Here is a 107,241-nt window from a genome sequence, read left to right as displayed (position 1 = left end):
CTATCCAAGAAACCACATGAAGTACAGCTAGCGTAGAATACAATGAGGATAATGATCCATCACTTCTGTATGCCATAAAACAAAGTCCATTATTTATTTTTGTATTTTAAAATGATTTTATATTCTAAGGGTTGATACCTTGGGCTGTAATGCATGTTTAATATGTATTTGTTTTGTTACACAAATCTACAGTTGCCTATTTAACATAAAATAAAAGAATGGTTTGATGTGGATATTTATGATTGTATCATGATGTATTATAGTTTGTGTAATACTAGGCATACTGTGGGTCAGTTTCACCTGTGTGCAATTAATTGAACAGGTAAATATGTGATAATTAAAGCCTTATTCAGAGTTCAGAACAAGTGCTCTTGTAAGATAAATTCCAGTGAAGATGCTTTTGTCTGAATAAAATGAAAACATGAACTTTTGTTTTATAAAGTGAAACCCCTTACATTATATTTAAATGGATAGCCTATTCCAAAAACTCTTCAAGTGTAAATACTTATCAACCAAAGTGTCCAAACATATTAAATCATCCAAACAACAAAGTTGCAATGTCATGGATTTGATACTTACTCACAGACTACAATTAGCATATTCTCCATGTTTTCACCAGTGTAGTTGTATGTTCTGTATTTTACACCTGTGGTGCTTGTTTTACTTGCATTTTGTACCTTTCAGCTGGTTTGGGAAGAAGACTCTTCTGCCAGATAATGGTGCAGTGGTGCGGACAGCTGACTTGTCATCAACAGCACATCAACAATATGCTAAAAAGCACAAACTCTTCTCTGTAAACTGCAGCAGAGTTCAACAGCAGGAGGCTACATACCTCTGAAACAAGTTGAGGCACCATTTAGGGAAACTTTATCCAAAAATGCAGCCCCTTTATGTGTTTGAATGAAAAAGTGAAAGTTGGCACAACTTCGAAAGTAAACGGCCCTCTGTTAATGTCTGAACAGGAAAGCTGTAGCCTACTTCCATTTCTGTTTCTTTTGTGTTATGAAGCGATTACTCCAACTGGACTTCCTGGATCATGTTGCATGTCACCCCAACTTCTGAAGCGTCATTATTATTAGTAGTAGTAGTAGTATTATTAGCTTCAGTTCAGAGAATGGGAAATGGTAAGATAAAAAAAAAACATTACGAAACAAGATGAAAGTAGATAAAGGTAAATTATTATTTACTGTGTAAGTGAGCAGATAGAGAGAGTTTTGATACTGCAGTTCATTTGGACACATACTGTATATTAGGTATTACATTCAGTAGTGCTTAGTAGGGAGCTTCATAATATTATACATTCAGTATATACAGTACATGCTGCTACTGTATGCTACTGCCTTATACATTTCTCAGAACTGTACAACTGGAAGGCAAATTGTGGCGGACAGTGGTAGAGAGACTTCATCAGTACAGTTAAAACCAACAATTGCCTGTGATGTAGTACTGTCCTAATATACATTTAAACTGGTTTTACAAATAGATGCAATACAGAGATACATATTATTTTTCATACTGACTCAAGGACGGCACGGCATGATGTGATATTTACACAATATTTACAACATTTACAGTATTTACATTCTAGTTCTCCTGTGAAGTCATTTTTTCCAAAAGGGTATTTAGTCGGTCCAGGAATATTGTAATATTTTTAAGTGAATATGCTTCACATGGCAGACAGCCCTCCTAAAATGAAGAGACACAATTGAGCATAATTAGTCTTAGTACAAATAAAAGCCAACAAGATACTGACACTTAGTTTAACATAGCATGTTATACTGATGATAAAGAAATTAATATAGCAGTATGCATGTAGAACAACGTGTATAGACTCACTGGAGAATTTTGTTTAAAGGAGACATATTATGCCCCTTTTACACAAATTAAAAAAGTTCCCAGATGTCTTAAACACATGTCTGTGATATGCCTTGGTTAGAATACCCCAAGGATCAAACATCACAGCACTTTTTTCATCCGCTCAAAACAGACTTGTTCAGAACTGCTGGTTTCAGTGTCTGTCCCTTTAAATGCAAATGAACCACTGCTTCCCCCGCAAATTCAAAAACTAAGTACATCAGTGTTTCCCACACATTCATTTATTCGTGAAGGTCCACCACAAAGAAATTACGACTTTTGGTTCGACCGTTCATTCATCTCTGCATAGCGCTGTTAGTTATTGGCGTTCACACACATACACACAGAAGCACCGCATGACAGCAGTGCACGGTAAAAGTGAAACTCATACGGTCTCCTTGCAAACCTGTGGGAAACACTGTACATCATTAGTTGTGTTTCTATTACCCCTAGAAATCAAGAGCTGCCTTCATATTTGTTAAAAACAATAACAGCAGCGGCTGTAGCAGCAGCTGAGATCGCTGTGCCATCACCATGGAAACACAAAACGATTTTGTCTACTGTATCTTCCTCAAAGTCAAGTCTCGCAGGGGGAGAATTATGGGATATTGCGAGACTAGATTATGGCTCATTCGCAAAACACCTGCAAATAGCAAATTTTACCTTATCGAAATTTCAGAAATATCGCTTTTATTTTGCAAAAACCTGTAGTGTCAGACAACTGAGGGAACGGCTCGTAAAACCACGTGGATTTCGATCTAGGGAGCCTGCACATTACAGATTTTTTTGTTAATTTTCCAATTTTGGGGGCCAGAATGAAGGCCAAACACCTAAATACATGTTAAAGAGCCTTCAAGAAGTGATATTTCCGTAATATGTCCCATTTAACTTCAACATTGTTATGCAAGAATGATAGGTAGTCATGGTCGCGTCTTTCTTTATATGTACAGACACATCAAGGAGAATTTCATGAACAGGACTTACAAAGCTGAACTCTCTGCGTTTTTTGAAATTATGGATGCATTGCACTCCGTCTGTAACTTCTTCTTCAGCGAGGACCATTAACAACTCTTCTATGTAACATTTGAGCGACGCACTCTCACAGTTCGCCTAGAAGAGAGAGAAGTTCCACAGTAAAAGACACATTCAGTGATAGATGATTTTGTTAGCATTTGTACGAATCCCCCAGTCTTATTAGCTAATTAGCTTATTAGCTAATAAGACACACCTGCAACAGCTACTCTTCCTGGGGTCCATGTTAAAACATGCATATAAATCCAAATAACAATAATATTTTACATGAATATGTACATGAATACAATTTCAACACTAATTTCCCCCCAACACACGCTCACACATACACACACACACGAGCACACACAGCACCTGCCAACCATCAAATTTATAACAAGTTACCAAATACATTGAGATAAAATTTCATAAAAGAAGATCAGAAAATCAGCAAAAACGGGTCACATTTTTCAGGCCTTTACCCAAGAATAACCTTTTTAGCTGTTGTTTTAAGTATGTCTTTAATTGTTGCTTGGGTTGTGATAGGCTACAGTAAATGGGAATTTATTCCACTCAGAAATGGCTCTAAACATAACCATTTTTTAATGGCATTAGTTCTTGGTCTAGGAATCATAACATGACCCCTTCTCACCTGTCTTGTTTCATTACCATGTCTGTTTTGAAAAAATGTTATTCTTGAGTGAAGGCAAGTCGGTTGTTTTAAAACACATATATTCCTAAATATAGTTAGAAGACTTTGTCTTAGTCTGTCTTCCACTTTCAGCCAGGCAAGTTCAGTATGCGTTTTGTCTATGCTTTTCCTCATTGAGCACCGAAGGAAAGACACGCTGCTCTATTTTGCACTAACTGCAGCTTATAAAGTTCTCCATAAGCTGCACTTGTCTGACCAGATAGGTGAACAATAATCAAGATGAGAAAGTACCAAGCTTGAATAACCTGCAAGGTGGTGCTTGGAGTAAGGAAGGAGGAGCATCTTCTTATCATGGATATTATTATCTTCTATTATTATCTTCTTATCATGGATATATTTCTTCCCATTTTTCCTACAATTTTATCTATATGTTTCTGCCATGATAATTAACTGTCAAGGTTAACCCTGAGAAGTTTAACCTCAATAACTTGCTTAGTACAGCTGCCATTTATGGAGACGCGTGCAAGTGCAAAGTTTGATCCAAAAACAATACATTTGGTTTTTGATACATTTAGACTTAAATTGTTTTTGGCTACCCAATCTGCAAGAAGTGTAATTTCATTTTGAAGGAGAACCGGCTGTGCAATATGCTCATTATCAAGACGCAGTAGCGCGGGAAGGGGGGTGCGTGCCGGAGTATCTTAAATGGTGCTGATTAAATAACGGTTCTAAAAAACGATTAAGGTGAATCGTGTCGCCGCTGCACTCAGTCTGGAACGTGGCCCTGATACGTCTGAGCTCTGCTGCGCTCAAGCCCGGTCTCCCTGCCCCTCTCACACACACACGAGCGTCCTGTATACTGGGCTGCACAGCGCCCAGCCAGTCTCCCCTCCAGAGCTCCGGTCACATACAAAACCATCTGCTCGGCAACGACGCCGTGGGAAAAGAAGAAGAAGAAGAAGAAGAAGAAGCGCACGGCACAACCCGACAGCTCCGACCTGACCGTGTCATTTCTACATTCTTGGGCTGAACCGGGCTCGAACTGGCGCGTCCAGTCGGGTTGGTTGAGCCGCTCTGGCCCGTTGAGAACTCAAATCTAAGCCCATAGGGCTCCATGCAGACAGGGAGCCCAAACAGCCAGGCAGCCCAGCCCGGAGGCAGAGGAGGGAGAGATAACACAGCAACAGGTGTGTCTGTGCATGTGTGTGCGTGTGATGTGTGTGATACCTGCAAACCCCGAGATGTTAATGTTTATTAAGAGAAACACATTTCAGGACCCTGACTTGCTGAAATATATTCATGTGTTATTATTCAGCAGTTTAGGCTCAAGCATGTGGGAGCCTCGTTTCCTGTATTTATATCTGACATATTAGTGGTGGGTCAGGAAAGTGTGCCCCGAAAAATTCGAATATTTAACATGAGAGGGGTTAGAAATTCGAACCTGATTTGGGGGGGAGATTGACAGCCCTAGTGTTGTGTGTGTCTCTTGGTCTGGAGGAATAAAGTGAAGCAGAGTTGCTACACGCTATCTCGTCTCCTGTCCCGTTTATTGATTTTCTATATCAATAGGCTACAGTATATAGGCTAACCCAGAACGCCCCCCCCCCCCCCCCCCCCTCCGCCGCGTAGCCTACGTTATACATTTAGGTAGCAGCCCCCAGCCCCCCCCCCCCCAACTGAAATCAACTTCCAGCGCGCCTGTCAAGACGTGAATTTGTTTCTAAAGGGTGCTCTTCCCCCTGCTCAACAACATGCCAGTTTAATAATGGTAATCCCATGGTTTTATGGCTGGAATAATTAATACTTTTCAACAGTGACTCCTAAACTCCTAAACAAAACACAACTCTGCCCACACCAGTACCTACGTCTTCCCCAGAATGAGGGAATAAATTAGCTCCATGAAATTGTATGTGAAAGGGGTTGCTCCTGACAAAGCTGACAAAGCTGCACCTCTCAGTTCATTGTTTTTGGTTGTGTCGCCTTCATTTATTTTGGTTCAACGTTCACACGTTGTAATTTGCAGTTGCAGCACAAAGCTGTTTCCAGAGAAACATCTCCAGTTTTAAAATCAGGTCCAGTACCAAGCAGTTGCAAGATGTTTGCTGGTGTGACCAAAACAAGTCAGTTTATGCCAGTTTAAAGTTTCCAAATTACAAATAAACACTTAATGGAGTTTGCAGATATGTTCAACTATGTTTCGGAGTTCATATCAACAAGTGCAAGCTGGAGATGAGGTGGCTGTGTCTAACTAACCTAAGTCAAAACTTGCATTTGAATGTGTTTTTACAACTTACTTTAATGTCATCAGTTGATGGAGCATACAGCATGGCATCAGATTTCTGAAAAAGGGCAGGAAGAGTAAAAAAAAAAAAAATGAATTAGACAACTAGAGATTTGAAAAAAATAACTATCAACTGCATGTGTAAAACGCACACACACAGAAGCAACAATCAACAATGTAGGGGAGACCGGGGTTGGTTGGCTACAGGGGTTGGTTGGCACACCCCTGTTTTCTGGCGTCCTGTTGGTCACAGACTCACAAATGTGACATCAAAATGATCATCTTTTTGAGCTGCACTTATCTAGTTTGTTAAAACATCTGAAAATCACTCACTTTTTTGCTAAGGGCAAAATATCAGTTTTTTAGTACCAAAAGTAAAAAATTGCCCCCCGCACTTAAAGTGTTATAAAATTGCTTTGGATAAAGATATTGGAAATGTGTTACTTCCAGTTTGTAGAGATTGGAGTCAGCTTCAATTTGATATGAAACTTTAAAGTCTTTGATAAGTGATGTTAACTGGGCAACATCATATATTCACAAAATTGGATTTGTTTTGGTCGGGGTTGGTTGGCACACTCATGTCGGGGTTGCTTGGCACACACAAACCAACCCCAACATGCAGTATACATATATCAAATGTGATTAAACATAATTTCATACAATTAAGTGCACTGAGTGCAAGAAATGGGCACATGACTTATGCAGTGAAATGGGCCACAAAGCCTACATATGCCAATACTGTAATTCCAGTGATTCTATATAGGCCTTAATGTAAATCATCTGCATCCACCCCACACAGCAAATCTAAAATGCAGTGAGATGGAAAGAAATAAAAATACAAAGAGGTGATATGCTATATTTAAGAATAAATTCTATGTTCATTGAATATTTTCTCTTAAAAAAAAAAAAAGAAGCTCAAATCATACTGTTTGATGTTCTGTGTATGTGTTATCTTGTTCGTGGCCTTAAATGCCTTGTTTTATTGTTATACATGCAAATATATGCATGCATATACATGCTATCTTCTTAAATTTGAATATATTAGAATTAAATTTCCAATTTATTATTATATTGGTTGCTTCATCCATTAGGCTAATTTTTACATTGTGCCAACCAACCCCACGAAGTGTGCCAACCAACCCCGTGTCGGGGCTGGTTGGCACAAGTGCGCAGTATGATTTTATTCATAAATAAATTGATTTTAGAATATAACTGTGGACATTGAAATGTCTTTTAGTTAAAGCTGACACCTTAACCTTTCATTTAATGCTGGTTTGAATATTCTCACATGCCAGAGTGCTATGGCAAAGAGTGAAAAGTGTGCCAACCAACCCCGGTCTCCCCTACAGTGAACACAATATCATGTTGCTTCATGAAGTATAAACTAATTCGTATGATGTAAATATACAGTATATTCTAATTAAAAACATAACCAAAATCTTATTTAATTCGATATTTTCTCTCACCTTAACAGTGTCCACCTTTAACCTTTTCAGGCAAAACTGTAACTTTTCTGTATCACCTTTAGAAGCAGCACAGGTCGAAATACTCAGGAAGCTTTAAGAGAACGAGGAGACAGTGATTACAATACATCTTCATGATAACAATGTGAAACATTTTTTATCCATTGAGTGTAACTGCTCAGCTAAAGTGAAACACATTATGTCAATATCAGTGTTTAAATGTTTTTTTTATTTATAACTCACACAGATAGATGATATATACTAGATGTTGCTATTCTGATGCTATGAATGCAACAAATCTGTGGATTCAATGAAAAACGTAGGAAAACATCATGTTTGATGATGATTATGTTATGTCTTTAACTGTTTTTATGAATACACATGACAAATTCCATTCTCCTTTTCCAGAAACTAAATATTTTGTAGTTAACGCCCCAAGATTTTATAGACACACTTCCTGACCAATATAAAAAAAATTAAAAAACAGTCACACACCGTATGCCTACCTCAGAACTAAGAAACAAAGCCACACCTGAGTTTTGTGGCTCTCTCGGCACAGGTTACAGGTCGACTGGAACTGGATGCCTTTCTAGAAATAATGAGAAGAACTGTTAGAGTGTCAACCTGAATGAGAATAAATAAAGGTTAACAGGGTTAATTAATTTTACACAAATGCATTACATGTATCATGTGTGTTTTCAATAAATTGTCTTTGTATTACATCGCCCTATTTGTATAATTCATTTGAACGCTACTGACCTCACGACCTCCCTGCATCTTCAGGTCAGGTCATTTTGTGCTCTTTGCTGTTGTCTGGTAGGTCGGATTATTTTAAACCAAATCTCACTTCCACTTCTACTGAACTATAAATCTATTAATGTCTCTCTCCCAAAAGTGGCTGTAGTGGGAATTTTCAAAAACTGAGTATTCGCAAACAAGATGAGCGTCTTGCTGGTTTATTCACTTGCAAGTGGGCGGTCCCGAACAGCAACAGTCAAGTCACCAGTTGGAAAAAGCGCCCTGACTCTGACACAAGAACTTGCTTATATACACGTCACACCACTTCAACACCTGTCGATGCATACGTCACTTCCTGACATCTGCCCCCTACATGGTCTGGCCCTGTGCTGAGTTTAACAGAAACAGCCACGGGGGGTCGTTGAGTCTCGAAACACTAGACATGCATTTCAGGGTTTTACCCTACAGGCTTACAACCTTGTAACAACCTTACACAGAATGTACAAGGAAAAAGCTAAAATAGGGTACAGAACACATAAGGAAAGCCAGTTACAGTATGCTGACCTTTGACCTTACCTCACATCAATTCCTTCATAGGTGTGTTCCTCATTTCTTTTGAATATTATTCCTGACATCTCACTCTACTTCTGGTATTATTTTGGTGGCACTTTACTGTAGAAATTTGGAGAAAAATCATTTTTTAAACGACCCCTATAATAAAATAAAATGATTTCTACAGTAAAATTTTACCAAATTTGTACCAGAGGTAGAGTGAGATGTCAGGAACAATAAGCAAAAGAAATGAGGAACACACATATGAAGGAATTGATGTGAGGTAAGGTCAAAAGTCAGCATACTGTGAATGGCTTTTATTACAGGGGTCGTTTAAAAAATGATTTTTCTCCACATTTCTACAGTAAAATGTTTCCAAAATTGTACCAGAGGTAGAGTGAGACGTCAGGAACAATATGCAAAAAAAAAAAAAAATGAGACACACACATATGAAGGAATTAATGTGAGGTAAGGTCAAAGGTCAGCATACTGTGAATGGATTTTATTATAGGGGTCGTTTTAAATTAATTTTTCTCCACATTTCTACAGTAAAATGTTGATGAAAGGTGATTTTTCTCCCCTTTACGGCAGTGAAATATAACTAAAAAGTTGATTCATCTTGGAAGTGATTTTCCTCCACATTTCTCCAGTAAAAGCACGTAGGCTTTATGTATCTTTCAGGACCTTCACTTTGCTCGAGAACCGTGCCTACCGTATTTACTGTAGCGCGCGCCCAACGAAATTCAAACAGCGGCTCACTTTACCACTATCTCGCAAACAGCGGCTCACTTTACCGCGGTCACAGACTGGGGATTTAACGGTGACTTTCTCACATGAAAAAATATTGAAACTTTCATCAGCGTTACTGCTATCACTGTTGGTTACTGCTGAACGCGATAGCAATGCTAATTTATTAGCCCGTCTATGAGGTTTTACATTATACGTTAGCATTAAGCTAAGAGAGTTTATGCTTTTTTTTTTTTTCAAACTTTATTTTGTTCAAAATGTACATACATTCTCAAACAGGAAAACTGTTGCATTCTTCTTTTTTTTTCAAAGACATTACTTTTCTTACAATAAAAATAGAAAATTATATCTACAAGGCTTGGCACTGAATAAGTAAACAGCTATTTTAAATGTGTGAAAAAATAAATAAATAAATAAATAAATAAAAGATATAACACAAGTTGAAGGCATTGTACTTATTGCGACTCTTCACAAATAAACAAATTACATCGTATTGCAGTTTCCATCATACCATTCATTTTTTCATTTCCATCTGCCAGTAAATATAAGGAACTAAAATATTTGTTTAGTTCATTTTTAAAACAGATTATTGACGGGGAATTACTTTTCCATTTACAACAGTGTGTATGGTATTTGCCCAAAAGTAATCTTTGAAAAGAAGGATGTGTTCTTTATTAAAGGGTGTGACATTTCATTTTTTAACCAAACACATTTTTACAAAATAGTGTGACTACTGGACAAGAGTAGAAAAGATGTTCAGTAGTTATGACAGAAAGCACATGGCTCCACCTCAAAACCAAATCTCTTTTTCAGTGTTTCTGCAGCTGGATAATAATTATTATTAATCTTAAATTGTAACTCTTTGGCTTTTGGAGAGACTGGTCATTTCATATATTTGACATGTTTCTTTGAGATTTTTAAGTTTTTCTCACTTATTTTAAAGGAGCATTATCGCAAATACAGCAGTAATAGCATAAAATAAGATGAAATATGCAAAAGATGGGTCGGGGGGAGCCATAACTAAATTTACAAAAAAAATCGCCAACAGTATAGTGTCCGGTGGGGCAAATGCAGAATTTGTCTTTGTTATGATCCAAGCCGGCCCGGCGCTTGCTGCGTTCAATTGCACTCGGAACTCGCAAATCCGACCTCCGAACCGGAAAAATGCAACAGTAAATTGTAATGTAGCAGTGTCAGGCTGCTTACAGTCACTGAATCGCTGGTAGAACACTTTGTCTCCACGTCCCGTGTCTTTCTTCAGCTGTCCTCTCAGCGTTATTAAGGAGGAGGAAGTTGCAGTTGCTGTTGTTGTCATTGTTGTGGTTGTGCGCGACGTAGAGCTGCCGCTTCCACTAGCGAGTTTTCTTTTTCCCGCGATTGCACGTTCATTCAGCCTGGTGAGGGAGGAGGAGGGAGGAGGGAGGAGGAGGGGGGGCGGGGGGGGGGACTAAACGAGGCTGCTCTCTCTCTCTGACAGCTGCCCACTTGTTTATATCTGATAAGCTCCGCCTGGCTCCATCTAGTGGCCGAATTAAGAATTTGGATTTGCGATAATGCTCCTTTAATGTTTGTAGCTTTTCCAATATCCAGAAAAAGAATCTCTCTAAATCTACTTCGTATGACTTTATTACTGCATTTCTTATCCCCAATTGTAAATTGTCCAATTCGGATATCTGGTAACGTTATCCTTACCTCTGAATATGTTAGTGTATTTTTAATTTGTTGAATTAAAGGAGCTGGTATTGCCTGACATATTTTTTTGTATTCTCTGTAAGAGCATTGTTTGTCAAATTTTTCATTGAAGGAATCTAGTGTCATGATTGTTCCATGATTATCCATCAGGTCAGTTACAAATATTATTCTTTTGTCATACCAGACTTGCTTAAAAAGAGTTTTACGATTTATTTTTATTGTTCTGTTGTTCCATATAGTTGCTTATGAAATTCAGATAACTTTACAGGCAATTTTGTAATTTCGTAATCACACTTCAACAAAAAATCCAAACCTCCCATTTTTTAAAATATATTTTTAGGGATATGGAACCATATGGATTCCGTTTGTGATATAAAGGCTTTTATCCAATTTATTCTGAACATTCCTATCATTGAATCAAAGTCCAATGTGTTCAATCCTCCTTTGTTTACATTTTTGACTAATTGTGACTTTTTAATATAATGTGTTATATTTCTCCATATAAATTTATATATAATTGAGTTGGCTTTCTTAAAGCAGAAGTAAGTGATATATTTGTGTTAATATAAGGGGCGCTTTCACACCTGACCATTTGTTCCGAAACAGGGAGCGTTTACGTCATATATCGGTTCGTTTGGTCAGATGTGAACACAGCAATCGCGCTCGATGCGGAACAAAACAAGCGGGCCGAGATCGCTTGGGAGAGGCGGTCTCGGCTCGTTTCCATCCGAGCCCTGGAGCGGTTCGTTTGAGAACGCAACCGACACATGTATCGGAACAAATTGACTGGTTACCTGGCAACCGGAGGAGGAGGACCACGGGCAACTGCCCCAAAAACATAATGGAGCATCAGCAGCGTGTCGTCTTGGCCTTTTCATAATGTACACAAAACAGGAAAGCCAGTGGCCAAAAGAAAAGAAAGACGCAAACTCAAGCCATGAGTCCACCAGCCTTTCCAAGCTGACCCGCGGCGATCAGCACCGGGCAGAGCTCCGCAAACAACCCCTATAACTATATGCTACGGTGCCCGTTTACTAGAAGAAAAAAGGAGTCAAACTGTAGGGTGTGTTAGAGCAGTGGTTCTCAACCTTTTTGAGTCGTGACCCCCAATTTCACATGCACTGCTGTCCCCCCGTCCCAACACACAAACACATACACGCCGGTGTGAACGCATGATGGATAAAGCGCAGCGCTGTCCGCGGTGGGTTTTTTTTTGCCTTTTTAGTTCTTGATCCCTGCACTGAAAAAAACAATTGGCTGCTGTAGTTTTGTCTCCATGGCCAATATTCCGACCTGGAGGTTTTCATCAGGGCAAAAGAACAAAACAAAGCGACGGAGTTTAAATAGATGCGGGTGGCGAGTTGATGCGGTGTCCACACACCCGGGCTGGTTTATGTGACATGCGGGGACCTGTCGGCGCAGGAGCGAGTGGAGCGTGGATGCAAGCCAATCTCCTTCAACCATGCACGGAAAAGGGGAATGACAAGAAAAGTTTATCTAATTTATTAAGAAACAATGCCCAGGTCAGCAATGCATGCCAAGAAACATGTCGTTCATTCGTCCCCTCCAGCCACATCGACTGGGGTCGGGAGGGACCCCAAGGTTGAGAATGGCTGTGTTAGAGGACAATTCATCTGACATAACTATGACACCCGAAACTGAAAACACAGCTTGACCAACACAACCTGACCACCCCCCTCCCTGTCTCTCTCTCTCTCTCTCTCTCTCTCTCTCTCTCTGTCTCTCTCTCTCTCACGGGCAGTGACACGCTCTGTCATTCATTCACGTGTCAGCACTGAGACAGCGGACAGCACGCTTGGTCACACATAGGCTAATAATAATAATAAATAATAATGTAGCCTATTAGACTACATTTGTAGCTATAGCACATTATAGGCACACTTCAAGGTCTCGCCCCAGCCATAAACCAGTCAGCTTGGGCATTTTTTTTAATTGAACTTCAACTAAATACTCGTCTGCCCAAATATTAATAAGAAATTGAACCTCCTCACTACTGCAAGTCAGCCCACGGTTCATTGTTGCCATTGTTGCTGATCAGCTGATGGGGTGTTGTTAGGGCCGTTGCTATGGCGCTGTTCCACAGCGCAAAGCGCTGTACCGCTTTAGAATCATGCGATGTGAACACAAACGGCCCAGAAAAAAGAACGCAACAGTTGTATCGGTTTAGTTGCTGAATCGGAACAACTGCAGGTGTGAAAACGCCCTAAGTCTTAAATAGTTATATCTTCCGACAGCAATCACTTACATAGAGTGTTTGGACCGAAACACGGGTCTGTCAGTCACTCTGCTCTGCTCTGAGCCGAGGAGAAAACTTTTCTCGTATCCTACAGTTTTTATCCAATGAGGAGAGAGAACGGCATGCAGGGCTGTGTGTGCAGCCAAGGGATGTGCCTGAATGTGGTGACGTAGGGACGAGGACTGTTATGGTGCGTTCAAGGAAACTCGTTTTTTTCCGACCTGTGAAGTCGTACCAGTTCGATCTGGTACATAGACTGTACAAAAAGACGTACTGGTACGATTTCACGGGTCGGACGTTACGAGTGGCCGTTATAGTGACTTTCACCGGTAAAACAGGTCGGAAAAACACGAGTGGGTTGCCTGGAACGCTACAAAGTCGTAAGTTGTGACTTGAAGCTGTAATTTATGATTTCAAAAGCCTGCCTGGAACGCAGCATTAGCGAAAACGACCGGATCACTCACTTCTGCTTTAATGCTATGAGGAGCAACAAATAAAGAGTGACAAGGATAAACCAATTTTGAAATGCCCTCAGCTTTAGACAATATGTTTCGTCCAAAAATGGAGAGATCTCTGGTTAGCCAATGATTTAGAGTTTTTTCCATAATTTTAAACTTTTCATTACAATTATTGCTTTCACTTAAAGCAGAAGTGAGTGATCCGGTCGTTTTCGCTAATGCTGCGTTCCAGGCAGGCTTTTGAAATCGTAAATTACAGCTTCAAGTCACAACTTACGACTTTGTAGCGTTCCAGGCAACCCACTCGTGTTTTTCCGACCTGTTTTACCGGTGAAAGTCACTATAACGGCCACTCGTAACTTCCGACCGGTGAACTCGTACCAGATCGAACTGGTACCACTTCACGGTCGGAAAAATACGAGTTTCCTTGAACGCACCATAACAGTCCTCGTCGGTACGTCACCACATTCACGGCGTTCCTTGGCTGCACACACAGCCCTGCATGCCGTTCTCTCTCCTCATTGGATAAAAACTGTAGGATACGATAAATGTTTTCTCTTCGGCTCAGAGCAGAGCAGAGGGACTGAGAGACCCGTGTTTCAGTCCAAACACTCTATGTAAGTGATTGCTGTCGGAAGATATAACTATTTAAGACTTATATTAACACAAATATATCACTCACTTCTGCTTTAATTTGTTATCTTTGATTATATTCAAACCCAGATATTTTACTTCTTTTTTAACAGGAATGGACATTATTTGGACTTCATTGCAAGGGGACAGTGAGAGAATTTCACACTTGTTCAAATTCAAACTTAAATCCAGATGCTCTGGAGAATATGGAGATTACATTTAAGGCTTTTTCAATTGTTGATTTATCTTTTAGAAAAAACACTGTATCATCAGCAAATTGACTGATTCGAAACTCATATTCACAAATAGTAATGCCATTAATTTCTGAATGATTTACAATCAAATATGCCAATATTTGAGTACACAAAATGAAAACTTTGGGTGATATGGGACACCCTTGTCTGATTCCTCGAGATATCTTTAACAGAGTTTATGCTGAGTTGTGATGCTGGCTGTGTGTGTGTTTCAAACTATGTGGGTGTGACTGAACATCTTATGTATGGCATTTTTACAGTAGTAGACTAATTATTAGCCACTAATCTTCAACTTAGAGAGTGACTAATATAACCTTAAGCAAGAAGATTTTTGCCTTTTGTTGGAGAACTGACATTGACATACAGGAATTCAGTAACAGTTGTAAATTAACCAGTGTATGCTTTAGTTTTAATATTTTACCTTTCAAAATCAATATCGAATGATAGGTTAAGGCAGGGGTGGGCAAATTATTTTTTCCAGAGGGCCACACTGACTCCGATAAAGTGAGTGAAGGGCCACACGATCCAAAATCAAATTGAAACATCAAATATTTATAGCTGAATTATATATAATTATATATTAGCCTATATAACTACATATATTTGGTGGAAATGATTGCATTACAATAGGCTGACAGCCCACAATCCATGTAATCGCATTTTCAACTTATATCCATCACAGATCACTGAAGAAACATGCTGTAGGCTATTATGATATAAATATGGACTCAAGGCAGATTGTTTTATCAAAACTTACTGACCATAAATGACTGCACCAATTAATAATGTTCACAGACACCTGAATATTATAATTAAGCACTCAGATCCTTTTCAGTTCTGATTCAGTGAGACTGTTCTATTTGTATGTAGATAACCTTTTATTTATGAAGAAACACAATAGGCCTACTCATTTGCTGCTGCCTAACAGCACCAACATGAAAAAAAAAGACTGATTTGATTACAAGCGTAGCCATTGGTGGATGGAGGCTTCAGACGCACGTGGCTACAATCAGTCATATGGTCGATCACGTCAGAAAACCCAGCGATCTCATAAAATGCTCTTTTAATCACAGTTTGCTAAACCTTAGTGTTTGGGAAATAATAATTAGGTGCCATGATGGGGCTTTGTAACCGTCAGCAGTTATGATTCGGCTGACGAAGGGTTGTGAAACACCGGCCCGGCCCCGGTGGTCAGAAACTTCGCTGTGGAGAAAACCTGCACCAGAGCGGCTCCTCTCTCTCCTCCGTCGGAGCTCCGGTGTCAGACAGAGAAAGAGACGGAGCAGCCGTCTGTCTTCTACCTGGAGGAGGTTACTTTCGGTCTGTGATGTGCAGGCTCCTGTTCTAACAGGGCTGTCACTGTTTCAAACAGCTGATTAGTGCGCATCAACGTAATAAAAGCAATCGGGTCATAATAGCAGTTCGGCTCGCACTTCGGCTCGCGGGCCGGATTGAGATGGCATGCGGGCCGGGTCTGGCCCGCGGGCCGTAAAATGCCCATGTATGGGTTAAGGCTACAACACAGGAGTTCCTGTGACTTTGTGTAAGGACTCAAAAAGTGTCATCCAACTGACATACAGGCACAAAAACTGAGTAGTGGAACTTACAGTCGATAGTTTTCCTGCTACCTCTGCTCACAGTGAGGGATTCATGTGACAGATTGGAGTTGTTCGTAGATCAAGAAACCCACTGTTTTTTTTTTGTTTTTTTACTGTTCCGTGGACTGAGCATGAGCATGAGTGGGCATGAGCTTCTTAAATGTAGATTAGTAGCATTGTTTCTTTTAATAGGACTTAAAATATAATCTCAGAATTGCCTTGATGTTCTCCTGAGTATTTCAGAGCTGCACATACGAACACATAAAAACGTACAAAAACAAAACCAGTGTAAGGCATGGTGACCCAAAAGCAGCGTGAAGAGCTGCATTTCAGCTGCAAATGTGAGACATTTCACTGAAACTTTCTGCATCTTCAAAGTTGGTCAAAGCTGTTCTTATACTTATTTATATATATATATATATATATATATATATATATATATATATATATATATATATATATATATATATATATATATATATATATATATATATATATATATATATATATATATATATATATATTATATACATAATTAGGCATAAACCTCAGGAAAGATGTGAGAGAAACAAGCTCAACAGACATAAAATATCTTGGATGTTCTTTGTAAGAGCTGAAGACAAAGTCCTCTTTTTGACTACTGTGTTTCATGTTTATGAACCAAATTATCTTTCCTAAAACATTCAATTTAATTTCCAACAAAAATAATAAAAGTGTATTTTGAATTCTGCATTGGACTTCTTCATGGGAAAGGAGGGACACAGGAGGGAGGGAATAATTTTTATGTATAAATTACGTTCAAATTTGGTCAATATAAGACATCAAGAGGACGTCCACGCCGACCATTTTTCAACCTTATTTGAAACTTGTATAGACCTGTAAAAAATATGGACGTAGCATCCGTGACGTCACCCATTGGTTTTAGGGAGTCGTTTTTGTGACTCAAATATGGCGGCCATGGGGGTCTATGGAGAATGCTCCCTTCTGACACCAGCCCCCAGAGGAAGCCGGGGGGATTGCAGTTTTTTGAAATCGGAAGTGAGCTTCACTTCTCAGACCGACAACTGCCCCCTTGGTATAGACGTCAAAACTGAACGTCCAGAAGACGTCCAAAAAAGACGTCATAAAAACTTTCATTCTGCACCCTCCAGTGATGTCATTTCGACGTCGGACCATGACGTAGAAAAGACGTTGTTTCGACGTCGGCTTGCTCGGTGGGGAGGGAGAGCCTGTATCAAAGACGGTTCCATTTATTGAATATCTTTGCCCGTATCGCCCGTAATTAGCTTAGCTCAAACGGGTAATGGTAGCCTGCCTCCACCTAAAGTAGACAACTCTCACCGGACCAATCTTCGTCTCAGAGCTGACAAAACTCTCCGGTAAGGCATCTTGAGCGGTCAAATGCCGGTAACGGGACGAGATCGGTCAAAACAGAGGGTTCAAGCAAAGACGGTTTATTTTGGTTCAAGCTAGCTACATCAAGGGTAGGTTAGCTTCCTATTCCAAAGTAAAAGCACTTCTGTATGTAAAGGGCAATGGGTGTTTTATTTTGTGAAAGTAACCAGAAGTGCGTTGGTCACAACGGCTAGCTTGAGTAATGCCGAATTCGTCCGAACAAAATTGTAAACAGCTGGTATTTAGACAAATCAACGACACACTGTTGATCTAAACGGCTACTATCTCGCCCAAAAATGTTTGAAATGTTGATAAAGAGATATATTTACAGAGTTTAGAGCTAAAATGAAATCAGCTTCTGCAGGGCTTAATTTGTGCCGGATCCTGCCGGAACAAGATCCGGCACCTCGCCGAGTGGATCCGGAACCTCCTCTGTCAATCAAATAGGCATACGTGCAGTGGCAGCCTTAGACATCTGGGGGCCCGTTTCAATATTTCATAAGAGGCCCTACCCTGTTAAACAAAATTATTTGCCAGCTATGTGCCCATGTGTCGCTGATGCTTTAAACCCTGAAAGGACGCAGTAACGCACTATCCATGCATCCCAGGTACGCACAACACATTAAGTGTTAAATTCACTATCAGGGCAAGAAACCAGGACTTCGCAGAAAAAACGAGGACTGAAGTTGGTTTTCATCAAAAAGCAAAATCATTATGTAGCAACAAAAGTAATGAGAGCAAAGTGCTCCGCGTTATTTCAGCACCACGGACAAGGAAAGGACGAGACATGCGGACAGACAGACGTCTACAGGCGCTGATCCTGTCGGTGCTGCGGTGCTGGAGCAGCAGACAGACAGCTGTCTCCTCCATTATTACAATCTGTAAATAAGCTGCCAATAATATCACATTTTAGTTGTGCGCTCGCTGTGTTTTATTTCTCTGTTAAGTTAGGACGTACTCATAGATCGCCTGTTTGGAGGCATTTTAACCCGAGGAAAAAAAGAAAAGAGGAGGAAAGTGATTGACAGACGTCAATCATCAGGTTACGCAACTGGGCGCACGTCAGGAGGAAAGCAGGAAAAACAAACACTAAGAGAAAAGGAATAATACTGGGAGAAGGAAAACGAGGGTCTATTGATAGTTTGCGGGCCGTTTTCAAAGGTAAGCTACGTTGTTATTGATATTTCCTGCCGTATTATTAATTAGGAGCGATTAGTGTGCAAAGAGAGAGGCCACTTTGGTATTTCTTATTACAAGTGTAACAAGGACCTGTAAGTACACCAAAATACACTATGTATTTACAATGTAAGTACATGTTATTACATACGGTTACATAGGTAATAATTAATTAGGTAGATACACAGGAACAAGGACCCCTTAAAATAAAGTGTTACCTTGCATTTTTATAATCTTTGTTCAAGTCTTTATTTTATATACCAAAGGTTTATTGCATTTTTATAATCTTTGTTCACGTCTTTATTCTATATAAGCAACAGTTTATTGCATTTTTATAATCTTTGTTCAATGTAGGTCAGAAGGAGGGTCATTGCCTTTTGTCTTTATATAAGCACAGTATTGCCTTTTTAGTCTATTGTCTTTTTGTTTTATTCAATAGTTCACACTGAAGATTAAATGCATTTTAACAAAAACATGGTTGCTCATTTCAACTTCTTCAAAAAATAAGTTATTTTTCCTTAAATAGCCTAATAGCCGGTATTCAGTTATCTATACGACCAATTAAAAGCCGGCCGGGTCAAAACAAACAAACAAAACTCTTCCAACTTTGTGGACTGTCTGTGAAGACTGACGGGAGTGAAGCCGACCTCATCCTCTGCCTGCCGGTGGGACAAATTGCACTGTCGGATCTGGGTCTCCGTGTCTGGAACCCGTTCGGGATGACTTGAATGGTGCTGAAGCGCTATGGCGCAACGGACACAGAGACCCAGGTCGGACAGCGCAGCCAGGGGAACAGCACATGAGGAAGATGATGAACTCAGATAAAAGCCATAGCGACGTGAGCTCTTATACCTCTGAATTTCACCGCATCGGGGTCATTTTTCAGGTGTGTTAAAAGTCATTTAAGCGCCGTTACGCACGCCGCACGTCTCGCCTCCTGTGCGCTCCTCCCCTCTGCCCCCTCCCCCCCCGGAACAGCACCCTCTCAGTGTTCCGGGACCTACACATGGACAAATTAAGCACTGACTGCTGATTTCGGCTCGGGTAGGAGGCAGGCTAACACTACCTATACACTTCCAGCATTTGAGCTAAGCTAATTACAGGTGATACGGCTCTATCTCCCTTGATACGCACAGCACGCACAGTCGAAAGGATGGTGTCTATCTGCTTGTCATCGACTAGGGAGTGAGGCAAGACACACAAAAAAATGTTGGCTTATCCCTTTAAAGGTTTGGTTTGGGATTGGGGCAAGGCAATTTTATTTGTCTAGCCCGTTTTTACAAACAGTTTGTCTCAAAGGGCTTTACATAGCATCATAACAACAGGATGGGTTTATTTTCTGTGGGAGTGGGAGGGAGTGGGATTGATTTTGAGCCAAAATCCACTCCAGTGTCATCCTCTAATGCACAAGGCTCCTTTGGTTCCTTTAGATGGTTTTAGATTTGTGAGTTTTAACAGGAAGCAAAAATCAAAATCTTAAACGTTTTTTAAAATAGACATAAATTGACATGAGTCATTGAAAAAGCGCTTGATTACATACATTCTGTGCAGATATAGAATTTGAAGTGGATTTACTACATGTAGCCTATGCAAACTATATGGTTTTGCTGTGCTGTGAGAGAAGACCACAGATTCAACCAAGAGCTGATAAGTGTTCACTGTCTTTTTCTTTTGTTGCCTGTGAGTTTTCCTGGTGTGAAACCTGCTTGTACCCATCATAACCACCCTCAATAATAATAATAATAATAATAATATGTTTTATTTGTTGGCGCCTTTCAAGACACTCAAGGGCGCCTTACAAATAGAAAACAACGGCACAGATAACAGAACAGTACAGTAGCAAAATAAATATACAGATAATAAAATACAAAAACAAACAAACATGCAGGACATATAAATAGCAAGTAATAAACATACAGAACATACAAATACAGGTGGCTAAACGGATGTATTGGGATTAAAGGGAGTAAGCAGCTTTGAAGAGGTCCAGGGTTGTGTGATTGAGGTTTTTCTGTCAGAAAATGACCAAATTTCAGAACCCACAATGATAAATGGTTGAAAGTAACAGCTTGCTAATGTTGCAGTTGCAGTGGAGGGCCGCGAGTCAGATTCAGACCTATAGCTGCTGCAGTTTGAACAAAGCCTACGTGTTACACACTGCACCAGGTGAGAAACTGGGGTGCCTCCCAGTCTAAATGATCAAATCAAATGGTAACATATCCTCTACATTTTATTTACTACTTATTTGTATGTGTTCCATTTCTGCCATTTGCCATTAGGCCACTTTCCTGTGACAAGAAAAGGCAAACTTGGTGTGATTGGTGTGAACATACAGTAGACTGATACAGTAGACTGTATGTGAGGCAAGAGAAATTAATAAACATGCCTATTTTCATCATGACACGCCAATCACTTGATCATTTATCACTCCATTTGTCCTTTCCCTCTCGTCATTAGATTCTTGTTGATCCAAACCCACATAGATTTTCATACAATCAGTCAAACTCAAACTCAACAACCTCATCTGAACTGAACAATGAGAAATCTGTTGTTGTTGTTTTGTTTTCGTGTGGATCAAAAATACTGTTCCAATTAAAACTCCATATCCAGCCAAGGGCAGATCAAATATCTGCAACTGTTTTTCACTCCGGCCAGTTGATGCTGGCTTTTTCAGCTTAACTCTGTTTATGTCTGCAGCCTGCATGATTAAAGCCCCTGTACAGACTTTTCATTTAGTGTTGATTTTGCCGGCCCCTGTGGACGTAAGCGGTGGTGTTTTGCCGGAATGAAGACTGCATTTCCCACGGTCATGAAGACATTTGTGTAGATTTGTTTTGGAAACGTCGGAAAGAAGCTTTTAAAATTTTTTTTAGCAGTATAATGTATCTATTCGTATCGTTTCGTCAGTGGTCCAACCCAACCATGCCTCCCAGAGGTATAGAATTAGACTACTTAGAAATAGCGTATCTTCACACTGATGGGCTCATTTGCTGTTGTAGGTAACAGAGACACATCAGCAGAAACCAGAGACTTTTGCGTATCCAGTTAAAAACAGTAGGCTAGATTGGAAATAAAGAAATAACAAACTGAACTTAACCTCTTCAACTCCCGGGGGACGCCGGCGTCCCCAAGCCCCGCCCCTTCTACAGTCTCAGCTTGCCCAGGCTTACTACAACACTAAACATGGCGTTTTTGGTATCTGTGGCTTCATTATGTTTTTATTTGTTTGTTTTTTCAAATTTAGCATTGTCTTTATTTCATTTCTAATTTATTTTGTGCAAGAATACACAAAATATCAGTCCAAAAGTATAACCGTCGTTATAAATCTTTTTTTTTTTTTTTTTCCTCGTTTCAACCGCTGTTCAACCGAGGGAGACGATTTTATTTTGAAGTTACAGGAAGACGGATGTTGATGTTACCAGCTTCCGGAAAGGTCAATGGACAATATAAATAAAGATTTAACTTATTCCATCGTATATGTGTACAAGATGGAGAAGAGGAAGAATTGTAAATGTAAGTGTGCGCAAATCCGCGGTGTTGTTGAACGTCATGTCAAAACACGGAGCAAATCGTCACGATCGTCACACGTGTGTGTGTGTGTGTGTGTGCGCGTGTGTGTATGTGCGTGTGTGTGTGTACCTGCTGTAACGGGCGGCTGCTCGCGGTCGCGGTGTGTAGCTGAACGTCACGATGTCACAACCACTGTATGGGCAAAACACGGAGCAACCGCGCCGCCCCCCCTCCCCCCTCACTCCCCCCTCCCGTGTGTGTGTGTGTGTGGGGGGGGGGGGGGGGGGGGGGGGTGATGACAATCAAATCAATCATGAATCATTCATTGATTTGAGTGATTTATTCTCAATAAGTTGCTTGACTTGGATTCAGATATTACAGCCTATTTTCCCCATTTTGACTCTCATGTCCGCCTGGATCTTATCATGAAAAAAACACTGCAGGATGGTCATACTTTGTGCTATCTTCTTCAAATTTGAACCAGGTGTTCATTGATAGTGTGCTTACAGATTCATATGTTCATTTACCTTTATGGATAAAGTCACAAAGGCTGTTTTTATTTTTTAATAATTTATTAATTTTTAGGCGGACAAAAAATCTTAATTTTTTGCACACTTACTAGACCACTGCTCTGTTCCAGTAATACCTGAAATGTTTCTGACACTTTCATAAGAAACTCTACAGTGTCCCCTTCCTGGCAAGCCCTCATTTATGGATATAGTCAAAGTGGTTCAGAAGCTACAGCTATAATAATTTGAGCATGGAATTTTATGCGTTTTTGCTTCAAAATAGGGTGGGAGTGGAAGAGGTTAACTTAATTTGAACTATTTCATGTAGAAAGTGAACTTTCCCAAAACGGGACGTGCTATTTATCAAAATTTCAAAAATTTTGATTAGTACTGATACCGTTGAAGTTTGAATAAGGTATAACTTCTATGAGATGAAAGAGCAGGTTCTTAGGTAAAATGTGAGTCATTACATCAATGTTCAAACCATGCTTGTACAGCTAGTCAAAAGATGGCTGACAGGGGTGGGGATTATCTTGTTGTTTTATTTTACATGGATGGCTGCTTCTGACTTCCTGCTTAAGGTTTCCATTCATACATGTACACCAATCATCAGTATTATCAGAATGTGTCATACTGAACCACAGGAAGATGCTCTAGTGTTGGAACATGCACAATAAACTTACATAGATGCATATTTTTTTGGTGTGGTCTCAGTTTTTAGTTTTTAATCTCACTGTTACAATTTAACTAGACTAACGGAAGCGGCTACCAATGTGTGCCGACCACCACCATGATCATTCATATGCATTCATACGAGGCAAGGTGGGTAAGGTGTTCACACCTTGGATTTGAACCGCCAACTAGGGGTTGCACGACTTCAGATTTTTAAAAGTCGACTCTAATGTTATGAAAGTCGAGTCGACGTCGACTAGTCGCTGATGACGTCATTCATATTTTTCCCATCATAACTAAAATCACAGGAGGAGGGAAAAGCTTTGCAACAATCTGTATTCACTGACAGACGCTCATGCACAGAAATTAGTCCATAGAACAGCAGCTTTATAAACAACAAGCTGTAAATCAGTTTGTTTACACTCCTATAGCCTACAAGTGCAAAAGATAATACTGTAGCTACTGTCCGTTAAACGGAGGAAAACGACACACAGGCCTCGTCACCATCATAGTCCTGTTCACTCACAGCTTTTTTTCCCTGGTTGGTTGTTGCTGTTGTTGGTTGTTGTTGTTGTTGTTGTTGTTGTTGTTGTGCGCAACGTAAAGCTGTCGATATGAGCGGAGTTTTTTTTTTTTTTAATGCCGGCAGCCCGGACACACTGCCCGCGGAAGCGCAGCCTCACAGGCGCTTGGCTGCTCTCGCAGGCAGCTGCTTCTCCTGCTTCTCTCCGCGCCGGTCAAACATCGACCCGTCTGTGTCGGCTACTCGGTTTTCCACACACACACAGGTCTGTCTCTAGCGCAGGGCTGGACTGGCCATCTGGCATACCGGGCGATGCCCGGGCAATGCCCGGTGGGCCGATGCATATCTTTGGGCCGGCCCAGGACTGTCATAATTAAAAAAAAAAAAAAAAAGTAGGCCTATATAGTTTTTCATTGACGCAACGGTATCTGAGACACGAAACGTGGCCCATTGGTTGATTTTCTTGGCCCGCCCCTCCCTTCCCTCTTGATCATTTGTCTTGACACATATTATTGGTCTATTGTTTGTCATTGTCAATTAATCATGGGCTGACCGGCTCAGAGAGCCCTGACAGTGCTGTAAATCGCTATGAACCAGGGTGGGGCGGGACCTCAATGGGTCGTCTTCTGGGACTGGTCCAACTATCTGGTGGGGAGACTCACTATTTAACCTCTTGTGTGGGCGTTCACAAGGGTGATGATGTCACTGGTTCCCTTTTGTGCTCCAAGTGCCAACGACAGTCGTTTAAATGACTGTCTTTGATGGAAAGTTGGTTTCGACTTCGTTAGTGCCCTATGTTGTTATAACGACAGTCGTTGGAGGCACTTGCTACTTGTGAACAGTGGTTGTTCTTTGAGGCTAGATTGTTGAATCTCCTGGGAAGGGATGAAAGGGCAGCATTGTAAATTGGAGATAGGTGGTGCCTGAGACCACCTCCCCTGTTGAGGGATGGTTTCTCTACTTTTACAAAAATGGCTTCTTTGACTCCTCTTTCAAACCATCTGTCCTCTCTGTCTAGGATTTGGACATTGCTGTCCTCAAAGGAGTGGGCTTTCTCCTTGAGATGTAAATGGACAGCAGAGTCCAGGCCTGAGGAGTTCGCTCTCCTGTGTTGGGCCATGCGTTTATGCAGTGGTTGTTTTGTTTCTCCAATGTAGAGGTCTTTGCATTCCTCGTTGCATTGGACTGCATACACCAGATTGCTTTTGTGGGTGTGTGGTGTTCTGTCCTTGGGATGTACCAGTCTCTGTCTGAGTGTGTTGCTGGGTTTGAAATACACAGGGATACGGTGTTTGTTAAAGATCCTCCTGAGTTTTTCTGATACTCCCGACACATATGGAATGACTATGTTTTTTCTCTTGTTTTGTCTTTCTTTCTCAACCACTTTGCTGGTTTTCTTTCTGGAAGCAGCTGCAGTTTTCACAAAGGTCCAGCTAGGGCATACATGGGCATTTTACGGCCCGCGGGCCAGACCCGGCCCGCATGCCATCTCAATCCGGCCCGCGAGCCGAAGTGCGAGCCGAACTGCTATTATGACCCGATTGCTTTTATTACGTTGATGCGCACTAATCAGCTGTTTGAAACAGTGACAGCCCTGTTAGAACAGGAGCCTGCACATCACAGACCGAAAGTAACCTCCTCCAGGTAGAAGACAGACGGCTGCTCCGTCTCTTTCTCTGTCTGACACCGGAGCTCCGACGGAGGAGAGAGAGGAGCCGCTCTGGTGCAGGTTTTCTCCACAGCGAAGTTTCTGACCACCGGGGCCGGGCCGGTGTTTCACAACCCTTCGTCAGCCGAATCATAACTGCTGACGGTTACAAAGCCCCATCATGGCACCTAATTATTATTTCCCAAACACTAAGGTTTAGCAAACTGTGATTAAAAGAGCATTTTATGAGATCGCTGGGTTTTCTGACGTGATCGACCATATGACTGATTGTAGCCACGTGCGTCTGAAGCCTCCATCCACCAATGGCTACGCTTGTAATCAAATCAGTCTTTTTTTTCATGTTGGTGCTGTTAGGCAGCAGCAAATGAGTAGGCCTATTGTGTTTCTTCATAAATAAAAGGTTATCTACATACAAATAGAACAGTCTCACTGAATCAGAACTGAAAAGGATCTGAGTGCTTAATTATAATATTCAGGTGTCTGTGAACATTATTAATTGGTGCAGTCATTTATGGTCAGTAAGTTTTGATAAAACAATCTGCCTTGAGTCCATATTTATATCATAATAGCCTACAGCATGTTTCTTCAGTGATCTGTGATGGATATAAGTTGAAAATGCGATTACATGGATTGTGGGCTGTCAGCCTATTGTAATGCAATCATTTCCACCAAATATATGTAGTTATATAGGCTAATATATAATTATATATAATTCAGCTATAAATATTTGATGTTTCAATTTGATTTTGGATCGTGTGGCCCTTCACTCACTTTATCGGAGTCAGTGTGGCCCTCTGGAAAAAATAATTTGCCCACCCCTGAGCTAGGGTAACCACAAGTTGTGAGGGCGCCTCTCAGGTGCTTGCTTGGGCCTGTGAGCTGGTGGGCACGTTATCAGCTCTGTGTTGCAAGGTTCTGATAACACCAAGCTTATGTTCCAGAGGGTGGTGAGAGTCGAAAAGTAGATATTGGTCTATATGTGTGGGTTTTCTGTATACCCCAATGTGGAGGCTCTTCTTGTTGCTATAGCAACAGTAAACATTCACGTGGACCAGAGCGATAGATATAATGTTATATCTATCGCTCTGACGTGGACTAATCATAATATAATCATGGATCTATTATAAGACCATGAATATAATACATCCATGGGACTAATGAGCTGTAAATAGAGATGCGGAGTCAAGCTGAGATACTTTGAATTTTAGCACAAAATACTATAGGAAATAATTGTTAAAGCAGAAGTAAGTGATATATTTGTGTTAATATAAGTCTTAAATAGTTATATCTTCCGACAGCAATCACTTACATAGAGTGTTTGGTCTGAAACACGGGTCTGTCAGTCACTCTGCTCTGCTCTGAGTCGAGGAGAAAAACATTTATCGTATCCTACAGTTTTTATCCAATGAGGAGAGAGAACGGCATGCAGGGCTGTGTGTGCAGCCAAGGGGCGCCGTGAATGTGGCGACGTAGGGGCGAGGACTGTTATGGTGCGTTCAAGGAAACTCGTTTTTTTCCGACCTGTGTAGTCGTACCAGTTCGATCTGGTACATAGACTGTACAAAAAGACGTACTGGTACGATTTCACGGGTCGGAAGTTACGAGTGGCCGTTATAGTGACTTTCACCGGTAAAACAGGTCGGAAAAACACGAGTGGGTTGCCTGGAACGCTACAAAGTCGTAAGTTGTGACTTGAGGCTGTAATTTATGATTTCAAAAGCCTGCCTGGAACGCAGCATTAGTGAAAACGACCGGATCACTCACTTCTGCTTTAAATGTCTTGAGCATGTACTCTGACTTTTTTGCATTCTCTTTTAGGTTGATCACCCTATATATGAGAGCCTAAGTCAAACAGGTTTTCCTGACCTGCTAGAAGTTCTTCGATGAGTCATCCATCATATCAAAAAAAGGTTTGATTATGATGATATCCTTGTTGAAGCATTAGAGATGATGATTTTAAATTCAAACATCTGCATAGCCTTAGGCCTCTTTTAAGACTTTTAAGTCATCCTTCATGACAGATAAATTTGTTCACTAGGTGTCACCACGTCACAAAAAGGCTACTTGGCTACATATACTCGTCAGTACACAGATACTGAGTACAAGTTCTGTTTGCTGTTTCTTTTAGGTCACAAATTTGGTGAGGAGTGGAGCTGGCTGGCTGCAGACGAGGAAGTAGGGCAATACGGATGGAAATTAGCCTGTGGCTACAATCCGGCTTGTTTACGATTTTATGTTTCGTTCATGAACTTGCACTGTCCCACTTCAAATAAATTGAATTGAATTGAATTGAACCTTTAATATTTATGAGTTCCAGCTCTAATGCTGCTACTGTCTGTAATGTGTTTCTATTTAGATTATTTGTCAGGATAGGCTACTTTGATATTATTGTCCCTGTTTGTCCTTATGTCTCTGTCTCTTTGTCTCGCCCCCCCCCCTTGATTCTGTGTGATTTGACATTATAATGAATAAAGATTTATTGATTGATCAATTTTAGTCCTTGAGTTCATAGCTACGTGCTTTATTTGTTAACTGTTATCAAGGAATATGACTCTCCTTTGTAGTATGTGTGAGAGAAGACGGCGCAAGATTTGTGGACTTCTACGCTGTGTCCGCTGATAATGTAGTGGGCTGGTCTGGACAGAAAATGCCCGGGCTGAATTGTTGTCCCAGTCCAGCCCTGCTCTGCTCTAGCGCTGTGTGTCTTGTGTGCAGACGCAACTGACAAATATTTATAGACGGACAAGCAAAGTTAATCAAAATTTATTTTATTTTGAAAATTGACCGGATTCTCTCGCCTTTTCTGTGCCCGACTTCCTGTCTGGTACGAGATCGTTCTATCCAGCTTGACGGCGCTCGTATTTTTTTCATTCAGCACACTCAGCTGTTGTTTCAAGCCGCTACTCTTGGACTGTCACATGATCAGCGACTAGTCGACGTCAAGCTGAAAACGTCATTGTGGAGCAGTAAAGTCGACTACTCGATTAGTCGACTAGTCTGTGCAAGTGCAACCCCTACCGCCAACCCTCTGATTATTGGACAATCTAACTCCTGAGCCAAGGTGTAGGCAGGGCCTATATTGGAAGTCAATATTTTTACTACTCTGTGTCAATTGCATTTTTCCTTCTGTTTGTGGAGATGTGAGTTTAGGTTAATTTGTCACAATACAGTCAGGCACAGGTGAATGGAGGTGGATCCTTTTCTGAGCAGAGCTGCTGTTCTCCTGTGCTCGGCAACATGGACCTCCGAGTTGAACTTGTGAACTTCAAATTCCCAAACCGTGAGAGTATGGACTTATGGATTTAAGGATGGACTTTAAACTTCTCTGTACTGAGAACGGGCCTTCATCTGTGTCTGATATGTGTAGGCTATATATGTATGTATGTGTCTGACATGCATCACTTGTCCAATATTAAGAAAATATAATCTGTTGAGTTGGGACAATTTGATTAAATATGTAAATGCCTGTCTTATGCACAAGATTATATATGGTTCCACCACGCCTCCGCTTAGACAGTTTGTCAACATAAGAACAACTGCATATGGGTTCACAAGAGGTGCAGCAAGAGGAGACTGTATTATTCCATTTAGGAAAAGTTCGTTTAGTCAGTCTGCATTCTCTGTTAGAGCTGCACTAGAGTGGAATTCCATCCCAGCTACTATTAGAGACCTGAATATTTACAATCTATTCAGAGCTCATTTGAAGAGATGGTTGATTGGCGCTCAGCTCTGTCAGCACTAGTTTTTTTACACCTTCCTTCCTCTCTCCGGTCCGTCTGTGCTGAACCTGTAGCCATCCTATTGTTGTTTGTCTGCCTGTGTCGGCATGCATGTCTTTTTGTGGTGTCGTTATATTGTGTATGCATGCAGTTTGTGTCTGTGCTTCTGCTTTGCATGCTGTGGTGTGATGTGTCTTGCGTCATGTGTCTTTGCTGCATGGGGATGTATTGATTATGTTTTCTGATTGATGTTATATGTGTTCTTTTGTCATGTCATGTTGTATGTTCTTTTGTCAAGTTGTTAATTGCTGTGCATGTTTGTAGATTGCCTTGGCTAATAACTTTGTAATTTTAATCATATTCATATTCTGTTTTTAGGGTGACTTTTTAACATCCGTCTGGGGACTACAGATGAAAAATAGCCTCTTGGCTACTTCTGGCGCATTTACAGTGATGTTATTAATGTGCACTATCCCTGTTTTCAAATAAACGTATTATTATTATTAATATTATTATTATCACTCCAAACTATACATTTCAATTAACTGATAGAAATCTGTTTCTTGTTATTATTATTGTTGTTAGTAATAACAAGCTATTATTATTTCTTGAATTACATTAAAAAAACAAAGAAGCAGAGGAACCCAAACAACTGCTAAAAAACAAGAGCTCTTTCATTCAATAAGTTTCTTTGTTTGGTTTTAAAATGTTGTATTAAACCTTTCTGGGAAAATGAATGTGAACATATTCCAACTAAGGCAGTTGTGCAAATGTGTTGTCTTTTGGGAATGAGATTTTTCTCTGAATTGTCCCTCAGTAACTGTTGAAGATTTCCACATGAGTCATGACTGTTGACTGTTTATGTCTAGAGCGACTATATTCAGGGATGTGATTGGCCAAGGACAAAAAAGCAGGACATTATACGGACCCATAGCGCGACACGGCAACAGTGTAGCCACTACACACAATGACATAATTTTGACACTTTATATGAAAAGTATATGCAAACAGAAAACAATTAATTTAAGGAGAGAAAAAACTCAAAAACAGCATGTCAAACAATAGGTGCAGATATTATTACAGTGTGTGTGTGTGTGTGTGTGTGTGTGTGTGTGTGTGTGTGTGTGTGTGTGTGTGTGTGTGTTGTGAACATCACACATAGTGACATAATCATCATTTTGATCATTCAAAATGTTTCTCTGTAGCTGGTCTCACAGATAAAGAGGCATGATTCCTGAAGGGAATACAATAATACAATACATTGCAATACGATAAAACAGTTAATCAATAGGGCATGACAGAGGCCTATTCACAGTCGACTCCTGCACTTGCTAATAGGCCTCTGTCATGCCCTATTGATTAACTGTTATTGTTATTGTATTGCATTGTATTGTATTATATTTAATTTTTCTGTGTAATTTATATAACCTTGTTTTCACTTTTAGCACTCCCCTCCCCCTTCCCCTTCAGGCTGCACTTGAAAATAAGAATTTTGTTCTTAATTTGCTCGCCTGGTTAAATAAAGGATAAATAAATAAAATAAAATAAAATGATGAAAGCAGCAGAGTGGTATGTGGTGAGCTAACAGCCCTTCTGTGTGTCTGAGAGGTTGTCTATTTGCAACATTGCACAGAAAAGCAGTATACTGTAGCTGATGGATGGATGGATGGATATACCCATTTGAAATGCTTTGATATTTCAGCAGCTATACCCACTACAACAAAACTATTTCTAACTATAGCCAATGTGGTAAAGGGAAATGAACAGTATACCCAATTAAAAAACATTAAGATTTCAGTATACCCACACCCACTACAAGAAATTAGACTACACCACTGGGATGGATGGATGGATCGTCAGTCAGATCAGATGACAAACTTTTGGTGACACACTGCTCTGATTCACTTTCTGATTCACACTCTGTGACTGTGCACCGGCTGCTCATCACTTTTCTCTTCGCCACCACGTTTAGAAACCCGCTCTGCATCTGCACCTCTCTACACATCTGGACTCTTGGCATTTTTTCCCCCAGCTCACACAAGAATTTCTTATCACGTTTACCGCCTGGCGACAGAGAGAGGGACTCGTTCAACCAAACATCTTCCTGCTCTGCAAAAGTGAAAGTGAAACTGCGGCAACTGGCACAACACAGCACGGTAGCCTAATGTTGTTTTGGATTTCACCAAATTGCCGATCGGCCGCTGAAATCTCTCTCCGGGACCCACGTGGATCATGGAGCTGACACACCTCCACAAATACGCGTCACAATTTCCTGCAGGTGTGAACTTTGACACATTTTAATAACGAATGGCAAAGCAAAGCGCTACTTGTTGACTCCGCGTCCAAACCGGAGGTAGGTTAGACTCCATAGATTGTCACCAGCTACCAGTTTCCACACACACACATACACTTGCACGCACGCACACACACACACACACGTACCCACTCGCGCGCAGTCAGCTTACCGCTCCCTGGTCTCTGTGGCATGTGAGCTGGACGAAGATCACCGGGAACGCAGTCATGAAGTCTGTCATCTGCGCAGCGGGAGCTCTCCTGTCCGGCGGGGAAACAGTCCCAGGTCACATTTTTGCATTTCCCTTGTGTTAACACAGCTGCTCTGTCGCATTGGCCTGTGTCCACTGTTACTAATACATGAGCCGAGCGTGAGAGTGGTCCAGATTCCCCACACAGATCGACTATCACACACACGCCCTGCCCACGACTCTTTGAGCTGAAGTTTACTCCTCCTCTGACTCGTCACATTAGGCCAGCTTCCCTGACGCATGCTGGTGTTGGAAGAGTTTTTTTTTTTTTTTTTTTTAATTACAGACAATAAGCCCTGAAGTTATAAGAACAGGATGCCTCCAGTCACTTCTAAATAGCTACTCAGTGAAAAGATGTTTTATTATCTACTGGCCTGTTTAACACAAGCGTGTCTCAACAAATGTAGATGGTAACAAAGACCCAGAGGAAACTATGTGGCGTTGTTTCTGCAATCTTTTGTGTTGCACTGATGCAGAGTCAAACACAGTAGACTACAGGGAAAAACAAAATCACAGTCGGATTGTTACAATTCATGATCATAATTGTTTTTATTTCACAATGTGACTGGGGCCAAATTACCAACCATACAGTGCTGCTAAGGGCCCCAAAAATTACCTGTTACCTTCAAGGGGAAATGTTTAGTTAAGAGGTTATACGTTCGGTGTACAGTGACTGTGAACAACTGTTGTTTTGTTTGGGAAAATGTGCAACCATCACAAAATATGACAGCTCCAAAAAAAGGGGTTTTATGTGAAGTTTGCATCATTGGACACAATATAATAATTCTTAGTAGCACGTTTCAATGATGGAATTACATTTTACAGTAACAAGTGGTGTAAAGGACAACAACCTGAAATTCAGCACTTACAGTTACTAATCACAGCAACACTGTCACTTTGACATTTTGTCGGTTTGTTCGCCGTCTTATCGAATGTCAGATGGTAAATTTGGTCTGTCTTTTAAGCTGTCCCACAGAAATAATTAGAGTTGATGGCTAAAACATTAACTGCAATGTTACAGTTACATTTGATGTTTAATGTGGAACAACACTTAAGAGATCATTAAAATGAAAAAAAAAAAAAAAAAAAAATAGTAAGCAGAAACTTAAAAGGACCAGTGTGCAGGATTTAGTGTCACCTAGCGGTCGGGGAGCAGATTGCATCCAATCGATTGCGACCGATATTCCTGAAAATTCAACCTCCGAGATCCTACACATCGGTCCGTTAAGAGACCGGTGTGACAAACTGGGGAGAAAAAAAAGCTAATTTTGATTGAAAAACATTTATGTTCCACAAGGTAAAGTATTGGAATAAGTATAGAAATTTAAATATTGTATCGACACTGATATCAATACACAGCTAAATTCTCTAATTCTTGAGGACTTGTCATTTAATGTGGATTTCTCTCCACCGAGGACCATGTGGGTCTGTGGGACTGTGCTGCACTAGCAGGCTCTCCAGTCTCTGACTCAGTTCAGGCAGCCGTCCCTTCCAGTTTAAGGCCAGCCAGGGCATCAGCAGCCGTTTTCTCTTCACCATCTTCCTCGTCCTCGTCCTCTTCCTCCTCTTCCTCGTCCTCTTCATCCTCCTCGTCCTCGTCCTCTTCATCTTCATCGTCCTCGTCGTCATCCTCTCCATAGTCGTCGTGTCGGTCTCCGCCTCCGGATGCCAGATTCTTCCAGTAAGCGTCGTACCCTGACGCTCCGTCGTCATCGTCGTCATCGTCGCAGCCAGCCTGGCGGCCAAACTTCAGCGTACGAGCTGCAGAAGACACCACACAATGGACAATTCATTTACTGGTGTAGTGATACCAAAGTGAAGTCACATGTGTGCATGTATAACAGATCATTTGTAGTTTCGGTTTATTTCATTTTTAATAAAAGCACATTTTAGGATAGTCCCAGTGTGTTTCTGTGTATTACCACAGAACTGAGGTCACAAAGTTCCTGAAAAATAAATCCCCATGACTAAAAAAAATAAAGAAAAAAAAGAAAAAGAACAGAAGGATATTTATCAGCATTTTCTGCTTTTCTAGAATCTAGAAAAACATTTTTTTTTTAAATTTATTTTATGAAAAAAAAAATATTGAACCCATTTCAGTTCCTCCTCCTTGTCCATCCTCCCATTGCTGATACTTATAGTCTTAACTTTTTAAATGTAATGTAATGGCAAAACATTGCAAAATAAAAAATACAAACTGTTAGTAATTTTTTGTGAATACATGGTTGTTAATTATTGAGTGTTATAATGTGTGACTTGAACAGAATAACAGAAATAAATACTACTGAAGCTGCTGAGTGGCAGCTCACTGTGGAAAACATTTCACCTCTAAAAAACTGTTCTGTTTTCTTAGTTACTTCAACTCTATTCTACTCTACTACTGTCTGTAATATATCAGATAATATAAATGTAAAGCCATTTGTGAGGAACTAGAGCATCAGATTCATTACAATATTTTCAACAAAGCTGTTTGAGACATCCCAGGGCTTTTGTCTGACTACTTAAAAAGACATATCGTTTGGTTATCAAACATAACCTCAGTTCTTAGAATAATATGAGCGAGGTGTCTCTATCAGGGCTGCAGGAGGCTGCATCCCATAGCGAGACACCGAGTGAATATTATGAAGAAGAACTATCAAGTGGCAGCAGATATCTGTGTTATCGTGAGGCCAACAGGGTCTATGTGATTTGGCACGTTTAGTTGAGTGTCAAATGAATATTTCTAAAGTCAACAATGAACCTCAATAGAGCTCAATCAATTACGTAACACTTGACTTTGATCGTAAATCAATTCTGTTGTAGTCTTTTAAATGTTACTTTGTCAGATCATAATAAACTACAAGAAAACATTAAATAAAAAGCAAATTGAGTAAACACCAGACTAAACTTATTGTGTCGGATCTTGTTTTTCCTAAAGTATTATTTAAGAACAGATGTTTCAAAGGAGGTTAAATCGAAAGCAACTGGACTTAGTTATTTGTCTAGGAAGACGTTTCACCTCTCATCCAAGAGGCTTCATCAGTTCATGTACGCAACTGACCAGGCTGGGACTGGTCCAACTATCTGGTGTGAGTGAAATACTATGACCTGGGCAAATGAGAATATGCACCGGCTTATTAAGAACAGATGAAAATGTTTTGAGGAAATGCTTAGGGGGAAAAAAACTAATTTCTCAACAATGTCGTAGTCTTCGTTTTGTTTTTGATATGTTACATCGGGGAGGTTAAGGAAACTACAGCTTCCTGCTAATGTCAGCTTTACTGGAACAACTACTTTCATTCTCTGTAGGAAACTCACTAGACATGCTGAGGTCTTTGGTCTCCTGCGTCTCGTGGCCACACTTGGGACATGGTGGAGCCTTGCCCTTCTCCTGTTTGAAGACCTTACTCTTGGCGTGGTCGTCACAATAACAGGCCTGTGAGGAAAGAGGTAAAACTGGGGTTAAAACCACTCAACAGCATAAACACAACTTTTCTACAATTAGTGTTGTCATCAGTTATAAAAGGATAAAACTGATATTTTGCCAATTTCTGCCAGTGAATCTATAGTCAAAAGTTTTTCCCCGAAAATTCATAAAAAAGAAAAAATGCATAAAATACGATCATTTACTCACCCAGATAACTTTGGTGTCATTACGAGTCCTTCAGACGAAATTAGCTCCAGCCGAGAGCGGAGAGCCGCGTATATCCGTATAATGCGAGTCTATCGCGCACCGGAATGCAGCCTCTAAATAACACATTATCTGCCGCAAAACTCGTTCATTTCACCAATATTTTGTTATGATACACTAGTGCTATTCCCCTCTGAGTCCGTGATCAGCTGTTATCAACATCCGGGGTCTGTAGGTTGACCTCTGACCTGGATGATATCATCTCTGAGCGCCGCACGGCTCATTCTGATAATAACGATTCTGCTTCGACATTCGGGTCCATTTTTAGCACAACTAGCCAGAGCTTTAGTGAGTCCAGGTTGTGGAGAGGAAGCCTGTTGAAGCTGAATTCGTCCAGCTGCTCATTTTGTTCTGACAATTCAGAAACACGCAGAAACAAACCGTAGCATTAGCAGTAGAAACTTTCAGGTAAACAAGACGCACCGCGCTCAGAGATGACATCATCCCGGTCAACCTACAGACCCCGGATGTTGATAACATGCCACCACGGGCTCGGAGGGGAATAGCACTAGCGCATCATATCAAAATATTGGTGAAATGAACGAGTTTCGCGGTAGATAATGTGTTATTTAGAGGCTGCATTCCGCTGCCCTGTAGACTCGCATTATATGGATATAGGCGGCTCTGGGCTGGAGCTAATTTCGTCGGAACGACTTGTAAACCTGTGGGAAACACTGCTCAGGCTTGTTTGGACAAGGCGGATCATTCATCCACATCTAAACAAATATTAAGGTTTTCCTTTCTTTTGCATTGTGTGCAGAGCTCCCTAGCTGTTCCTGTTCAGAACAAAAGTCATCCCATGTACTTTCCCAAACATCTTCCACACTGAGCTGCTGAGCAGCGGCGGAAGCACTGGTCTGGTTTTTTTCACTTTCCATTTTCACTTACTATTTCATCCATAGTATTCATCCCCCTTTACTTGTTGCACTGTACATTTTGACGTAGAGAATACCGCACTGATTTTGTAATTAAATGTGCGTTCTCGGACACGCTAACATAGGCTCACTTGTCATTATAACTGTTCTTACACTTCCAGGTCAAGCTGCAGTCTGATAACTTTAACACTCAAACCAATAATCTTTTTTTTTTTTAAGTATATTTTTTGGGCTTTTATTGCCTTTAATTGATAGTGCAGTCGAGAGAGAGACAGGAAACGGGGAGGCAGAGAGTGGGAGACACGCAGGAAAGGGCCGTCCGACGCGGGACTCGAACCGGGGCCGCCTGCACCGAGGACTGAGCCTCAACATGGGGCGGCAGCTCTACCCAGTGAGCTAAACGCCACCCCAAACCAAAAACCTTTAAATGTAAGACATAGCTTATTTACAGTTCTGAGATCACGTAGCAAGTGTCAAGCTAAATACTCCTCTAACCCTCTAACCTAAGAAGAAAAAACTATTTTCTGGTGGCAATTCCAGCCTCATTGGGGGAGTCCAGTTTTGTCTGACCAGAGCATGATCCTGTTTGATCACTGTCTCACAGACTTGTTTCCTGTGTACCAGAGATACTTCCCCTTGCAGGGTAAAGTGAAAGTGAATGTAAATGAAGAGGAACCCTCTTTGCACAATTGGTTGGCAGAAATGTGCTGAGATGAGCTGATACTAGACATGAAAAATACTAAGCTTGAAAATAAAATGAAGATACAAGTAAAAAAATTCCTTGGGTTTTCCAAAGTAACATTTCACACTCAGTGGGCAATTTATTAGCAGCCCTGAAACAAATCCTCCTTTCATGAAGGTTATTTTTTGTTGAAACTGTTTTATTCATGTAGTGATTCATTTTTATGGTCTCATCGAAACCGGTAATTTCCTATTATTTTGTGCATTCCATTTTTATAAATGAGACGAGGTCAATTACACATCCTTTATAACGCAATACAGTTCAAAAGCAATTATAGAATCATCACCTGTTTAAAAACTGAACAAGTAACCTTCATGAATGATGATTTATTGCGGACTTGTTTTATCAGGCTGCAATACGTTTACTTAGGTGTGCTAAATAAACTGTCAATTGAGTGGATGATCTCCTCACCTTGCAGCGCAGGCACGAGTGTTGTCCCAGTCTATTACAGGAAACACCTAATATGGGATGATACAAAAGGCAAAACAAATAGTAAACAGTCAAGGTTTCTCTGCTGCACCTATGCCCTCAAGGAATTATCCACTGCAATGTACACACTTTACGTTCCTAATCAGCTGCGAAGTGGCAATGAATGGTGATATGAAAGGGAAATGCAATGACTCACACTTGTATGTTTCTGCCTGAAGGATTTGGCAGCTTGCCTGGTGTTCAAACTGATCATCCTCACACAAGAAGTTTTGACAGAAGGAGCAACGGAAAATCCTTCCTCCTATTCAGACAGTTAAAAAGAACCAATGTAGGCATTTAGTGTGACACTAATACGAGAGGATGAGGCTTCAGTCGGGACAGAGGTCCTACCATGATCCCAGACACTGCGTTCACACTCGATGCAGTCTGCATCAGTCAGGGGACACACACAGGCGTGAGTGCTCAGACATTTCCGACCGTGGCACACCCAAGCTTCACAGAAGTCACATACTGCCCCCTTATGAAGAGATTTAAAAAGGTTAAACACTATTTTCAAAATCCTCGAAACATTATTGAAACATTAAAGCAGAAGTAAGCGGAATATTTGTGTTAATATAAGTCTTAAATAGTTATATCTTCCGACAGCAATCACTTATAGTGAGCGTTTGGTCTGAAACACGGGTCTGTCAGTCACTCTGCTCTGCTGTAAGCTGAGGAGAAAACTTTCCTTGTATCCTACAACCTTTATCCAATGAGGAGAGAGAACGGCATAAAGGGGCGGTCCTCTCTGTGTGTGCAGCCAAGGGATGCGCGTGAATGTGGTGACGTAGGGACGAGGGCGGGGACTGCTAACTCCATCGGCTGACAGGAAGTTAGCCAAAACGACCGGATCGCTTACTTCTGCTTTAATTAATTGAGCTTGGTTTGTGGGTAAATTTAAATGTTGCACATCATCAAGCCTGTGCAAATTCTCATTTGTCCAGGTCATAGTATCTCAAAGGAATTTAAAATCGAAAGAAACTGGACTTGGTTATTTGTCTAGGAAGACCTCTCTTGGATGAGAGGCGAAACGTCTTCCTAGACAAATAACCAAGTCCAGTTGCTTTCGATTTTAAATTCCTTTGAGTTGCACATCATCCTGAATTATAAAAGCAAATGCAGAAGAAAGACATACACTCATTATTCAGTATTGATCTGCCGTTCTTAATTGTGCATCCTGCAGCTTCTTTCTATCAGTGTTCTGGTACAACTTGGTCAATGTGTGACTTCTACAACACTCACGATGTTTGTGATTACCACTTTTATTGGACCCTTGAACTTGATCAGTGCGTTACTTCCACATCACTCAGCTATTTATATTGCTGCTATTATTAAACCCCTGAACCTACAGTACTCTACTTGCGCAACACTGCAATACCATACAAAGTACATACCAAGCGTGACAAAAGGTGATTAGAGGTTATTCCTCTCTATTGATGAACTAATATCGTCTTTATCATAAGCATTGTACATTGTAAAACATGCTGCTTGAATTACTTGCACGGTCTCATTCATGTAGAGTTTACTCATTCTGCTCTGTTTAACACTGTAGGACAAATAGTCAAGGTCACTTTTATTGAAATTGTGTTTTAGGTTAAATTACTTGCTGCATGAAACACAAACATGACACGATGAAAACAAACTTGATGGATAAAATTTAAACAAAAAACAAAAAAACATTATCAATAAAATTGTCTTACATTGCTGCAAAACCCACATGTCCCCATGAAGACCGAGAAAGTTGCAAACTCACCACCATGGCCATCCCAGTGCTGTGGATCCCAGGGTGTTTGATGACACAGTCTGATGACTTCATGCACTTGGTCTTGCCTGACAACAACACACAGTTGAGATTCATAGTTTGGACAACTGGCAGTAGGAGAGTGGAAAAACGTTGAGTCTTGATTGAGACATGACAGCATGGATCCATCCTGCCTCGCATCACAATGCTTCAAGTTAGTGCTGGTGGTGTGGCGGATATTTCCATGTACATTTAAAGGGATAGTTCAACATTTTGGCAAATTGGCCCATTGCCATAATCCCTTTAGTCGGTTTGTTACCTTTAATTTCTGGTGCAAGCTATTTTTAGAACGGCGGAGCAGAGCCACAAGCTGCTCAGAGCTACGCCACAGAGGCTCATGGGATTTCTTGGCTTCCCTCATCAAACTCATCAAATACACAATCCAACAACTCCAAAACGCTCTGGTGGACAAGTTGTGACCTGCACATTCACCACGCTTTGAGATAGTAACAGAACGTTGCGAAACTGAGTTGTTTTCGAGGCAAATACAGAGACTGCTTGCTGAAAAACTGTCCCTGAACGCAACGCGCATCAGCGGTTTTGCATGAATTTACCTCTAAACAACTCTGTCTGGTAACGTTCTGTTATTATCTCATAGCGTGGTGAATGTGCAGGTCACAACTTGTCCACCAGAGCGTTTTGGAGTTGTTGGATTGTGTATTTGATGAGTTTGATGAGGGAAGCCAAGAAATCCCATTAGCCTCTGTAGCGTAGCTCTGAGCAGCTCGCGGCTCTGCTCCGCTGTTCTAAAAATAGCTTGCACCGAAAATTAAAAGTAACAACCCTACTGCTATTATGACTATAGTGATTATGGCTATGGGCCAATTTGTCAAAATATTGAACTATCCCTTTAACTGCATCATCAACACTCAAATCATCTCCAACTGGTTTCTTGAACAACAACTGGACTCAAACAGCTCCCACAGTCATCAGATCTCAGTCCAATAAACAGAGCATCTTGTGGGGGGACGAGAGTTTCGCGTCATGGATGCGCAGCCGACAAATATGCAGCAACTGTGTGACGCTATCATTTCAATGTGGACCAAAACTTGTTGAATCTACGCCACGAAGAATTAAGGCAGTTTCTTAGGGAAAAGGGTCCAACACAGTATTAGCAAGGTGTGGTGCATGAGTGTATGAATATATGAATACAACCTGTTTGTAAGAGTTTATGTCTTCAAGACTAATTATTAAATCATTGTTTGTTAAGAATTGACAATAATAGTGAGAGAAAACATCTGTTAAATAATTGACACACATAATAGATACGTTGGCCTACTCACCACACTGAGCGCAGACAGGCAGCTTCTGCACCGAGTTACAGAAGTAGCAGAAGGCTCTGTTCTTCTGTTTCCTACCATGAGGCATCACAAAGAAAAACCATCTATGTTAACTGCGTTACACTGACAATCTAGCCAACTTGTAACTGTGTCTGAAAAGGCGTTAGGCTACATATTATTATTAATACAGTTACTAACCTCTGGCATTTGTCACAGTCCTGCAAAACAGATACAATGTAGTTAAAATAGGAAGCACTGGAGATATGATACTCCAGCTGCAGCACTGACTGACAGATATCGTTGGGGTCATTCCTATGTTCCCACAGCCCTATGTTCCCACATTTCTAACATTTTTCTTTCACTGAAAATTAGGCCCTGTGTTGCCACAGCCCTATGTTCTTATAACATCACCCCCATAGATATATGAACATAGGGTTGTGGGAACATAAGGCTGTGGGAACATAGGGTTGTGGGAACATAAGGCTGTGGGAACATAGGGCCTAATTTTCAGTGGGGGAAAAAAAGCTAGAAATGTGGGATTTTGTGACATGAACATACTGTAGGCATGGAGCGGTATCGTTGGGTTGTTCATTTTATCGTCTCACCATGTTGAAGTTGCAGGGGTGTTTGGCCACCTCGACATGTTCCCGGTTGGCTCGGCTCTGTTTCTCTCGCTCTTTACGACTCTCCGCCTTTTTCCGTGCGCCGGTTTTCTTCTTTGGCATCTCTGGACAGGTGTTGACCGAGAGGTTTCACGTCACGGTACCTGCGAAGACAAATACAGAATACAAATACCTGATTGATGGTGAAGAGGCAACAAGGTCTGCGAGCTAGTCGTCGGCTAAAGACAGGATATAACTCCGAGTTACTACAAGTCCTGTCGGTAAAAAAGAAGTAAACACAGAGGGCAATATGTGGCTAAGATGTTTTTTTAATGACGAAGTTTACAACATTTACAGTGATTATTAAACACACAGTCACGTGGCAAATAAATAGAAACCGGAAGTGTCCCTATGTGACACTCGGGATGTCCAGCTGTTACACTAATGCTGTTGAATTTTACACCACAACTGTCACCACAGAAATGTAAGAGTCTTATTAATTAAAGGAATTTTTTATTTTACCGAAAGGATCAGCTCCAGCACAGACAGCAACAGTGAGGCGGTCCGGTCCTGAAATGTGACCGACTGGAAACACACACGAGTTTTTCCTACGGGCTCAATGGTTCCGCGCCCACCCAGGAAACTCCTAACCTTACCAGACAAGAGGTAATAATAAATGGTTTATATAAATAAATATCCAAATAAATACACATTTAAGGTTGCTAATGTCGGCAGTTCGTAAGTTATAAATGACGATAAGTAATTATTATTATTTTTTTTTTGAGTTTTTAATTTATTGTTTGTTGCTGCTGTATTTATTCTTTTGCACCTGGGATTGCGACCAATTTCGTTGTGCTTGCACAATGACAACAATAAAATCTATCTAAGTGTATGGCCAGATTGGGTTCACCTGTCAAACCAAGCATATTCTTTAGCTATAACACTTTTCTGCTGGTGTTTTTTGTTTTGTTTCTCACTGTGGAAACTCTCTAATTGCATAGTCCATGTTTTATAAGCATTGACTATAGGGGAGAATGTTTCTATTTTAGTTTTTAGGTAAGTGTTTTCTAAACTTTGCAGTGTTTTTATTAGATTTCATGAAAACTGTAGTAATATGCAGTTTGTCAAAGCTGAAACAAAGCAAACAGCTACAGCACAGACAGAATGAGCTCTGCTATGTAGGAATTACAGACACATAGATGGAATCACAAAACAATTTGTGTTTATTCTTAATGCAAAAAGACACTGATTAATTGGCAAATGTGGTCACGTTTTGTTATTGTTTTATTTATTTAGATGTATTCATTCATCCGTTTAATTACTTAGGCTATAACTAGGCTATCTTTAACGTACCAAACATGAATGAAACTTCAGGCTATTTTAGATAAGGAAATAAAAATTAAAAAATAAGTTCCTTCTTCCCTCTTGAGGCTTATGACTTGCCAATAACTAATTATAATAGTGTTTGTATTTCTGTGCCAGCGGTTTTCATGATGACAGTTTTGGTTTGTTCAGATGCCACAGGGCGACAGACAGTGGCACCTAAGTCCACGCCTAAAAGTCACGTGCTAAGGAGCGGGGAGCCAATCCCAATGGAGGACGGGAAACAGCTGACTGGGAACAACAACACACGGCGTCGTCTTCTCCTGCAGGTAGGTAGTGTATGGTGTGGGTCTCTCATGCACGTAGTTCACTATAGCTCTTTGGGGGCTCCTCGTTTTGGGAGCGCTGGTGTTTGTTCCCTGGCTCTCCCCCCCCAAAAAAAAACATTAATGCATTTGAAACTTGTGGCTCCTTTTAAAAGAGGGAGGTGCTGCTGCTGCTGCTGCGAGCTTCTTCTCCACTGAGGAAGACATATATATCCCCCAGAACCCGCCGCGCAATGGCACCGTCCCTCATCCGAGCTTGCCGCAGTCTGGCTCTCTCGACGTGGCTGCTGTCGTTCTGCTTCGTGCACTTGCTGTGCCTGGACTTCACGGTCGCAGAGAAGGAGGAGTGGTACACCGCCTTTGTCAACATCACCTACCTGGACCCCGTCACGTCGGAGGTCAAGACGGAGAAAACCGAGTGCGGTCGGTACGGGGAGCACTCGCCCAAGAAGGAAGCCAGGGGTCTGGTTCTGGTGCCGACCCTCCTGCAGGACAGACAGGCGTGCGACCCTCACGTCAGGTTCCCCCCCGTCTACCACAACATCGCCTGGGTGGCGTTGGTGGCTGCGGGAAACTGTTCATACAGAGAGAAAATCCGTAACGTGGCAAACCTCAACGCCTCTGCAGTTGTTATATACAACGTGGGCTCCAGCAATGCCAACGACACCATAACAATGCCCCATCCAGGTAAGACGCGCCTTATCCTTATTATTATTATTACAGCTAGTACAGTATTCTTGTGTTCATTCCCTGCAAACAGATTATTCATCCAACTACAGGTGACCACTCATGTGTCACAGACTAGGCCTGACAGTGACAACAGCACTGATGTTATCAATCAGTGGCTTCTTGGGTGTTAACCACCTCTGGTCCGTGATAAACCGCTGTCACTCGGGCTACTGCACCTGTGTAAGCAGCTGAACGGTTTGTTGTCAAAGTAGAAAACAAAGTCTCTCCTCAAGCAGACATAAACTACTGACATCCACAGGATAGAGCTTTATATAGTAAAGTTGCTTGTCTGGTTGGTTGCAGGTCTGTGTTGAAGTGTGTGGCTGTAGGTGACCCTATGTTATAATGTACTGTACTTTAACAAGGCCTGGATAAAGTTTTTAAAGTCCACATTACATACACATTAAAAGTCAGTGGTGTCAAATGTTGTGTCAACACAAGGAGCCCTAACCTCCATAAAACACAGTTTGACTTGGCAAACGCTTGGTTTAGGTCAGGAACTATCAGATTTAAAAATGAAAAACAAGATAACAAATCTGTCTCTATACACCATGTACTGTTTCTTAATCGTTGCTTAAAACTACACATCATCACTCAACAAACATCGTCCCAGTGAAATAAACACTGTGCACCTTTTTTATCAGAAAAAAAAAAAAAATAACATCAGTTAGTGACTTCTTGAAGGAAAAAGAAAAACTACAAAGGTAAATAAAAAAAGACAGTAGTACAGAAATAATGTAAATGAGTTTTTAACACAAAGCACTCACAAATGCCGGCAGCTATGCACAATGCCAGTCTTCCCAGTCTTTGTAATACGCCACTTATTCTGTGTCTCTCAGTGCCTGTCCTGATTTATTACGAAGCAGTAAATTATTTAGAGGTGTTTACAGTCACAGAAGAAGGTGAGGACAGATAACTTTAATGATTAAAGCGCATGAGCATCATAATTTGATAGCATAATGCATAATGGTTATTCAGTACAATGATAGATGTGCTGTCTGTAATCATAATGTTTGTCACCATGCGGCAAGGATCCCAGACAGCATAGCGCGAGTGAAATTGAAAGTCTGCACACAAGTTTTCTTTACCGATATGAATTTATGTTTGAAGAGAGGAACCACTGCAATCAACATGTGAATATACAATTTAAAATTTTGCAGAAGAGCACAGGCTGAAAACTGACGGGTAAATAACTCCTCAAGACAAAGTGGAAAAAGAACAACAACAACTTACTTTGTAAACAACACACCCCACAAACCTTTGGAGATAATCCATGCAAAATGCCCTGAAAACACAGACGCCGGCTTCAGCTTCAGGTTCTTCCAGGTTCTTCACTTGTTTGCTTGTTTGCAGGAGGCGGAGCAAACTGATGCATGGATAATCAGACAAACACTTGACTGTTTAAATAACATCAGGCAGAGTAATTTGCATAGTGCCTGTTTGTGACGACAATGTAAAGCCACGATCATGTTTTGATATACTATAGTAATTGTACTTCGTATTAAGCAGAGGCAAAGACAAAGATTGCATAAACACACAGTGGAGATTCCTCTTAAAATGAATTGTAGTGCCTGTTAAGCTGGAGGGATGTTCAGTGTACACATCTGTGGCTCCGCAGCACGATGTTAAAGGTTTATGTGATCATGTGATGCCTTATTGATCTTTATGGGGATTTTTCTCTATTTGCTTATTGAGCCCGGGGCTCAGAAAGGCTGATCTTCTTTTTTTTGTCCACATGCTCTTCATCAGCACAGGTGCTCCCTCACACAGGGGTCTGACTGCCTGTTCTGCTGTGTAAGGTGTTCTGCCTTTTCTTATTACCAACACCTTGCATGGCAGCTCTGCCACCGTCACTCTGTTTGCGTGTGTGTGTGTGTGTGTGTGTGTGTGTGTGTGTGTGTGTGTGTGTGTGCTTGGATGAAAGGGAAATAAGTGCTTCATCTGTTAAAGTAGAAAATTGCTGTATTCAGTCGATTTATCATTTAATATTTTCTTTTTCTCTCATAACACTGATACAGTTCCTTGGTTTCCTACTGCAGCAGCTCTCAGCTGGGCCCTCTTTTCCACTTGACATGGTATTTCCATTGGAAATGTGCTCCCAGTCTGTTGCTAGTTTTACATAAAGGTGTGGCTGACCTCACCAACACACCTGTGCCAGACAACAGCACAATGCACAAAGACTGTCTATCTGACAAAAGGATCTCATGTTCAAACAAATAGTGTGTAACACCTGGAGGCATAATAGTGGAGTCGGCTTTAACCAGAGTCCTTTTGTACAAATGTGTTATGGACACTTTCTTATGGAGAGCCTGAATGGACACCTCACATCAAACTATAATGAAATAGTTTTGAAATATAGTCTTTTCATATCTCTTATGTGATGTAGGTGAATGGAAATAATAACTGGTAATGTAGAAAAGTTGTTGGACTAAAGTCAAGAACAGATTGACTGTAAATGGGCTGGAGGCCACATGTCCTGGTCGCATCACATGGACAAGCTGCAGTATTACAACTCTACTTACATTCTTCATCCAGTGGATGCTTAAAGCTGCACTAGTAAATAGTTTTATTTCAACCATTTATCACATCACTGTGTGTAATGTGAGAGGTGCTGATCGTAGTGCCAAACTTATTTACCATCACCAAGACTGGTGTTGCTATTGCCACGTATACCACTCTTGTTTCCAGCAACAGCAGCAGCTGTTGACAGCAAATACTAATCTAAGAAACCCACGGCACAATGAATGATCAGCATCAACAGCAGACGTGACAAATGTGGAGACTATCTAGTCGACCAAGTAAAACATTTAGCAGCATAAGAGATATTTTATCCGCAGTGGGTAGAGATGGAGATACAAACTGATCCTAAATCAGAGTGAATGTTGGACTTGCATACATCAAGTTGGCTCAAACCTGACTTCAGGCCAAGGCTAATGTTGCTCTGTCAGCTGGATGTTTAAATCAGCAACTAACTTTTGCTAACTTTTTAGTACAACTATGTCAAGTGGTAAGACAGTGAGTCACTGTTGTGATTGCCTTCTGGGCGTCTGCCATGTGGCTAAAAAAAACTTAATGCATGAGTTGATGCAAGTGCAGGTGCAGCCTGCTATTACTACTACCTCTGTTCTTTTCTTAAGCACCAATAATCCTCCCCTATTCTTCTGCTCTCTAGGTAACAATCAGAGGCCTCAGAGCATGTTTACCTGCAGCTAATGATTCGAACTGTTAAAGACTCCACACTTTCCCAATTTCAAGTCATAACATAAATATAAACTAATACAGGAGAGGTGTGATGACAAAGCTGACAAACAGTGCAGCGACAAAGGGAACAGGTCTTATAGGCCTAGTGTGAGGCTGCCAAAGAACAAGAGGAGTCCAGACAGAGCTGGGCTTTAAAACCTAAAGTTGCCAGAGGCAGAAACCTCTCATGGTCTGTCTTAATTTAATCCTCCCTTCCCTAGGCTTATATATTCATAAATCCAGCTCAGATAATTTGAGTTTTCAGTTCTGAGCGTGTGGGTTTTATCCTGAATCTCCCCGTTGGTCTTAATGAAGCTTTAAACAGAAAAACCCTGGTCCTGTCAAAACTCCAGTGAACCTGATTAAACTTAAACGTTGGATTAGATTCAATCACCTAGATGAGTTGTATGGAGTCAAAATAGTTCAACATAAGCTATTTATAGATTCCACTCTCATGTCAGTACAGCAGCCCGGTAGCTTATATTAGCATAAGGTAGCTGCAACTACAAGTATATTGACTTACTGACAGAAGAGTGGCATCAATCCTCTTATCTGATCAAGAAAGCGAATGAACATGTTTCTCGAACTGTTAAAACTACATTAATGACATAACTCTTTAGCCTAAGCACTTGCATGAATAAACAGTGAAGCCTGTTCTGTGTTACTGTCACGTACAGTTGTTAATCATGTGGTTACTTTGGTGAAAACCTGTGCCACTGAGACTGAGCATTTATAGCATTTTTAAGTATTTATTCTTCCCTGCTGCCACAATTTGGCCTGGTGGGTCTGAGGCCATGGGTATCTTCACAAGATCAGCCTCAGTCACAGACACTGCCCTCCTGTTTTAGAAGCAGCTATTTTTGTCCACTCTGACTGCGTCACAGCGAGCAGAAGGAGATAAGGAGTCGAGGCTTAGGGAAATCTTACATACCTCATAGTGCCTTTCCTTATTTCTGTTGGCTGTGGACATACATGGGCAAGTCTACCGAGTCTGGATGCAGCAGTTTTACTCTTGAACTTGTTTTCCTTTTAGTGGGGTTGCAAAGGCAGTTGTTGCATCACAGCACAGTGCCCTCCACACCATATGGTCTCATTTAAAAAAGCCATAAATTGTGCAGGTCAGGACTGTCACAAACATGGAAAAATATGGTTTGCATTGTTTTCATGATGTGAAGCCTGCGAAGCTAGTTCAGGCAGAAGACTCGAGCTGCGGCCATCCTGATCAGCTGATCAGTCACATGTCCTCCTCGTCCAAATAGGGCGGGTTATTTAAACCCCAGTTTACCTGCTCATCCCTGGCTATGCTGCCGCCGCTGCTGCTGCTATTGCATACATCTCGCTGCTGCTGCCCATGAGGTTTTCGCAGACCCACCTCCTCCCCAGCATCCACCTGTGGGCTCTGTCTCTATGATCACAGAGCCTGACGCCAAACCTGCTGCAGCCATGCTCAAGGATACCTATGCTGTGCTTCAGCTTGCAATGCTTATGATTTGTTCTCATTCCAGAGTTGTCCGACTGAAATGAACTTGTTTTGCTGAATGAGCAGCTCATATATTTCTGTATCCACATGTCATTTAATGTTTTTTTTTTTTTTTTGCATATGGCATCAGCCAAAACTGGAATGAAGCCATGTAACAGCCCGCCATGTAACAGCCCGTGGCCTGAGGGTCTAAATAGATGTTGTGTTCAGCCGTGCACTATCATCTGTTTGCTGTCCAAACACAAGCTTTTGTTTTCTCACTGTTTGTAGTTAGCGTCTTAAAGCTTTAACATACATACACTCATTTTGAAGGAGCTGTAATACATGAATAAATGATTGTGTTTGCAGAGGAGATACTGCCAACTGGATTACTGTTTGTGTGTGTGTTTGCAAAGGGATTTTTGTTGTTTTTGCAGTACACAGACAGTATACTTATTTACCCAATCCTACCAAACCCACAATGCATGTTGCCTCTCTAACTGAGTTGTTTCGTTGTTTAAAAGGCTGTTCTTGCCTCAAAAATATTTGCTGTATCTATGTATTGTTTCTTACTCTGGTATTCCATTTCAAATGTTAAATTCTTCATCTTTTAGCTCAAAAACCTTGCTGTCGGTGCATATTCATGAAAATTAAACCAATTAGGTGATATCATTTTGTTCTGACTGCTGGACTTTGGTCGCATAAAACATACCAGCTGTGCAGATTTTTACAACAGACCTGTTACATAAAGGGATTTAGGAGCTTGACAGCAATAATGCATTGAAAGTACACTCTGAAAATGTACCATAGTATATGTTGGATTCGAAGCCTCTATCCCCTTTGGAAAACACCATCTTTTTCAGCAGCATGTCTGACAGCAACACCGCAGTCTACGGTGTTAAAATAGTTCTGTGTGGTGCACGAGGACTTGTCACAGCACTGTCTGTCTGACAGGCTGCACAGGAGCTGCTGCTGGTGATGGGAGGGAAGCTCAATAAAGCCACCCTTTATCTACCCCGACTCCAAGCAGCCACAACCATAAACAGGCAGCAGATGTGATGTAACTGTTGTTGATGCACTTCTGGGAATCATCAGCTATCTCTTGTACGGATGAAAAAATATAGCCGGGCAACTTTGAATAAACATCATAAAGTAGAATCTGGCCGATACTGGATTTAAAACACTGATCCCAGTGTCAGTATTTGACAGGTGTAAGACCCCAAACCTCAGGTCATAGTTGACTTCCTTAAGCAAACTGGTGAACGTAGCTATCTTGTGTTACTGAGTATTGTGTCACAGTGTCATGCAGAACTGTTTGTATTACAGTAATAGCTGGATGTGTGTTTTACCCCTTATCTTTCATGTTCGGACACTAAGCTGAAGCGTGGCAGTAGCTGAGAGGATGAAAATAAGCATTGTCAGCTAATCCTAACACTAGGATCTCCTGATGTTGGTTTCATGCCTTCCTGATGGCCAAAGCTGGAGCCATGATGTTTTCTAGTTGTCCTTCCTTCGGCACTCATGGACATGAAATCTCAGTAACACCCTGATTGTATTTCAGATTTGGCCCAGACATTTACTGGGACTTCGGAATGAACTGATAAGAGTTTCCTGCTCGAGGTCAACGTGACTTCCTAAAACGTGATGTGGCCTTTTGAACGCCATTAGGGCTGGGCGACGTGGGAAAAAGATCCTCTCACGATAATTATTTCATATTAGATATCAATATAGATCATGATATAAATCCTATCATTATAAATACACTGTTTCCCATGAAATCTAAATTTTCTTTTTTTTTTTTACCTCTTCTCATTAAATGATTGTGACAAAGTGATTTATTTTTATTTTTATGTTAACTGAACACAGCCGGATGTTGAGTCACTCGAACTGCGGATGAATTTCATTTTTACAATTGGGAGTCATGTAAACATGATGCACTACGCATTTTTTTCTCATCAGTCATCAAAATTCTTCTGTTTCTTTTGAGGGAACACTCATTTTCTTTTTTACCAACGGTGTCTCACTGCTGCAGCTGCCCAAACATTAGCATGTGTTGACCTGTTTCAACTGGCTGCTACTACTCCAACGCATCATCTTGTGCTGTGTGTGTCAACATAACTTGCTGTGGCTCTATTACAGCCATATGATTAATAGCTTAACATCTGGTGAAGATTTGTACTCTGTGTAAGCAATAAGGTAATTTCTTACATCTCATGTGCAACAAGCTGGGATATATCGAGTATATTCGATATATCGCCCTGCACCCCTAAATGCCATATCTCCACAACTCACCTAGGGAAACACTTTAAATTTTGCACAAATGTCCACTTGGACTCAAAGACCAACCAGTTAGACTCTGGTGGCCAAAGGTCGAGGTCAAGGTGACCTCACAAAAGGAGATTTTGGATTTATGATTCATTGTAATATATCTCTATGACATTCTTCAAATTTGGTGAAAAAGTCAATTTCAACTCAAAGATGAATATATTAGATGTTGTTGGGCAAAGGTCACAGTCAGTTTGACCTCACCAAGACTTCACAAGGCCATAAATAGTTATTCGTTTATATGGTTCTTGATTGCAACCTGAGACAGTCACAATGACGCACCCACACAACTCTTAAGGCCATAACTCTAGTTTCCACTATGCAATCATATACTATAAATCACAGATATCTCTCATGCTTGGTCACTGTGGAATGGGCTTATCATGTTCATCAAGCAAAGCAACAGATGGCTGCTTGGCACTGACACTGAGATTGAGGCTTTAGTTGTGTGTCTTATCTAAGCTCCCGGCAACCCGCCCAGGATTCTTCATCCAAGTCTGAACTCACACCTGAGATTTAACTTACCACTCGCTGTGCTTTAATTGCAGTTATTTATATACCAGGATATTTAACCTCGTAAAAGTTCCTGAGTTTAAAAACCTAATTTGCATATTCCTGTAAAACTACAAATTAAGTAAACTTTATTTGTCCTGTAAGGGAAATTTGTAATATGATATATTATAATTGTAATATATCACATTATATAATCTTTCTCTAAAATTATGAATTAAAAATTGTCCAAAAATATTTAAATGTGTTCTATCAAGTCCATGATGATGTTTTTCAATGTTTTGTTATAAATAAAAATCAAAAATCCATAGATATTCAGTTTACTAAGAATCCTCACAACAACAATATGACTAACACAGTTTATCATCAAAACAGCTGCAGATATGTAGAATGCAATACAACCTGCATTCATTTATCTTTTTCTAAATAACAAACTCACTCAGCTGTTAATGCTTTGTGTGTGTGTGCAGGTACAGGTGATGTTGTGGCCATCATGATCCCAGAGCCTAAAGGTCGCGAGATCGTGGCCTTGCTGGAGCAGCACATTGCGGTGATGTTGCACATCACCATAGGAACCCGCAACCTGCAGAAGTATGTGAGCAGAACATCGGTCGTGTTTGTCTCCATCTCCTTCATCGTGCTCATGATCATCTCCCTCGCTTGGCTCGTCTTCTACTACATCCAGAGGTTCCGCTACGCAAATGCACGAGACCGTAACCAGGTACCAGACTGTGTTCTTTGTCAACTCTATGAGGTGGCGCATACCATTCAAAAATGGACGCTCATGGTGCAGCGGTGCTTTGGTCCCACCCTTAACATCATTGGTCTGCATTTCACCATCTGGCGTGGGACCTGTGAGGCTTTAAGGAGAAGCCAGAATTAGCCCGACAGCTGGCCGAACGCAGACGTGACAAACCAGTGAACCATCAACCAGCTCGGCCCTCTGGCCCTTTGAGCCGACAGTGCAAATACTTGCTTTTACCACCTCTTTATTATGAATTGCCATCTCTGACGTTCTTGTGACGCCTGTAACGACGGTACATCACCATGGGCTGTTGTGATAGGAGCCGAGGCCATGGCAACCGGTGTTTGCTTTTTCACTTTAAATTATATTGATTTATGTTGTACAAAGAATTCAGCCATACTGAACAAATCTGTTTTCAATTTATTCCCAAAGCAGCCCCGTAAGGTAAAACAAACTTTGAGCATTTAAGTCACGTCACGATATCTTAACAATTACAAGACTGCAGTCCACTCAGTTCTGTGAATCTCTCGCCATCTGCCTGACCGTACTGTTCCATTAATATTTCCATATTTTCCCTGGGTTTTTGTTGCCTTTATTTAGTTTTATGCAAAGGACCTGGAAAATATGGTGAAATTATCACATCCATGTCAAAGTGCTGAAAATGCTCCTGAAACACATTCCACCTGCACAAATACCCCCTGGATTCCCACATGAATTCAGCTGGAAGCCGTTTCCTCTGGAAACTTACAGGCCAAGTGTTTGCACCATCTTATATCATCTGTTAGGTTCAAGGAAACCTGTCTGGCAATTGGTACGTGGTATCATTCAGAAAATACAATAATAATGCACATATATATTATTAACAATACTCTTATTATTCTAATATTTTCATTTAATTAAAGTCTCAGAACAGGTCACTATAGGCTACAGTTGCTGCCTTAAGATCAGTTTGACTGATTTCTATTATTGTGGTTCACTGGTTTTTGTAACTTTGTTCAAGATGGTGTTAACAACACTGATTTGTAAATCTCAGCTCTTTAATTTACTCATACAAATTCAAAATACTCACATCTAATTTAAATGTAACACACAATGCTTAATCGCATTAAATATCATCAAACCATGTAGAAAACTTTAGATGGTTCTCAGCTGATGTAGAAGTAAATCAGCAAACTTCATCTATTCTATATCAAGGGAGATATACCTATATATCTCTGAGCCACTATTAAAAACTTAATGTTGTCGGTACTAAAGTGACTTTTATTTTATTTTATGTCTTATAGAGACGTCTGGGAGATGCTGCCAAAAAAGCCATCAGCAAGCTTCAAGTGCGCACTATTAAGAAAGGGGACAAGGTAAATGATGTTGGTCAGCATGTTTTAAATGTGTTTATCCTCATGGAGAGCTGTGCTTGTGTCATTGGATATAAAGACATATTTGACGATTCATTGGTCTGTCATTGGTCTGTGTTTTAGGAGACCGAGTCTGACTTTGACAACTGTGCAGTTTGTATTGAGGGTTATAAGCCCAATGATGTTGTAAGGATATTACCATGCAGGTAAGGTTTGTTTAAGTTTGAGTTAAATTAAAAATGAGGCATCTCCATCTGTCTTTTAGATGTTTTTAACTTTTGGCCATGAAACAAGATCATGCACCATAACTGCTGGTATCTCTATATCCTATATGAGACACCTATTGCTGTGGGCTGCATTTTAATTAATCATTTGTGCACTGCTGTTTTATTTCGTCAGACATGTCTTCCATAAACACTGTGTAGACCCATGGCTACAAGACCACCGCACATGTCCCATGTGTAAAATGAACATCCTCAAAGCCTTAGGAATCCAAGTAAGTTCCTTCAAACTTGTTTGGGTCTCTCACTGCTCTCGTGTTTGATATTAAAAAACTAATCTAACTTAAAAGCTCAAAACATGAAAGTGATGAAAACACATTACTATGCATGAGAGCAACAGCGCTACAGATATCTTTGGTCTGTTGCAGCTCAACCCAGACTGCTCAGATGAGATTCTGCCAGACTATGAGATGTCTGTCAACGGTCCGCCCACCAACCCCATCAGTGGGGCGAGTGATATCACGGTTAACGAGAGCTCGGTGGTGCTGGATCCGGCAGGGAGACTGGAGGGTCTGCAGCTCCATCCTGATGCAGATATGGTGGGGGACAGTCACATCATAGCCAGCAGTAAGTACAATAGAAGTGAGGTCGTTTTAAGGCACATTATTTGAATATTCATAATTTCTGCAAAATTCAACTCATGGATTATGACTGCTTATAAATAAGTAGTTGGAGCTCCTGGTCATGTTTGAGGTGTCTGAGCTGTTAGCACTTCCCCAAAAAAGAGATGGTTTCAAGGCTCAAAGAGGAAAATCTATCTAACATTTTACCAAAAAATACACAAATAATTACTGATTATCTTCATTGTGGTTTTGGTACTTTTACTTAAGGGAATGATCTGAATACTTCCACCATTGAGGAGGGATCTCGTTAATTTACACATAAAACAATCAGGAATAGCATGCCAGTGCTGTTATTTACTGCTTTCTCCTCTGAGGCCTGAACTAGGCCAGCAGCCACCTGGTCAGTGTTCCCCATTTCAGATCCTCTTGGGTGATGCGAGAGGAAAAGAACAGCGCTCCCTTTCCAGAAAGGCACAACCTAACCCACATACGCTCAAATACTGTGTGCTGTAGTTATACGTTCTAGCACCTTGTGTAAATGCCTACAGGCTATTTCTCTAACTAATGACTGTTAAAACACCTGCAAGCTATCACCACCCCTTTAGTGTGTGTTCATGTGGGTTAATAGTGTGTGTTCATGCTGCGTATGGGTGTGCATGTGTGTGTTTGACTGTGTTTCCCCAGGGCGTTGCGTTTCTGTGTTTCTGATTAACTCTACATAATTGTTCAAACTATATATATGTTCAGTTAATGTTCAATTGTCATTGAAACTGTGTCAAGATGTGTTGATACAATCATCTGTAGTTTGTTGCTGTTGAAGTGAGTGGACGAAAGAAATAGAGCCACCTGGGAATATTAGGGTTTAGCTATAACATCATGTGAACGCTGCACTCAGTGCTGCTTCCACAGCACAGGAATGAATTCCTGTTTTATAAGTTGGCTTTAGTTAGAGGCAAAATATAAATTCACTTTTTTATTAGATAAATACTGAAAATGGAAGAAAAAAAACATGTACTTTCCAATTTCCCTTACATGGACTTGCGCCCAAGGCCCTCTGTAGCTGCTAGAGGAAAGAGCTGTGTTTACATTTATGGGTCTGATGAGCAGGAGATGAGCTCACCACACGTTGGTGTTCTCCTCAAGACTAATTAGAGTGTAAATTAGATGTGATTTGTCGTTTTGTCGTACACTAATGAGCTGACAGAGACAATGCCACTGACGGACAGTAAGCATGAGCTGATCTGTCAGGCAGCGGTGGAGAGCAGACTGTGACTGAATGACATTCCCCTGAATAATGAGAGCTGCTGTTAATGGTACTGCAGCTATCTATCTATCTATCTATCTATCTATCTATCTATCTATCTATCTATCTATCTATCTATCTATCTATCTATCTATCTATCTATCTATCTATCTATCTATCTATCTATCTATCTATCTATCTATCTATCCATAGGGTAGTTCTACAGTTGAGAAATTGGCACTTAAAGTGATTTTGTATTTTTCTTTTCAGCTAATCCGAAACTGTCGCTGTCAATCCACCGACTACATAGATAAATACTTCATACAACACCATTGAAAATGAACTTAAAGTCAAAGTTTGTTCTTTTGGCTTTCCCTGAGCTGCACAGAGGGATACTTACACAGTGTGACAGTGAGGAAGGGTTGCAACAACTCTTTTTAATGTGTGAATAGGCATGTGAGTATTTAATCAAGACAATTAAATCAAAATGCGAACGTGTGCTTTCAGTGACCATGGCACTAAGAGTTAACCTTCTTCACTGGACTTCACTGTCCCTGTCTGGAGGTATTGCTGTGACTGTATCCCACACTGACCTCTCTCTCTCTCTCTCTCTCTCCCCTCCTCAGGTGAGCATCAGCCTCCTCTCAGCAGTGACTCAGACACCTCTATCATCACGGGCGTGGAGGTAGGAATGTCTGAAATAAACATGTCCACAGAGCAGGAAGGCGACGGCGCCAAATCCGGAGCCGATCCGAGCTGAGGAAGAAAGCATGAAAAGAAGGAGGACGAGAGCGAGAGGACGGAGTGATTGGAGATTCCCAGAGATTCACCCCGCCCGCCTTTGTCTCCCGGAGGAAGTGACCTCACAGAAGATGGGCAAATGAGCAATACGGCCCGTAGCAGCACAAAACACCACGTTCTGTCCGTGCAATCTGAAAAACAGACTTGTCCTCGTGTCTGTTGACATGTCGCTTGCTCATTTTCTTGCGGTCACTCTTCACCATTTTGTTGGTGAACACGGCTCTCGTATTGCATCACATTATTTAACCACACGTACAGTTCCTGAGATGTTGGTGGCCTTCACAGCACTGAGAAGAAGGATGAATAATATCTCTCCTCATTCTGGCCACCTGAACCCGCCGCTGGACACAAATATGAGCACAGGAGCACCGCGGCGTCTTCAACACCTGATTTCAGCTTTAATTGTATAGAAATATGTGCAGATTGTTTGATTTCTTATGTATGAGATCACTGCCAACGTACGACAGGAGTAAGTTTTGCTGATGTGACGGATGCACAGACGGTATAGAGCTTATGTCAGCAAATTTCCTCGAAGTCCCCAACAGTTGGTGTGAAATCCCACCAGCAGTTTTTCCACTTCAGGGTTTGGTAACATATTATTATCCCCTGAACACGTGAAGCGTAGGCCGTTAAGTTCATGCAGCCCTGTGGCACTAAAGAGTTGAAGCGTGTGTGTTACTGTACTGTAACACATTATGCTGTAATTTCTAAATCTACAGTAACAGTGGAGATCTTAATTTTTTAAACGACTATTTTACCAATTGAATATTCCTGTTGTTGAGAGGAAATAACCAAACACTAAGTAGATACTTCTCTCCTCACATCTGACAATCATAGCTTGCCACGAGCAGCTTGAAGGGATGTCACCCACTGCCCCATTGAGACTGCTGCTCAATCTCTGACACCACACACATGATGTTGGCCTCCGCTGTCTGTCAGGAGGGAAGTGTAGGTGTTCACACTGCTGTTAAAGTACAGCTGGCTATAGCTTCTGTCACTACCAAATCCAGGCAGTGTGTACATACTGTAAACAGACTTCCGAGCCAGCCAATATAACTACGTGAGCAAGTCTCTGTGTGCCAAGTTTATTAGTAGCCTAATATTTTAAACATTGTTCACGTATGCTCGTTCCGTTGGCCACCGCCGGTCAACAGATGGTACTAAATCAGTGCGTGACATGGAACTGAGGAAATTACATGAGGACATAGAATTAGATAGAACTTGGTGGAGGCTTGGTGGAAAAATGGTGGGAAATGTTTTTATTTGATATGGTCAGGGTTTTCATCTGAGGGATTTGGTGCTTCAAGAATGGGATATTTTTTTAATCTCACAAAAAGCTCAAAGCATGAGAAGTGTTTATAATTATAGAAAGTTTGACAGTTTTCTATGTCTATATCAAGCTGACAAAGTTTGTAAAAAAAAAAAGAAAACACCCACACACGCATGTGTTTTCAGGGTCTTGACAACGATCTCCATCCACACTGAAACGACAGATGGTCTGGTTCTTCTATTCGGTCTCAGCGGGTAAAACATCTGTTCTCTTCACACCTGCTCTCTCTCTCTCTGTCATCTGTATTATTACTTTTTAATACAAACAAATTCACAGTTTAGAAATTATAATTTAACATTTAGATTTTTGGCTTCAGGCTTTTGGCCTAGTGTCAGACTTCATTTATGTAATTGCAGGTAATAAATGCTACCTGTTAACCAGATTAGAATCAAGGCTAAAGATGACACTTTGTTTGATTGTCTCGAATAACATATAAAATGCAAAGAAAATTTAAAACAACAGAAGTTTTGCCTCTTGAATTAACCTCTTAAATCGAACAGATTCCCATTATGTCACAAAAAGCTCAATTTTGTGTGAGAAAACACCGGCTGAGAGTGGATGGAGAGATCAAGGAGCGTTTTTTTTTTTTTTTTTTTTTTTTAATTTTAGCTCTCTTCAAAAGATCTCTGTTTCAAATTCATAATGTTGTTAGTGTGTACTGTGTTCACATTACTGGAACTGGGGTGTATGTCGAATTACAGACCAAAAACACTTGGTTCTGGGTGTGGTGATGAACCATGTCATCAAATTGCACAGAAGAACTGAAGGGCCTTCTCACAGTTGGAAAAAAATAAAATGAAACATGAATAGTGGTGAAACAAGACCTGAGCTGGGTTAATGGACATGGCGTTTTGTAGCCGCCGGAGTAAGAATTGCACCTGTTCCTGTTGTTATAAAATTACAAAGTATGTTCATGTCTTGTTTACTCCAAACTGTATATTATATTGATAAGCATGGAGAACATATGGTGTACAGTTAGTGTGTAGTATTGGGACACAGCTACAGACTCCCAATCACAGACAGTGATACTGACTGTTACTTAACATTCATCCTGAAGAAATAACTCTTCTGCTCTCGTTGTTTAGTCCTTGTCGATAGTTTTCCTGTAACACAGTCAGCAGAATCTACCGTAATACTCATTTGGACCCATTTCACATTCTTGTAGACTTGCACATTAAGAAGCACAGACCCACTGACTCGGTGTTGATGAAGCCTGCAGGAATGTACTGTAACTTGTGGTTTTCTCCTCCAGTCACTGTTTCCGTTGCAGTAGGCCTCTGTCATGAAGCCACCTGGGACTCTGTTGTGTAACACACACTCACCACACTCTGTTTTGAGTCAATCATTGAAGGATCGTTTGGATTTTATGGTCGTAGGTTTCTGTTTTTCATAAACGCTTTTGGCACATTGTGATTTTCTTTTTAATTTTAATTGTGTTTTCTGAGACGGTATGTTTCCAGATACACACAGACACTTCACTCTAGATGTTGTTTGTCTCAAGGTAAAGCTTATAAAAATATATATATATATATATATTTTGTTATGACAGCAGTGTCATTTGCTGGGGGGGGGGGGGCGACAGGCTTTAGATTACCTCACTTGATATTCAGTCACTAAGCACATACTGACCAGTTCAACATGTAACATGTGTGGTAGCATTATGGAAGAATTGATGAATGTACTGTACATTTTTGTATACTTATTACACAATGCACAGTGGTCCTGTAATCATTTCTTTGTTAAAAAGCCTGATCTTTTTTTTTATGGATATGAAGGTTCATCATAGAGGAAAAAGTGAGATTCCTACCAGCTCAGTACAGATGCAGATACTTAAGTCTCAACCAGCACAATCTGGACCTTTTTAAGCCTCTGCATGTTACATCCGCTCACATGATAATGAGATAGCACAATACATAAGATAACCTAACAAGCACCCAGTAGCATCAGTACCTATAGCTGTCCTTGTCTCTCTTTTGTTTATTATCTCCCTCTCCATCTTTAGATTAATCTGTCTTTCTTCTTCTCACATACACACACATTAAAAAACACTGTCTCCATCCGACCGTTTGGTTGGTTGACAGCCGCCAAGGTAAAGCAAAGCACAATTGTTTTCAGTGCCAGATTGCTCCGTTCTGGCTGTACTGTAATTAAATCAGTTAGTCTGAAGGTGGATTTTTTTTACTGACCATCCTTAAAACAATGTAATTGAGCTAAACAGCCCTCTCACTCAGATTTGACGGTTTACAGTGTTTCAGTAACAACTCTCTCTTAAGAATGAGCTTTGAGTTTTAAGACACAATATAATGACATTCAATGCACTTATGAAGAAACCAAGATTGTTCTCCTTAATTGTACCTGCAACATTTTATGTTATGTTTCCTGTAGTTTTCCTGGAAAGACCTTTATGGGATTTGTTTTACTAATTTAAAAGAATGATCATCATCATTCATATATTAAAAGTGATATCAGTTACTCTTTATCTGTAAATGTCATACCCTTTATGCAATGTGTGTAAGATATTATCTTATCAGCCTAAAAGCCTAATTTGCATCACTTGTCCCAGTTGAGATATTAATGTTGGAGTAGCATCACATATACACAGTTTAAAAGCATGGTAGTTGTACAATCCACACCACTTAAGTAAGTTACAGAAAGAAGTTAAACCAACAGTTGAATTGTATGCTTGTTTTTTGACCAATTTTACAATTATTGAAATTAATTAGTTAAATTTAGCATTTTTCCTATAATTAGTAACAAATCACAAGTTCCTTCCAGGAAACGTCTGAGAAAATATTAGAAAAATATTCCGACATTATGGACCTGTAATTTGCTCTTGACTGGTCAAGGCAGATAAGAATTTCTTTTTTCTTTTTTTTCCTTTTTGTTCTTGTCACATTTCTGTTCTTCTCCTTGTGTCAGCCTCCATATATTGCACTTTATACCTCCAGTCAATGGGGAACAGCTTTTTTATGCAGAGCTTTGAGGAAGAGCGCTACAGTATTGAACATGGCACATGAGTCAGCTGTTGCTTTATGTATAATCTTGTGATCTTTTATCTGTACTACTGTGTGAGTGTCTGCGTGCGTGTGTGTTGGGGGTGGGGTTGCCAATATGCTGTACACTATACCCAGGACCCAGCAGAAACAACAGCAATGCTATTTTGAAATATGAAAGCAACTGTACGTATAGGACCAGTGATGTCTCTGTCCTCTTGTACCATGATGCACGTGTAGGAATGTCTGTAATTTTGACTTATAATAAATTTGAATCAGGTTTTTCCAACTTTGGTAAACCTGTTTGTTTTATATCAACTCAATGAGAAATAGTAGCCTATGTTTTCCCACATACACTGATAATGAACATTGTTAGCTTATGATGTTCTTTATGCATTATTACTGAGGGCATCTGTGAAATACCAGAATAAAGTCATTAGTATAGTCTAGGTAAAATAAACACTATGTTATATAGAGTTATATAGAGCTCTGGTTATTCACACTTTAATTTAAAGTAATTACATTTATTAACAGACATACTGTACAGATACGCAGTATGTATAAATTGGTATATGGTGGTGAAATTACATTAATTTGTTCCCTCTCATTCCTCGTTAGACTTTAATCAAGATTAAAACTGCCTAACAAATCAGTGCACGTAAATGTATTGTTGGCAAGAAGAAAATTACAATCAAAGTAGCCCAATCAAAAGTCACAATAAAGTCACTGTCCTACTTGTGTAGTGAATGTTTCTGTTTTTCTAAGCCCTTTACGGATGACTGAGATTGTTATGTGCCTTTCTGAAAGAAGTTTTTGTTTTGTCAAACCACAGCAGACACGACAAACACAAAATGTGGGCCAGTGTGCCCCTATCCAACCTTTAAAAATGCACTGGGCCACAACTTAGTAGTGTTATGCAGGTGTTTTTTTTTTGTCTGTACTGGTCTCAATCTAATCTCTAAGAAAGCTCCAAATCACCTGGTTTTATCTGTGCAAAACATCTTAGATCCTCATCACAGTTGCTGACAGAATCTGTTCAGACTTGTGGCTCTGAAGTGTTTTCAACATGAAAGGTGCTACAGGCTTCATGTCCCCTTCTCTTTGGTACTAAAGAGTCTTTTCAATTGTAAAAAAAATAAAAAATAAAATAAATGTGAGATAGACAAATGACACTAAAGACACGTTTCAGAGTATGAATGAGTTGACTTAATCTTAGTTGTAAATACATTTTGGTTTAATTTACTGTAAAACCTGTGAGGTCTACCTCATATTCTTGCTCACTGAGCCTGGGGTATGGCACTTAGGTAAATGTAGATTAATTAGATGAGATCCTGTATTAGCTATTTACATACTGTATAAGCTATGGATATTTGAATGTCTGGTTAAGTGGATGAATGTGGCACATTCAGTTATTGTTTTGCAATATTTTATCTCGCTGAACTTTCCTCAAAGTGGTTCTTGTTATTATCATATATCATTACTGCTAAGAACCAACAGCTGATTATATCCAATGAATTAATATTGTTGTAATATGTTTTTCCTGTGGAGGGCAGTAATATGCCTGGTAGCATTTAAACGGCCAAAAACCAAGAAGAGAAGAAAAAAGGGGAAAGGAGGAGGACAGTAATCAATGCAGTATGCAATCTGCAAACACTGCTGAGAGAATGGGTCGCAGTGAGGAGCTCAGTGACTTTCAGCGGGGCACCGTGGTCGGATGCCACCTGTGTAAAAAGTCCGTGCGTGAGATTTCCGCGCTGCTCAACCTGCCTCGCTCCACCGTGAGCTCCGTGATCCTCAAGTGGAAACGCGGAGGGATAACGACGGCTCTGCCCCGGAGCGGCCGACCGCACAAGCTCAAGGAGCAGGACCGCCAAGTGCTGGAGCGAGTGGCGCTGGAGAAGTGTCTGCCCTCGGTGGAAGCGCTCACCTCCGAGTTTCAGACCGCGTCCGGGGCCACGGTGAGCTCCAGGACGATCCGCCGGGAGCTGCACGAGATGGGCTTCCGCGGCCGAGTGTCCACATACAACAAGCCCAAAGGTGCGTTCAGGGGGGGTGGGAACTGAAGCCAGGTGAGGGTCAGCTGTCGCGTCCGCATACTTTTGGCCATGTACCTATCAACAAAACGGTTGTGTATGTGTGAGTGTGTTGTCACTGCTTCCATCTCCTCGTGTGAAATCTCTCTCCTTGTTTTTGGAACAACTGACTCCCATTCAGCTTCAGGAGCCTCAGTTAGGTAGAGCTGCAGTTCTTCTGAGCAGCAACTCAAAATTATGCATTAAGAGAGATTATCAAACCAGAGTCAGTTGATTGATTGATTGATTGATTGATTGATTGATTGATTGATTGATTGATTGATTGATTATGCATGGTCAGGATAATGTCCTGAGGATCTCTGGATTAAAACAGATCAAAACAGAATTGCTCTATCACCTGCCATGGAGCTCAAATTCCCTGTTGATGTATTAGTAATAGGTGATTTAGACTTTTGCCCTGACAAAACAAGTAATTTTAATAGGCTATGTTAATATGGTGTTTTCACATTTTTCCCATATTGTATTGTATTGTACTGAATAATCAGTGAAGATGTTGGCTGCAGCCTTACAGCACTCCTATGATAGAATAACAGTAGCTGCATGTAGTTCAACCACAAAAGCTGTAGTGACTTCTGGGTGATAAATCCCATCTGGCTCACATACTGCATTCCAGCTCATTGCTAACGTGTAGGATGAGGTCTTGGCTCTCTATAGAGCAGTCAAGCGTTTTCCACTTCAGACTAAGATGACTCTTTGTTTATGCACTCATACACACTTTGTGCATGGAGGCTCTGTCAAGCTGAAACAGAAAAATCCTTGAAATGTTAACATGAAGTGGAGAGTGCACTATTAGAAAGTATGGTATTGTGCTGCTGTTGTATACTGCAGATTATGCTTAGTTCATAAATTAGTCCGACTGAAATATCTCCAAAACTAGTTGAAATATTGCCATGAGATCTTATACAGATAATATTTATATAACTGTGGTGATCCCATTCTTATTTTAAGGGAATACTGTATATTGCAACAGTAAAATTTCCCTCAGGATTATTGTTTATAACTTTTGCGATATTTTAATTTCTACTCGACTAGATTAGTGTTTAGATCTTATCTGAGCATGATAGCGTAGCATGCTGCAGAGGGTGAGTATGGTAAATAACATGCAAAACATCAAAATGTTAGCATCATCACTGAGAGCATGTTTGCATGCAGATGTTGGCATGTTAACAAGTAGACCTACAGCTGGAGGTGCTAGTGAGCCTGAAGACTGTATTGTTTCCTTTTTTTTTTTTTTTTTTTTTTACTATTCCCCTGAAAGATATGGATTGGTTGGAATATTCACAGTTCTTTTAACAAGAAACCATTTCCTGCAACACCATGCACATTTTTCAGGAACATGAAACCTGACAGATTCCTGCTGTCAGCAAAACAGTGTGACTTTCTGTGCTGAGAGAAAAACTTGCACATTCTTACATCAGACTCACATTACACGGAGAAAAGTAGTTGCAAACAAACACTACACCACAAAATATGTGATTTCAGTTCAATCCATTGTGTTGATTTTTTACAGTTTTTTTGTGTCTTATTTCTATGCCAGGAGGGGAAAAGGTGGAAAAGAAGCAGGCGCCATCCAGCCAAGACGATGCTAATGTAGACGTGTCTTGTCTGGACTTTCGTGTTGGACGTATCATCACAGCCATGCTATCTCCAGAGACTGACGGTCTTTATGTGGAGCAGGTGGATGTGGGTGAAGCGTCTCCTAGGACCGTGGTCAGTGATCTGGCGAAGCACATACCATTGGACCAGGTACATTATGATAATGCTGTGTAGTTTGTGAAGCGGCATGAAATAATTTATTTATGAAATATTATAGCTTCCACAAACTTTTATTTTAACTTAAGAACTCCATGTATTTGTTTGACTGGATCCCAGCATGACACCCAGACCCAGTGTATATATGAGCTCTGGGCATCGACACCCCCTTCCTCTGTCTGCTCTTACGAAAGGTTTTCCACATTATTTTGGAAGATGGCTGCAGGGATTTGCTCCCATCCCACCACAAGAGCTTCGGTGAGGTCAGATGCCGATTTTAGGTGATGAGGCCTGGCTCGCAGTCATTGTTCCAGTCCACCCTGAATGTGCTGCAGAGGATTGGGGTCAGGGTTGTGTGCACTAGGCAGGCTCTTTGCGCACAGGGACTACTTGTCATGTTGAAACAGGAAACGGCCCTCCCTAAACTGTTGTCTCAAAGCTGGAAGCACACTATTGTCCAGTGTCACTGTGTAGTGAAGCAGTAATGTTTCCCTACTTGGGCCGGGCCCAAACAATGGGAAAAAAAAAACGTGTACTCATACTTTTGGCCATATAGTGTATCATTTAAATGGAAACATATGTCTGTTGAGGCAAGTATGCAAAACATTGTCCGACTTTGCCAAAAAGCTGTAAAACCTAAGACAAATATTCTAATGGAAAACTGTCCACACACACATAGACAAATATTATACAGCAGCTTCTCCGAAGCGTTGCTTGTGTTTCTTTGATGGAGTTTTATAGCACAACTTTATTAAGTGCTGCAGCTCATCGGTTTATTAGTCCATTTACCTTTGCCACTTTTGGTCTGTGATTGTCTTACATGCTTTGGCTGCGTAGCTTCTTCTGCATACAATGGTATTTATAATTGTACACTGTAACCTGATTTTTTTTTCTTGCCTAATTTTTTGCACAATAGTGTATTTCCAGCTTCACAGCGACAGTCTTGGATCAGCCCTTTCCTGTTTCCACACACTCAGAACAAGGTCCATAAAAAGAGCTTGTCCGGTGCAGAGCTTTGACTTACAGAGCCAATACATGTAAAATCAAATTTTGCTTTAATTGTTTTTTGATGACTGATATGATTTATATTTCTGTCACCCAATGGAGGTGAAATATTTGAGGAAATGCATCATGGGTTTGAAAGAAATGCCCTTTGTCCATTAAATGAAAAAAATACGAGGCATCTTCAAGAAATATCACATAAAATAGTGTTACTACTGGTAAGACAATAATGCCTAAGCAAAGCAGTCTATTTTATAAACGCTGAAATCTCTCGGTTTTAGATTTATACAGCAGATGCATATAATAACAGAAGTATGTGAAGGATTTTCTTGGATCTGCCTCACATCATCTCTGCAAATGCTGCATATATCTCCTTCAGACTTTTTGGCAGAAACTGGGGCCCCACACTAATCCTGCATTAAAGCAGATATCAGCTTCACGGCCGTTTCGGCTAATGCTGCGTTCAAGGCAGGCTTTTGAAACCGTAAGTTACAGCTTCAAGTCACAACTACGACTTGGTAGCGTTCCAGGTAACCCGTAGCTCGTGTTTTTACCATCCTGTTGTCTGTGAAAGTTCCCTATAACGGCCACTCGTAACTTCCGACCCGTGAACTCGTACCAGATCGAACTGGTATGACTTCACAGGAAGGAAAAACACAAAGTACGAGTTTCTTTGAACGCACCATGAGTTAGCAGCCCCCGCCCTTGTCAGGCATCAATTGGTCCTCGTGCTACGTCACCACATTCACGCGCATCCCTTGGCTGCACACACAGCCCTTCATGCCGTTCTCTCTCCTCATTGGATAACACTTGTATCCCACAAGGAAAATTTTCTCCTCGGGTTACAGCAGAGCAGAGTGACGGAGAGACTCGTGTTTAGGCTGAAATACTTCATGTAAGTGATTGCTGACGGAAAATAGGACTATTTAGGACTTATATTAACAAAAACATTCCACTGATATCTGCTTTAAGACATTAGAATTTGAGCTAATGTTGTTTATATTGGATGTGTCCTGAAACCAAACAGACCACATCAGCTGATCCTTTTTTGTAATGTCAATTGGGTATCATTTTGTCCTCTTGATGTACAGACTGTAAAAATGTACATGATCCTTTGTCCCCTATGCAGCTGCAGAACCGCATGGCAGTTGTGCTGTGTAACCTGAAGCCAGCCAAGGTGAGAGGAGTGGTCTCCCAAGCCACGGTCGTGTGTGCCAGCTCAGCAGACAAACTAGAAATCCTTGATCCTCCGAGTGGAGCTGTACCAGGAGACAGAGTTACTGTCCAGGGCTTTCCAGGTACCGTGGTTCGAGCACTGCACCATCAATAACACATTAATCATTATCTTCAATAAAATACAGTACCACTGTGTGACTTGTACTCACTGGTACTGGTTGAGCCTCCTGAGAGCATTTTTCACAAACAGCTGACTTATGGGAATGAAGAAGGTTATGCGTTGACTCCTCTGAAGACAAAACATGATACTTTCTCAAAGTCTAATGAGATAAGTCAGAAACTTTCTGGGTCAGAAATTGTCTGTTAAAGTCCCACAAATGGTCTGATGCTACAACCAACAAACGAATCAAATTAACCTCATACTACTTGTAAAAACATATTAACATCAACTTCACTTTTTACATCAGATACTGATTCTCTCCTCCCCCAGGATGCATAGAGATGTAAGCTTGTTTATTTCTGAGCTCAATTTTTGTGTTATGCAGGAATACATCTGCTCACGTCGTCCTTTCCTTTTTTTTCTCTATTTACACCATAGCACCTTGGTTCATTAGGTGCTTACTGTGACTTAATGTACACTACCAGTCAAAGGTGTGGACACATATTCTCATTCAATGATTTTTCTTTACTTTTAGGACTTTCTACATTGTAGATTCATACTTTAGTTATCACATCTACGAAGGAACACATAAGGAATTACGTAGTAAACACAAAAGTGTTAAATGAAACAGAATATGTTTGATATTTCAGATTTACCCACCTTTTGCTTCGATGCCAGCTTTGCACACTCCAACAGTCTTGAGGGAGTTGCCAGAGGTGCTGAGCATTTGTTGGCTGTTTGTCTTCACTCTGCGGTCCAACTCATCCCAAATCATCTCAGTTGAGTTTAGTTCAGGTGACAGAGACAGAGAACAGTTTTGTTTTAATTAACACTTTTGTGTTCAATACATATAGTTTTGATGTCTTAAGTATGAATCTACAATATGAAAAAGTAATAGAAATAAAGAAAAACCACTGAATGACAAGGTGTGTCCAAACTTTTGACTGGTGGTGTATATATTGCACAGTCTGATAAAGAAACTGTTTATAGGTGCCTTTAGTTCAACTTGAAATGTTAGTGGTACAGCACACAGGTTTTGATAAGTGTCGTTCCAACCAAGTTAAAGCCATGTAGGAGAGATTCACATAGAAATGCACATAGAAATGATTTCCCTCAGCTCAATCAAACAACTTTGTGAAGAGCTTGAATACACACTGTGAGTAGGCCTCATCACCAAACACCACTGCTTGCCTCACTGATTTCTTGTGGCTGAATGGGAGTAAATCCCTGCAGCCAGTTTTTGTAACCTTGTGGAAGCCTTTCTAGACGAGAGGAGGCTATTACAGGGGCACTCATGGTTTCAAGGATGTTCCTGCATACAGAGCAAAGGAATTTATTCTAATCTATCAAAAATGTCTTCTCAATTGCAGGTGAACCAGATAAAGAGTTGAACCCCACAACGAAGGTTTGGGAGCAGATACAGCCAGAGCTTCGCACGGACAGCGAGTGTGTCGCGACCTACAAAGGAGCTGCCTTTGAAGTTGTCGGGAAGGGAGTTTGCAAATCCCAGACTTTGACCAACAGTGAAATCAAATAAACTAACGGCCCTGCTTTGAACAGCTCGGTGTAAATCTCTGCAGTCGAAATGTTATGGACAGCCTTCCCAGAAGCAGCGGAGGCTGTTGGAGCAACATGCCAGTGGTTGTGGAATGAGATTCCTGACAGTCACATGGGTGTTACATTCAAGTGTTCACTGTGATACTGTGCTGTAGTAAAAGCCAAGGACAACCAACGACAGTGAAGAGTGTGTCTCCCTCTACTGGACAGATATGAGCATTACTGTTACATTTTTATACATTATGAGAATCTGTAGTTTTGAACAATGCCACTGTGGGGCACTACAGGACCCATGATAATGTACAGTATTATGTGTAAGGGATTTGTTGAAGTGAGACATGTGGACGTGCAGCACATAGTCATACCAAGTATAGTAAGAACAAGAGGGAAATTCTTAAGAAGATTCCCATTTAGTTGGGAAGTATCTGCTAAAATGTTAAAGCTGTCCCCTGAGATCATAGTGGTTGTTTCCTCTGAACTGTGCAAAACTCCCACTGAAAAGGGGACAGTTTTAGTTAGTTCAAACAGAAATCAACGCAGAGTGACTTGATTCACTCTTTGTATAAGGTCAGTTGTTTGTCCTGCTGGAAATGAGTCAGCGTGTTCTGTATCAGTACGTAGCCACGTGGAAAGTTCATTTGATGGATGTGTCCTGTTAAATACAGTGTAAAAACATTTTAGATCCAGATTCTTCACTGATCCTGCTTTTGTTTCCCAGGAAACTTAAAACTGACACTTCTAAATCTGAAATTTGGATGTATAAAATTCATATTTATTATTTACTGTGTCTTCACCCAGTAACTTTTGGATCCATCCTGCTGTTTCGTTTTGTTACTCTGATCTTTACTGCTCTAGATGTTGTAACAGGTTAGTGAAACGTTAACTTTTATATCCTACTTCAAGGAATATGGCTCAGTTTCTTTAGCTTCCAACGTGTTTTCTAGTAACCCTGCTTATCCACCGAGAGAAGCTTTTTTTTTTTTTTAAGTGCAAAAAATAAACCAGCATATTTTAGTTTTAAAAGAAGCTCTCTGTTTTTCTCCCCTTGGGAGGAGAGAGAAAACCAACTCCATAAAATGCCCAAAGAAAAACAAGAACAACTCAAGCACACAAGGTTTTTCTTCCCTTATTTTAAGGAAGAACTGAGAAATGTACGTTAAGAATGGGGATGTGATTCAGGAACTAAGATTGGAACAGATTGTACAGACATAATGTTTCTGATAATTGTTTGACAGGACTGTAGGCCTGTTGGAGAGTTGTTTCACCCTTTCATACACAATAAATACCATTCATTGTCAATAAGGAAGCTATAAATCTACTTTCCTAGTAGTCGGAGGAGCCAGAGAGTAATGATGACTGTGTTGCCTTTAATCATTATGTTTTCCACGCCAATACATTTTCCATTAATTCAAATGTTTTTGTAACACAATAGTGGAAAGCTGATGGAGGCATTTTTCATATCAATCTGTGGTGTGTGTATTAACTAATACTACATGCGGACATTAAAAAACAAAATCTCTTTTAAATTAAAAGATAAAGTGTTTACATCAATGTCATGTTGCCCGCCCACTCATTCACTTTCAGTACAGTCTACTCATGTACAAACCTATAGAGGAAGCTATACTGTAAAGGGTATTCACTCATTTCTTCCCCCGTGTCTTCAATAAACAACTGATGTGGAGAAGTCAGTCCTGCAAGTGTCGACCGAGTCGACACGGTGCGGTTTCCCTGGAGGGGAAAGTTTGTAAACAACCACCTGAAGCTTAGTTTCGGCTCAGCTGAGTCAAACTATGAATAAGGTCCTGCTCCCCACTCATTCTACATCCTGTTTTTGAAAGACCACAGAGCAGGAAACCCAGCAAAACTTACATATGTGAGTGTGTTATAATGTCATAACAACCATGTGTGATATTCATTACTCGTGTATTTATAACCTCCTGATAACTTGTGTTATTTAACTGATATGATAATTTTTTATTGGTGTTTGCCATGGGAGGATTACAAGACCCTAAGATGGCTCCTACACTTATTTGAGTTGTGGCAGGAAAAGCGTGTGGTGTTATTTGTATCATCAACAGTGATTCTGTTCCATTCAAGGGTGCTAATGAGCATTCACACCTTACATACTGGATTTGGTGTCTGTGGAGTAGGAGGGAGAGAAATTGATAAAATACAATTGATGTAAAGAATCACATAAAAAATGTAACAAAGCAGATATGCTCAGTCATGGGCAACACCTCCCATTATGGTCCATTACTACATATACTATAGTATAAGATCAAGGATTTCCACTTGAATTGAAAAATAATAATGGACAATATATGGCTACACATTTGTGTTATATTGCCAAAAGCAGACTGATATTCTGAATCAAACATTCCTATTGCAGCACAGGAGTGGGTGAAATGGGTTGAGAAAGGTGTATACATGGGGGGTGGTCAATGGTGGCCCTCAAATTTCTGTCACATGGCCCCTGTAGCAGCTTAATCCGGGTCTGGTTTAATTTGAATTTGCTCATCTATTTCCATCTATATCTCCTTAATGTGAGAGAAAGTCCAGTCATAATTGTGAACAATAGTCATTTTACTACAAAAGACCAGCTTAATGTTAAAATAAATAATAATATATATGTTTTTAAAAGTTACTAATTTATTCATTCATTATTTCCTCGCGAGTCTCCGCCTCCTGCCTCCGTTGACGTCTCGCGATGGCCAGCCAGTGACGCGCGGCAGCGGAGGAGAAGCAGGAGGAGGAGGAGTAGACGAGCGCAGCAGCGTTATTTGGCTTCACATCAAAGGTGTCGTGTTTTGCGCTTCACTAGGCGGACAGACACCACAGTTGGGAGACGCTACAGACTCTTTAGTGTTTGATTTATTTTTGACGAAAGTGACACGCGATTCGCTTGTTCGTGAAGTAAAGACACGAGCGCGGACGCTGGCTACTGGGTCGCACCTGCAGCTGAGCATGGACAACAAAGGCTGATCCCAGCACTGCGCTGCGCCGTGCGGCAGCAAAACCCATGAAAACCAGGCTGCTCACGGAACCTCAGATAAATTGATTTTTATGCAACAACAGCAACAACAAAAAAAGGGACACAAGGAGGCAAGGTGCTGATGCTGCAAGAGGTTCGCGTGCAGGACATCTCGCTCGTTTGGACCTTTAAACCGATCCGCTGTTGCAGGTTTAATTATAGCAACACTTTGTACATGCGCGTCTTACTTCTAGTAGACGATATTTTGTAGGGTCGGGGAAAAAGCTCAGGAGAATATCGGGCCCTCGTCGGTGTATTAATAATTTAATAATCCTCTTTGAACACAATCACAGCAGTTTGATGGTCGCCCTCCACAGCCCAATGTGTTCAATGTGTCCCTAAAAAGAATAAAACAGGAGAATTATGTGGGTCATTCCCGAAGATGTGTTACTAGCGGGCGCATTATGGATCACCGAGAGAGCGAATCCGTATTTTATCCTCCAGAAGCGAAAGGGCCACGGGGATGGAGGCGGTGGGCTGGCCGGTAAGTCCTGTCTTTTATACACTGTCCATAAAAAAAAATACACATCTGATGGAAAAGTGGTGATCAGCTGCTTTGTGACATTTGATGGATTATTCAATCATCAGCACAAGATGTCAGGTGAAGTGGGCGCTGATAATGTGAAGGGGGGTCACATGGCCAATCAGCTGTCATGGGTGGTCTTTCACCTGTATGCCTGTTCCATGGAGAGAGAGGGGGGTTTATTTTACTAATTGATTGACAGCCTGTTGTTTTTAAAATGCTCAACCTTTGACTAAGTGTGTTGACAGTAAACTAAAACCACTTTGGTAGGCAAAGTAGCAGTGCAGTTCTTCCATAAATGAGGTCATACATGATGGGAATACAAAAATGGCTGAGGCTATTCCAGCCTGCAAGGGAGGGAAATTAGATTTCAGCCATACAACAACAATACAAACAATAGAAACTGTGCTTTCAGTGGTGGTGCAGCTGTTGTTTAGGCCGTAGAGCCTCAACAACAGTGGGTCTGTTTGACCACCAAGCAGAGACATGGTCTGTTTGCTTGTTCATGCTGAATCATTCTCCTTCTTCCTTCTCTCACTCCTCCTCCCTCTTGCTTATTCCATCCAAAATGGGTCAAACAGCAGCAGGAAGAGAAGGAAGAGGAGGAGGAGGAGAGGCAGGTTTTGGAAATGACTAGCCTGGCTTCACAGTTTAACAACATGATGTCCTGCTTTTTCTCTCTCTCAGAAATGTGAAATTTTGTTCATATCATGAGCTGTCGGTTCATCACAAAGTCAGGTTTAACAGATGAGATACTGTTGAGCATCTTTTGAACACATAAAGAAGCGAGTCATGTATATTTTGATCATGTAAGCTGATGAGATTGTTGAATGGAAAAGCCAAATGAGCTGATATACCCATATACAGATATATAGATCAGTATCAGTTTAAAAAATAATGTCTTTAATGCTAAAATTAGACACAGGGCCTCGGCATCAAATAATAAAGCAGGATCACTATCAAGGCTCTTGTGTTGGATAAGATTTCATTTTCAAAACAGTTGCAGCACAGTTACCCTCACAGTTGCCCCCTTTGCCCACATGGTAATCCAACCTTAATGCTGTACTGTACATTAGGCACAAATTCAGAGATTATAGCAGTGAAAAGTTTCATTTCAGTATCAGCTCGAGGTTATTTTTTGTTTTTCGTTCCAACGTGAAAGTAATGTTTCTATCCCTGATTGATCAAAGTTGATCAGCTCAGTTTCTGTTCCCTGCTGACTGGTTGTCACTATCTTATCAGTCAGTGTCACTGCTCATTTAGTGTGAACACCAATAACTTTAACGAGAGTAAAATCTCTGACCTAGGGCATCTTACAGTTTCATGTCACAATATGACATACATTACGTACATCATGACATTGTACCGTGGTTCCCAACCTTTTTCTTCTCTCCACTGTACTGGAGACTTTAGACCCCATAATACCATGCAACATCAAATTGTAAACCCTATAGGCTTCATATGTGTGTCAACTGTTCTCCTGTGTGTGACAAGTGGCCTAAATTTCTGTCTTTCTTTTCATAGTAAGTATGTAAATTAATTAAGTAAGTAATTGACAAAACAGGCAAAAAAAGACCAAAAAAAGGAAAACATCAGTTTCAGAACATATTGGCCATTTAATCTTCTTTGATATCAGTGTTTAACAATTAGACGAGCGGACGCCTGTTTCTCAGTCTCTGGTGTGTTCTTACTATGGCAACACAAAGCGTGCTAAGTGGTGCTAGGGGATGATGTCATTGTTATGTAAATGCTGAGCTTGCTGACTTGTACTGTGTGCCAGTTGGCACTCAGCGCCCATTGACACTGGCACTGTCCTCAAGCAGTTCTTCCATGGAGTCGGGGACGCCATCAGCAGCGCCGGGACGGAGCCTTTAACAGAGATACAGACACATACAGTAGCTGGCTGCATGTCTGGAGCTCCAGTGTTGCAGCTGACTGGCAGAGGGCCAGCGTGGTTCAGTGGGAAATGGCAAGTGTGTGTTTGCTTTGATGATGCATGGCTTCACCAGTAAGCTGCAGCATCTGGTCGAGCTGCTGGTGGCAGCCATCATGGAAACATGCGGTACAAAGGCTGCATGAGCAGAGACGGACAGAAGAGAATTAAAGGAATGCATCAAGCATCCGATGTGCTGCTCTTTGTTTCTCAACACATAAATAAGTGAAGACTGGTTGGACATCCATCCATCCATCCAGTCTTTTGGTTCCTCCTAAAACCTCTGAGCCTGAGATGTCAAACAGGACGTAATCTTTGGAGTTACATAACTTTATTAGCTTTAAAAACATTATAAAGGGCTTTATACTTTATCTTGCATCTATCTTGGATTATTTATGTTATCTTGTTTAAAGTGTCTAAATTGCTTATCTATCTTGGGATCAGCTGACGCAAAAACCTTATTGAAATATAAATCGATACTGGGTGAATGAATGCTCATGACTGGTGTTTACATCAGTTAAAAAGTAGTTGCGTGAAGGATCAGGATCCTCTGAGGAGTTGCAAGAGGCGACTGGTTATGAGATTATTGATAAGAATTAGACAGGAAAAGATAAGAATTATGAAGTCTGGTACTAATTATTTTAATTTTTGAGAAAGTAACCTGAGAAAGTAACATCATATTGATCAGACTGCCCTGTAACTTAGACATAGGTTATCTGTGGTGATGAAGGGTTATGAGACCAAAAAGCCTGGGAACCAATGATCTAAAAACAATGCAAAGAAACATTGTTTGACCAAACAGCAGGCAACAAGCAAATGCAGTTCTGACAGACAGATGTTTCCGCTCAGCTGTGTGTTTATTTGCATAAAGTGTTTTACCAGATAGGCAACCTGCTTCTAACAGTCACTTACAGTTTCATCCTACAGTATGTCTTGAGTGTTGTTTACACTTCAGACACATGACTGGAGGGGGCATACCTGTGTGCCATGGTGTCACTGTTGGTCAGAAAAGAAGCAAAATACACAACAAAACCTGTTTTCATCAGACAACATTAGATATAAATAAACTTAGAATCAGGCCATCATGTCACGCAGCCTGACACAATGAGGCTTGGAGCATAAAATTACACAATGATTTGAGTCAGAGAACAACACGCTATTTCACAATCTATATGGTAATTACTCTTTTTGTTAGTCTGAAAGTGCGCCATGTCAGACACTCTGCGACCCAGTTCTTTGTAGGCCAGTCGGTTATCTTGAACTTTATGACCACTGATCTGTGTCACCTGGATGTACAGTACACCTAGTAATGGGAGGGAAGAGTAGTGATACTTTTGTGAAACACGTGATGATGACGACGTTGATCTCGGCTCGTCTCAGGTTTTCTGTTATCTGAGACAGTATTGATTTTAAGTCCAGGGGAGACAGTTTTTCCTTTGCGAGCTGAATGCAAACGTCCCACACCAGCAACCCTCCCCCAAAGCTGTTTTTTCCCCTTCTTTTTTTTGGCACAGAGAGGATATATAAACAATAGAAAACAAGTAGCTTTTTTTTCTTCAAGCTGTTGGTTTGGCTTCCTATTCTTCCACTGAGTGAAAAACACCAATGTTTCAGAGGAGGTGATTTGTTCTGCTTTAACAAAGGGGAGCTCTGCTTGTGTCCTTGTTTCTAAGCAGAGGCATCACATGATTTTATAGCTGTTGCTCTGGTTAGAAGGGGATTGCTCAGTTTGAGCGGTTTTCCAGCTACCCAGAAGTGCTAATAATAATCATGATAAACAACAGAACATGTAGAGTTAGAGCAGCGTGTTGTCTCTGTTTTGCAGACTGTGCACCCACACGTTGGGCGTGTGGAAGGAAATTATCAGTGTAAAAGCCGAGGTGTGAGTTGGAAGAAGCAGTCACACGGACTTTGTCTCTTTGGTTCGATGAGTTGATGCTGCACAGACATGTGATGTTCGTGGTTGTTTGTTATGAAATATAAAGGACAAACTTCACCTTCATATGTGTTAAATAAAATGTCATCACAACAACATTACACAAAACCATGAGCTGAAACTATCTCTGTTATGGATTTAGCTCATATCGGTCTGATAAGGGGAGGGAGAGGGTGGGATGTTAAGTGGTCTTGCACCTTCACTGCTCTCCTTCCTTGTGCATAATCCCCCAGCTTCCTGCGTTAAACCTCAACACACACATTGTTGGCTGAACCATTCATTTCTTGCAGTTCAACTCAGGTCAAAACTTGTTGATTTTCATGAATTTGCTGCATCAGCTATACCCTCCCACCCAGCGCCCCTTTGAGGGTGGAAAGCCAACCTTCTCTGAGGTTAATGTGTTAACACCTTTTTGCACTTTTTGGTTAGAGGTGTTTTTTTCAACCTTGGGAGGAAGTCGTCTTCACACCCTCCACAGTTGTTTATTTCTCACAAAGGGACTAAACCGAGCTCTCATGCTGCATTACCTAATTAGTTTCAGTGCGATTGAGCCGCTGGTCTTTCACACCTGATCGCCTTTGTTTAATTTGAAAAGGTTGAAGTGTTTAGTAAATATAGATTTAGTTTTGTTTGCAGAATAGTCTTCATGATGTTCAGTCAGTAACATCTGGCACAGAAACCACCCTAACTCTGTCCCAGGTTAGTGACATCTATCAGGTCTGCCAGTTATTTGAGGCCCCAGCTGCTTTAAAGCACTGAGATACTGATAAGGAGGGAAATAAGAAGGAAATCGAAGATACATCAGTGTTGGGAGAGAGGTATTGACATGAGGAGAAGGCAGCCAAGGACTCTATCTATATCTAAAGTCTAAAAGGAAGGCAGGTCAAGTCAAAGTAATACATTTGTACTTGTATCATTTCTGTCTTTGCTCAGACTAAGAAATAAGAAAACATTTCAATTTCCCTTCAATTGTCTTGACTTCTCTCTTTCCCCTCCTCCCCCACCCCCTCATTCTCTCTCTCTGTGTGACTAATGCTGTGTTTGCCCTGATGAGCTGCTGAAACAAAAATAACCCTCTCTTTTAGTCTCTCGTGGCAGCTTTAACGTATACCTCCTCTGAACTCAGTGGAGAACACACACACACACACGGCTATGAACAGTCACACAGTTGTTCAGGAGAATGGCATCGACATTGTTATGTTGTAAATGGCAGGTGCATCGATAAAGAGAGACACTGGCACACACACACATGCATAGACACACACGTATAGGTTAATGTGATAACAATTAGGGCATTTAGGTTGTAAGCCTGAATTTGAGAGGTAGGCCGACAGCTCGACTGAATCTCACTCAGTAAAAATTTTAGGGCAGGTTGACACACAGATGTTTTTAGATAGAGAGACATAAGGTTACGTAGCATTAACTTCATCTGTTGTCAGTTTGGCAGCATTTCAGTTTTTGGCGTAAAAAGTTTGTAAGGTTGTTTTGAAAAGTGTTATAGAAATAAAGTTATTATTATTTATTGTAATAATTTTACACTGGAAAGTCCCACCAGCAAAAAGGCGGCATGTACAGGATGCACTGCTGCAGCATGAATGGCGACACTAGTGTAGGAGTATCATTTTATAATTATAAGTTTAACACTGAAACACACCTCATGACATTCAGCCGTTCTATCCTCCACTCGTTATCAGCTGACATGATCAGATGGCGTGAGGGAGGACATCTATACCGTCCTGTACCTGACCTATGACGAAGTGAAACTTGGAACAGAGCTGCTCCACCACCCTGAGCCTCTGGAAATGTACATGTGTCCTGCATCTCTGACGCATTGAAAGCTGAAACTCATGTATAACACAGTATGTTGTCAATCAGTCAACGATTGGCTGATTGATCTGGTAAACAGAAAGTTTGTTAAACTCTGCTCGTATTGTTTGTTCGGTAGAAAAACATTATCGTTTCTGAGTCCATGATGAGAATAACGCCAATGGCATCACCTGGATTGTTTTTCTCAGACTAAACACAACTCCTTCACATCCATACACGACATTGTATGAGTGTGTTCTCATGCTGAGTGGCACACTGCCCCCTCTCTTTGAAAGGGACTTCCCCTTTAAAGAGCATTAAAAGTTCAAAAGACAAAGCTGGAGGAGGATAAATACCAAACAAAGACATTTTGTCCACAACTTTCCAAAGCAAATAGGTTCATGCTTAAGGGTTGGCACTGGTCTGTAGGGTATTAGTGATTTACTTACCGTGAACAAGAATTAGTTACAACTTAAACGCTTTATGGAGGGTGACTTATTTAGAGAGTGTTACTGCTCTGAAACTAAAGCTGTAATGTATAGCGCGTCAATGCGTGACAAATGAGCTTATGTGGCTGTATTTATTGTAGCTGATGCAAACAACCGTCATTTTCTGTGCTTTCTGAGAATGAGTGTCTCATAAAAAGCTTTAAATGCACCATTATATATTCCTGTCCTTTGTCACCTTCTCAGTTTGTCAATTAGTTTCACACATCTGCCTGTGTTTATCATGGGGTCTCAAATGCGTCCACAAATACAACTCTACCACAGGAGTCTAAGCCAGAGTCGCGTGTACCGGCTTATGCATATCATGTCTAACAGGTCTAACCAATAAAACACATGCACACATGTATAGACCACTGACATTCACCGCCAGGATGTTTTTTTACAGATACTCAAATCTTAAACCACAAGACCTCATGTGCTTCCTCTTTTGCTCAGGCAAAACAAAATGATCTGAAAGCTAATGGCTTTCATTTGTCACACATCTCACATGGTCGTCTGTAAGAGCTGTTGTCTGACAGCTGAACAGATGTATAAGTTGTATGAAATGTAATGTGTTGTTTTTAGACCGACAGCTCGATTTCCTTTTGTGTGTTTCCTGCTGTTTGCTTCTCAGTATTGAATAATAGTTTCCTTTGTTCTTCCAGGTTTGCTGGTCGGGACCTTGGATGTCGTCCTGGACTCAAGCGCTCGAATGGCTCCATATAGGATCCTCTACCAGACGCCTGACTCTTTGGTTTACTGGATAATTGCTCATGGTATGTGCATTTTAACCCCGGTTCAAATAACTCTGAAGGAAATGCAGGTATTTGGAGAAAAGCAAACCACTGACCTCAGGCCTAATTGAATATAATTGGTCGATTTACACCAATTCATGTGATTTCTATCAGCTGATTTTGATGACACAGGTGTGAGTTGTTCCAGTGTGGACCCCTCTGTAACTGTACCTCCCCCCCTGCACATCCGTACCCCAGTCTGCACACAACACATGATGTTCTCACATCCTGCCTTTTCCCATGTTGGCTGCTGAATGCCAAGCATTACATCATGCCCCGGTGGTTTTAAAGAGCAGGATTACGGGAATGGGTGCTGAAAGCGCTGCTCAAACATGAGTGGATGTGATGTTTCAGCTCATCACTTGATGGAGTTTCATTACGATTTCTTGTCCTTTGCTGGTGTTTACCTCCACTTGGTTCCTCCGGTTTTTATGTGGAAGAGTGCTTTGTATAGTCTGTGGGAGTAAATTGTGTAAATTAGCAGGTAGACTCGAGATTGATTGGAAGCTGCACTCTTTGCCATTCACAATGAAATTATCATCTATTTATCCAGAAAAGCTGTGACACTGACAGTGATTAAACCAAAACCTTCAAGGTATTCAATTTACTATCACAGAAAACCAAGAAATCCAGTATATTATCACATTTGAGTGGCTATAGAGCCATTTAATCTGCGGCTTTTCTGCTCACAGAAAAATAATTTGAATTCACATTAACTGGTTTTCCGAATTGCTGATGATTAGTTTCAGACTGACCTCTCAGTAAATTGACTCATTTCAGCTCTATACAAAACATTTAAGTGAAAAATTACTAAGCAGTCACTCTGCATTGGGTCAGCCTGAAAATAGAATAACAGAGCTGCTTCAACTGCAGACTAAAAAGAGAAGAATCAGAGGCACATTTGAAGACATAAATAAGTTAAAAGGCCATTATTGGAGGTCTGTTTTTTTTATTATTATTCTCTGCCTTTTGTTGTGCTTCAATCGTGTCTGTGTTTACAGTTTTGATATGTACTACTCCTACACATCTACAGTAGTTCTCGAGTATGTTTTGCACAGAAATCAATGAGACTTGATAAGATTCTGACATTAGAAAGTGAAGGTTCAAACTACTTTGTTTTAATTGGATTAAGACAGGATGTGATTGAAACGCTTAACGCTCAATTACAAAAAGAGCGATATTTGTGTTCCCTATCTGAAATGGAGTCCTGCTGAAGACCAGCCTGGCTGTGAAATGGCATTGCCCCCCACTCCTCTGTCTCCCTCCCCACCCCTCCCACTTCTTAATTCTGCGACCCAGAGATGGCAGGACAGTGGAGCAGTCTGGTAGATGTGGATAATGCAGTGTATGTGCACTCACTGAAGGGCTGTTTGCAGCACTGTTGAGGGATAATGGTCCACAATGGCATCTATTATGGCAATGAATATCTCCCATGGCCACAAAAATCTGTTTTGGCCTTACTGACTAACGACAATAACAAGATGCTCAATGGAGCATTTGAGTTTACTCTTGGCTCTTGACATGTGACTTGAGATACTGCTGCTGCCATCACTGGTTCAAAGAGGAACACCCAGCTCACGCGTTGTTGGTGATTCACTTGATGAATTATTTATCAACTGGTCTTTAAATGTCAGAAAATGAGTGAAAATGCCTGTCCTCATATAACTTCTTATCTCAATGGTTTTAATTCCAAAGATATTCAACTTACTATCGTATTCACCTCTGGGATGCTGCAGCTACTGACTGCAGCACATATCGGCCACATATTTGCTAAAAGAAATTGACCTAAAATGTTGAAATATCCCTTTAAATGATAAATAAATATAATAAGTGTTGCTCGTCAGTTTACTTATTGATTAATTGACTAATTACTACAGGTTTAATTTGTTTCTCACTGGGTTTTTTAAATGAATATTTGAGTATTCCCTTTTAAGAAGAAAAAAAACATGTTTCATTAAATGACTTGTGTTGTTGTGGCACAATAATCGTCATTTCTGAAACATTACACCTCCGTGCTCCTTCTGTGAGCTCCCTGCCTGAGTGCTCTCTCTGTCTTCCCCTCCTCCCTCCTCTGCAGGAACCTCCCGGAAAGAAATCACAGAGCACTGGGAGTGGCTGGAACATAACCTGCTGCAGACACTCTCCATCTTTGAGAACGAGAATGATATTACCACCTTCGTCAAAGGGAAGGTTCAGGTAACTAAAACTGTAGTTTAGTAATGTTTGCTCTTGCATTTTTCTGTGTGAAATTAACCAAGTACTATTGTTAATTTTGGATCAGGAAAAAAACAGACCAAAGGTCTTCCCACTGTACTCAGAGCTTCCACCAAATTTAATATAACAGAGGAACTTATCAGTCAAACAGACATCTGTGTCCGTCATTGCATACTAAGTGGAATAATTATTATACAGTAAATGCACATAAACCCATCATCCATCACTTTGGTGGCTGATTAATACACAGTCGGCCTTGAGACTAGACCAAAAAAGCAACGATGATAAATGTTGTCCAGTCGTCTTAACTCTCCCTGGTTTCATTGTTATGCTTTAGCTGTATTTTAAGCTGAGTTTAATATGCGCTATAGCCTCTGCCAGGAAGCTTTTATGAGAGGATGGTGCAGTCTTGGTGCAGTAGGCTACATCTGTAGCTTGGATTTTTAAATCCTCGACACTGAAAATGGCCTTGAGAAAATCAGGTTGAAGACCTTTGCAACATACATTAAAAATCTGCATCAAACAATCATTTTTCATTTCACTCTTCCACTTAACATCTTGCTGCAGGGCATCATCGCAGAGTACAACAAGAACCATGATGTCAAAGAGGATGATGACACTGACAAGTTCAAAGAAGCCAGTTCCAAGTTTCGCAAACTGTTTGGGATGCCCGAGGAGGAGAAACTGGTCAACTATTACTCCTGCAGCTACTGGAAGGGCAAGGTGCCTCGGCAGGGATGGCTCTACCTCAGCATCAACCACCTCTGCTTCTACTCCTACCTACTGGGAAAAGAAGGTTGGATGGAAACCTTATCTTTGTGTATTACCTATGCTGACTTGTCCTGCAGCCACATGAAACTCTTCATCTTAAAACATAACAAAATATATAAATATATGTAACAAAAATATGTTAAATAAATCCTAAATCTTATTACTTAATGTCACATAAACCAATGTACAGATAACCATGACGACAAACCTGCTGCCAACATTTTGATTATCCCTTTAGTGATCCTGCCAGCTGGATAAGATTAAAGGCAAAACATGGAGATTATCAGGCACAGTGCTGCACAGCCTCCACCAACCGGCACTGGTTTTGTACCCGAGAACTATTTTAATTATAAGATCCTGTTTAATCCATTCATCTAATTATAAATTCAGCTTTGAAGTCTCAAAATATAAGATTACACTTCTCCAGCAGAAGTCCTTTTTAGTCTGTCTTTCCCAAATAATTGTCATCTACAGGTCTGATTGGCTCCCTTTTCTTTTAGTTGTATATATTTCCATATTGGTTTTCCTCTTTTTCCTTGTATAAACCCCACTAATGGTTATTTCAAATACATTGAAAAGTGATGTATAAATATGGAAAATCTGTAAAAGTCTCTATTTTTCAAGACCATGTGTACACTTAACTATACTTGCATATTATAGTGTAGCAGGCCATATTACACCTCTCTGTGTGTGAACTTAATATCAGAGCCAAAGAGGCTAAATCGCATTTTACACCACTCACTTTTTGCATGCATCTCAAGGTGAGGCGGTTTGCAAGTCCACAGCCATATCCTGAGGGCAATCTTAGTGCATTGATCTTCTATATGTTAATGTGTAGAGATATATGAATCTTAATGTCTCTCTTTGTCTCTCTCTCCTTGCATCAGCCAAACTGGTGGTGCGTTGGGCCGACATGACCCAGCTGGAGAAGAGCGCCACCCTCCTGCTGCCCGATGCGATAAAGGTGAGCACCCGCAGCAACGAGCACGTCTTCTCCGTCTTCCTCAACATCAACGAGACGTTCAAGCTGGCGGAGCAGCTGGCCAACATCGCCATGCGTCAGCTCCTGGACAACAAAGGCTTCGAACAGGACCGCTCGCTGCCCAAGCTCAAGAAGAAGTCGCCTAAAAAGGTGTCGGCGCTCAAGAGGTAAAGAAGGACTGATGGGGTCGCGGGAACAGTAATGCTCATCAATAATAAATGTTGTTTATACATGTTTACAACGTTATGGTTGTTTAAGTAATTGGTAATCCAGATTCTCCAGGACAGAGGATGAAAGTCTAAAACTGCCAAACAAGTTGCACAACACCCATGTGTGAGGAAATAAAAGGGTGTTGTTGTATTTATAAACTCAAATAGATGTCTGTGAGATCTTAATGACCTCAAGCATGAAAGCATGACTTTGTTTCACTGGCACTGCAGTGTTTTATTTTGCCTCTTTTAATCATTTGCTGCTGCAGGGTGATTGTTCTTATGTAAGATTTCATTTTACCTACACAGACAATCAAACGTCTGTTCCAATAGGACTCTTATCTAATAGGATTGTGCGTCCTTTAGGGATCTGGACGCGAGAGCGAAAAGTGAACGCTACCGGGCACTCTTCCGTTTGCCCAAAGATGAAAAACTGGACGGACACACCGACTGCACCCTGTGGACCCCCTTTAACAAGATGCACATCCTGGGACAGATGTTTGTCTCCACCAACTACATCTGCTTCACCAGCAAGGAAGAGACGCTGTGTAGCCTCATCATTCCTCTGCGTGAGGTGACTCTTTTTTAAATATGTCTCTTTGTTTATTAGTCATTTTACAAAATTAGACTTGTGGAATAAGTATTTTACTCATCGTGCTGTCACCAAAACAGCAGTCGGTTGGCAGTAGCTTGAAGTAAATCAGGAAGACATGTGAATGTGTTTGATGGCGCTGTCTGGCAGGGGGTTGTCACTGTCTATCTGCTCTAAAAGAGAGAGATACACACAGAAAGACAAACTGTCTGTCATGCTGAATCACTCTCATATACTTCTGGTTGCACTGGGTTGCACCAGCCATTTGAAAACTCACTGCAAAGTTTGTGCCCTTACTCAATCCCCATTGTTGAATAGTTTCAATCGTAAAGACGAAGCTGTAATTAATGACTTTATTATGGTTAAATCAATCCTTCACATAATAGCAACAAATTATGGGTTGCCAGGTTATAGTAGTAGTAGTAGTAGTAATTTATTTGTCCCCGTAGGGAAATTGAGTATGGGAAATGCTTTTAAAACTTAAACTTATGAAAAACACCTCCATACCTGCAGTTGAAAATGTTAAGAAGTCATTAAAAGGGTAAATTATTCTAAATTTGTAATAATCTATCAGGACATGTTATTCAGTTGGTTATTCATGTTATTAAATCAGTAATAGTGGGTTCCACGGTGTAAAATGTTTATAATTTATTTATAAATGGCCTTTGGATAAATGGATTTAGAAAGAAAAAAGACTACGCTGGAGGAGGATTTTTGACAACCCAGAGAACAAAAAGTTTTTAGTAATGGCTTCACCTTATTTATGAAGTATTGGTAAATGAGTAAAAATGCTATTTATTAATGTATTATTGGTTGTCACTGCACTGTGACTGAAATTGTGAATGTTTCTCAATTTCTTTCAGGTGACCATTGTGGAGAAAGCAGACAGCTCCAACGTGCTGCCCAGCCCACTGTCCATCAGCACCAAGAACCGCATGACCTTTCTGTTTGCAAACCTGAAGGACCGAGACTTCCTCGTGCAAAGGATCTCTGACTTTCTGCAACAGACCACCTCTAAGATCTGCCTGGAGAGGGAACTTACTGGCAGCCTTAACAGCTCCGATGATGAGGTAGGAGAGGAACCTTTAATTTGACAGTTTTATAACATGCATAGTTTTTATTTGACTGTTAAGTCTTGAGGAATACTTATATGGTTTCCCCTCCAGGTGTACTCCCAGCCTGGATCCCTGCTTTCCAGCAGCCCACAGCACAGTCTGAGCTCCGAAGGTGAGCGGACATTTAACCTCAATGACAGCAGTGTGCCCACAGCTACACAAGCCCTCATGACCATGTACCGCCGCCGTTCGCCTGAGGAGTTCAACCCCAAGCTGGTGAGTTCAGTTACACTTTGTCAGATACAATCAAAAGCGAGTGATGCCTTATCTAACATTAGTCTGATCTAATAATAGATTCTATTTCCCTTAAGGCCATTTGTAGTCTTGGATTCAGAATTATTAAAGTGGACTTTTATTTGCTGGGCTTTCTATAATTGGCATTTTCACAGCGTTACATTGGATAGAAACTACGCCGCATGGATAATCACTGTTAGCAGAAATCTGTTTTCTCTGTAAGACTTAAAGACTTTAAACCTTTACCTGTGTTTGTAATCCTCAATTCAATGGGACTTTGACTCTGTATTATAGAATATGACAGTATTCATCCTTTGTGGAGTGTGGAAAAAACGTCATGCCAGTGATTTAAGTCCAAACTGCTGGTAAACAACAGGAAAGAAGCTCACTGTAATTGTGCACTTGACATACAGCATCTCATGAGATTGTTTCTCCCTTTGCTCAGGCGAAGGAGTTCATGAAGGAGCAGGCATGGAAGAACCACTTCACCGAGTACGGACAGGGAGTGTGTATGTACCGCACTGAGAAGACGAAGGAGCTGGTCCTCAAGGGGATTCCTGAGAGCATGAGAGGGGAGCTCTGGCTGCTCTTCTCTGGTGAGGAAACGATCAGGGAGGGGAGGCCTGAAATAAACACGGGCTCCACACACTCTGGGCGAGCAGTGCTGCATTTGATTCAGTGATGCACTGCACTGAATGAGACCACACCCTGCATACTGCGTGCTTACACTTGATCACATGATATTTTCTGCAGGTGTTATTTACCTGCTGGTTTCATGTTGATAATTGCATAAGACAAGAACAGCTAGTGTGAAACAGGAATACTCTGAAATGTATCACTACATGTATTGTTTTCCTTCAACATAAGTTATTTTTGTGTTGCAGGCCTCTATAAAACACACAATAACAATATTTACCAGTTTATTTATGGTACAGTGCTGCGGGTGTTGATTATGCAAGAATGAAGAAGTTGTTTGTTTTTTTTAAAGTCATTCTTCAAATGGCGGCTTCAGCCTAGGTCGGCCTCAGGCAAGATCTGAATAGGCCTCTTGTCAGATTCAAGTATTTTTAGACTTCTGAGGCAGTCTGCAGTGTCTCACAGGAAGAAGTGAAAAATTAGAGAACTCAGAAAAAAACGTATTAGACCTTAAAAAAAAGAGTTCAGTGCCGTACACCAAAACTCTTTAAACTAAAGCATTGTACATATGCAATTAACATACTCAAGTAGGCCTACTGATATATACAGAGTGTCTACGCACAAAATAACTGTTTAAAGGACTTGGAGTGTAAATCCAAACTTGACCATTCAGAATAAAGGAGGTTTGGAGATTTTCATGAAGCAAAAACAAATGAACTGTGTGAATCAGCTAAAACAAACAAACACGGTAACTCCTGTTGCAACATGCTACATATTCAGGTATGCACATGTTCCCTGTTTACAAGCACAGTCATGTGTTACGCAGCAGCTTGTAGTCATCGTCACCTGAGCAGAGCCGTGTCCCAAACAGCTCGTCCTGCTCTCGAGTGACTCTCTCCTGGCTCACTCTGCTTGTTGCCATGGCTGCATTGTGTTGACCTTAGTCATGCTCACCTGCTGTTATCCGAGTTCCTCTCTAATAATCAGAGAAATATTTACAAAACAATTTGCAACATTCACTTGTCGCCTAATAGGCGTCTCTTTGCAGAATGAAGGGTGTGAAACTAGTTTGGTGAAACTCAAGCATGTTTCAATAAGCACGCGTACTATACTGTATGTGAGTAATTAAACGAAGACTTATGCAAATCGTATTGAGTGCAGAGCTTCTGATAACCTGCTAAACCTGCACACAGACCTCTTTGGCGTTCGAAATTCAAATACCAGTGTAATTGCAGTTACAGCCAATGTACTATTGTCTACTGTATGTTTACTTTACAATCGATTTGCATTCAGGGAGGTTGCTGCAGGCTGACGTGTGTGGACTCTGACACATCAAGTTTGAAATATTGGATAATAAAACTGAAAGTTAGATGAATATCAGTTTATCGTCCCGTGATATCAGCATCGATTCAAGACTGAAAACAAACCACAAAGAGATCTGCGACTACACAGATGGAGTCTGCTGAAACTACTTTACCACATCCCCAATTTAGATGATATTCGTCCTTGTGCAGTTTGTCACACTTGAATATTCTTTGCCTGGAGGCAGAAAATAATCATTTAAACTTAAATGGTTTCATTAACTCCATAACAAACACTGGCACTAAAGATTTAGTTGTCTTTTACATAGAGTAGAAGTTGCTCTCAACCTTTAATTCTCATGTTTTCTTTGTTTATTTTCCCCCCACAGGGGCGATTAACGAGATGGCCACTCACCCTGGATACTACGAAGACCTGGTGGAGAAGTCGATGGGCAAGTACAACCTGGCAACAGAGGAGATCGAGAGGGACCTGCACCGCTCTCTGCCCGAGCACCCGGCCTTTCAGAACGAGATGGGCATCGCTGCCCTCCGCAGGGTCCTCACCGCCTACGCATTCAGAAACCCCAACATCGGATACTGTCAGGTACGCACTCCCTTGTTTCTGTTTCCACATGAGCTGGCAGAAATAGAGCAGTGCTTGAATACTTGATGTTTTTGTTCTTCTCTACGTCGACTCTACAGGCCATGAATATAGTGACGTCTGTGCTGCTGCTCTACGCCAAAGAAGAGGAGGCCTTTTGGCTGCTGGTGGCGCTCTGTGAGAGGATGCTGCCCGACTACTACAACACTAGAGTTGTTGGTCAGTATGTGCTTTTTCTTGTGAAAACGTTGTGGTGGCAAAAATGAGTTCTCTCTGTTCAGTAAAGAATTAAAAAGAAAGTTTTCACATGTCGGCTGTCTTTCCTTGAGGTTTAATTAGCATTCATGAGTGGAGTCACACATACTGTACAACTGAACAGCATATGTTCTCAGGCTCACTATCTTTATAGTTCCCAATCACATACCAGTAGACACAATATGGCACCTCCGGTGGTTCTGCCTAGCTTCACCACCAGGACAACAATCGCTTGTAAATTTCCACAGGACACTCTGTTGTGGGAGCACAACATGATTATACAACACTTGTAAAGCATAATATGGGTTAACATCAAATGTTTATGTTTGATTCACACCCAGTTGTGTTTCATGGTATTCAAATACATGTATGTATAGCTTTTTTTATTGTAATTCCCTCTTTATGCTGCTTTTTTGGGCCAGAAAACAAGTTGTTTATTGTTTAACATTCTCCTCTTCTCCCCCCCAGGAGCGCTGGTCGACCAGGGTGTGTTCGAGGAGCTGGCCCGGGAGTACGTTCCACAGCTGTACGACTGCATGCAGGACCTTGGGGTCATCTCCACCATCTCCCTCTCCTGGTTCCTCACCCTCTTCCTGTCCGTCATGCCGTTCGAGAGCGCAGTGGTGGTGGTGGACTGCTTCTTCTACGACGGCATCAAGGTCATCTTTCAGTTGGCGCTCTCAGTGCTGCACGCCAACATCCACCAGCTGCTGGGCTGCAAGGACGACGGTGAAGCGATGACCGTACTGGGCAGGTAAGGAGAGACAGGAGGCTTCGATCCAGGATGTTCCACCTTTTAACTTTAACTTATATATTCCCTACTACATCCTCTCTGACTGACTGTTTGTGTGCTGTAGGTACCTGGACAGTGTGACCAACAAAGACAGTACTTTACCTCCCATCCCCCACCTGCACTCCTTACTAACGGACAATGGAGAGCCACATCCAGAAGTCGACATCTTCAAACTTGTCCGCAGCTCTTACGAGGTAACGCAGACGCTGACGAAGAGGGTTTTTCCTACATTTGCGGAAGGAAAAAGTACAAATCTAATATTTGTTAGCTGGATTTGTGCGGCTCTTTGTTTGTCTCCACATTCATTCGCGTCTGTCATGTTAGAGCTTTGGATGAAGTGCAGTGTGTTTTCACTTAATATCATTTTGAATGTATCTCATTGAGAAGCCCAGCTGCCTCAGAGCCCCACAATCCTCCTGTTGTCTTCTCCCCATGTTTAATGAAGCAGCGTTGGACTCACTCTGTGTCTCCCTCTCCCTTTGTATCAGAAATTCGACTCTATCCGTGCTGACGTGATTGAACAGATGCGTTTCAAACAGAGACTGAGGGTCATCCAAACCATCGAGGATACAACTAAACGCAACGTGGTAAGGAGGACGTGTTACTGTGTAATTCCTGGAGTTGTGCCGCAAAAATTGCCGTAAACAGGCAACAGGCCAACTCTTTAAGTTTCTTCATTCTGCAGGTCAAATTAGATTTGAACCGAAAGAGCCGCATTCAGGTCATTATTAGATACTCTGCTCTTCCTTTACACTTAATGTTATTTTCTGTCTTCTATTTTTACCTAATGTAATTATATTTTCTAACAGGTCAGAACTATTGTAACAGAGACTGCCTTCAGTATTGATGAGCTGGAGGAGCTCTACGTGCTCTTCAAGGTGAGTTACAGTTCACACGTGTATGTGGTGGGACTAACACATGGTTCTCACCTTTTTTTTGTGTTGCTACACCTCCCACTTGAAGTCATTCAGTCGTGCTCAAGCTGAAACATAGACAGGAAATCAACACAGTCTTGTGTTCTCTGAAGATAATGTTCTCTGAAGATAATGTTATTAATAGCAAAGATATATCTGGGCATTTGGTTGGATGACAAACTGTCTTTTAAAACTCATATCTCTGATCTTACCAAAAAACTTAAGGGAAAATTATCATTCTTGTATCGTAATAGATCTTGTCTGTCAATGGAATGTAGAAAAGAACTTGTTCAGGCCATTTTCTTATCTGCACTTGATTATGGTGATGTCATTTACATGCATGCTGCTCTCTCTACATTGAAACCCCTGGATGCACTTTATCACTCCTCTCTTCGTTTTATTACTGGAAATGTGTTCCAAACCCATCACTGTGTTCTTTATAATAAGGTTGGCTGGCCATCCTTAAGTGTAAGGAGGGAACAACATTGCATGGTTTTTATTTACAAAGCCTTACTTGAAATTTTACCTGTTTATCTTACTAGTTTAATCTCACTTAGAGTCTGTAACTTACATACTCGTTCACAGGACACCTTGGTTTTACAAATTCCAAGTATCAGGACAGAATTGGGGAAGACTGCCTTTCAGTTTTATGCCCCCCAAAAGTGGAATAATCTACAAAACTGTCTGAAACTGGATCATCTTATTTCCTTAGATAGTTTTAAAAACTTATTATCGAATGTTTTTCAACCTGTATGTAATTGTGAATCATGACCTTGTATACTGTATAATTGTGTTTTTGTAATCAGGGCGTCATTGAAAAAGAGAGCTCGCTCTCAATTGACCTTCCCTGAATAAATAAAGGAGAAATGAAAAAAAAATGAAAATGTCTATATTAGTGTTCTACCAAATTTACATCTAGCATAAGCTATTTTTGTTGCCTTTATGTAAACGCACAATGAAGATTCATTTGTCAGGTTATTAATGTTACAGTGTTCATAATGATTCAGATTATTCAAGAGTGAAATTGTTTTCCAGACGCACCGTCAAAGCGCTTCACAAAAATGACAGAATGTAACGATGGGAATGGTTGTCGTTCATTAATCAAGCTCATTCAACCTTTAAATTCAAACTCAGCAAAAAGCAGCACAGTCCACATGTTCTTCAGTAGTACTTTTTCCTTTTTTTATATGGTGTCATTCAGTGTTAACCCTCTCCTCCTCCTCCTCCTCCTCCTCCTCCTCCTCCTCCTCCTCCTCCTCCTCCTCTCTGCAGACGGAGCACCTGACCAGCTGCTACTGGGGCGGCAGCAGCAACCCCACAGAGCGCCATGACCCCAGCCTGCCCTACCTGGAGCAGTACCGCATCGACGTGGAGCAGTTTAAGGGGCTGTTCAACCTCCTCTTCCCCTGGGCCAACGGAGCCCACTCCGACCCACTGGCTTTACGCTTCTTCCGTCTTCTGGACCATAATGGAGACGCCCTCATCAACTTCAGAGAGTTCATCAGCGGCCTGGGTAACTCCAGAAATATATTATCTGTCCTTGAGATTATTCATTGGAAGTAATGACTCATAACATAAGTGCCACTGACTGTTCAGTTGACAAATGGGAGTTTTACACTGTGATGACTTTAATTTAAGATGATGTATCACATTTGGAAGCAGTTCAGATTACGTTCAGTCTCTAAAGCTTGTTGTTCTGTTGTAGGCGTTTTGTGCCACGGCGACCTCACCGAGAAACTGAAACTCTTCTACAAGATGCACGTTTTACCCGGTGAGTGACCTTGGGGAGAAAACCACTTCAATTTTTCCTTTTTAGAGGAAGGGATTATTAGCTGAACAGAAAAGAGGTGGCTCTATGGAAAGTGTCGGCTAGAGAGAAAATGTTACGCTTTGTGCTCTGTGTCTCGCCTCACTGGGTAAATAACTTTCTGCCGTTGTCAGCGTGTTCTTATGAGATAACTGACACACATTAAAACCTTCAACTATTCACTGTGTCGGGTCTGAACCTTACAGCTTTTATAGGATTGTGCACATTACGTTTTTAATAATCTGAGTTGAATATTCTTTTCTCCTAGAAATCACTCACGAACAGGAGGAACCTGACTCCGCCTTCGAAGCCACTCAGTATTTCTTTGAGGAGATTATTTCAGAATCATCAGTCGGTAAGCAGCGAGAGAGAAACCTCTTATTGTCCTTTTGTTGTTGGGATCAAATGTATATTAACATCCCCTCCATTGTATACTCTGTATACACATATGCATGTGAAGCAACATACAGTATGTAATACAACCGTAGCCTATGTCAACATTAGTATTTGATTCTAGACCATACAGTGAACCATAATGCTTTAACTCTTCCTAATGAGAGACATTTTGTTTACAGATAAATACATATTCATGGGAAGAAATTTGGTAGAAGATTTGGTATAGCACCTTTCACAGAAATACAATTCACAAAGTACTTCACAACATTCAGCAATGATGACAATGTTGACAATAGTCAACAACATCCTCATCAAGAGCCACAAGATAAGATTGTAGAAAGAAAGACCACAATGGTGATGACTGATGGCACAATACACAATAAACAATAAACACAGACAACCATGAACCACAAATAGATAAATAGAAAAAGACCCTAAAAAACTCAGCACTTTAAGCAGAGACAAACGCCAACTTGATTAAATGGGTCTTCAGTTGCTTATTAAAAGCTTCTGGGGAGACTCAGACCGTGGACATGAAGGAAGAGAGTTCCAGACCTCGAAGGCACGATCACCTTTTGTCTTCAGTCTAGAGCCGGGGACAACCAATAGGTTTCTGGTCTGACGACCTAAGAGCTGTATTTCTGAGCTGTAGTGAACATGTACGTACTTGTCCGTGACTTGGTGTGTTCCTCAAATCAAGTGCATGGTTTGATCAAAAAACAAAGAAAAACAAAAAGAGGGGTTAATTTCAGTTCTTAAATCCATATAAATTTAACATAAAATACTATATTTTTTTAATTAAAGTACTGTATTTTTTTATTGTGTAGGTTATTCTTAGTAAACTATCAAATTTTACAGTTTCATTATGTTTGTTAAGTGTAATTTCATTTCAACCTCTTCTTTGACCACTGCTGTCAAGGACTCGAGATTGTCATCTGCACGAGTGAAATCTCAGCTGTTGTGGTTGTGGGCCTAAGATGTGACTTGTCAGTAGGATAAAATGTGGCTGTATTAACCTTGAAAACCACAGACACTGCATGCAGCCTGCACTGTGCGCACTGACAGTGATGAAAACACTTGCACAATAACAATCGTGCACACAAGTTCAATTATGTATGTGAGGCAGGGGCCTGCAGGAGGATCCTGTGCTGAATATGCAGAGGAGAGAGAAACGGCTTCAAACGCCCTTGTTGATCTGACAGCTGCTGTTTGGATAATTAAACCTGTGCATCTGATCAAATGTGATACCAGAGACATCAGAGTTTTACTTTTCATATGCATATGTTTCATTAACATCAGGAGAGACTGATGAGATTGTGTTGTATACTGCATTAGGCTTTAAACTTTAAACTGATCAAGATCTGTATGTATGAAGTATGTACTGTCTTTATGATACAGTCTACCCTCTGTAAATGTATCATTTAACAATCTTTCTCCAGAAAATGTGCATATTAATTGTTGATCTCAGTCTCCCTCCATCTTCCCTTAGGTCATGACTCAAAGTGCAGAAGTGAGAAGGATGACGGTTTCGTCAGGGTTACATTTAAGACTGAAAAAGGTAAGAAACAAAAAGAAGGTACAGTTCTTATGCAACAGACGATATAGCCTCGCTCACTTAAAATGAGCAACCAGATGTTTGAGCTCTTTTTTTTTTTCCAAACCATTCATTTGTGAAATTGCTTTCACAAGTGCTGACATTATTAAGTATAACTTTATACATCATACAGATCATCCCTCTAAAAACGAAGAGAGTACTGTTCTTCATTTAAGATGCATGCAACAACTAATTTCTGTATATACATTATATTCCAATAATGATAATGAATTACTAATAGTGAATACATTATATTATTGAATTAATTGTTTCTTTACTTGCTGCACAGAGACAGGCAGACATTTGTGCACTGTCATGCTGTGTTTGTTTTGTTTTTTTCAGTAGTTTTTGTGACTAAAATACTTAACACATTCTTCTCATATATTACAGTCAAGAAACTGAACACACCTGATTACCGCCATTACCTGAAACTGTGGAACCAGGAGACCAAACCTAAACTAGAAAACACCAAGGACCTCCCCAGGCTGAACCAGGTGAGATTTTCACCCTCTCCACTGAATCGTTTGAAACAAAGAAAAAAACAAAAAAAAAAACACATGTGCAGAGTATAACACTGTGCTCCCTTCTTCAGAGCCAGTTCATCGAGCTCTGCAAGACTCTCTACAGCATGTTCAGCGAGGACCTGGCAGAACAGGAGCTCTATCACGCCACAGCCACAGTTACCAGTTTGCTGCTGGAAATGGGCGAGGTGGGAAAGCTCTTCTCATCATCCTGCTCCAGCAGAAAGGAACCCAACATGGAGGGTAAATCAGAGCAAAGCATGTGTATGAGAGACGCCACAGATCCTCAAAACATCCCAGAGGCCGGGGCCGACGACGTGTTCCAGCAGAGGGACCAGGACGACGCTTTTGTCCACGCAGATCTGGAGAACAAGACGAGCCTGAGTGAAGAGGGGAAAGGGGATGAAGAGAGCGAGCAGCTGCCACCTATGCAAGACATAAAGCTGGAGGACTCGTCCCCCAAAGACACTGGCACGTCCTCTGCCATGCTCATCTCGGATGACGAAACCAAAGACGACACGTCGATGTCGTCTTACTCGGTGCTCAGCGCGGGCTCCCATGAGCTGGATGAGAAGCTGCAGTGTGAGGACATTGCAGACGACACGGTGTTGGTGCGCAGCGAGAACGGCGGCAACGGGGAAAGAAGTAACCAGCCTCGTGGCGGCGGTGGGCCCCTCGACAGGGGGCTGCCTCACAGCACGAGCATTGACAAAGACTGGGCCATCACATTCGAGCAGTTCCTGGCCTCTGTGCTCACTGAGCAGGCCCTGGTGCACTATTTTGAGAAGCCGGTGGAAGTGGCGGCTCGTATAACTAATGCCAAGAATGTGCGTAAAGTCGGGCGCCCCCTGTTGTCGACAAGTGACTATGAGATCTCCTTATCGGGCTGAAGTCTCTCAGGGGATTTCCCACTAAGACTTCTGCCGTTCTAAAAGGGAAACATGACGACATCAGTCGGTGGTGTAAAAATGTCTCAACGGGTTTTAGAGGAGAATGAAGGTAAATGTAAAATGTATGTGTATGATAGTTGAATGAATGTGACCAAAAACTGCTCTTAGCAATGTATTTTACCAGATGTGACAGACTTTTATTATTATTATTATTATTATTATTATTATAACAATCACTAGATTCTGTCCAGCTAAGAGGGAACAGGACGTTGATATTAAGATTTGCTCAGATGAAATCAATGTGTACATGTAGTAGCTGTACTTTATAAGACATTATGCATAGGTGTTATCTATGTAATCTCTAGTACTCTTAGGCTGTGTAGCTGTAAATGTCCACAGATACAGTCCAGGTCTAAACTGGGATATAGATAGTCTACAGTACGTACCATCACCTAACATTATATCTGGTCAAACTATTGCTCCCTTACTTTATGATTCCATGTGCTGCTAATCAAGACTCTTTGTTTTTCTCTCATTTCAACAAAAAAGTACAAAACAAAACTGTGAAAATTCAGTGGTAGAGTGAATTTTCATGTGATGTTGTGAAAACTCTCTTCGGCTCCACATCACTTTAATGCAGTATGTCACTTTTCTCTTTTTCATACACATACCTACGACTGACTGGATATTCACTCCCCCCAGAATAATGTTTCCTAAAGTTTCTCCACGTTATTTTCTAACTATAACAACTACAACAACAACAACAATGTTGGAAACAGCACAAAAAATGTTGAAACCACAATTTTGTCAAAACCTCATAGAAAGGTATGTGTTCTAAGAAAAGGTCATTACACTAAAAAACAAAAAAAGCTGTTGAATGAAGAGTCTGCACTTTCTTTATGTTTACAACAATGTGATCCACTAACATGTGTTCGCTTGCCTTTTGCCTAACTATTGTTGTCTGCACTCCAAACTAAAATGTTGTCCATTTTTCCTCTCTCTCTTTTTTTAACACATTTTTACCTCTTTGCTATGTAACTTTTTTTTTTACTTTGCTGTTTACAAATTTAATGTGAATATGTTTTATTTTAAATGTCCAGATGTTGTCACTCTGGACTGTGGATGCATTGTGTATCACTCCATCTTATTAAATCTACAGTTTGATTGATTCAGTGCTGCACAGTCCATTGCCTCAAGCCTTATTTATTGACCTCGTCAGATTCGGTGCCAGTGTAATATAAAGGCAACAGAGACTGTTACTGCCATCTGGTGGAAGATCATTGAACCTACCAATGTCCATTTCTGGAAGAACTCAGCTCGAGCCACAATAAAACTGATTTTTACAAATTAGCAGTTCTTCTTTTTCAAATAGTTTAAAAACAAAAATCAAATTGGTGCGAAAATGAATCAAACATCCCTGGATTTTACAGTTTTGAAAGTAGGATTTAGCTTTCCATTCAGCCACCATTTATATTTGTCAGTGCCAGTGATTTTCTAGTGTGAATCTAGTATTATTTTATTTGTGCAGTACATGACATCTCTCATGTTTTATTATAATTACAACACTGCATTTCAGAGGGATATATTGTAAGCATATAAGTATTTAATTTTTTTTTATACTCGGAGTACATTTTGCTTATAATACCTCAGTACTTTAGTGATTTTGATCTTTTTGATCAAAATTTTTGTTTAGTTTTTTTTGTAAGTCTTTGTGTCAGAGAGACACATTTTTTCAAAATATTGCACTTTTTACGGTAATGATGTGTCAATTTCAAGAGGACAGTGTCTGAGTTCTTTATGACAGAGAGCATCAGCATGTGCCCTATAGAGACAACTGTATTTACCCTCAGCTGGTTTGTTTCTGCAAGAACCAAACACACTGGGGTTGTGGCTCAGGTCGACCAATCACAGCTCGGTGAGCTCATTCACAACAGGAGTCTCGGCAGATTAAACAGAGGCATCCCCTCTCAGACGCCTGGAAAACTAGCAATGATTAATCAGTCAAAAACGGTTTGTGTGTTAAACAACAATTAATGAAATAATACTCGCATCTCTCATCTTCATCTGACTTATAACAACATGACAACATTAAGAAAATGTCACTGTCAGCTGAGCCATGTAGGTCCTGCCTGTATGGTCAACTGTGTGTGGCTCCTTGTAGACTTACTTACTACTACTACTAATAATAATAATGGAATAATCATCACTCCAATATCACATAATAATAATGGAAGAAACAAAACTCCAACATCACAGAGTCCTGCAACAATGTACAGTAGAAGTTGCATTAGACGTTTCTAAATTAAGGAGAATATTAATACTGTATATAACTAAATATACATTTTACAAATGATATAGCGATATTGTGTTTAAGTTTTTGTCCTACCACAAATTCCTTTTTTAAATTTTCATTTTTCTCATTGTAATCTTTTAACAAGTTTGAAATTAATCCTATCTTTATACAAATGTTTCTATCATTTTGACCACATACAGTATGGTCAACATCTATCTGACAACTATCTGACAGGATACAGGATATCCAGCAGCACCACAAACAGCTGAACCTGTTACGGTTCTCTAAACCATTTTTAAAACATTTCAGGGCGGTTGATTTGCACTGTATTTGTTCTAGCTAGTTGTTCCTAAAAACTGGAAACTGAGCGTATGATGAGAGCAAATTGTGTATTATGAGCATTACATTTTTCCTCAGTTTTTCTTATTCCTATATTTCTAATTTGCCCATAAAGTTTGACGTCAGATTTAGGGGAAGGTGTTATGAAATAGGCACCAGCAAAGCCAAAACTGCTGAGAGGCTGAACATGGTATGACGTAAAGTTCTTATCTGCCCCATACTGACCTTTGGTCACCGGCTCACGTCAAAACTCTCCCACCCCCGACCCCTAAAAAGAAAGAAACTTCTTGATCAACTTTCACAAAATTGCAAAAATGTGTCTGAATGTGATTTCTCATTAGAAATCATAAATGAACATCGGATTTAAACTGTTTTCATATGAACCCACTGACACTTCACTGCATGATAAAAACACCTCTTCTGCAAAACTGACAGGGCAACTTGATGTGTGGCTGTTAAGTCTACAGAACAGACGGTCACATACCCAATCACCTCCAAACACTTTCCCCGTCATTCACACGCCTGTTCTGTCATTGGCTCGGGGCAAAGACAAGCCTCCAATGCCCCTGACTGATAGTGTTTTATAGTAGCTGTTGTCAGGCCAGACACCTGCTCTAATGAAGTAAATAATTACTTAATATTAAATCAGTGGCAGACACAGGACAGAAGGAAAAATGTGCTGACTTTTTTCCTCCTACTCTGCTAAATATGAATGTTAATATTGACATGTTGTTGATTATGTTTGAAGACGGTTGAAGGAAATGACATTTGTAAATATTAATCATGGTTTATAGACACTTTTGGAGAAGTTCCTCCAATATTCCTCCAGTTTAGTTGAACACAGACTGATGTCCCAGTGGCAGAGAGAGGAACAGTTGTTTTTCAGAAAGGTGCCTGCACTGTGGGGTAAATTGAACATTGACTTTCTGACAGTCAGTGGACTTTGGTTCGTCCCCGGCACACAGGAGTATACAGTAACGCCTCTCTGTGGATGTCGTAAAAAAAAAAAGAAAAAAAAAGGCCGGTCAGAAAATATATAAATGCAGAGCGAAGGATGCTTCTTTCCTTTTTGTGGAGTCGGGCCCTTTATGGATTATAATCTGGTCTATCAAACACGGCCCAGTAACAAACATCAAAGGATCTAAAGGAACTTTAAATTAAAAAAGAAAAAGTGTAAGTATGTTACGTTTGTTATCATTAATCTCCTCTTTCACTGTTGACTCATAAACTGTATCCTCATTCACTGACGTTGCAGTTTAAAAGATGAAGGATTAGCAGCTGTACGAGGTTAAGGTTTTATATTGTGTTTAACGGTGACTTGACTATGCACGTGTCTCTGTGTGTATCTCTCAGCGGCAGCAGGAATCATGGTTGGACTTAAACCCTCAGATGTTCCCCCGCCACTTGGGGTGAAGATGGCAAGTGCCGGGTTAGCAGCTTGTATAGCTGACATTGTCACATTCCCACTGGACACAGCCAAAGTCAGACTACAGGTATCTGCTCGGTTACACTAACACAGGAATAAAAAATCATTCATCTGTGGTTACACAAAAGATACTTTCCTCTCATTTACTGAAATGCATCAGATATGGTATTTCAAGAATCATTTTAGATACTCCAGTTTTGCTATAAACAACTCAGTTACACAATGTGATGATACCATTGACTGTCCAGCTTGACTTTAATCTCTGTCCACCTTGATACCCCCAAATCAATCATACCCTTTGACACTTACATAGCTACTGTATGCATTGCACCCATTTAGTCTAAAGGTTTCCTACTTTTGTTCTAGAAATGACAATGTATGATGTGTGACCCCAGATTCAGGGAGAGCAGAAAGGAGTGGAGGGCATCCGGTACAGAGGGGTGTTTGGGACGATCAGCACCATGATCCGGACAGAAGGACCCAAGTCTCTGTACAACGGGCTGGTGGCCGGTCTGCAGAGACAACTGTGCTTCGCCTCCATCAGAATCGGCCTCTACGACAACGTCAAAAGCTTCTACACAGGAGGAAAAGAGGGTAAGTTTTAGGATGCATGCAAGTTTTTCTTATTATTTCTTATTAGTGATCATTATCATGTAATCAACAGACAGTTTTGCTGTTGTGAAGTTAATCCCAATAACTTGTTGAGTAGTTTAATGTAGGCTACCTCCGATGTTTCCTGTATAATCTGATCACATGTTTTAATCATGATACAAAAAGTGACCAGTAACTTAACCTGTGATATAAGGACATGAAAACTGCATTTGTGCAAATACTTACAGTCTACTAATGGCTGGTCCTGTCTGTTCTCTTCCAGATGCCAATATACTGATACGGATCCTGGCCGGCTGCACAACAGGTGCCATGGCAGTGTCCTTCGCGCAACCAACTGATGTGGTCAAGGTTCGATTCCAGGCCCAGATGAACCTGGACGGTGTAGCTCGTCGCTACAAAGGCACCATGCAGGCCTACAAACACATCTTCCAAAATGAGGGCATACGTGGACTCTGGAAAGGTGAGAAAAGCCAGATTGAATATATGTCGCCCAAACTGTCATTATTAATATATATATATCAATTAATACCCAGAATTTGAAAGTTTTTTAACTGCTTAGTTAAGTTTGTTCTTTTTCTGTTTGCTTCTTCAGGCACGCTACCCAACATCACAAGAAATGCACTGGTCAACTGCACAGAGCTGGTGACGTACGACCTGATCAAGGAGGCCATCCTCAGACATAACCTGTTGTCAGGTCAGAGAGCACTCGTACATGTGTCTGAGCCATAGTAACACACACACACACACACACACACACACACACACACACACACACACACACACACACACACACACACACACACACACACACACACACAATGACATGCCAGAGACAGCTGATAGGGCAGAAATCCACACCCCCTCTCAGCCCTTCATCTCCCCCACAGCTGATAACAGCACACACGCTGGTACAGGACATGTTGTATTTCCCCTCTGCAGTGCTGTAAATACAGTAGTTACTGTAATAAGACATTTATCTCTATGGCACCTTTCACACCATTACATAATAGATTGACACCAATTTATCTACTGACCAGCTAAGATTCATTCATCAATCATTTGTTTTTTTAGTTGTTCGGTTTCTCAATCTTTTCCAAACCTCTCCACAGACAACCTGCCGTGCCACTTTGTCTCTGCGTTTGGCGCTGGCTTCGTCACCACGGTGATTGCTTCCCCAGTGGATGTGGTTAAAACCAGGTACATGAACTCACCGCCAGGCCAGTACAAGAGTGCTATCAACTGTGCCTGGACCATGGCGACAAAAGAGGGGCCAACAGCTTTCTACAAGGGGTAAGCTCTCACTATCTTGCACACTTTGTTTGTTTAGGAAGTACATGTACTGTTGTTGCTGTGGTCGATCCATAAAGACAGATAAAGAAACGTAGGCAATGCACGTTTTAGGCTTTATCCTCCCCCACAAGTGTCTGACCTCTTGTCCTTGTTTTTCTAGATTTGTGCCCTCATTCCTGAGGCTGGGATCGTGGAACGTTGTGATGTTTGTGTCATTTGAGCAAATCAAGAGAGCCATGATGGTCACAAAGAAGAGGATTGAGGATCCAAACTGAGAGTACTAGTGTTTTGAAGTTTGACTCAAAAACCATGGGATGAAGCAAACTAATGAATATCAATTCTTCTTTTAACTTGAGTCCACAATCCTCTTGCCCTGCTGTGGTGTCAAGGAAGACCACCCTGTGCTGCAAAAAGGAGTACTGGACTATCTACTTTGTATTTGACTTCATATTGAACTTGTTTATGACATAAAGTGCTCCTTTTATATTTATAATTTGCCATAATGAGCCCATTCCACGTTGTGGGGGTGAACGATATGAAAACAAGCTGGTAATAACTCTCCTTTGATAGGTGGAGTTTGCACTTTAGGACCCGTAAAATCTGAATCTGCCAGTTCTTTGTTTCAGGCAGCTTATACCTTTATATTCAAAATAACAGTGGTGCCACAATAAAATGTAAAACATGTTTATGTAAATCCTAAATATATTTGTCATGTTTTACAGATGCTGCGTTTGCTTCTTTTAACTTGCCCTTTCACACATGGACATCAAACACACTTCAAAACATCAAAATGTGTATTTATTAACTGAGCAAGGTGTGTTAATAATTACATAACTTCTCAAAAGCAAGCCACATAATAAAAATATAACATACTAATTATTGGACAAGGGAGGCAAACAACCTGTATTGAGTTCCACATCATAATAATCGTATATTATTACAGACAGCATTAATGGAATCAGTCGGGACATGTTAAACCTAAGCACAACTTTTAAGATGAGACAGTTCATTCCATACACTGACTTTCAGTCATGATCTCTGGACATAAATATCAAATTCCTGAGCAGGACAATTTTGAGAACAAACACAAAAAAAGACAGCTTAAAAAAAGATGGTAGTTCATCACCATTTTTCAGTAACTGTCTGTAAACTGCAACAATTTGGCTGCTTGCTTACCGAAGGTGCATCAACGCTGACAAAACACAGAGCTGTTATTATCACTACTAGTCCTCCGCAGCAGCTCCCGTTTCCCTTTATGATGGACAATCAGCCACTGGAATGGTCATTTCTGAGGTATAGGGTGGCAGATTTGTGCTCTACTTTAAAATAATTAAGTATGATTAAAAGAAAAGCAGAACAGAAATACGGAGACACAAAACCAAACATAAGAGAATTCAACTGTTTAAATGTTTGAGGAATATGAGGAGTGGACAAGCTTCGGGTTGCTTTTCTGTTTTGTTCCACGATCAGCTGTTAATGCTGAACCTTCGTGTCTTCCGATACCTGATCAAACAATGTCAGGGGCTGTGGAGAAGTCAGGGGCAGGGTCATGTTAATCCTTTGTTTATGTTAGTTTTTAGAACGGACAGTCAATGTGAGAGACACGTCAGGGTCCTGTAGATGTGTTTGGACTATGTCGTGGAATTTTTCTCTGTATTGATTGAACTCCATGATGCTCTCTGGTTCCTCTGCCACCCAGAACTTATCAAATTCATAGGCCAGGTAACCTAGAAGAGAGGAAACATGTAATGAAGACATGGTTGGTTTGTATGTGTATACTACTACTACTACTACTACTAATAAATCAGAGGTAGGTATAATGAAGACTGGTGTTAGATCTACTCACAGTACAGTTGATGAAAGTGCTGGAGCCCAGGTGTGCTCTGGACTGTATTGTAGAAATGAGGTTTCAAAGCTCCACTCTTCAGGAGGCTGTAGGCCATCTCTGTCAAGTTGATCCCAACTATGGCATATGAATACCTAAAACAGGAAGTAAACATACATGATTAAAGTCTGTTTCCATGCTGTTTTGGTCATAGTAAGGCAGTGATTATAAAAAGATTAACTTATTAAACTCGCAAAATACCAATAGAGAAAAACTGTTGCTCTCTTACCCCAGCTTTGGATGGTTTGCATGAGACAACACCTGTCGAGCCTCTTCTGTGTAGTTTTCACTGAAAAAGCTGCAGACAGGAAACAGTACAGTGTAATAATTGCTTAATGCCTGTGGATGACATCACATTAATCCATACAAATACAAGTTTACAAGTTGTTGTAAAGGATTATAGTTTATTATATAAATAAATGTTCCTTCCTTTTCCTTTATTCATATGTTTTATCGTTATTTATTATTGTAGCAAGAGAACACAGGTAAGACTGGCCTAAAAATAAACCCAAATCTTTAAAGGTACACATTAACAGAGAACTGTGATACTTCCTCTGTTTGTTCAACTACCATCAGCTAATACTTGTAGGATTTACACCAGACATTATGTTACATTTACTTTAAACTTCATGAAATGCATTTCTATGATAGATTATAGGTGATAAGCCTTTACTTTACTGTACTCACACAAGGTTGGTAAGTCCCAGCATGCCCATTCCTCTGAAGTCAGTCTTTGGATCGTCTCCCTGAAACCCGATATCTCCCCACTGTTTGGTTATCCTCGATTCCAGTTTGACTGTTGGCATCAACAGGTCCCACAGCTGATGGTACAAAAAATGTCCATGCTCGCGTCACATCATTTCTGCAGATTAATTAGCTGCATATTCATGCTGCCAATCTCCTGTCTACCACATCCCAAAGGTGTTTGACTGGACTAAGGATTTAGGGACTGGGGAGGCCACTGAACTGTGCTGAACCCCTTATGTTCATGAAAGCAGTGTGAGATACTGCCACAGTGACTAATAGTTTCAGAAATACTAAAACAATGCTCAAATTATGCCACATCAAATTGTTTCTCATTCTGATGTTTAATGTTGATGGCATATTATTGGCCATTTTGGTAACTGTATGAATTTGCAGGTGTTGCAAATAAAATGCTCAGTGAGTGTATGTAAACCTTGGAAGTATGTATCCTTTTTTGTTTTATGCAACAGGATTAATGGAGCTAAGACATAAACATCAGCTACTACAGTTTTTTTCTAATGTATGGTCTCAAAACGAGGAACACATACCTTCAAAAGCATGGCCTCATGCTCTGCGCTGTCCGAGCTGAAGACTTGTTTTCTCAAGTCTTCCACAGAGACATACAGACCGCTGTATCCCGTTATCTGTTGCAGACAGATGTGAAGGCTCTCCTTGAACCTTAAAAAATAGGGAGACTCTACTGAATATGGTGACAATGAAAGAGCTGCATGTGAGACAGTAAAAAGTGGCAAACCAAAAGCAGCCTTACAGGGGATCCTTCTGGGGCTTCACGTTCTTCTCCTTCATGATTTGATCTACGCATTGTTCTAAATTATCCTTGTTGGTTTCCAAGGCTCCTCTTAAAACCTACAGGGGAAGTAAACACAGTAGAGTGAGAAGGTAGCCACAGAGAAATAATGATACAGCGAGCCACCGGACAGAAAACTGGCACAGAGCCTGCTATTATAATAGTGTCAACCACAGTGAAAACATGTTTCTCAATGTCAACCACAGAGACAATGAAAAAGATGACCAAGCACTTCAGTTTCCACACCGAACTGGACTGTTGATTAGAAAATGCTTAGCTAGCTGTTACCATAAATTACAAGTAGAGTCCATTCATCTAAGCTTGGCAAGTGCAGTGACAGATAAAGGCTGATTAAGATCACAGGATACTATCTTTACTGAGCTCCTTCACACATACAAAAGATAATGAAGAGATCAGTAGTACAGCTAAACTTGCTCCAGACTTCTCTGTGAGAAATGTGATGTTTGAATGTCTGATATGAAGGCAGCATTTCCAGACAAAGTATTTCTTGTAAATTCTTCTGATGTACACAACAAAAATTGCGGTTGTAATTGTGTTGCCTGTTTTGATGTCTAATTTTTGTATTTGTCAGTAAATGTGGCTTGTAATCCCATATGGGATGGGCCACAGTGGCGGCATGACACGAAAATAAAAATTTATTAATTCATGTCTGCATGTGCAACCGTGGGCTATGCTTTTTTCCCCATTTACTCTCACCTGTTTGAGTCTTTATTTCTTGCATTGTAAGAGTAAAGCACATTTTTACATATGCAACTCAAAATTATTATAAACATATAAAAATAATTTTAATGCTTTTCTGAAAATACAACCAATCATGACTGAAAACTAAACCTGTAAACGATTATCAACCAAAAACTAACACCTGACAAGGATAACATTTCCTTACCTTGTTCTTAGATGACCGCATGGAGTATTCTACAATAGGACACACACAGTATTAATGGATTAATGTAATGGCAAAAATGTGCACTGTACAGCAGAATTAGACCAGGTTCAGGTTGATTCAATTCACCTGCTTTCATTGTCCTTGCTGCTCCTTGCTTGTATCCGGAGCATATTCTCTGTAGCTCACATTTCCCAGTTGCCTGTCTGATGAACCACTTCAACCAGTACCTCAGGAACGATGTGTAGACGTACTGCCAGATATACCCGAACATTTTCTAAAGCACAAAAAGTGAAAAGACATCAAAAACTAAAAAAAAAACTAAAAAAAAAAAAACCAAAAATAAAAAAAAAATCCAAGTAAAGATCTAACAGTCCAATACGCAAGCAAATATGTATTTTTGACATTTGTCTGACAGGCCCTAAAATAGGTGTGCAACTTAGACAGCATATATGTTAATAACTATAGCCAATAAATATGATTCTGACTGATACATATTCACTTACAGTGATGGGACAACCTTGTAAAAAATACTCTGAACATGTAAAAGTCCTACTGTAAAATTTTAAAATTCAAATCAACTTTTATTAGCACAACCATATTCAACCACAACAACGCCATTATCATTATCACATGTACTTAAAATATCACAAGTTTAAAAAAAAAAAAAGGACTTAAAAAAACAAATTCCCAACATCACTATTATACAAAAATTGTATTATAAGTGCACAAACACAGAGAACTTAATTTATGCCTCAAAAAACCTGAACATTGATGTAACATAATACAAGTGCATTCATGTTGACTTGACACAAAAAGTAAATTACAGTTACATATCAAAGGCAAATACAGATAAATGACTGGAATAATGGATGGATGGATTATTTATCCCCCTAGTATTAACTTGTTTGTTTGTTGAACCATTCAGTGAAGCAAAAAAAGCAATGTATATTTTCCCATTTAGACGTAGTGGAGCATAAATGAATAGTAAGTTCATCTCTAACTTATATTGCATAACGTTATAGGTACAGTGGAGTGGATGCTTTTTTGACACTCCTGTCCTTTCTCACTCTAATGAATAGCCCCAGTACTGGTCTGTCATTGTCTGTGTAATGAATGATAATGGCCACGGTTCGGAGCAGTTCAGACTATGGAAATACAACTGGTCGCCATTAAAAATACACAAATACACAGCGCCTGCATTAAAACGACACAATGTGAATGCCAAAACAATAGCATTGTTCCAGCTAGCATTATTAGCGCTAATGCTAACTTCAGGCAAACGTGATCGTCCAGTTCACAAAGATTTTGTAAAGGTTCTTGAAAGGGAATCTAACCATATTATTATTATAAACGACTAGCTGGTCTCTTGTGGTTTTAATAAACTAAACTTCAAGTAAAGTAGCTTCAAAACTGCGAGGTGACATTTGACCTGGGGTTTCAAACAACAGGTTGTCATTGTATTCGCCCTAACTGTTAGCTAGCCACATTACGTTAACCTAAACTAGGTTACGTCGCAAGATTTTGTTGTAATTTATGGGAATCGGAGGAGAAGATGGGGTTAACCTTACCGTACTGTCGCTGAGACAATACTGCCAGAAGAGATATAACGTTACCTAAACTTAGCTTCACTTTGAAGCTACCAGACGTGTGGTGGAGAGATTAGCAACGTTTCTCTTGACAACATTCTGGCTCTGGTGCGTTCACTGCCACACCGGACCGCAAATGGCAAACCCAATCTCAGGTGTCTAATACCTCAAAATAAGATGGGTCTTTAGATTTAGACATTCAAACATTACTCAAACTTTGCTTTGTTTTTTTTTAAAGAAGAAAGAGTTTACAAGTTTCTTCAAAAATGCGGACATGCTTTGAGAAACTTTGGTTGGATTTATTGTACGTGCTGAATGTCATGACGTCTTTGAACACAGCACACGCCAACCATTTCAACGACAGTGTGCCATGAACACGGAAGCGGCGCCATCTACTGTCCTTTTAGCTTACAGCAGTCTGTACACGTGGGAGGAAAATAGTGGTCTTCAACTGAAATAGTTAAACCTTCACGGAAAAGATGGAAGTCTTCTGTTTTATAGATTGCGTATAGATTTACGTAAAGAATAGATACCTCACCACCTTAACATATAATTAGAATCAATGGGGGGTTGTCCGATACACAAGGCAGCTCAATGCAAATTAGGTTATCCAAATTTGTGGATAACCTGTCCTGTATTTAGGGTCCACACAAAGCGCACAATAGAATAGAATAGAATAGAATAGAATAGAATAGAATAGAATAAACTTTATTG

General features: G+C 40.6%; 7 protein-coding genes across 8 annotated transcripts; 4 read left to right on the top strand and 3 right to left on the bottom strand.

Annotated features, from left to right (window-relative positions):
* Positions 1–1,199: 1,199 nt before the first annotated feature.
* On the bottom strand, positions 1,200–32,069 carry il15 (interleukin 15). The gene is made up of 6 exons (XM_083974647.1): positions 31,829–32,069; positions 7,768–7,850; positions 7,265–7,355; positions 5,812–5,856; positions 2,839–2,964; positions 1,200–1,686 (listed from the first exon to the last, which is right to left on the bottom strand). The coding sequence occupies exons 1-6, from the start codon at positions 31,895–31,897 to the stop codon at positions 1,585–1,587; spliced, it is 516 nt and encodes a 171-aa protein (XP_083830773.1). The 5' UTR covers positions 31,898–32,069; the 3' UTR covers positions 1,200–1,584.
* A 579-nt stretch (positions 32,070–32,648) lies between these two features.
* Positions 32,649–41,922, bottom strand: znf330 (zinc finger protein 330). The gene is made up of 10 exons (XM_083973898.1): positions 41,867–41,922; positions 41,348–41,508; positions 40,941–40,960; positions 40,746–40,816; positions 39,415–39,491; positions 38,013–38,139; positions 37,819–37,923; positions 37,605–37,651; positions 35,204–35,321; positions 32,649–33,667 (listed from the first exon to the last, which is right to left on the bottom strand). The coding sequence occupies exons 2-10, from the start codon at positions 41,465–41,467 to the stop codon at positions 33,381–33,383; spliced, it is 972 nt and encodes a 323-aa protein (XP_083830024.1). The 5' UTR covers positions 41,468–41,508; positions 41,867–41,922; the 3' UTR covers positions 32,649–33,380.
* A 1,010-nt stretch (positions 41,923–42,932) lies between these two features.
* Positions 42,933–58,393, top strand: rnf150a (ring finger protein 150a). 2 transcript variants are annotated; one of them, XM_083979665.1, is made up of 8 exons: positions 42,933–43,010; positions 43,151–43,680; positions 51,727–51,977; positions 53,285–53,356; positions 53,477–53,559; positions 53,753–53,849; positions 54,003–54,201; positions 56,067–58,393. In XM_083979665.1, exons 1-8 carry the CDS (start codon positions 42,937–42,939, stop codon positions 56,198–56,200), a joined length of 1,440 nt encoding a protein of 479 aa, XP_083835791.1. In that variant the 5' UTR covers positions 42,933–42,936; the 3' UTR covers positions 56,201–58,393. The 2 variants fall into 2 exon arrangements, with proteins under 2 accessions (XP_083835791.1, XP_083835792.1); XM_083979666.1 differs by having other exon boundaries at positions 42,989–42,996; positions 43,149–43,680.
* A 3,798-nt stretch (positions 58,394–62,191) lies between these two features.
* Positions 62,192–69,755, top strand: LOC311000944 (aminoacyl tRNA synthase complex-interacting multifunctional protein 1-like). The gene is made up of 4 exons (XM_083991864.1): positions 62,192–62,601; positions 64,195–64,403; positions 66,541–66,709; positions 68,118–69,755. Exons 1-4 carry the CDS (start codon positions 62,202–62,204, stop codon positions 68,282–68,284), a joined length of 945 nt encoding a protein of 314 aa, XP_083847990.1. The 5' UTR covers positions 62,192–62,201; the 3' UTR covers positions 68,285–69,755.
* Positions 69,756–71,043: 1,288 nt separating this feature from the next.
* tbc1d9 (TBC1 domain family, member 9 (with GRAM domain)) lies at positions 71,044–96,080 on the top strand. Its single transcript, XM_083977939.1, has 21 exons — positions 71,044–71,819; positions 78,684–78,794; positions 80,890–81,008; positions 81,594–81,822; positions 82,685–82,946; positions 83,355–83,562; positions 84,444–84,650; positions 84,747–84,911; positions 85,375–85,525; positions 87,256–87,470; positions 87,569–87,686; positions 88,191–88,476; positions 88,580–88,709; positions 89,004–89,102; positions 89,325–89,393; positions 90,702–90,942; positions 91,135–91,200; positions 91,505–91,591; positions 93,122–93,190; positions 93,617–93,720; positions 93,819–96,080. The coding sequence occupies exons 1-21, from the start codon at positions 71,699–71,701 to the stop codon at positions 94,635–94,637; spliced, it is 3,876 nt and encodes a 1,291-aa protein (XP_083834065.1). The 5' UTR covers positions 71,044–71,698; the 3' UTR covers positions 94,638–96,080.
* Positions 96,081–98,293: 2,213 nt separating this feature from the next.
* Positions 98,294–101,320, top strand: ucp1 (uncoupling protein 1). Its single transcript, XM_083977950.1, has 7 exons — positions 98,294–98,442; positions 98,623–98,762; positions 99,091–99,289; positions 99,570–99,767; positions 99,900–100,001; positions 100,417–100,597; positions 100,758–101,320. The coding sequence occupies exons 2-7, from the start codon at positions 98,637–98,639 to the stop codon at positions 100,870–100,872; spliced, it is 921 nt and encodes a 306-aa protein (XP_083834076.1). The 5' UTR covers positions 98,294–98,442; positions 98,623–98,636; the 3' UTR covers positions 100,873–101,320.
* Positions 101,321–101,459: 139 nt separating this feature from the next.
* Positions 101,460–106,638, bottom strand: elmod2 (ELMO/CED-12 domain containing 2). Its single transcript, XM_083977963.1, has 9 exons — positions 106,510–106,638; positions 105,068–105,215; positions 104,942–104,970; positions 103,996–104,093; positions 103,775–103,904; positions 103,170–103,303; positions 102,712–102,780; positions 102,444–102,577; positions 101,460–102,324 (listed from the first exon to the last, which is right to left on the bottom strand). The coding sequence occupies exons 2-9, from the start codon at positions 105,210–105,212 to the stop codon at positions 102,167–102,169; spliced, it is 897 nt and encodes a 298-aa protein (XP_083834089.1). The 5' UTR covers positions 105,213–105,215; positions 106,510–106,638; the 3' UTR covers positions 101,460–102,166.
* Between the last annotated feature and the right edge of the window lie 603 nt (positions 106,639–107,241).

Source organism: Trachurus trachurus, assembly GCF_905171665.1.
Source record: "Trachurus trachurus genome assembly, chromosome: 1".
Lineage (NCBI taxonomy): Eukaryota > Metazoa > Chordata > Actinopteri > Carangiformes > Carangidae > Trachurus > Trachurus trachurus.
Note: the sequence above shows the minus strand (reverse complement) of the source record. Positions and strands in the feature narration are given on the sequence as shown.

What these genes read in the sequence shown, in the direction of transcription:
- il15 (XM_083974647.1), bottom strand. Translation starts at nt 31,897, where the DNA reads ATGACAGACTTCATGACTGCGTTCCCGGTGATCTTCGTCCAGCTCACA. An exon ending in TAAAGGTGGACACTGTTAAG is followed by an intron (nt 5,857 to 7,264) that starts GTGAGAGAAAAT and finishes GCCCTTTTTCAG; the next exon opens with AAATCTGATGCCATGCTGTA. An exon ending in AACGCAGAGAGTTCAGCTTT is followed by an intron (nt 1,687 to 2,838) that starts GTAAGTCCTGTT and finishes TCTTCATTTTAG; the next exon opens with GAGGGCTGTCTGCCATGTGA.
- znf330 (XM_083973898.1), bottom strand. Translation starts at nt 41,467, where the DNA reads ATGCCAAAGAAGAAAACCGGCGCACGGAAAAAGGCGGAGAGTCGTAAA. An exon ending in TCAGGCAGAAACATACAAGT is followed by an intron (nt 37,652 to 37,818) that starts GTGAGTCATTGC and finishes ATCCCATATTAG; the next exon opens with GTGTTTCCTGTAATAGACTG. An exon ending in CAAAGACCTCAGCATGTCTA is followed by an intron (nt 33,668 to 35,203) that starts GTGAGTTTCCTA and finishes TGTCTTCTGCAG; the next exon opens with CTCGTACGCTGAAGTTTGGC.
- rnf150a (XM_083979665.1), top strand. Translation starts at nt 42,937, where the DNA reads ATGGAGGACGGGAAACAGCTGACTGGGAACAACAACACACGGCGTCGT. An exon ending in CATAACAATGCCCCATCCAG is followed by an intron (nt 43,681 to 51,726) that starts GTAAGACGCGCC and finishes GTGTGTGTGCAG; the next exon opens with GTACAGGTGATGTTGTGGCC. An exon ending in ATGCACGAGACCGTAACCAG is followed by an intron (nt 51,978 to 53,284) that starts GTACCAGACTGT and finishes TATGTCTTATAG; the next exon opens with AGACGTCTGGGAGATGCTGC.
- LOC311000944 (XM_083991864.1), top strand. Translation starts at nt 62,202, where the DNA reads ATGCAATCTGCAAACACTGCTGAGAGAATGGGTCGCAGTGAGGAGCTC. An exon ending in CACATACAACAAGCCCAAAG is followed by an intron (nt 62,602 to 64,194) that starts GTGCGTTCAGGG and finishes TTTCTATGCCAG; the next exon opens with GAGGGGAAAAGGTGGAAAAG. An exon ending in AGCACATACCATTGGACCAG is followed by an intron (nt 64,404 to 66,540) that starts GTACATTATGAT and finishes TCCCCTATGCAG; the next exon opens with CTGCAGAACCGCATGGCAGT.
- tbc1d9 (XM_083977939.1), top strand. Translation starts at nt 71,699, where the DNA reads ATGTGGGTCATTCCCGAAGATGTGTTACTAGCGGGCGCATTATGGATC. An exon ending in AAGGTGTCGGCGCTCAAGAG is followed by an intron (nt 82,947 to 83,354) that starts GTAAAGAAGGAC and finishes TGCGTCCTTTAG; the next exon opens with GGATCTGGACGCGAGAGCGA. An exon ending in TATTTCAGAATCATCAGTCG is followed by an intron (nt 91,592 to 93,121) that starts GTAAGCAGCGAG and finishes ATCTTCCCTTAG; the next exon opens with GTCATGACTCAAAGTGCAGA.
- ucp1 (XM_083977950.1), top strand. Translation starts at nt 98,637, where the DNA reads ATGGTTGGACTTAAACCCTCAGATGTTCCCCCGCCACTTGGGGTGAAG. An exon ending in CTACACAGGAGGAAAAGAGG is followed by an intron (nt 99,290 to 99,569) that starts GTAAGTTTTAGG and finishes GTTCTCTTCCAG; the next exon opens with ATGCCAATATACTGATACGG. An exon ending in CAGACATAACCTGTTGTCAG is followed by an intron (nt 100,002 to 100,416) that starts GTCAGAGAGCAC and finishes ACCTCTCCACAG; the next exon opens with ACAACCTGCCGTGCCACTTT.
- elmod2 (XM_083977963.1), bottom strand. Translation starts at nt 105,212, where the DNA reads ATGTTCGGGTATATCTGGCAGTACGTCTACACATCGTTCCTGAGGTAC. An exon ending in TGCGGTCATCTAAGAACAAG is followed by an intron (nt 104,094 to 104,941) that starts GTAAGGAAATGT and finishes CTTCCCCTGTAG; the next exon opens with GTTTTAAGAGGAGCCTTGGA. An exon ending in AAGCCCCAGAAGGATCCCCT is followed by an intron (nt 103,905 to 103,995) that starts GTAAGGCTGCTT and finishes CTATTTTTTAAG; the next exon opens with GTTCAAGGAGAGCCTTCACA.